We start from the raw sequence: 144,179 nt of genomic DNA, 5'->3' as shown, positions 1-144,179 counted from the left end.
TGAACGCCTCCGCTTGATTAGCATCCCTGTCTCGCATTCTGTAACAATCGTAGCAGTCGAGACAAAAATGAAATTCATATTTGAATTATTATTTTTCAAAGATGATCTACATCAAGACATTTTCATGACTTATCTAGGGGTTAATTTTATCCGGCAGTAACCGTTATCTTGATTTAGGTAAACTTTCTACCGGTTACTGTATTCCATTAATTGATTTATTCGTATGTTTGTTTGAATGTTTAGTCAGTTGTGTTGTATGGCAGAGGTTTACCCAGTCTTTGCTGTTGGGTCCCAATTATTGTCACATTAACCTATTATGTCGGTGTCGGTTGCTCACCAAATGTAGTCATTATAACGAAACTATAAACAACTGTCATACAGTTGGGAGGTTTAGCTAGCTTTAAATCTTGTCTTTATCATTGTTTTTATCTATCTATTATGGTTTTTAAGATACAAGACAAAAATGCAAAAAAATGCCTCTGTCAGATTTTCCCTCTGTTTTTTAAGATGAGATAAAACCTTCAATGTAACCCTATGTTCTATTTTTAGCCGTGGCAGCCATTTCGGTTGGCAGGCAGCGTCTTCGGACACATTTTGTAAACTAGATATCCTTAAATATGATTGTGGACAAGTGGTTAAATTTGGCCTAGTAGTTTTCAGTGTAAATGTTCACGGACGATGACGGACGCCAAATGATGAGAAAAGCTTACATGGCCCGTTAGTCCACGTGAGCTAAACATATCTTGTAACACCTGCATCGTGTAAATTAATTTTGATGTATTTAACTTTAAGCCATCAAATGTTTCACCTGAAATTAGACATTTCAATTTTCTGTTATTGAACGTCCAGAAAAGAATTGATCCATAAACAGTGTATGTAATGTGCGAATCCTGGAATGTCATTTTAACTGTATCCGTGATGAATTTCTGATGTAGAATGATAAATAAACAGACGACAAATTCGTGATTTTTAAAAAAAATAAGGTATAATATATATTGTGTACTGTTTTTATAAATTCATGATATAGTTATGAGGTGCGGACGGGTTTTCATCGCGCCTACAGCCATCCAAGTGCAAAATTTATACACAAATAGATAAATATTAAGAATAGTTCACGAATAGAGCGTGCAAGAGATTTAAAAGTAGCAGTTAAGTTTCATTTGCAGAAAAATGTACCTTTTAACATAATTATTAAATATATGTTGTTTAACTTAAAACAGGTTTTGTTATTCAGCTTGTTGATATTGAATCAAATTCCACTATGCTGTTTTAATTATGCGATTCGTGTTTACTGTCGAATAATGATACTAGACTTTCATTTTCACTGTAGTGCGATTCATTTCTATTGTACATGCGATGCATTTTCATAGAAGGAAATCAATTAATTTTCGTTATATAAAGTCTTGATTCAGCCGACTCTCTAACAAAATTTATGAAGTCAGAAGGATTGCTTATATATGGAAACTTAGTGAGTGAAAGTCTGAGGTAATATATCAATAAATTCCTTAAAAATGGTATTTATTGCTAATATAGTCAATTTTATTTTCTCTAATAATTTGTCCAGATCCAGATCTATATGTAGGATAAAATTTATCCTTTCCTATGACACGCCATCATTAAATACATATATCTTGGACAGTTAAGCCAATCCACGTCACCGAAAAAGCAAAGTTTCTGTTTCGGTCTAAATATACATCGCATACTAATAAATTAAAACGTCATAATAGCTATTTTCCTAATGCTTGTAGTTTAAAGGTGTGGTTGGCTTGCTTGCTTTGATTGTGTATATGTTGCCCTTAGCATTGTAATTAAGATTGACCAAACACAAAACAATCTTCATTTCACGATTGAATGCGTGGAAACGTTTTCATTTTTCACAAACAGTTGACGCTTGGATGACGTTAATTGACGTTAATCGCTACATCGCGAAGTGATGTTGGTAGATAGACCGTTCTTATATTTTCACCAAAGACTAATTAATGTACTGTTCAGTTAAGTATTCAATGTTTATGAAATCAGCAGCATTGTATATCATTTATATTACATGAACACCATGTGACTATTTTAAATAGACAGGTCTGTGAATTACTTGTAAATATAACGAAACAAACACTATGTGTAACTCAAACTTGATTAAACTACAAATAGAGCATAGTTGGTTGGCTCTTACGCTGAATGCGACCGTGTATTTTGTACTTTGTTGTTGTTAAAAAGACATAATACGAATGAAAAACCCATTGTTTTAATTTTATTTGAAGACATTTACTTGAAAAACTGACCTCAGAATTTTGGCACTGTACGATTCATTCTCTTTGTATTTTGTTTACTTTCTTTAGTACCGTTCGTTGTAGATATCAATATGGTAGAAATATGTATGACACGGCGTGACAAATTTTCAAAGCTTTTTTTAAGCGAGATCTTAAACTTTTCATCGTAGAAATACGTTATATACGTGGATGTTCTGCTCCAGTAAATTTTCGGATCCATGACAAGCTAATAACAAACACACCAACAATTTTTGAATATGCATGATATGAACGTGGTTATACCCGTGTATATTCAAGTAAGCATCTACGACTAGCTTGCATTTTAAATTGTAAATATCACCAATATCAAAGTCATTTAAAAACTATTTTCAGTTGTTGCATGTCGAATTATCATATAAAACGACAATGAAAATTCATCGCACCTCCAAAAATTCCACATCAGAAATGATTGCACTTACAGTGATAATTCATCGCATCTATAGTTAAAATGAATCGCATTCAGAATTTAATATTATGGATTCTGCTGCTTAAACTACACTTTTTTGGACTTTAATCCTGTTATTATAAATTAAAAATTTATATTCTATTGAAATTCTGTTAAAACATATATTCAAATCAATTATTATGTATTTTCAAAAAGTAAACAAAGTTAACGCAGTTTTTCCCCCATCATCCATTATTCTACAATAGACATACTCGCATACAACAGTGAAAATGAACGAACTGGATTCGCACTTTATATACACTGCATAAAAGTGATTTCCTGAAGGAGGAAGCTCATCCATAAAAGTGATTTCCTGAAGGGGGAAGCTCATCCATAAAAGTGATCTTCTGAAGGAGTAAGGTACTATTTGAAGTGACATGATTTTTTTTGTAGGTTATATTGCATGACCTTGCAGTGAGATATGAAGCTGTAGGGGATTCTTGAGAGCAAGGACTTTTATATCTTTTTCATTTAAGTCTTCACAATCTACGAATACACATCTATCAAATAGTTAAGTTTTTTTTAGCCCTCCTGATGATAAGACTATCGCCGGTATTTTTTATGCCCCACCTAGGGGCATTATTTTTTTTTGGTCTGTGCGTCCGTTTGTCCGTCTGTCCCGCTTCAGGTTAAAGTTTTTGGTCAAGGTAGTTTTTGATTAAGTTGAAGTCCAATCAACTTGAAACTTAGTACACATGTTCCCTATGATATGATCTTTCTAATTTTAATGCCAAATTAAGTGTTTTGATCCCAGATTCACGGTCCACTGAACATAGAAAATGATTGTGCGAGTGGGGCATCCGTGTACTATGGACACATTCTTGTTATAAATTGTAAACCCTTTGGTTAATAGGGTGGAAACAGCATCACTTTAAAATGTTTTGTCTTTCACAGTGGGGTTCAAAGATAATGAGTTAGTTTGAAGGTTTATCAATTTAAATAGCGAATTTGTTTAAGTAAAGTCTATCACGTCTTTCTTCACCAAAATGAATGTCTAATTGACGGATGGTCAGAACACAACGCTCTTCCGCTCTCCAGATATATATGATGTTCACAATTAATGATCAGGAATGGGAGTTCTTGTCATTAAAATCATTTACATTTTGTAAAAGAGAGGCGAAAGATACCAAAGGACCATTCTAACTCATACGTCGAAAATAAACTGGCAACGCCATGGCCAAAAAAAGAAAAAGACCAAAAGACAAACAACAGTACACAAAACACAACACAGAAAACTAAAGACTGAGCAACGCGAACTTGTAATATGAGACAAAAACATATTTAAAGAAATAAAGTCTAAACTTTCCTTGAGGATTTTATTTGACAACTTTATAACCTAAGTTCTCAATTTCAAAAACATATCACTTTAGAAGATATATAAACTAAAGTTAAAAATTGAATTAAAATAACATGTATAGGGAATAGCCATAAGCTAAAAATATAATTAAATTAATTTCAAATATATGATGCAATGTTTAACAACAAAAAGTTAGTTCATTTTTACAGTTCAATGAGCATTCACATCAAATTATGGTGGCATTTCATTACGAATGGTTATGAATGACATTTGCTGGTCATCAATGTTTATGTCAAGGCGCTTTCAATTACAAGTTGGACTTTGATTGAGGTTTCTACAGAACGATCTACGACGCCTGAGTACAAATGAGTATGTCAATTCTGGGTATGTTCCGTCTCTGCAAGGGTATGTCATTTCACGTCGAACGGCACATCTACTAACGATCTCATAATCATCATGTTCATAGTAGATGGACATATCAATAGAAGGTCTGGAGGCGAATCCTGGGAAATACTTGTCTAACATGACCTTGTCGTATGACCATGATAAAAACTTAAAGGTGCACTCGTATACTTCTCCAGACTTTTCTTGACAGTCAGTTGAAATGAGTGGTCCCTGGGGGCAATATGTGACATCACCATTTTTCATTACAATTACTTTGGTATGGAAGTCGGGTTCATATTTGCTGCAAACAAAAAAAAGTGCAAAAATTAATGCCTTGTATTGCTACAAAGATGTGTAAAATAATATTTTATATTTTCCCTTTCCTCAAAAATTGGAAGGGAGTGGTCAACTAAAGGAAGCTATAAGCTGAACTAAATAGCTACATTATTATTCTTCAAATAAATGATACTGTGGTGTTTATTGTACAATACTCAGAAAAAGGTATCCATTCTTAATTTAAACATAAGAATGATAACTTATATACAGTGAACAGTAAAATACTAGTATGCAATGACCATATTCTGAAGAAAGTCATAAATTTATACATACTGTAGATTTAGAAATCATTGTGTGCATTTATTATTGAGATGTTTGAAGAATGGACAAAAATGCGAGATTGATTATTACGATTGCAGGAAAATTTATATTGTAAATATTACCAAACATTACTTGAATAACAAATCTGAGTGTGTGTCCAATACCTCGAACTACTTAGTGATTATCAATAAAAGAATATTTTGAAATATGCAAATGTGACTGCAACTCATATATGGCATCATAAAGTCTTTTTTTCTGTTTACTATCTCTCTCACATCTACCCAAAATCTACTTTTATTTATGAAACTTACTGTCCAAGAAGAACAATGTCTGGTATCCAGATTTCAGATGATGGAAGACTAATTCTGGGTTGTCCCTTTGGCCAGGTCAGTCTGGGGTCATTCCAATTCATACACTGCTGAGACTGAAGTACAAGTTTCTTACCATCCTACAGAAGAATGAAAAATATTTTCAACGAATCCAATGCAGAAAGAGAATGGTCCATAATGATTTGTTTTTCTTTTCTTAGAATCATGATTTGTTTTTCTTTTCTTAGAATCATGATTTGTTTTTCTTTTCTTAGAATCATGATTTGTTTTTCTTTTCTTAGAATTATGATTTGTTTTTCTTTTCTTAGAATCATGATTTGGTTTTCTTTTCTTAGAATCATGATTTGGTTTTCTTTTCTTAAAGTAATTACACTGACATGTACCATGTGATTTCAAACAAGGTAAAGGACGACTAACTTATAAAATTTAGTTTGTTTTATTTCTTGGAAAAGGGAATATCTTGATATATACATAAGTTACCAAATTAAGTACACACACCACGTCTCTGAAATAAATCATCTGTTATGTTCGTTAAAAGGATTGGTTGACTTGTTTGTTAAACGTCAAGTTCGGAAAGATAAAAAATAAGAAATTTTTAACATAAAGCAGACTTAATCTTTATATCAGTTCTTAGATACTTTATATAAAAAAGGTATGTGTATATGCTTGTGTACATGTCTACTTAAGTACTGTGATAGGACAATTGAAAAAAGTGTCCCTATTGTCTCATCTTAATCATATAATATACTGTTCGGCAAAGAGACAGACTTGCCCTTTTGTCATGATATATTTGGTTTTGAAATGACAGAAGGAATCGACTTTTCCGATTTCAATTGCCAATAATTACTCTTATAGTAAATCCTCCAGGGCTTAGGCATCGACCATTAATCTTTTGCGGGGCATGGTTTTTTCAATTCCCTACCCCCGATTTTATCAAAAACAATTATCTTATACAGAAGTATTTTATTTCGAAAACATACAACAACAAACTCAATTGTTTTTTTGTATTCATTTTCTTATTTCCTGATTGAAATATAATATAACTTTTTTTCACTTCCCTTCTGGAACATTTTTTAGTTTATTTTGAATCGAACAATAAAAAAAAACATGGCGCTCTCCCCTAACCCGAATAATTCAGTCCATCCCCGTGATCGACTCTCCCACTCGCGAGCCATCGTAGAGCAGTGGAATATAACGACTGAATTATTCGGGTTACTCTCCCCCTGGAAAACAACCTTAAACAATGCTAAATTTTGGACCATCCCTTATATTCAGTTAATGCGACAAAGTTCATAATAAATATAAAAGTATAATTAGGGTTAACTTACAAATTCAAAGATCTGCTGTGGGATTAGAGAGTGTGTGAGGTTGTTGACTGGATCTACTGGACGGACAAGTTTGTTGTAGCCATCAAGGACATATGTAATGATATCGTATTCCAACCAAGGTTTTTCTGTAATAATATGAGCAATCATTTCATTATTATATTTCAAACATGTTTACTTTTATTTGATAGCTTAAAATGTTTCGACCGTATGAAAAAGAATCATCATACGTTAAGGTAAGATACGATAAAAAAAATATTTTGATTCAGCATTTATAAAACTATACAACACAAGCTCGATAGAGCTTTTGACCGAATATAAAACATACATACTAGTAACATTAAAATAATAATAAGAACATGCATAACATACACAAAGTTAACATACTTTATGGTAATATGTTAATAAAATGATATGTTGGGTATACATTAATGCCATAGCAATCAAATGATACAAATAATGCAACATGTCTAGCTCTGAATCATACACCAGTCTAAAATTACATGCAACATTACAAAGAGTAAGGGAAAATTTTACTGTTACAACCAACTGAAATTTGAATATTAAAAGAGTATAAATAATCTTCAAAGATGTTATGTAGCACTCTAGTTAATTGTTGAAGACAGTTTTGGGTTCAATATCGATAATTTGACATGATTTTGGTCAAGTTTTGCATCCTTCACCAACATGCATTCAAAGTCATGATACTTAAAATAAAAAAAAAAGTTGAATATGTTTTATATATTTGAATGGCTAAGTTTTACTAAAAAAAAGTGTACATGGACTTTCTTGTAAAAGAAAATCCTTTATCAAAATTTTCAAAAATGTACTGCTATTGAATTATTGTCTTCCCGTACACTAGTTCGCCGATATTTTTCCGTATGCAGTTACCTTAACTACGAGACCTCTCGTTAGAAATTCGGCTACCACATAGCGTAAGTGCGAGGGAAACCCCATGATGGAAAAATGTAAACAAACGTGTACTGGATGGTAAATAGTAATAATTGATTCTTAAAGAACAAATAAGATACACAAAACCATTTAACGTCTGTTATGGGAAAGTTAAATTAACAAATGGGAACCCATGGAAGATATAAACAAAAAATTAACATCGCTCTTTCTATTCATTTCTTTTTCACATGCTCCATGATTCTGAGTTGATTGTTTATCAATGTCACGATCCGGTAAATACGAAATAAAAGTTATATTTATTCTGTTCATATATAACAGTACAAACACAAGCTCTTGAGACCTTTTAACCGAATATAAATAACATTTACATAACATTCAAACAGAGAGCATGCAGATAATATATATAAGTAGCATATATTACAATGCATGCAAGGAACTACTACCTACACTTCTAAACATGCTAAAACTGAATCATAATTAAAAAAATTAAAGCACAGATAAAATTTAATCACAACTAAAAAAAATTAAGCAAAACTAATTTAAAGCACATGTAATAAATGTAAAAGACGTTTATGGGGGACATGAGTTTAGTATAGATGCATTGGCTCAATAATTTCACAACATTATAATTACAAAAAAAATCGTTTCATATAACTAAGATAAATCAAGGCTGTACTTCAAATAGAATTTTAATTTCAGAGAATACAGAAATACAGAATTGTGTGTCTATGGCCTCAAAGTACACACATCAAACTGAATTTTAAGAATGGAACTATTTGAAATGGACCAGGCATGAAATAAATGCATAGGAAATTCGCCCTGCTTTTTTTAATTAAACATAACTTCATCAACACCATATTCTCCAAAAAAAACCATCAAGACATAAACATGTTTGTATTTTAACCAGTTTAAAATGTTTAATGTTGAACAAAGAGTGAGTAATCATACGATATAAGAAAATATAAAATAATCTTACCTCTGACAGTTACAGTAATTGTATTTGTGCTGACTGTAGCAAACCCATCTGTGGCCTCACATACATAACTACCACCATCGGCAAGTACTATATCAGTGATTGTAATGGAAGGAGAGTTGGCCATAGAACCAGAAATTCTAGGATTAGCAGCAATATTAATCTGGGCTGTATTTTTGTACCATTTAATTCCTGTAGCAGTTCCAGAAGTGACGATACAAGTTAAAGTTACAGATTCATCCTCCATTGGATTATAGAATGTTGTAGGTGCATTTACCGCCAATGGAGCTACAAAAGGAAAACATTTACCGCCAATGGAGCTACAAAAGGAAAACATTTACCGCCAATGGAGCTACAAAAGGAAAACATTTACCGCCAATGGAGCTACAAAAGGAAAACATTTATAATTTGATCTCAATGCTTTGTCCTGAAATTCCAAATATTTCTAATGCAAAAACATGCTTTACTTTAAAGTGTTGCTCTGTCAACGAAGAAAAGTGCTTGACGCATAGTAGTATGAAATTTACAGAAGAAAATGAATGAGTGAATGGCAATTTTGAATTTAACGGTGTGTGTTTTGGTGTTTTAAACATTTGTTGTGTGCATGTTTTTAAAAAAAAAAACACGATTTGAGCATGTGTTTTTAAAATGACCTGGTTTGACTATGTATTTTTAAAACACTTGTTTTATGTATTCTTTTAAACATTCATACTTACATCTAACGGTCAATGGTAGGCTGACTGTCTGTGGACCATTTAGTGTGTCCGGGTGAGTAACATCACAGAAGATAGTTTGTCCATTATTTATCATAGTTGGTGACCAGTTAAGTGTACCCACTGCTGTATATGACCTCGCGTTGGAATCAAATTGAGTATTAACCGAAAGTTCGGCACTGAAAACCTGGTTACCAATTCTCATAGACATAGATTGTGCAGGAAAGGCACCAATAGAAGTACATGTCCAGGTACCAGGTGTTCCGGATGTCAGTGCTGTTGGGCCGGTCAATGTTGGTTGTGATGGAGTTGCTGTAAAATATGCCGTAGTCATTAAAGTATAAGTTACTTTCAATATATCAATATCTTATGTTATACCAGACGTTAAGTATTTGTGAGAATAAAATAAATTAAACTTTATACAGGTAACAGGGGTTCATGAAAGCATAAGCAATCCATATTTTAAGACGATAGCCGCTAAAAAATAAGAATAAGATGTGTTGAGGAACCCCAATGAGACGACCTAGCAAACAGCAAAAAAAAAAACAATTAAAAGTCTTCTATTATATTTATAGAAAATTAAATATTATTTCCTCTTTTATACTTAATGTTGTTGATGCAGTGTCAATAGAAACTAACAGAGTGCATATACATAATTTTGTTTTAAAGTTTTTCTTTATTGTTCTCTCTCTCTCTCTCTCTCTCTCTCGAGATTTTCGAACAAGAATCTATATTTATAAACACACCTTTGGCAGTAACAGTGATGGTGCTGGTGTTTCTAGTAACGCTACCGTCTGTTGCTGAACAGATATAATTGCCAGTGTCAGATAAGCGTACGTTACTGATGGTTAATGAAGGAGAACTAGGAACGGCACCAGATAACCGGAAGTCGGAAGCCTTAATAACCATCTGGCCGTTTTTGTACCATGTGATTCCTGTAGCTGTTCCGGCTGTTACACGACATTGCAGTATGACGGTTTGTCCAGTTGTTGGCTCATACAGATTCTGTGGTGCATTTACTGCCAGTGGAGCTGGGAATTATAAAAATTGATATAACAAAACATTGAAAAACATCCAGAAATTAGATAGGTAAAACTAGCTGAAAAATTAGATGAATTGTTGACTCAATTCTTTTTTTAAGCTGAAAATATTTGATTCAAGGAATTATATGCAATAAACAGGAGGAAGAATATGCTTCATTATTTGCAAAAATATAGATAGAACATGATATTTTATTTTATTTTGTCATATTTGATTTAGTTTGTTCTCATCTTCTAAAATTACAAGAGATTTCCTAAATGATTGCATTGCATATACAGTGCAATACGACAGAAATGTTCAACATTAACAAATTGACAATGTAGGCCATCTATGTACAACATATATATTGTATACCCAGCACCAAAACAAACTGCAACTAAAAGTATAATATGCTAACTAAATACTATTACTATTAATCAATGTAAATGCAACTAGATAAAATAATCATACACTTTAATTTTGTTCCAAACCACCTATACCTCCAACCAGGCTACACTTACATCTAAGCTAACGATCGGAGGACTGCTTAGTGCTTTGTCTTATGGTCGTTTTTGCCATGACATTGCCATTTTTAGTTCTTTTTCGACAGAAGTGGGATAACGACTTGAAGAGTTTTGTTTCCCCTGTTTGTATCTTTCGCCTCTTCTAAGTTATATGAGTAAGACACAGTAAATCATCTTGTTCCATTATTAACCATGATTGGGGACCACTTTTGTGTTCCTATAACCCTGTAGGACCTGGTGAGATAATCATACTGGGTGTTTACGGACAGTTGGTTTATACTGAAATACTGAACCAACTCTAAAGGACATTTTTTATGCAGTGTAACCACCAGTAGAGATACATGTCCAGCTACAAGTTGTTTCTGATAAACAAGTGTACAAATAGGAATTTACATAAACATTTCCTAAATAACATGTCTTGTTATAACATTGTAGGATTCAAATCTATAAAGGGTAATAAGTAATGACAAAGTTCGCCCTTTGACCCACTAGGCCTCTATAAAGCCAATAGTCACTATTTTTGCCAAATAGGTAAAACTTATTCAATGTAAAAGGACACAAGAACTTGTGTTTGGGTAACTGACAATTCTTTCGAATTTGTATGTCATACTTGGGAAAACTACATCTACGAATTACATATTAGCACAAAAGATATTCTAACATTAATAAACAGTTGAAAATAAGTCACTAGTCTGTAATTGCTGTACCTATTTAAGCTAACATTGACTAGTCGCTACGTCCGCTGCATATAGGAATAACAACTAAAACAAAACTAACAGTATACACGTAGTACTAGCAGATTCTAAACAAACACAAAACCAACTAAAAAGTATTATTAATAGATTTTATTGAAATAAAAAAGGTAGCTGTAAAGCAACATTATACGGCTTAAAATAAATATGTATATCTTATTAGTATTTTTTTACTTTTAAATTTTACACTTCGTCATGGAAAACCATTATTAATCAACTAATTGAATAGGATTTACCTTTGCTGTGCTCCTGGCTGGGTCAATGTCAGCTTAACTTAAACCCTTTTAAGTGATTGGATTCATTTTTGTATCACAGGCATAGAGCTTGAGTTTCGAATATTTTTTTCATACAGGACTATCCAGTTTTAGGACCGTATCACTACTCTGTTGTTTATTTACAGCAAATTGATACGCGGAGTCGTTTTTGAACGTGCTAGCATACAAGCAAATACTTCATTTAATACTTAACAAAATACAGCAAATGCAAGTTGTAACAAGGTCTACATTCAAAACAGGCAAGTGATAGGTAGATTGCTTGTTGAAACTTTATATCCTTACAACTTCAGTTGGAAAGACAGACGTATACCAAAGATACAGCAAGATAATAATAAATAATTAATTTGATTGATTGATTGATTTTTTTATTTACACCAATTGACAAACGGTTCATGCATAGTCAGGTACATACAAACCAGAACATCCCCTAGTATATAAAACATATAACATACAGACAGACAGATAGACAGGAAAAACCCCATAGCGTAAGCACAGGTATAACCTTTATAAAAGCTAGTTAGAAAAGGCATGCATATATATTGACAAACAATATTCAAAACAGGTTTTCGTCCCTGCACCAAGGTTGTTTTCAAGCTGAGGTGACGTCATACTTACATCGAACTGTCAATGGTAAACTGACAGTCTGGGGACTATTAAGAGTTTGTGGATGGGAGACATCGCAGTATATCGTCTGCCCATTATGTCCCATGTTAAGTGCCTTGTTCAGTGTCCCTACTACCGTGTAGGATCTTGTATTGGAATTATATTGGGAGTTTATTGAGAGCTCGTTACTGCCGACATTCACGTTATTTATTCTCATAGACATGGTTTGGAGAGGAAATCCTCCGATAGAAGTACATGTCCAGGTACCAGTTGTTCCTGATATCAGTGATGTTGACCCAGTCAGTGTTGGCTGTGTTGGGGTTGCTGTAAAAGTGGAATCCTTTGTGATATTCAAAACTACATGTAATGCTTTTTACGCAAAACTTAATAAATTATGACGACAGTGATATGAAAAGAGCTAGAATTCAATGATGAAATGATCCAACTTCGTGCGAAATGTGCAAGATGTAGAATGTCGTATTTTTTTCCTATTGGTTATGATGTTTTGAAAGTGGCAAACAGGCTCGTACAGATAAATAGAAAACAGAAAAAAACATGATATCTATAGAAAGGTTTGTATATTATCAAAACAGCTGTGTTTCTCTTTCGGAAAGAATAAAATTTACATAATGTAAAATAGTGACGTTGTATGCTCTAATGGTTATGGATACTTGGTGTTTTGAAAGATTGCAGATAGAAGCCACATTAGCATCGTGTGTTTGTGGTCATTTAGATATCTATAGAAAACAGATCAAACGTTGACAGTGAAATAAGCTGCTTGTCTACTGGGATGGACTTTTGGTTAGACAGTTCAGGATGAGAAAGGACAAATAGAATACAACAAACCTTTAGGCGATACAGTAATGGTACTTGCATTTCTAGTAACACTACCGTCTGTTGCTGAACATATGTAATTGCCGGCATCACTTAGTTGTACGTTGCTGATGGTCAAGGAAGGAGTCTGAACACTTCCACCAGAATATTGATTATTAAACGATATTACAACAGGCTGATTGTTCTTGTACCAACTAATCCCAGTAGCAGTACCGGAAGTGACCTCACATGTTAGTTCGGCTGTCTGTCCAGTTGAAGGATCGTATAAGGTCTTTGGTGCGTTTACAGCCAGTGGAGCTGATAACAAACGTAAAGCCTTAATGAATGTATCTCTTCAACAAATGTTCACCACTATTTGTCGATTGGTTAAACACATAGAAGTTTGAAACGCGATATGTTGTATTAATGTGATAAATTCACAAGTTATGAAAGGAATGTTATACAAATAGAATACAAAATACGCCAAAAAGTAAATGGCAATTTAAAATAGAATGTTTTGTCTGAAAGGTGGTTCTTGACGCCACTTTTTTAAACATTATGTATTAATGACTTCGCTTACAAAAAGATATTGTAATTCAGATAAACATTTAAAATCGACAGTAACCTTTATGGAACTTTTAGCTATACAGTTCAAGAGTAGATACAAAAAACGTATATACACAAGTACATTTTTTTATAATGCAGCAAGAGTAAGCTAGCTTGAAAACATCATTATCTAATACTAATAGCTTATATTTGAAGCGAAAAATAGTGTCATGCAGAACAAGATAAGACAAAAAAGGCATGCCTTTCAAATTTATGTTATACTTCAAGAGTGCATTAAGTTAACACTCGTTTCCTTATTATCATGGAAAAGGTTTGGACTAGAGGTGCTAATACAATAACAACAAAAGTCAAATGTCGTCCGTGCAAGCATATATGCCGACAGAGAAGATCCCATACTTATTTTAATTTCTTAAATGAGGTATTCACTATTCAAGAAATGTCTACACTTAATCAACAATAACAGCTAGGTTATTTTTTTTTTATCTCGACTCCGTAATAAAATAAGGCAACGGTGAACTGTATAAAGTAGCTGTTTAAATGGACCATGACAAGATACGCACACATATACTTGAAGCTAGGTAAAAATAAAGTTAATTGCATGCAGCAGATAACTGGAGAAAACCGAATAAGAAAACATAGCATGCAACTTCACAACAACAGACACAAAAATCACAATAAAAACAGAAGTACAACTAAGAGCAGGAGTCAACATGCACATTCATTATCAGAAATGCTACCTCTCAATGACATGCAACAGTTATTTGATATGTCATGCGCTATTATCATATTTTACCAAACACCAACGTTATATGTTCCAAGCTGAAGTCACATACTTACATCGAACTGTCAATGGTAAGCTGACAGTCTGGGGACTATTAAGAGTTTGTGGATGGGTGACATCACAATACATCGTCTGCCCATTATGTCCCATGTTTGGTGCCCAATTTAGTGTCCCTACAACTCTGTATGACCTTGCGTTAGTATCATACTGGGAGGTAACAGAAAGATAGTTACTGGTGAAAACTTGGTTATTTATTCTCATAGACATGGTTTGGAGAGGAAACCCTCCAATAGATGTACATGTCCAAGTACCAGTTGTTCCTGATAGCAATGATGTTGACCCGGTCAGTGTTGGCTGTGTTGGGGTTGCTGTAAAAGTTGGAATCCTTTATGTCAGAGCTTATGATTTTCATGCGAAAAAAGATGTATGAGATTGAAGATTTCGCGTCATTAAAAGTCTTACTAAGTTAGAAATATAGTTTAAACCACTGATTATTCTATTGACAGAATTTAAATAAAATTACCTATAAACTTCGAACGAAATGTGTAAGATTGAGAATGTTGAGGTTATTGTTTTATTGGGTGCATGTTGTATTTTTGAAAAAAAACAATGCAGGATGAAAGAACAAGTTAAAAGAAATGAATGCGACATACTCTGCTTTATCGTGGGCGTGTTATTTTCAAAAGAGTGCAAGTTCACATACTGCATATGAAATAAGGGTTGAACTTTGAGGTGGTTTAAAGTTAGCATAGTACAGACTAAAGGTGAAGGTCATGTCAGCGATCTACTTGAAAGTCTGCAGATTGCGAATCAAACATTGACATTGAAATAAGCCGTTCCTTTACAGGTGGGGCTCTCTTTGGTTAGCAAGAGCTATACAAAACAGAATACAACAAACCTTTGGGCGATACAGTGATAGTGTTTGTGTTGACAGTTACACTGCCATCTGTTGCTGAACATACGTAATTGCCGGCATCACTAAGTTGTACGTTGCTGATGGTCAAAGAAGGCGTCTGGACACTTCCAGCAGAATATCGATTATTAAAAGATATTATAACAGGTTGATTGTTCTTGTACCAAGTAATCCCAGTAGCAGAACCGGAAGTGACCACACATGTAAGTTCAATGGTCTGTCCAGTGGAAGGATCGTATAAGGTCTTGGGTGCGTTTACTGCCAATGGAGCTGACAACAAATGTTAAACCTTAATGAAAGCATCTATTGTAAACAAGATTTTTTTTTCACTTTCACTTGCCAACATGTTTGATCTTTCACATGTCCTTTTAATGGGACAAATTCACAAATAAGGAATGAAATGGGTCATACGCCAAAACGACGGCAATTAAAATAGTATTTAACGTCTGAAAGACGGTGATTGTCGACCACATGTGTCTTCTACAGTTTAAAATTAATTACTTCGTATACAAATTATTTTGCTCTACACAATTCAAAACACGTTTGAAATCGACTTTTATCTTTATGCACCTAGTAGCTAACAAAATCAAGTAAATGCATTTTTTTTAAAGACAACTTAAAATTCTATAACGCTGAATTAGCATATTTATAGCATTGAAAACTAATATGAAGAGTAAATATTTCTGTCTAACTAAGATTAATTGTTTATATTTTAATTAAAAAATTGGCATGCAGGAAAAGATATGAAACATGCATGCCTTTCACTTCTTTTCTTTTCTATCCAGAGTGCCTGAGGTTAAATATAGTTTTCTACATTAGAAAATGCCTGTACCAAGTCAGGAATATGACAGTTGTTTTCCATTCGTTTGATGTGTTTGAGTTTTTGATATTGCCATTTGATAAGAGACTTTCTGTTTTGAATTTTCCTTTCGAGTTCGGTACTTTTATTTTATTTTTTGTTTACTTATTATATAAAGGGCGAGTTTTTGACGGCAGAGTGCGGGATGGGTCTATACTTCTGAAATTTATATACAAAAACAATTAAAAGGAAAGGATTTTCAGTTGAAAATTTAGCCTAATTTAGCCTATCATAAATTGATTTCACCTCACTATATAATAAAATAATTTGGCGATATGTTCACGTCTGGTCACTTTAACTCCCACCTAGCTGAAAGTGAATTTATGTCACAGTGACGGACTGTCCAGTTTTAATGTCGTGTATCAATAGTTAAACTCATAAAGCAGCAGATCATCTTATTCCATTGACTTTTAATGTTATACATTTAGACATTATGCATTATTAGATTTGAAAAGACGTAAATGTTAGCGCCAGCGAGACAGAAACGCGATAACATTCTGTATCGGTGTTCTCACCGTCTGTGTCACTCTGCCCAACCCTTCATAAAATTGCATATCACGGCTTCATGACGTCAAATACGTCAACCCGGCCTCAATATATTTGACCCGGACATATCACCGACGTCATAATGAATGAACCGATATTGAAAACTTTGACCCGAACTCAAGTCATCTTTCGGTTTGCTGGTGAAACACAGAAAAACACATGTTTCTATTATGCAAAATACACAAATACAATCCGATTATCAGATTTTCATTATATTTATATTGTAAATTATCAATATGCAGACAACCTGATAATCGGTACTTAGTCCAATGCTCGTCACATTAGTATGCATGACGAGACATGATACATTTCTCGCACTATTCTTTCAGATATACTTTATTGAAGAAGTGTGTTCATTTATGAATCCTCATAAACAAAAAAAAAATATTTTATATTGATCCCACAAGATAAAGCAACTTTCAATTAGCTGTTGAAATGGACCACGACGATAAAACGCATACTTTAAACTAGGTTAATATAAAGCTAGTAGCAAGCAGCGAAAAAACAGAAGCAGAAAAACCAGTAAATACAATACATGACTAACATATGAAACAAAGCAGAACACACAATAGAAGCAGAGGCACAACTAATTCAATGAGACTAAGAGTTAACATGCAAAAACTCATGCAAAAGAAGTTTTATTTGTCATGCACTGAATTATATTTTAATGCAAACGATGGTTATGTGTAGGCTTTCCCCATGCAACACCAACTTTTTGTTTGCTCTATCTAAAGTGACGTCATACTTACATCTTACTGTCAACGGTAAGCTGACAGTCTGGGGACTAGTAAGAGTTTGAGGATGGGTAACATCACAATACATCGTCTGCCCATTATGTCCCATATTTGGTGCCCAATTTAGTGTCCCTACAACTCTGTAGGATCTCGAGTTGGTATCATACTGGGAGTTTATCGAAAGAAAGTTACTGGCGAAAACCTGGTTATTTATTCTCATAGACATGGTTTGGAGAGGAAACCCTCCGATAGAAGTACATGTCCAGGTACCAGTTGATCCTGATAGCAGAGATGATGGACCATTCAGTGTTGGCTGTGTTGGGGTTGCTGTAAAAGTTGGAATCCTTTATGACTGTCAGAGCATAAGATTTTCATGAGGAAAAAAAGCATTTAAAGAGTTACTATTAAGAAATATCTACTTGCAGCTACTACATAATTCTACAATCAACTATATTTCAATAAGCAACAGAATTTAAGCCAAACGTTATGAACTTCGTATCCAATTAATGTGAAAAGTTGGTAGGAATATTGCTCTATCGGGTGCATGTTGTATTTTGAAATGAAACCAAGCAGGATGTTAGAAAACTTTTACAATGACAGACAAACATTTATAGAATGCATCTAAATGTGAAATTAGCTGCTTTTCTTGTAATCGTATCAATGTATGAGTACAAGTTCACAGATTGCAGATAAATATTTGGGAGAAGCGTTTAATGATTTTTTACAGGATATACAAAAGGTGAAGATTATTTCAGCATCTCTTGTTTGTGGTCTTTTGAAAGTCTACAGATTGCAAATCAAACATTGACAGTGAAAAGCTGGTCTTCTACAAGTCGTGACCTCTTTGGTAAGCAAGGACAAATAGAATACAACAAACCTTTGGGCGATACAGTGATGGTACTTGTATTTCTAGTAACACTACCGTCTGTTGCTGAACATATGTAATTGCCGGCATCACTTAGTTGTACGTTACTGATGGTCAGGGAAGGAGACTGGGCACTTCCACCAGAATAGCGATTATTAAAAGCTAGTACAACTAGCTGATTGTTCTTGTACCAACTAATTCCAGTAGCAGTACCGGAAGTGACTCTACATGTTAGTTCAATGGTCTGTCCAGTTGTAGGATCATATAAAGTCCTTGGTGCATTTACCGCCAATGGAGCTGAGAATAAATTAGCAGACATAGTAATTGAATGGGCAAGAACTCTTTTCCGTAGAGTTACCTTGTTGTGGTCACTTTAAAAACAAGGAACTCTGCATTTGTTATTTCAGTCACTTACTTGCGACAAATGCAATGCCTTAAGATATGTGCATGTAAATGGACTTTGCTTAAAAGTAGGAAATCTTTAAATAGGATAACATCTGTATTAAAGAAATGTCAATTATTCAAACGGCGTTGTTAACACCCGAGAGTACGGTAATAAAAATAAAGTTAACGTTGAATTTCTAGAGACCAATTATTTAAATCTAAAATGGTCAAATGATTTTTAAAAGTCATAATGATATAGGTTAATATGATATGTAAATGTTGTTTTTAGATCAAACTGAAGATAAGTTTTGACAAGTACGTGAATTGGAGAACAAACATTATATAACATCGTACAAGTTATTGTAAGTGTGAACGTTAACCAAATAACGATAAATGATAATGATTATGTGAATAACCAGAAAAAAAGAACGATAATTTTAGGACGAATTCTTTCATTACATGAAGTGTATGTGTGGGAAAGATCACTATTCAAGTGTGCAATTATTAATCTTTGAGATACATGTTTAATGTTAATTTGAATTAACCGAATCAGCTATTCTTTTGTAATAAGTCAAGTCAAGTGGCATTCTCCAGCTAAAGGTGCAAGTTGACATGGTTCAAAAGATAACATTCAAAATCAAATGTGTAACTCTATGTCAGCCTTCTCATTTTTGCCGTAACCTTTATTGACCTTTGAAATATTGATTTCATTATGATAGTAGCAATTTTAGTCTATATTATCGTATGAAAGCATTCTTATGAATGTGCATAATGCCAATTAATACTGCATATCCTGCACATGCTGTCACTCAGTTAGGCTACCTCACATGGTCCGAGGGCCAATGTGAACTTTTCTCATCACTTTGCGAGCATTCATCGATGTATTTCTACAAATTAACCAAGTTTCTATACATATAACTCCCTGTACAAACCATCCCGATCGAACTCTGTATATTCAATATAATGGACATAATTGACCAGTTATTCATTAGCATTTCATGTAAATTAAGTCACTAAAAAAATGAAATAGTACATGTATATATTCAATCAATCCTACAACCCGATGTTGACATGCGTATTTTTAGGATTTTAAATTAATATATTCAAATATTTGGATTTCTACAGGCAATTTAACATCCAAATAGTTATTAAGCTTTATGGATTTTTTCTAGCACTTATAGTAACTTGAATACGAGTGTTTGTTGGTAAATATTCCATGTTTAATCAGAATAAGAACGAATTGACAACAAAGTCTGTTATGTCGGTCAACAGAGAATTTTGGAAGTTTCATTAACAAATTCTTTCGCTTTACGACAATAGATTATTTTTATATTGACCTAATGAAATGACACTAATATAATCATTTTGGTATCCGCCATTTTATAAAAAGATAGAATTTACAACTAGTTCGTTCATGGCAGCGGCTATAAATGAACGGTTTTGTATATTATAGTCCCTCTCAGTTATAATACGTTTAAACTATACAGAGTACAGCGGGAACCCCAGCGGGAACCCCTTTCACGTGTTTCTGAATGTGTTTTGAAAGGTTCTATCTTCATTTTCTGAGCTCAAATGGTTGCAACTGACATATTGGTGATATAATAATAGTTGCTGAACTATATTATGACAATGCCCAAATATCAAGAAAAAGTAAAGCTTGGAGATCGATGGCGTGCGCTACTTTCTATTGGGTCTTTAAAATCTAACTGAGGTTTAGGGGCTTTGTAATGTCATTCACAATTACAGTGCAAGCTTTAAATACCTTCCTACAAAACCAGACTACCGATTCATTCAGATTGGTCTTTTTATAGGACACTTCTGTGAAGCGGCAGTGTGTTATAATTCAACAAGAAAATTTGTAAGTAGAAAAATGACGTTTGAGCAGCGATGATAACATCTAGATGCTGGTAAAGGTTTAAATGCTAGTAAAGGTAAACACTATCTACTTGTATTCACCACAAATACGTTCAACGGAAAATATGGAAGGTACGAACCTCATCGGATCATATTTAAACCATGAAAATTAATGCTAGTATATTTTAACATATGTGCATTAAATCGGTATTTTCCATATTGTAAAATTCTGCAGTGAATTATCACGATGTCTAACACTGTATGGCAAATTTGATTTAAAAGATTAAATAGTTGTACCTTATTAACTACAACTATTTCTTTATTAAATCACAGATGAACAATTTTGACGCCTTTGATAAAATTTAATCAACCAAACTGATGGATGGCGTGATTATATTGTCATGCAATAGCCTTGGTTAAATAGTTATACTATGTGTATTAAATCTATCTCAATAAAGGGTCAGATCTGGAAAGTCGCTATTTCGGGACCAGCGTTCAACGGATCATATTTTCATTTCGGATCGTATTTTTTTAAAGCCCTCTTCTCTCTCCTATTGACATAGATCTTTTTGTGACCTCTAATGTCCATTTAGGATAACAACTTGTTTCATTGTAATCTCGCTGACGTTTCTTTTTTTTTACTGAGTTTTAATTTATTGGTTTAAAGGAAATAATGACGAAATACTGAGGGATAAGAAACCTGGTATAACCTGTGTTGTAAGGTTGCTGTCTTATTGACGTTTTTCGTTTTTCCCCATTTTTCTATTTTTAATCAAAAACGGGCGGAAAACACAAAAAGTGTCGAAACAATTTTGAACTTTTCCTTTTATATTGATTAAAATCAGATGTTTCTTAATTTGCCAACCTTCAAAAATGCCAAAAAATGAAAAGAAGCGAGAAAAAATAATTTGAAATAAGAATGTCAGTTTAGTTTAACTATAACCTCTTTTGGAATGACAACAACTTAAGTCTCAATTTAAGCGTTTTAACAGCTAGTTATTTAACAAAAACTTTTTGGTTTTAAACTCATATCACCAATTACATTATTTGGTCTATTGTTAAAAAACGAATCATTTACATCAGAAAAGTGTAATTGCACGATTTGGATTAGTTTTGTCGAACGTACATGTAGAGAAAACATCAGATGCGTTCAAATATCCATAAATTACGAAGTTCACGGAAATTTAAAACCTGCCTAAAACTTTGGAATTTACTTAGAAAATAACTAATCGACGATTTTCTAAATATCCAAATAAAGATGAAGCATATAAATTAAAAGGTCATTATTCTGAAATCCCTTAATATCTGATCATACTGACTTTCAATACTATACTAGTATGCTAATTATATGGAACGGTTATAGATCTTGAAAAAATACCACGGGACGTAGTATTCACATTATGTATGGTTTTATATTTGCAAAATTGTTGCAAAATACTAATATTCAAATAACCAAACGAATATATCATATGTTAGAAGTGATAAGATTTCATTAACGAGATATAAATGAAATTCATTAAATATTGATATTCATACTCGTATACTGAATATGTGAATGAGCTGTTAATTAAACTTTCTACAAACGGAATAGAAATGAATAGAAACAAAATTATCCTGAGTATTTATTAGCAGAATAATATATTTCAACAAGTTAAACAATAAATTAATTTCAAAACAAAATATATAATCAAAAAGTAAGTTACCAAATATAGAAATATATATTCCTGATAAACATAACAAAACATATAAATATAGTATGAATAAATGTAACCTTTGAATAATTTGCTCCTTAATGCTGAAGATCTCCATTTTGATTTTGTTGATAAATTCGAAATACTAAATAATTATCAACCTTTGATAAATATAAATTATATTGTTACCAATATAAAAACATTAAGGCATTATCATTTTTTCTCTTGTAAACGTTTTTTCTCTCCAATATAAAGTAAAGAATTGCTTGTGATTATTCATTGACATGAACTGGAGATCAAGCTTAACAGTGTTTCATTGAATGTATAATTTAAACACAAGTTGGACTTTGATTGAGATTTCTACAAAATGACCTTCGTCGTCGCAGTACAAATGTATATTTAAGTTCCGGGTAGGTTCCATCTCGGCAAGGATAGGTCATTTCACGTCTTACGGCACATCTACTGACGATTTCGTAATGATCGTGCTCAAGGTATATAGACATGTCAATAGATGGATCCGATATTAAGCCAGGAAAATGCTTATCTAGCATGACTTTGTCATAAGACCAAGACAGGAAGCGGAAGTCACATTCATACACTTCTCCTGATTTCTCCTCGCAATTTGTTGCTGTGATGGGTCCTTGAGGGCAGTATACAACGGTCCCGTCTTTAGTTACGATAACCTTGGCTTCGAAATCCGGTACGTATTTCCTGAAATGAAAAGAGTGTTTGTAGATAAACTGTTGACAGAGATATGTCTCGCCTATCGGCATAAAATTCAGAAAAAGACAATATGATAGACTGCGACATTGCTTATTAATTCAGTCATTGGACCATGATCTAGTTGGCCGCAGGGCCTGAAAATGGTCGACTGACTGAGACGTACATACAGTAATGCAACTTTATAGAAAATATCGTTGTTTATTGCAAGTAGTTCCTATCAATATAACTTATTCATAAAAACTTAACATTGAAAATTGCTAATTAATTCAAAGTCTCTGGACCATGTCCTAGGGGGCAGGGCCTCAAACTAGTCAAACTGACATGAACTGATAGTAATGCAACTTCATACAAAATATCATCGATCTAACACAAGTATATCCATTCAAACTAACTTGAGCAGAAAACTTAACAATTGTTGATGCCATCGTTTACTTTCGGCTCAAATGCCCATCACAGATTTGTTATTTTCAATCTTAAAATATCCTACAATTCAAATACTTCTGATCTCTAAAATATCTAAATACACTTACTGTCCAAACAGTACAACATCCGGTAACCAGATGACAGATGAAGGGAGACTGATTCGGGGTTGTCCCTTAGGCCAGGTCAATCGTGGGTCATTCCAGCTCATACACTGCATTGCTTGAAGAACGAACTTCTTGCCACCATCCTGAAAATATTTAAAACAAAATCTTACAATATTTACCAATACACAGTTTAATATTCATCATCAAAACATCCCATGATCGCCGATTGGTTTGGGATTGAAAGTTTATAACGGTAATAATAGAGTTTTACAATTTACGTATTAACAAGTTTACTTGGTCGTTAACATAAATGTGAACATCTTAAAAGATTTGGTTGTCATATGAGCTAAAATACCCTCCGGAAAATAGAAAATGGGACATAACTGTCGACAGAAATGTATCTTACATCAACAAGGTTAACGATACTGTGGTTTACTAAAACCCTTCTACCAAATTCGTCAAAAGTTTTTTCTTCTTTTTTATGGTTCTTAATAATGTGTTGAGACCCAAAAGATTTTATTTTAACAGAATTATTTAAAACCCAGAATGATGAACATAATGGAGAAATAATGGATAGAACTATGACCGACACGAGAATCGATCATTTGCTAATTTGGAGCTAACCACACGGCATAAAATAACGGTATAGTTCGTGTAAAAAATCACGAATCGTTCTGATCGTAGAAACATACCACAAAAACATAATAGACAATCCATGATCAAAGCATTGCAGTTTTGTTAGGTCGTGGTCTCATTGGTTTAAGAATACAATTTCATTCGTTTTCAAGTTAAATGATCACTACCTGGCTTGAATAGAACTTATCGATATTTATTCCAATTTAGAAAAGTTCAGAAAATACACTTTTTCGTGACGTCACAAACCAGCTGAAGCTAACTAGAAACATGTTTAAACAATGCATTGTGCATAAAACTGTTCAAGAAACATGTTTAAACCATAGTTAACATTTTAAAAACAAAGCATTATGATGTATTTGCCTATAAAAAATGGGTTCACAATTAATCGTAATTTCAATTTTTTCCCTTCAACTTTTTTTCTTTTTCAGCTCAATACTAATGACATTTGTTTCTATTGACAACACCTTATCCCAACAGGAAGTAGCCTTTTCTCGGTTTGGACTAAATATCAATAAGGTCATGGAGATATGTATCAGAAGATGTACTTGTGCAAAAGCCTTTGAATTTCAAATCTTATTAAAGTTTGCAGTGGCAATTAAGAACCAATTTATATGGTTTATATTTATCATCCGATGATCGCCCAAAAATGTTGCATAAGAAAATTTACAAAGCTTTAATACATTTGAATTTAGCTTTTTACATAACAGGAAGTCATTAAATAGTCGTAAAAGTCTAAACCAAATTGAATCACCGACAAAGTATCAAAAATAAATTTAAACTCATATTTGAATGATGTAAAAAAATAGAAAGTAAATATTAAATATGCATGTTTTTTTCTTTCTGTAAATTTGCAGTGAAAACTAAATACAACTTTTATAATTTAAATATTTAATAAAGAGTGCGGCTGATTACAGAATAAAATAATTAGCAATGAACGTAATTATTTAAACAATTTCATCAACAAGCAAAAACAAGAAAAAAAAATGTTTGTTCAATTTTAGTGGGAAAATAGTTTTGTATGTACACTTCAGGTGCAGATTACGAATTTTTTGTAAAAGTAGTCTAAGCGGTAGGCGTTGGTAAAGGCTTAATACGGTCAGTGACTATATCGCATACATTTATACAGTCGACACATTTTGTAAGCGCAAACAGAACTTTCCCAGTGAAAATGTCGGTAGACGTACAGGTAGGTGGTACAAATGTACCCTTTTTAAATGTTTTATAAACTTGCATCGGAGTAAAACGAACTTGGTGTACAAAGATATATAAATAAAATTGAACTGATTGGCATCATAAAATGCACGAGGCCGTGACACATAATAAATGGAGTTTGTGTCCCGATCAACCATTAAATTACTTGTAAATGGTCTTGTTCGAAATTTTATTACTAATATAACATTTGCCCCAATCGGTCTCAAAAACATTCAAAATTCTCATTTTGTACAAAAAGTACATTTCCCCCTATACACATTTAATATCAAATGAAACAGAAAAAAAAGCCAAACATTTGTTTTTAATTCTATGTAAGGCGATTTGATATAACTGACCATGAAACAACTATCAAACAGGCACCGAATGACAAAAAGTAAATACACAGCGACCATCCTCCAAATTGCATCTAAAGAGCATTTTCTTATACATCGACAATCCATCGACAAGCCTCAAAACAAAACACTGCTACAACCCTACAAAGACCTTTAGCAATACACATTTACAACCACGGCCTTTCACAATGAATAAAAACCACCATCTGGGCTTCACATTATACATATACAGGCCATCGTAGAGCTTTCCAAATAATACAACTACAGACCATCGTAGAGCTTTGCAAATTCTACAACTACAGGCCATCGTAGAGCTTTCCAAATAATACAATTACAGGCCATCGTAGAGCTTTCCAAATTCTACAACTACAGGTCATCGTAGAGCTTTTCAAATTATACAAATACAGGCCATCCTAGAGCTTAGTATACATTATAAAACTATCAACCATCGTCGAGTTTTCCACATTACACACCTACAGGACACCGTGTTGGCTTCACATTATACAACAGTCAAACCATTGTAGAGCTTTCCACATTACAAGACACCATACAGCCTTCGACTATGAGCAAACCAATACTATAAAAGTATTCAACTTTCAAAAGACTTCGAAAATTTTGAGATTTCAAAAGGAACAAGACGCTGCAAAATGTAAATAACAAAGAGACTAAGAAACAATTATAAAAAAATATAAAAATGACGAAAACTAGTTAACTCATAGTTAAGGCACAGTTCAGTGCAAGATGTTAACATGTTTTTGGCAGAAAAGTGAAACTTTAGAATTCATCTTTAAAGAATTTTTATAATTTGCTGCTATCTAAACATAATTACTTACGAATTCAAATATCTCTCTTGGTATAAGAGAATGTGTGACGTTGACGACTGGATCTCTTGGGCGAACAAGTTTGTTGTAGCCATCAAGGACATACGTAATGATGTCGTATTCTAACCATGGTCTTTCTGTAAGGGGTAAACATCAAATACAATATTCGAAATAAATTGTTAATAAAGACTAATTTGTGTATGCGTATTTATCAAAATAATCAAAATAATTTTAATACTGAAATTACAGATACTGAACTTGATAAAACAAAATAAGCTACAAAATTACAGAAATGATTAATTTGAAAGATTTAAAATAATGGTACAAGAAAACTTTTTTTTTTAATTTGATAGTTTTAAAATGACAAACATTGATGGATTAACTTACCTCTGACAGATACAAGTATTGAATTTGTTCTGACTGTAGCAGATCCATCCGTGGCTTCACATATATAATTACCACCATCTGCAAGTTCTACGTCAGTCATTGTCAATGATGGAGAGTTAGGTAAACCTCCAGAAAATCTTTGATTGGCGCCCACAGTAATGCGATTATTGTTTTTGTACCAGTTGATTCCTGTCGCTGTTCCGGTAGTGACAATACAGTTTAATGTAACATCTTCCTCCTCTTCAGGATTGTAGAATGTTGTAGGTGCGGTTACTGCCAAGGGAGCTGTAAATAAGCGCGTCGAACATCAAAATGAATATTCTGACAATTGGTCTTCGATTTAAATCTGTTGTGCAGTTTAATCCAAAATTATCTTTAGGTAAACGAAAAAGTTCCCATAGAATATTTATTTCCGTTTTGTACACAGGACGGGAAAACTGACTTGATTGTTAAATAAGTCGCGTAATTAACGCGTCTTGACATAGAATGGTTCTGCGGACTTTTAATTTGTTTTGGTTTTGCAAATATCACCGGTAGCGTAGTGACCCGGATGACGAGATAAACCCAGACTGGAATAAACGCACCAATTAGCCAAATATATTTATTGAAATAAACAAGTGTATTGCCTATATTGGTGTTATACTAATTTGAACACTACGCTACATCTGGTAAATAGTGCATATTGTATGTAACAATCAATTTATTTATAACTAGTGGCTGAAATTATATTTATCTATTGTAACTACCGCTGGGGTTATGACAAGACGGGGAAAGAGGGTTATTGTATTGTTGTTAATATTATTGGGAGAAAAAACATTCTTTCTGTAATGTCCCAGTTCCTCTTTTGAAAATCCAAAACATCACTTTGTATAAAATATCGATGTTAAATCAAGAGACATGTATTAAACAAGTTCCAGTCAGTTATGAACGAAAATTAAAATCAATCTGTTCATCATTTCTGTTTATCAAAAAAAGAAGCCATGTCGAATGTTTGGATTATCCACAGCTCTCATGGATTGAGTTTGGATTATCCACAGCTCTCATGGATTGATATATGGAAAAACACTTAAGTTCAAATGTAAAAGACCTTATGAAGGTAAAAATCTTATTTTAGTTGAAAGGGATTATCGAGCACAGCAAATCGGCACCCACTGTGTGGTGCCTTGTCAGTTTTATGTAGTGAGAAGTACGTGGAGATTTTGATATTTAAAAGCCATTTCTATCTTTTTTTATGTAAACGTTGCATTCCTTTAATATTAATTTGGTCGTAAAATGATTTATTACAAAGTTCGTAAAAAAACAAAATTAATGAAGACTTCCATTCATAAATTGAAAAAAAAATTAAATAGTGCCTTTATAAATATTAGTTTTAGGGTTACAACAATAGAGAAATGAAGAATTTCATAATATATAGAGTAAATGGTGATAGGATATATTTTTCCCAATGAAATAAATAAAAAAAAATAGTACAATAGTGCATCAAGTGCTAGGTACTTACATCTAACTGTTAATGGTAAGCTGACTGTCTGTGGAGATTGCAGTGTTTGTGGGTGTGTTACGTCACAGAAGAGCGTCTGTCCATTGTTTCCCATATTAAGTGCCTTGTTCAGTGTTCCCACTACTGTGTAGGTCCTCAAGTTTGAATTATATTGGGAGTTTATGGAAAGTTCATTACTGTTGACAACCACATTGTTAATTCTCATAGACATGGTTTGGAGAGGAAAGCCTCCGATAGAAGTACACGTCCAGGTACCAGTAGAGCCGGCTGTCATTGACGTTGGACCAACCAGGGTTGGCTGTGTTGGAGTTGCTATTTAAAAAAAAAATATGCACTGGTAACAAATTATGCAATAAATTATGTTATAACTTGTAATATCTACTTTGAACTTTTGATTTTTTCCACGGACACGCTTAAACAAAATGCAGTTAAAAAAGTAAAAAATAATAATAAAAAAAAAAAAATCATGTGTATCAGAAGATGTACTGCGAGCTTTTCTCACTAATGTCACCACCGCTACAGGTATTCAGTAAACAGGAAGTTGATGGGAGATGAATTTGAAAACGCATCACACTTTAATGCAGGATCAACATGAAACTCTATACCAAATTTGAGTAAGATCCAATTCGAAGTTCCTGAGAAAAAAATGCAAGAAAAATTATCATGGTCATTATGTGTAAGAATAAATAAGAGTTCGGTAAAACAGGAAGTTGATGACCGATGGATATGAAAACTTAGTTAAGCATGCTCTCATGTAATTGATACTAAATATCAGGAAGCTCCCGAGTTGTAGCTTCTGTGAACAATGCGTCGAAAATATCAGGGGCGGACGATAAGAGGTAAACCGGTATATCTCCTCCTGTGAACGGATGTACACCAGCAATAATGAATGAAGGAATGAGCATCAGAGGTAAACCGGAATATCTACTCCTGTGAACGGGTATAAACCAGTAATAATGAATGAAGGATTGAGCAAGGCATTTTTAAAGATTATCTTGTGTAATTAAAAAGATGGTATCGAATTTTAGAACAACTCTTTTAAAGAAAATACCTAGCTTTCTAGCTTTGAGGAATGTTTGACTTCCCTGCAAAAACAGCCATATGATGTTGGACAAGTATTAAAAAGTTAATAAATGGCCACTAGATTTTTTATCTTGCCTAAAATAGGACCATTGATTTAATATTCAAATACTTTCAATTTACGACGAAAATGTACATTAAAATAAATCACTGAGTACAAACCTCTTGGTGATACAGTAATGGTACTTGTGTTTCTCGTTGCAGATCCATCGGTTGCTGAACATATGTAATTGCCAGTATCACTTGTTTGTACGTTGCTGATTGTCATTGAAGGTGCTCCAGGACTGGCGCCAGATAATCTTGAATTAGCAGCAAGGTTTAATAGTTGGTTGTCTTTGTACCATGTGATTGATGTGGCCGTTCCAGATGTCACCTGACATGTCAAGGTAATAGTCTGACCGGTTGTAGGTTCGTACAGAGTTCTTGGTGCATTGACTGCCAATGGAGCTGAAAAAGAAAACAATAAACATAAAACGAGGTTCAATCTGCACACACAGGTAAAATGAAAAGGTAGTCAACATTGGTAACTTAGACATATTTTATTGTCAAACAAGAAAATAAAAATGGATAGGATAAGTTTTAAGCTTACAAGGTATTTCCCAATACAATATAATCGATGCATAAGGCTGTATAGGAGACAGAATATATGAAGGTTAAAAGAAAATGAAAAACACATCACACATCGCGCTTGAGATATGAAGCAGTTTGCTGTTGTTTGAGGAAAAGTAATAGTGAGAGAAGATTTAGCCAAATATCTTTATCTGAAAGTATACAAATGTGTACTGATCTAAATAATACACAATTGACGTCAAATACCACATCAGTACCACAAAAAAGAATATTGTTAAAAGTTTAATTCGACAATAATATCGTTTATAGTTTGGAAAAGTTGAGTAATCTGTAAACATGAGAAAGAAAAAGGATATAACAAATCACTGGATCCCATAAAATAAGGCAAGTCACTCACTGACTGAGCCCATAAAATACAGCAATTCACTCACTGGCCGAATCCCATAAAATAGAGCAAGTCACTCACTGACTGAGCCCCATAAAATAAAGCAGTCACTCACTGACTGAATCCCATAAAAAAAAGCAGTCACTCACTGACTGAATCCCATAAAATAAAGCAAATCACTCACTGACTGAACCCTATAGAATAAAGTAAGTCACTCACTGACTGAATTCCATAAAAAAAAAGCAAGTTACATTTTTGTACTCACTGACTGAATCCCATAAAATAAAGCAAGTCACTCACTGACTGAACCCCATACAATAAAGCAAATCACTCAATGACGGAATCCCATAAAATAAAGCAAGTCACATACTGACTGAATCCCAAAAAAAAAACAGTCACTCACTGACTGAATCCCATAATAAAGCAAGTCACTCACTGACTGAACCCCATAAAATAAAGCAAGTCACTCCCTGACTGATCCCCATAAAATTAAGCAAGTCACTCACTGACTGAAGTGAGTGACTGAACCCCATAAAATAAAATTATCATTGATTTTCGCAACAGCTGATGTTATATGTTCGTACTACTCATTTTGCAGTGTTATATTTGATTTGTATTTCACATTTCAGCTCATTTGTATATTTAAAAGAGAAAAGAAATCTAAGAGTTTGTATTGTCGAAAACGGAGAACAAATACAAAATTCATTAAACCTTGCAAAACTTCTCTAAACATGTTTTGTTGTCATATTAAATAAATGACAAATGATAAAACGCAAGTTGTTAACTTACGATGCCTTCAACAACATGGTCCTCCTACTCCCCCCTCCGGTGCATCAATTTTGTTTTTGTATTTCATGTTTCTTCAGTATATGAATTATAATAACCAGTTGGTACTTACATTTTACGGTAAGTAGCTTGCTAACTGTCTGTGGGTTGTTTTGTCCTAATGTTTCTGGGTGGTACACATCACAAAACAATGTCTGCCCATTATTCGCGGTTGTTGGGGCCCATGAAAGGGTTCCAGTTACGGTATAGGACTCGCTAACTAATGCCGAGTTTGTGGTAAGTTCGGTACTAAATACAGAATTTCCAATCCTCATTGCCATTGTCTGCAAAGGGTAGCCTCCCTCTGAAGTACAAGTCCATGTTGTCAATGTTCCTGGTTGTATATCGGTTGGACCTACTAAAACTGGCGTGATCGGTGGTCCTGTAAAAGACAATATTTACCACATGTCAAATGAACTCGAGTCATATTAATTGGCATAGCAACCGTTCAAACAAAACCCCACAAATACATTAACTGAAGCAAATACGAATAAAAAATGTATACTTACTAATTAGTCGTATTTGTATTACTTTTAGTTATTTTTAAATTCATAGCCACACCATGGTATATGGTTGATATTATTTCAACAAAGTAGTTAGCTAAATTATGATTTCTTGTCGCATAAATTCCTACAATTTCACTTTTGCAACTTGCAACAAATGTGTCAATGAAAGTCTAACATTTCTTAATTAATATAAATAAATTGTTGAGTAATCAAATGGTTTATCACATGACTTTAGTTGTCCTCAGACTGTTTTGACATCTGTTTAAAATAGTGTTCAAAATCCTTGTTTAAATATGATGGTAGGTCTAATTGAAATCTATTTCGTCAAAACAACGGTCTTTGGGGAAATGAAATTTTGAACAGATATATCATGTTATGGAGGGGTATTTGCGAAAAATACCAGTCAAGGGACTGTAAAATTTCCCGAGCCGCTAGGCGTCCCAAGACTGGTATTTTTCGCAAATACCCCTCCATAACATGGTATATCTGTTTAATTACACCGAATAGATTTGGATTGAAACTAATTGTTTATGCATAATTTTAAGGATAAGAGGATATTATCATAGAACCGCGGGAATTATACATGTACTAATGCTCGCTTTTTTTATGTAACGTCATATTCGAAAAATTTTGGCGGGAAAATGCTCGAGAGGGTAAAAAAGGAATATCCAAAATGGCAAATACCATGGTATTTGAGGCAAATTCACCGGCAGTGGTGAAAAACAGGCAAATTCGTTTGAAATAGGAAAATATATTAGAATATGCGAAAAATACACTAGATATCAACCAATCAAAATCTGGCTTTCTTATATAAGGTGTAATTAACAGTAAAATGCCTCGGACCCATTGTACAGATCAGAACCTCTGCCTCAGGCCTACAGTAAAATACCTTGGACCAATGATACCGATCAGATTTTGAACAGATATATCATGTTAAGGAGGGGTATTTGCGAAAAATACCAGTCGAGAGAATGTTAAATTTGCGAGCCGTAAGGCGAGGGAAATTCTTCTCAAGACTGGTATTTTTCGCAAATTACAAAATACCTCAGACCCATAATACAGATCAGAATCTTAGGTCTTAAAACCTCATGATAGGAAAAATTTCTGAGGATGCACAATTTTTTTAAATTACACCTATGATAAACAAGTGTTTTACTGCATACTTACTGTACACCTCGACGAATTTAGTTCTGGATAGAGGATTCTGTAAAACACCATTTTCAGACTGACATTCGAACACTTCCAAATGTTCCCGACTAGAAGCTGTAAACGAATACGTGTTAACTACTTGATTTCCGGAAGTGGTTGACGAATCATCGATCACTGTGTCGTCTCTTAACCATTTAACCGTTGGTGTAGGGGAACCACCAATTACTGTACAGGTCAGAGTAACCTGATCATCTTTTATAATAACTTGTGGACCGGTAATCGATGGTGCACCTGGTGGAACTGAAATAAAAAGAAATTATTTATAATACTTCAAGCAATCGTATCTTGTGTTTTGTAATATGTAATAAACACGGTGTGTAAGGCCTGGACAAATTTTGTGTTTCCTACCTTATTTACTCTGTAAAAAAAATTTCCATCATGTTCTAGACGTTCTTGGTTAAACATCATTAAATAACGGAAAATTTAAAAGTGACGTCATCTGAATACTATGGACTTTAATGTGATACAAGATTTCAATGAACTTAAAGTCTGAACAACCAATGTGCCAAATTTCAGTGTAATGTGATGATTATTTGTGTTTAAAATCATGTTGATTATTTGAAGTAAACTATATTTTTTCAGATGTTGCGTTTCTTTTTGGGAGAGTACATAATTAAGCCTTATACTTAAATAAGAGGTGAGCGATATACGCACCTTGATGGCTATAATATTTTTCTATTCTTTTTTTATTTATATTACTGAAAGTTAGTTTGATAATTTTGACCTTGTCCCAGCATACATCAGGTTAAAATTCATTTCTATAGTTAAGTACAAATGTTGGGTAACAATATAGCCTTGACCTAAAACCAATTCATACCCATTCATAACGATTTTATCGTCTTTTTAAATAAAAATATAATAGGGTCATTTAAATACTCAATTGGACAGGTACATGTCAAATACTTACTTTGAGCTGCTGCTTGTATTATGAACATTGAAATTATGATGAAATAGCGGCTAGCCCGAGGGGCAAATCCGGATACTGTGGAATCCATCTTTGACTAGTCAGTGACCCTGAAAAATAATAAAAAAATATAAAAAAATTGGAAAAAGTATATATTCAAAGCCTTTTTGACCATGTATAAATGACAAGAAAGCACTCAATGTATGATTAAACAAACTCGTTATTATGTCAATGAATTTAAAAATAGGAAGATGTGGTATCATTGCCAATGAGACCAAACGACATAGAAATTAACAACTATAAGTCACCATACGGCCTTCAATAATGAACAAAACCCATACCGAAGGATATATTTCAATTACGAGTCCCCTAACCTTAGTACTAACGACTGATCCATCTTTCTACCGGTTTAGTGTTGATGGACCGAGAAAATATTTATTATTTTGCAATAAGTCTCCAAATCATCAACATTAGCTTTACAATCTCCTGGGTTGTTTCAACAATAAAAGTAAGTTTAATGGTTGTTTTTTTTCCTGCAATACTAAAGGACGACATCAAAAGTTCAATGTAGGATAAAAAACTTAATTTAATCACATAGTTTTTTCACTGACCCCCCCCCCCCCCCCCCTCTTAACTTAATTTGGGAAAAATTGATTCACCAATATGGATATATGTAAAATCGATTTTGGATAAACAAAACATGCAGCAGTTTTAACCCCCCCACCCCCAAACTATTTGATTTCAGTTTTTTATCCTAAATTGATCTTTTGATGTAGTCCCTTAAGAAAATTCTTCTTATTTCCTCAAAACAGGACCAACACAACCGGTTACAAAAAACATAATGTGCTAGTAATATATGTTGGTAAGATATAACTTAATAAATCTCATATTGCTTTCAAACTGGATGAAAGTAAATATGTACAGTGTATAAGTGTTTTGTCAATTGCAAGTTATGATAACAGACCGGACCGAATAAAACCGATAAATATTTCACAATTCAGTAAAATAACTATCAAAATCGGTATTAATTTAAAATTTATTTTTAAGTTGACTGCAATGTTTGCCCGTATATCTAGGTAATTCGAATAAAAGAATAATTTAAAAAGATTAACTATTTGCAGAATATTATTCGAACTTGTTGTTTTTTTAATTATCTATTACACTGCCTGTAACCGAGTACGGCAGAAAGTGATTTTCCCCCGATTACAGTACTGATTTTCCCCGATTGATTACTGATTTTTCCCGATTTTTCTATGTAGAGAACATCAAAAGGGTAATTATATATGAATTAAAGAAAATCTGTGTCAATAATTATGCAACCTTCCTTTTCATTCATACATTTTTATCATTGACCTCCCATGGGCAATATGGATTTTGATGACCAATCCTAAAAATAGAAACTTTTCCGGAGCAAGGAAGTCATGGGAAGTGATTTTCTTATATTATTCAAATATCTAAATATTATTTCTCTAATTATAGAATACTTATTCAAATGTGCAAATTAAGTAAACTTAGAGCTGGAAGTACTTTTGAAAGGAGATTAGGAAAATACTAAAAAAAATATGATTTCAATTTCTGATGCAGTGTACTGATTGTCCATTATCAGTGTACAGATTGTCCCAGAGAAGATGAAGTTAATTACAGATTTTCCCCGATTTTCTCTTATAGTATCATAAAGAAAAAGGTTCATTCTAAGTTTTATTTTTAACTGTTACTTGCAAGAAAATATCAACATAGCTTTAATAGCTTTCTAAAAATGTCATCTTTGAAGAAATAGTACCTCACCATCAGAAGACACATCCATCTGAAAAACTGGTCATTTGGAGAAGACTTGAAGAGGGTGGTGAAAGATAACATACCATGCATTCATTCCAGAACTTCTTGACAGAGAAGGAAAAACTTTTATTAAAATACAAGATGAAAAAAATTATAATTTGTAACTTATCAACAAATACACCACAAAAGATTATCAAAAAAGGCATATCATCACAATCTCCAACCATTTCAGACAATTTATCAAATTCACCAAACTATGAATCCAGAAATATACAAACAGTAAGTTATCAACCCCAAGCAAGAAGAAACCTGATTAAAGTTTCTGAACCAACCAATGAAATATCAATGAACAAAAAAATCTCTAATTCAATTTTATATATAAAATTGTAGAATTACAGGTTTGCAGGAAAATTTTTCATATACTCCACTATTTTTATTAGCACATGTCTAAGTGTAATGAAGATCCACATATTAGCTTTATTTTTGAAGGATTAGCTTTTTCAAAATCGGGGACAATCTGTATAGGTATCAGGGAAAATCTGTAATCAACACAAGCTGATCGGGGACAATCTGTACACCAAAGCTCAAGTTTAATTGCTAGTTTTTTTCCCATTTAAATGCATATTTTGTCCAAATTTCTACTTGCATTTTTCAGATTATTATATTTGAAAAAAATTTCATGAAAAAAAATCTAATTTATGCTCCCAGTTTTCTAAAAGCAGACTAAAACAGATTTTGTTCGACTCAAATCAGCTGCAACAGCATCAAAACAAAGAACAAGGAAGGTCATGATGTAACTTCAAAGCAATCCCACCTCAGGATATCACTTACTAATGACTGCTGACCAGACAGAATAAATGATCTTTAACCAATTGATTAGATCAAGCTACTTAAATTAAATAACAGAACTATAGTGTAAAATTTATCATGAAAAATCAGTACAAAATCGAGGAAAATCAGTACTATAATCGGGGGAAAATCACTTTCTGCCGTACTCGGTTATAGGTAGTGTATTAGCTTCGTAAATATACCACATACTAGTATGTGCATGTCCCTGTAAATGCATACCGACATTACAAACTTATTTACACAAAACTCCAATAACCTGGTGTTCTCTTTTGTAGTTTTCAGGGGGTATGGTGACATTCACTGGTAAAGGTTTGTTTGTTATTTGTATAAGTCTTCATCAGTGCCATTTACCAGAAGGTGCAAACATATAATCAATACCGTCCTGGTGGATAACATACAAACAGTTATATTAGGAAGGGTGATAATTTTTTGTCGCCTGTTTTCTCTAGTTAAAAAACAATAACATCGAGTGACGTTATGCTTGCTCTTTGCACTAAACAAAAACATTTCATTTTATCTGATTTCAGTATCTATATTTAATGAATATCTTGTGAAAAATCAAATCAATTATGTGTATCTCATGTGTCTTGTGTGTGTGATTCAGGTGTTGTCTCATCTGGGCATAGTATACTAACATATTAGTATAATAGTCCCAGGTCTCATGCATTTACTTTATTCATGAAGATTTTCATCGCTACAGGGTGATTGAAAATTTAAAGAGAAAAAAACGCCCCGGGTATTTAATGGGTAACTTAAAATAAATATGTAGAACTGATTGGGTATTTAAATGTTTTAAATGTGTTTTGTAAATATAGAAAATCACGTACTGTAACTCGTTTAAAATACTGTAAATACACTCCTTGCTGCTAAAAAGAAGTAGACCGATTTAACAAATCTAAAAATGCATTCAACTTTAGTTATAGATCTACATGTACTAGACATTAAAATTGTTCCATTTGCACAGGTTTGACTGTGTTAAAAAAATGTGGATGATGGCAACACAGCGTGGATACAGCATCTGTATTCAAATCAAATTGTACTTTTTGTAAATTGTTGAGTATTAAAACAATAGTTTTTTTCCAATTGTTTTGATGTAAACCAGTAAAGCGTCGACACAGGATCTGTATTCAAATAATATATGTGTAGATGTAAAGATATGAAACCCTCTTCAAGTCAACCAGATATGTGTAGATGTAAAGATCTGAAACCGTCTTCAAGTCAACCAGATATGTGTAGATGTAAAGGTCTGAAACCCTCTTCAAGTCAACCAGATATGTGTAGATGTAAAGATCTGAAACCCTCTTCAAGTCAACCAGATATGTGTAAATGTAAAGGTCTGAAACCCTCTTCAAGTCAACCAGATATGTGTAGATGTAAAGATCCGAAACCCTCTTCAAGTCAACCAGATACATGTATGAGGGGCCTGATGGGGGGGTCTCATCCCGATTCACGAGTTGATTTTTTTGTCAATCACGATTCACAGAAAATAAATTTCCATGATCACGGTCACGAAAATATAAAAAAAAATCTGTAGAAAAACGGATCACGATAGCGAAAATGCGCCGATCACGAAGAACGAAAATAACCCATCAGGCCCCTCATGTATGTGTAGATGTAAAGGTCTGCGAACCTTTTCAAGTAAACCAGATATGTGTAGATGTAAAGATCTGAAACCCTCTTCAAGTCAACCAGATATGTGTAGATGTAAAGGTCTGAAACCCTCTTCAAGTCAAACAGATATTTGTAGATGTAAAGGTCTGAGAACCTTTTCAAGTCAACCAGATATGTGTAGATGTAAAGATCTGAAACCCTCTTCAAGTCAACCAGATATGTGTAGATGTAAAGATCTGAAACCGTCTTCAAGTCAACCAGATATGTGTAGATGTAAAGATCTGAAACCCTCTTCAAGTCAACCAGATATGTGTAGATGTAAAGATCTGAAACCCTCTTCAAGTCAACCAGATATGTGTAGATGTAAAGATCTGAAACCCTCTTCAAGTCAACCAGATACGTGTAGATGTAAAGATCTGAGACCCTTTTTAAGTCAGCTAGGTATGTGTAGATGTAAAGGTCTGAGACCCTTTTTAATTCAGCTAGATATGTGTAGATGTAAAGGTCTGAGACCCTTTTTAATTCAGCTAGATATGTGTAGATGTAAAGGTTCATCAAGTGTAATGAATTGCATTTTTTGATGATGAAATCTCCCTCATTGTTCAAGATGGAACCAGTCACCCAAAATTGGTTATTAATTTACTGTGCATAAAGATTATTTAGGATTTAAGGGGAATATTAGAAGTGCAAATGATTACATAAAATTCAAACAATAAAAAATAAGGAGATTACCAATAAGACAACTCTCAACCAGTGCAGATACCAAATAACGTAGAAGTTAATAGGTCACCGTACGGCCTTCAACAATGTGTAAAATCCATACAGCATAACATGCTATAAAAGACCCGACATGGCAAATATAAAACAATTCAAACGAGAAAACTAACGACCGGAATTATCTACAAAACAAACGAAAAACAAATATGATTTTCAGCAAAACACGACAACCACTGAATAACAGGCTCCTGACTTGGGATAGACACATGCAGAATGTAGCGGGGTTAAACATGTTTGCGGGCGCCCAACCTTCAACAACAAGTTTTCGTTGCCAACATTTCTGAATACCCGATTGTTTATGAGATTGATCCCCCATAAGATGTTGGTTTGAGGGGAATCAATTTAGCAACTTATTCAGTCTCTTAAAATGTCGCTATAAACCAAAAGTGTAGTTTTTAATAATTTTGCTAAAATTAAAAAATATAGAATTATAAATATATATCCCATTTGGGCCATTCTATCCAACACGGGAGTATTCTAACCCATGCCCGACTGGTTCCAACCTGTTAATTTGGTCTAGGTAGGTGTTTATAGATTTTAAAAACTTGTTTTACAATAATTACATAACGAGATGTTTCATCGGATTCCGTTAATTTGATTGGCAGACAATAATCACGAGGTATTCCAAAATCATGTTCATTAAATTAAACATCTTTGACTGCACGTGCTCTCCGTGACAACGTTAAAAAAGAAAAACTTACGAGAGGCTTGATTTAACTCTCAATTTCATTGTTATAGCAAAAAACTTAATTAGATGAATAGAATGTTTCTTTTTTTGTTATTTTATAGGGTTGCAAAAGTGAAAACTTTTTTTAAGAAGGAAGCGCTTCATACAAAATGTAATTTGGTCAATGTTTTTTTTAAAACCCAAATAAATAACAAATGTCAAACTTATATTAGATTTGCAAAGATAAAAAAAATACATTATGTTTGAATTACCGCAATTCTTTCTCTTCGAATGTATATACCGGCATTTAAATTTTAATTTCATAACATTTGACTATCCATTACATTAGAACGGAACAGTTAATAAAAAAAATATTAAGAAATACAAATGTTGTCCTACCTTTGAGCAGAGAACCTTCCAGTTGACGAGATTGTGTAAAAGTGAGGAGCTTTGAAGTGGAACACCCGAGTTTGTACTGACATGTAAGTGACTTCCCACTCACTATAAAAACAGGTTCTGCTTCTTTTGTGATGTCACACACTAACGAGTGTTAATTGATCCCCCTTTGGCTATTTTCAAACAACTTAGTCTTGGTCACTTTGTCCCTTTTTATGTAAAAATAAAAAGCAAGGGTGACAAATTTTTATAATGTTAAATGTAATATTAATTTTAATCAGATTTTCATTGGGATAAATATTTTTAATGAGATTATCTTTATTTGTTAAGCTATTTAAATTTGCAAAAAAAAATCCACTTGTTTAATTGCTTCAATGTTTGATTCTTAAGAAGATAATTTTATATTTTTTTATTAATTGAAACGGGTGTCTACATTAACTTAGAAAAAGCCAACAAGGTAGTTTATCCTTTTATGAATTGATTTTTAAAAGGGTTTGGTTAGAATTACTAGGACAACAATTGGAACTAGAATGTAGATATTACAACCGGTTTTACACATATTGGTTTTGAGTAAACGTGGTATTATGTATTTAAAAATGATTAAATATTTGCTCAAAACAAACAATATAAGTGTATATGAACTTATTTTACACAAACTGTAGTGAAAGGTGAGGACGGGTGATTTTGAATACATGTGTAACAAATTAACACCCACAATTAGAAATTAACAAAGATCTAATGTTTGTTTATCCATGCAAGACAGGGGCGGATTCAGTAATTTTTGAATGGATATTCTTCATCGTGTGGTTTACTGACGAATCTTAAAATTTAACTTATTAGGAAAATAAAAATAAGTTATGAATTGATTCTAACCCTCCCTTTTAAAAATGGCTGGGTCCGCCCGTCTCTTAATCATATATCATAATAACTGCACTAGGTAAAATTAAAAGGGTCCGTTCATCTTTCCAAAGAAGTAAGATCGTTTAAACAATCTTTGTAAATGTCTCGGCCATTTTCAGTAATATGCCAGTGGGTCCTTGGTTGTTATGGAAATCTGTGTCATCATATTTTCTTGTTTTTGCTTTAAAAACACTCGACATTTCCAGAACTATTTACACAATCTTCGTGTGTGATTTTCTTGCCAACCTATATTTAAAATTGTCAATCAGCTGATGTATTTACTGGCATTCAGATTGGTTGCTAAGTGACAGGTGGTCGATGTATATTTTATGAGTTTCCTCTAGAAAATGAACAACTGTGGATATTGAAATTTACTTTAGAAAAAGACATTTCTTGTTTATACAGGATTTTTGGAAAAAATTTTAGTTTCATGGAAACTATGTAATTTTCTGAAATTGACCATAACGAATTTTCAGAAGCGAGAAAGAAGTCAAGCTATGCACTTTATGTATGTACATCGATTTGAGTTCCTCTCTCTTTATAAGCCTTTTTATCCAATAAACTATACCAGTAGATGGGGAATTTGCAGTCATTCATTAATTGGTGAAAACCTAGCTAAAAATGAGCTAAATTGTCATAAGAGCCTATCTTTTAAGGGCACACAAAGTATTTATATTTAATCTTATCAAAGGATGTTTGAGGTAGCATGGTTATATAGTAAATCTTTGTGCTGTACTTTATCCACATATTCATACTGTTGAAAGATATTTTGTAAAGGATAACAGGAATCAGCAGAAATACTGACCAGTACAACAGTATACAAACGAGGATATTTTGTATGAGTAACAAATGATACAACTGTTCATAGACCAAAGAACACAGATGTGAACAATTACAGGTTGTCGCATGGCCTTGAACAATGAGCAAAGTCCTATTGAATAAGCTATTAAAGGCCCTGTTATGACAAAATCTAAAACAATTTAAAAAAAAAATCAACGGACTGAACAATTCTTCAAATGTAAACGAAAACTAAATATGATAGAAACACAATTAGAATGTATGATAGACTGTCCACATCCACTACCAAAAGGTTTGAACCAACCCCCTAAATGAGGAATATCCTTTATATGAGGGACTGTCCCTTTGACAAGGGTTTTTTTTTTGCTGTTGTAGAGAGGAAAAAAGAAAAACTTAAGTCTTTTTAACTTGAAAAGGGGAAAATTCATTATATTTGGAACAATTTTTCTAAAAGAGGGGTCCATATTTCAATAACGAAGAAGAATGAAGTCCATGAATATTCCAAAATTCATGGACATGTTTTGTCAATATAATACCAGATAGACATATTGTTTTTGGAGAAAAGTTTCAGCAAATAATATAAATATGTGCCCTTTTGTACTTAGAAGTGGTTTTTAAAACAAAATATTTTTTATCACTTGTAATTTTCCCCTCATAAAAGAGATAGTCATTACCCTGAGGGGTTATCCCTTATTTGAGGGGTTGTTCCAAACCTAACCAACACCCGATTCCTCCGAGGTAAAAACAAACACATAATCAAAAGCAAATAACAACAAACAACACATGGTTTAGGCAGCATTAGTTGGTACAGGCACACACGTTTGATTTCAAGTCAGTTATAATGGACCAGTACATGTACATGTGGGCATTAAGCAAGCAGCAATTAATCAATCTTGTCGAGTGGACCGCACAGATTATGTGTAATAGAAGAGCTGACCTAAATTTAACAAACAATGTGAATCGGTAAAAGTTCGAATCGATAATTATCATGGAAAGATTTTTTTGTTAAACCAAAAACAGACAAAACATTATATGTTATACTTACACAGAGACAACGTAGTCTTATGAAAAGTTCAAGGACAGCTAAATTTTCCAGTGTACTTGTTATGAAAAACATCCGAATTGTTTGCCTGGCATATCTTTCATAAATTATTTCCTGTCAAGTTATTCTAAAATGTATATTATGTATGATATGCCCAATAATTGTCTATACCACATAGTATTGTCCCTTTAATTTACAGTCAATAAAATTAAAATATAGATCTCTGATAAAGTTATCCTCATAGGAGCGTCGACGAGTATAAAGCGAGTTAGGATAGGACGAATTTTAATCAGATTGTTTTACAATAAGATTGTCGGACAAATTATGACAGAATTTTATTAGAATTGTACTTCCGTCATCGTCTGTAATTTACATCTATATCTTCAATGCAGTGTTATCGATATCTAACAAAGAATTTCTCTCAGTCCAGTTTAGGACCGTCTTTAACTTGCAGTTAAGTATAATCTTTTGCTTTTGGTTTGCTCACTTTGACTTTGAAACGAAGACCAGTAATAAATGTGGTGTTTGTTCGCTCTGGGTTCAGTCATGTGCATGTATGTGTACGGGTATTATGCCATGATATTAAAGTCACATGAAACTAGTTTCTTGTAAATATGAATATAATGATGTTAAGTAAATTATTGAACCAATGCATGCATATATACTAAACTAAGTCTTGTATGCACTTTTTTGTAACATTTATTACGAACCTTTAAAGTTCAATCGAAAAACAGTATTTCATTTTTTTTTTATATTTTCCATGCGTTCTCATTTGTTAATTAAACTTTACCATAACAGTTGTTCAATGGTTTGGCGTATTAAATTGTTCTTTCTGGGTCCTGAGTCAATTACATTAACACATTTTACCTTCCAGTGCACGTTTGTTTACATTCGTTAAATCACGGGTTTTCCATCGCACTTCCGCCGTGCGGTTGCGAAAGTTCTAACGAGAGGTCTATTGGTTAAGCTTACTGCATACGGAAAAGCTATCGGCGAATTAGAGTATGGGAAGCCAATTATTCAATGGCAGTACATTTCTGAAGATTTTGATATCTTTTACAAGAAAGTTCACTGTACACTCGTTCTATAGTAAAACTTAGCCATTCAAGTACAAAAAAACATATTCATCTTTTTTTTTTAATTTGAAGTTTCATATGACTTTAAAAACCATATTCCTTCTTTCGATTTCCACAACTTTAATATTTGTGAATATAGTGTTTAATTGCGTAAACATATATATCTGATTTGCACCCTTGGTCAATAGACTGATCGTCATCTCTGACAGAAACACTGTACAGTGATAAGTAATTTGTACTTATATAAAGACGAAGTGATGTTATCTTAAAGAATGTCGTATCCACTAAATATTTACATAATTTCTAATTTAAACAGAACTATTTTAAATTTGTTTAAGATTTGTCATTATAAGTTAAACTTTAGAAAACTATTTAATTTTAACCGCCTCCTCCATAACTATGTACGTACTGGAGGGTAGAAAATGACTTGTTAGTCGTTACACGTCGTTTGATGTATTTTAAAGATCTAAAAAGCATGTTATGTTCTTGAATTATTGATGTATTATAATATTTGTGTTGCATTTTTTCATGCATGAAATGAAATTAACACAGCGTCAAACGTTTGAAGAAATATTTATCACCCAAAGATCATTTACGTTGAAATCACTTCATATTCAATTCATCCTTGCGTGGAGGTTAACAAATACAGATATGCAGGTTGGCTCCACAATGACCAGAAAAAGAGGGGATTTCAAACGAAACTAATACACGGAAGGAAAGTGTGTCAAATGATACTTTTAAAAAAACGAAAGTATTGCCATTGAATTAAGATTTCACTTTCAATGTTGGTGTACATGATAATTCTCAATCTCTTTTAAAAATATACCAAGGGGGAACAGTACGTGTTACTTTTTGTGTTTTCTTCAGTGATACCGAATATTAATATACTTTAAGCCCAAATCATGTTCTAATTGTACACCTTTTGCCCAAGTGGATTTATAACACTTTTTGTGATAGCCAGTAGAAATAGTTCATTCTCAGCGATGGGATTACTGAACGGAAAAAAGAGGAGATCATGTCTATCTTAGTTGTTTGTTCAGGTCTCTAAAGAATTTCCATCTGACAGTAAGTGATATGTTTAATGAATAGTCCGTTAGAATGTAATATGCAGTAGGAAATTAGATATGAACCTTGTTTTGTACAAGACCGACACACTAAGACAGTGCTAGTTCACAAAGTAACAAACAGTATGCAGGAAGACATATCACCCTACCCGGACACATTATTGTGATTCCGGGCCGACAAGCTGCAGGAAGACATCACCATACACGGACACATTATTGTGACTTCGGGCCGACAGGAAGACATATCACCATACCCGGACACATTATTGTGACTCCGGGCCGACAGTCTGTAGGAAGACATAGCACCCTACCCAGACACATTATTGTGTCTCCGGTCCGACAGGAAGACATATCACCCTACCCGGACACATTATTGAGACTCCGGGCCGACGGAAAGACATATCACCCTACCCGGACACATTATTGTGACTCCGGTCCGACAGGACGACATATTACCCTACACAGACACGTTATTGTGACTCCGGGCCGACAGGAAGACATATTACCCTACCCAGACACATCATTGTGACTCCGGGCCGACAGGAAAACATATCACCCTACCCGGACACATTATTGAGACTCCGGGCCGACAGTCTGCAGGAAGACATATCAACCTACCCGGACACATTATTGTGACTCCGGGCTGATAGGAAGACATATCACCCTACACAGACACATTATTGTGACTCCGGGCCGACATGAAGACATATCACCCTACCCGGACACATTGTTGTGACTCCGGGCCGACAGTCTGCAGGAAGACATATCACCCTAGCCGGATACATTATTGTGACTCCGGTCCGACAGGAAGACATATCACCCTACACGGACACATTATTGTGATTCTGGGCCTTTGGTCATACTCGTAAATGAAGCGTGCTTATCGGAGAAGAAGCAAATAGCAATTTTTCAAGTCCTTGGTTTGACCCGGACTGGAATGTAACCACGCCCTCTCACACTCGCGTCGAGTTCGCTACCACGATTCACCAACAGATATATAGCATACGACAGAAAGCTCCAAATTGTAGTTTACTTACCGATATGTATGTATGTGTTTTTCAGACTTTAGACAGAAATTACATGCATATGATTAATAGTAACAATATTGTTTATATCTAATAAAAACGTGGAAGAACACTTTATCAAATACAAAACGTCAAATTTCAGACGCATTCATGTGTAATGCTCGAGAACATAAACACTGCACGCGACGTCATATGACTCGACAATGTTAGCGCAACAACAAAGACAACTACAAACGGAAAAGAAATCAATGTTAACATATTTAAACTTGGAGAAAAAACAATACTGAAATGTAACTAAAGATAAACACCAACGTCTAGAATTGAACAGACACATACATGTGTAAACAACACTTTTGTTTGATTCTACCCATATACCTTCAAATGTTTGTTCAAAAGAATAACAAACTGCAAATAAAAGAACCCACAATGATAATCAGCTCAGAAAAAACCACAAACTTTACTGTAAAATGTCGGTACTACAGACGACAGAAAACGCACCAAAGAATGTTTAGATTTATTTGGAACAACTTCAAAATACTTAGATAGCATCTTTGTTTTTCATAAGCCGACCGTGCGAGACCCTCATGGGTATTCGAGGTCGTTAAACACCCCCTAGTAGTAGTTTTTCAGAAAAGTTGAATACTTTCCCTGAAACATTTGCCAATGACCGTTAAGCTCAATATCAATCGACACGAGCATCAATGCTAAATAATTTTAATTTTAGGGGATGACAACTCCAACAGCTGAAGATTGTGTTCACGCGGGTTCTATGATAAAGTACGTACTGAAATGAATGCTTATATTGAAATGCTTGCTTACTTCGTGCGTGCTAGTTTTTTGTTTAATTTTACAAATGTTCACATCAATCGGTAAACTAAAAATATTTCATATTTTTGTTTATTATTATTTTCGGTCCTGGGATCTTATAATTAGACCTTTATGTATAGAGAGCTTAAAAATAATCTGCTTATAGTTTTATAACTGATCGGCTTGAACAAGACTCAAAGAGAAGTAAATTAAATTTTGACTTTAACTAGTTCATTTGAGGTAAGAAGTGCTTGATGTGGCAATCTATTGTATTAAATTAATACAGTTTAGTATGAGATTACAACACGTCTTATATAATTGAATGCTTTCAGTTATATAATTATAATGAATCGTAACCCTATCTGCTTTATTTTTAATCGGCAGAAAAAAATTATAGATATATCTTATTTTGATACCGTTTTATTGGGTCAGTTTTTATGGACTTCCCCTTTTTGAATTTTCCTTGGAGTTCAGTATTTTTGTTGTACTTTTATAATACATTAAATCCTGTTATATTGTTGGTTTACGCCATAAAACATGTGTCACTGAACTTCGAGAAAGCAAGAGCCGTTCATATCATAAGAGTGGTTGTTTTGCTCTCAGATGGTTTGGTCATTGACGATAATGAATATATCCCTTATAAATTCAGGAAATAGAAAAAAAATAAAGAGGAAAGTACACTTTTCTTCAAATCAAATATTTATGACCAGTCTATATATTTAGAGATGATATCCTTAAAGCATATAAAAATAATAGTCACTATAAAGTCTACCAATTAGGAAGACAGCATCCGGAAGTTGATTTCACAACTATGCTTCTGATAGTTTCCAAAGTCATAAGAGACCAACACTTAGGTTAGAAAATCACATCTGTTTCAGCTTATGTCTAACGCTACTGATGAAAACACGCAAAATGTGTTCTTTTAAAACATGTTTAACCCCGCCGCATTTTTGCGCCTGTCCCAAGTCAGGAACCTCTGGCATTAGTTAGTCATGTATGTTTTTTTTTCATTTTGGTTCAATTATATGTTTCGGAGTTTAGTGTGACGTCCATTTTCACTAAACTTGTATACATTATTGTTTAAGGGCCAGCTGAAGCCCGCCTCCGGGTGTTGGAATTTCTCGCTTTGTTGAAGACCCATTCGTGGCAATGGGCTGTTTTCTGCTCTTTGGTCGGGTTGTTGTCTCGTTGACGCATTCCCCGTTTCCATTCTCAATTTATCATAAATTTCCGCTGTTGCCTTTGTCCTTGAAAAAGATTGAATATGTGGTTGGTTTTAATGGGACATCATGTCATCGCCCATTGTGTGGTCCTCAACAATAATAAGCGGCATAAAATACTTGTCTTTCTATTTCACAATTCAATAATAAAGTATCAGGCGTTTCTGGTAGCCGTCACCTATAGCCACATTCACCACTTGACGGACATTTTACCATTATTCTGGAAATTTCTCTGAACAAGCATTTTCATGTATTTGGAGTTATTTTGATCTTAAATTTGAAAAAGGAGGTTTTTCAAAGCACAAAATTATTATCTAAAATATCCATATATATATATATAACCTTTCAAGTAAAAATTTACCAAATGTTTGGTTACGAGTGTCCATCAATACAAAGTTTTAATTTACAGTAGCGTGTAAAATTTTAAATGTTCTGTCAAAAATTGCCTTCAACAATAATGATTAAGGCCGAGTTACACGTTGATTTAATGGACAATGATTGAAAACCTTTGAAGTACATTATTTTGGTTCTTTAATATTGAATATCACTGGGTGTCATAAACTTACTAAAATTGACTGTTAGTAGATAAACACAGTGTAAATTTTTCCTATCTCATTATTATGAAATAAAGATCTTTTATCCTGATCAAGGTCACACAAGGGGAAAGTCATTACACTAATAATTTGAAAAATAACAGGCATATAAATAAAATATAATAGTAGATGGTGTTTAACTCACTGACAGGTTGATTTTTACTAAATTTGAGTGTAGCTAATAAGAAAAACACTTTTTTCAATTCTAAATTCTAAATGGTGTACATTTCCGTCTAGACGATATTTTCTTTCTGGAATGAGTCAACGAAAATATATACTTGTTTCTTGTCTCCTGGTAGAAAAAATGCGGGAATGTAAGTAAATGTAATGGTTTTTTTTATAACTTCACAGACTATTAGACTTACTATATAAGTAAATGTATAGACTTTAATGGTGATAAAACAAAAATACCCGGACTTCAATGATGCTTAACCACAAATGTGCATAAAATGTGTGAGAGTAGGCATGAACATAAATAGTACTAGGTAGCGAGACAGGAAACAGAATACTATTTTTGGAGGCTGACCATCATTAAAGTACGCTCGACACAAAAAGTTAATTAAATAAAAATCATTGAAGATATAAATGAATAGATGAAAATATAAAAATAAATCAAAACAAAACATTTGAAAAAATGAAAACCAAAAGGCAAAAAAAACAGACCATTAAAAGTTCCTCTAATTTCAAAAATCGGGAAATGTAGTCTCATGGAGTTCAAAACAAATGGAAACCGACTGTCCTTTCCCTGGCTTGCTGTAACGGTTTTGATTTGATCGCCACTTACAAGTCTTATGTAGACGAAACGTATAGAATTTACGTGGTAGGTCGTGCTAAACGCCAAACATCTTTCATATATATATAGATTCTACCACTGCATCGAGTGTAATACGATATTTATCCGCTCGAGACAGTTAAATTTTCAAATTTAAAACGCGAGGCTCGCCGAGCGTTTTAAATATTTAAAATTTAACTGTCGAGAGTGGATAAATATCGTATTACACGAGATTTGGTGGTGGAATCTGTTTCTCTAATGATTTTCAAACAATATGCAGGCAAACTTATTCCGTCTTTTCGAATGATCTGTAAAAAGATGTGTTCTTTCTATGTGACGTCATCAGGCATGGTCGCCTTTTTTCATGCCGTCACAATAGGAAATTCAGAGGAAAGCAAGTAAATTCGACGTCATAGTCGGATTTTAACCAATGAAGAACTGAGATCAAACGGACCACACGTTGATTAAATTTTTTTTATACAATGGGTGCAGAAAGGGATAAATTGACGAAGAATTAGAGAAAGTTTTTTATAATGTAGTTTGAGTATTTTTTGAACATGATTGGTATCACGTGATTGGCTTAGTATAATGTGGTTTCTTTTGTCTGATTTGTAAAACAATATAATTTTTACCATAATATACCTGGACTCACAAAGAGTTTATACATGGTCCACTTTTATCAAAGATTCTATACACAAGAAATTTGATATACAAACACATTGTCCTGTCAAAATATGAAAGACGTAAATAAACTAAAGATTTGGATTAAGAATATTTCAAGCAATTTTTATTCAGAATTACTTGAAAATAAAATAAACAGTTTAAATGAAAATAACAAAACATTTTCTTTATAAAAGTATTAAAGTCAAACAAGACAAAGAATTTTATCTTAGATATCCAAATTTTAAAACTAAACGTTTGTTTACAAAAAATAGAATCATTGACCATAATTTACTTAAAGAAAAGGGCAGATATATCTGAATATACCTCGAAACCAAAGAACATGTCTAACTTGTAAAACCATAAAAGATGAAAACCACTTTCTCCTCCACTGTCAAAATATAAAAATATTACGTATGAAACTTTTGAATGAAATCGCAATAGATAATCCTATATTTGAAAATCTTTCTGATACTGAAAAACTAATAGTCCTGCTAAATCCGTCAAATATAAACCAAGTGAGAGTAAAAAACAGATTCCTTTATAAAACAGTCTTTGGAGCTGAGGACAGGGGACTCTTAATTATTTTTGCTTGAACATATATAATTATGTTTTCAAATCAGTTTATTTTTTGTTGTTGTTATCATTTGTATTTGTCACAAGTATCTTGTTTACTTATATGACAATAAAGAATGACATAATATATATTTAAAACCCTTGCTGTGTTAAGGCCTTTTGCGCTGATGCAGCCAAACACCAAGCAACGAAGCCGCCTCGTATTATATGAAAGGAAAGGAAACTCATACATTACCACTAGCAATCGACCACAAGCTATATGCACCAACCGGTGAAAATCTCAAATTAAGTCAAGTATTAGGACGTAGGCCTAGGCACTTGTCTCTGTAAAAAAACACTTAGTAGAAGTAGAAGAACAACCCATAATTTAAAAATTAAATTTACAATGGCTGAAATATCTAGACACTGCAGTCCTCGTGACTAAAGTTGATGTCACCAAGGGCATTTACATAACATTATTGTTATTATGTGTTTATTAAAAAACTGCCCACGTGACAAAATCAATAAGTAAATAAAACATGATTACATGATTGATATGTTATGTGACTATCCCAAGACAGAAATTAAGGTTTTTTTACTTTTCAAAATTTGGTTTGTTTGTGTCATACATTTGGTAGTTTTGTAAGACTACATGATTTATAAAGCAAAACACAAATTGGATGATAAATGTAAATATGATATTAAATGAACAGTTTCTCAAATATGTCCCTGCTGCAAAATGGTAATTAAGCTAAATTGGTTAGTTGCAGCGATAAAACTTCGATTCGCATAAGAAAGATTCCACATTTGTTTGAAGATTATTTGAAATTCTTACATAACGTTTTGTATTTAGGACTCTAAATCACGATTTGCCAATCGAAAGCGGTCGATGGGCAAATGTACAAAGATCAGAGAAAAAAAAGCACACTTTGCGTCAGGTTAAAGACCAAGGACGAATGCGGTTATATTTTGGAATGTACCGTGAATCGAAAATCGCACAACGCACGTGCAAATGGGAAACCGGTGAAGGAAGAAACAGTAAACACATGTTAAAGTTAGATAGTATTAACCGATTCTTAAAAAAAACAAATTTTATACACCAGATAATTTAAAAACTATTAAGACAAAGTTTAAGCAAACAAATGGGTACGCGTGAAATTCATGGAAATTTTTCTTAATGAAAAAATAAATATCGCTCTATCATCTTACTTATTGTATTACATGCTTCATGCTTCTGTGTTGTTTACCATGGACACGATCGATAAACGTCGCAAAGAAAACCCAATAGTTAATTAGCAGCTAAAGTTTTCGATCAACAACCACAGAAAGAATGTGTGTTTGTCGATTATAAGTTATAAATTCGTCATAAATGTAAAAAGACGTGCACCTAGGAAATTTTCCAAATTAAGCACAAAGTTTAGAATATGTGATAATTTTCATAATCTTAAATTTGAGTTCGGTACACATAAAATAATTTACCTTGTAATCTTGGAATGTGTTATTTTTGCTCTAGTAATTATATAGATTTTGAAAGTTATACAATTTTATAAACCGCCAGTCATTGCCATAATTATTGCAGTAATTTTCCCTCAAAATTAGGAATTACTGTTTAAATATATTTTATTACCAAACAAAACTAAAATTTGAGTGACGATTGCATAAAAATAGTTATGAATTAAAAAGCACACAACTAATAAACGCGTGATACATTTATGCAATGTAAAATGGTAGTTTTTTTTTTTATTTAATCGCTTTACTATTCCCTTTGAATGGTATCAATTTATCGTTCTCACTGTTATGCACTTTTGTAATTTTACACAATAATCTTATTAATTGAAATCGTATTACATTATGTCTACTGATTTAAACATTTAAAAAATCACCGTATTGACCCGTTGTGTTTTCAAAGGTAGTATAGAAATTTATGAAAAACGATGTATACCCATTCTGATGTTTGCAATCATACTAATCTGATAGTAAGAAGGTAGTACAAAGATGTATTATTCAACTTATATGTTAAATACACCTGCATTCAGAAGGTAATCTGGCGGGAAAAAAATAATCACCCTTTCAAACACAAATACAGCAGATTTTTTTTTTTAAATAATTGAAATTACAGGTGTTTTTTTTTTTTTTGGTTTATTTTTTGTTCCGATGGTATTTTCAAATTGGCCTAAACGTTAAAAAACGGGCAATTCGGTTTGGATGAAACTTTAAGGGTTTTCATAGAATTTAACACATTTACAAATGTAATGATACACATGTGACAACTTTTCTTTTTTTCTGTTTTATCGACCTTGATCAACTACTGGTACTGAAGAAGGCTATATTTTAAATAAGAACATTTGACAATAAACATACTTAACTCTGCTTGAACGTACCTGCTGATTTTTATTCCAGAAACAAATTCGTATAGTTACTACTCCTGGTTCGGTACAATTGCTAAACTGAAAAGGAACAATCCACGCAGTGATAAGTGTTTCAGTTACGCGCAAGATTGAATATTTATTGTCTATACATTTCCAGTTTTAAAAGTATGCAGTTATACTGAAACTCGCAAAACGACTCGACTGTATTCATAAATATATAAGGTATCTTTCTACTCCAGGAATACACAGTAATCTTAACTGTATTAGATTTGGCAAAACCTTTCGGATTTTGGTTCGTCAATTCTTTCAACTTCGTACTTTATTAGGACTTTTAACTTTTTCATTCGAGCTTCACTTATAAGTGTTTTGCATTGAAATTTAAAACTTCACTACAGACAAGGGCATAGCGACGAGTTGGGATATATTTACACCGTTAGACGGTGCCAAAGGAACATCACCGTCCAAAAAGGGAAAATTTACAATAGTTAATCATCTGACTGTTTCGTGACGACGTCCCAAAGAATAGCCTCAATATGTCAGTAGGATAGATATTCCATGATTATTTTTTTTATTACTTGAATGTGATTAATTTTCAGAAAAGTATTTCTTTTGTACTTTTACAGAACATTGCATGTGTGTAGTGCCATTCAAACAATATCGATAACTACAATTCTGTACTGCTAAACGTTATTTTCAAAAGCTCAATGCAGATACGTCACAATAGTGGCTGCCGCTTTTATATTATTGCCAAAAAAAAAAAACATGATCAGAATCGGTGTTTAATAAACCCTGGCCTCAAACGTATTATTTTTGATTGATTGATCGATTGTGTGTTGCTGAACGTCCAATGGCATATTATTTTTGAAAGTACATGGCTAAATGGGCGAAGGGTTGGTAGATGTATTTGAAATTGTTTCGTCACAAATCAAAGGAATTGACATTGTATATGAATAAAAACAGGAAGCAATGTTAAATGTTAAATTGATAAAAAATATAACAAAGTTTGTGATTTTACTCATATTGCGTTGAAATTAATGTTGTCACCTTTTTCGCTTGAATAGTTAAATTCATTTTGATGATTATTTTTCACATGAAAAGTAAATACTATATATGGTTCTGGATGGTTTCACATGAAAAATAAATACTATGCATGGTATTGGTTCTGGAATGCTCGACATGATCTTTAATTGTTTAACGACATGCGGAGGAATCCAGAAATGAAATCTTCTATCAATTGTTTCCTACTTCGCTAGTAGTTTTTTTTCACACGAGTATTCATTCCCTTTATGAAATTATGAAGTTACACTATATCATATCCATTTAGACTGATTTAGTAAAGTAAGAGTGTATTTAGTAAATATTTCAATTATGTCTTGAATTCTCACGAACGTTCTATGAAGACATGTAAACGTGATGTGTGGTATTGTAATATGATTTTTTTTGTCCCTTCTTTCTTGCATGAAAGGTCAAAGTTAGTTTATCTTTACACTTTATTAAAGTTTGTTACATTTTAATTGCGTGTTTGTCACAGGTTAAGAGGAGATTCAGCACTAACGACATATTTAAAGCATCCGACATTGTGTTTGGGTAAGTAATTCTTTTCACTATACTTAAAAAATTATACCCCTCAGGATTCTAAAAAATAAAAACAATTCACCCGAGTAATGGTATTGTTTATTTTTTACACATTGTGACTTGGATGGAGAGTTGTCTCATTAGCACTCATACAACATCTTCTTATTTCTACGTATAAAATTCATTGATGTAGTTTGAAAAAATAAGTACATCGGAAACTGAATCAACATTGACATCAGGACAATCGAATAAATAGTGTCTACATTCAATACTTAAATAAGACCGTCGATCGTAACAAAATCGTATTTTATTTTGTTTTATTGTATTTAATTTATTTATTTTTATATATATTTTTTTTTTTTTTTTGGGGGGGGGTGTCCTGTTTGACCTATCACACGCTACAGTCTTGTGTCTCGTCAAATAGTGTCTATGTAAGCTCACATTATTGTTATTTTTGATTGATGTCACGGTAGTTAGTTGTCTACTTATGAATATCATTTTATTTTTACATATCTGATCAATGTCAATGTTTTCATCCATTTAATGTATTTTAAAAAAGATACTTTAATTAAGTAAACATAGTTCTTGTTTTAAGAGGAAAAGAAATGTAAGTCTTTAAGGTCTTATTGATTTCTCAAGCCGAAGCGAAGGTGTGAAAACGCGTAGGAACTGATACTAAAATATTTGGGCATATAGAAATATGACATTTTTAAAATTGGCAATCTTGATATTTCCTTTGTTCTGCCAAATTCAAGTATTGATTCATCCGCATTTCATTAGTAACACAACATGTCTATGTGAATATTGCGAAATATATATTTATGAGCGACTGGCCAACTCATCCATTTCCTAATATTTATTTATTGACAGCTTTAAGTCCAGCGGCTAATATTACTTGCAAATCATGAACGTATAACATATTGGTGAGATTTGCACTAATATACCTGCTTTATAATAGGCCGACAATCTGAGCTAGCTTACAAGGTAACAGTACTGATGAGATACTAATACACATTATCTCACTATGAGATGACTAATACTATTTATCTTCCACTTTTCGGCAATAAAGTTAATCGATAGGTTGTTATCATTCCTATGGGCATCAATTGCGCCCCTTTAATAGCACGTTTATTTCTGTATTGTTATGAATAATATTTTATGGTCAAAGTCATCCATTATAATAATAACTTTTTTACAACTATACAAATCCTATATATACCACTTGTATCATGCAATAAAAAACATGTGATGAACGATCTTGTATCATTTTTTTAATAAAAGATTTCTAACATTCTACACATTTCATAGTTCTTATTATTACACAGAAAAATAATATGAAATCGATGACTTCAAAGTGAGGATGTAGCACCCACAACATGACAGTTCCTGTCGGTGTTTATGTTGTTTTAGCTAAGGGAACACAGTAGTTATTGAGGAAAAAGGGAAGGAAGTTGCAAAGAATTGAGAACAAAGAAGAACTGAAAAAATTGGGAAAAGTATGAACAATTGAAGGAGGAAGAAAAATAATTTTCTGTTCAACCCCCTGTTATATAGACGAAGGATGTACAGTGGATTATGAGGAGACTGAAAAGTGGGAGTTGGGGACAAAGTGACAAGCAAAAAATCAATCTAATAATCTAGTAGTTAGTAATCGTCCTCTGTCATTTTCATTTTTTTTTGTCGAGCCTGCGACTTCTGTCGCAGAAAGCTCGACATAGGGATAGTGATCGGACAGTTGCGGCGTTAACAAACTTCTTAAAAGCTTAATATTTCAGAAGGTAGAAGACCAGGATCCTTCATACTTTGTATACAGATGCCTTATGTTATGGGGTTTCCGTCTATTATATGTCCATTGTCCTTGGCCTCATTTTCATGGTTCAGCGACTACTTGAAAAAAAAAGTTTAGATTTTTAGTATTCTTAATTTATCTCTTATTATTAGTAATTGGATAACTATGTTTGGTATGTGCGTACCTTGCAAGGTCCTCATGCCTGTCAGATAGTTTTCACTTGACCTTGACCTCATTTCATGGATCAGTGAACAAGGTTAAGTTTTCGTGGTCAAGTCCATACCTCAGATACTATAAGCAATAGGTCTACTATATTTGGTGTATGGAATGATTGTAAGGTATACATGTCGAACTTGCAGGTGTCATCTGACCTTGACCTCATTTTCATGGTTCAGTAGTTAAAGTTTTTGTGTGTTGGTGTGTTTTTTTAATACTGTATGCAATAGGTCAACTATATTTGGTGCATGAAAATATTTTACGATGTACATGTTAGTCTGGCAGGTTTTATTTGACCTTGATCTCGTTTTTACGGTGCGTTGCTCAATGTTTTTTTTTTGTGTTTTGGTCTATTTTTCTTAAACTATGAGCAATAGGTCAACTATATTTGGTGTATGAAATGATTGTAAGGTGTATATGTCTGTCTGTCCGTTATTAACTGACCTTGACCTCATTTTCATGGTTCATTGGTCAATGGTAAGTTTTCCTGGTTAAGTTTGTTTCTTAGATACTATATCTAAAGCATGTAATGATTGTAAGTTGTACATGTTTGTCTGGCAGGTTTCATCTGACCTTGACCTCATTTTCATGGTTCATTGATCAAAGTTTCCAAAAAAGTGTGGGGATGTAATTTTGTCCCTTGATCACCCCGGCTCATATGCCTCAATTTTTGGTGGGGTTCGTGTTGCTCAGTCTTTAGTTTTCTAGGTTGTGTTTTGTGTACTATTGTTTGTCTGTTGGTCTTTTTCTTTTTTAGCCATGGCGTTGTCAGTTTATTTTCGACTTCTGAGTTTGAATGTCCCTTTGTTATCTTTCGCATCTCTATTAAACCAGTCGATAAGAATATACTAAATGAAATATTAATAATTCAATTCCATCAAAATCTTCCAATCTTTTGTTTCTTTTACTAAAATATTCTTATGATTTTCATGAAACCTTCAAAAAATGATAGTAAAGATGTATTTTTATTTCATTTCATGCTATTTCTATAGTAGAAATAAATTGCTTTTTGTTGCATGTGAATACTAGCATTTTTCTTCTTAAGTGACACTAAAAATGCAAAACGTAGAAAACAACAACAGATGGCAAATTAGTGGGTTGGCAAAGATGACAATCCTGGAACCTTATTCATATAGCTATATATGCAATATACACATGTTATAAATGTTTAATAATAAATAGCAAGGGTGATCAATATCAAAGCATTATAATAGAATGAAAAACAAATCATGGTACATGTATACTATTTATGAAACATTATATGAAGTAAATAATAAGATAGATTATGAAAAACATATATGCTTTGTTTTTTAATACATGTGTAACAAGTTACGTACATAAATCTGTCCATACAGCTCGAGAAGGGAGAATATGGTTCACATACATCATAAGAACCCGTAAGAAGGTTTGTTGAGGGATAAAATTTTAAAGAATATATACCAAAAATTAGAGAAATAAGTTAAGCACTGAAACAATATAATACTAAAATACGCTTTCTGATAAAGATTTTAAAATTTGTAATTTATCGAAGTTCAATATGAAAGTATGGTGTTCAATCTTAGTGACTGAAACGCTTTATACAAACGTGATCTAAATAAGAACAAAATTATTATTTTCCATGAAACTACGTGTTTCTGAGTCTAAAATCACGAATTTAAACTCTATTAATTGTAGACAGTTAATATATAAATAAAAGTACATTCACATAGTTGACGCTACCAAATCCAAGTTAGTATCCATAAAGTAAATATCTCTGACTTGGCACCATTTAACATAGATATTTCTATACGCTTTCTCGTTGGCTCGTGTCAACTATAATAGCTGAAAAGTATGTCTTTTTTGTATTAAAGTTCGGTTCTTAATTACAAGTAGGACTTTGATTATAGTCTCTGCAAAATGTTCTTCGACGACTCAACACAAAGCTATATTTAAGTTCTGGGTAAGTTCCTTCTCGGCAAGGATATGTCATTTCCTCTCTTGTTGCACATCTGCTAACAACTTCATATGTTTCATGTTCTATAAAGACCGACATGTCAATGTGTGAATCAACAGATTTTGATGCTGGTAACCTTATGTCTAACATCACTTTATCGTATGACCACGACAGGAACCGGAAGTCACATTCATAAACCTCTCCTGATTTTTCTTGACAGGTCGTAGATGTGATCTGTCCCTGGGGACAATATACAACGTTACCGCTGAGTGTTACAATGACTTTTGTCTCAAAATCAGGTTCATATTTTCTGCAATGAAAAACATAGATACATATACTTAAAAAGCTAAGAGTCAATTTCCCTGTATTTGTTTTCGTAGCAGGGTGATTATCGGACAACTTTTTTTAAACCCATTGCAATTTGAATATAACAGAGAGTAAAAGTAATACATTTTTATAAAAAAAATTATCAGTCTTACATATTTCCTATTATCAAAATGTTATTTCATCGCTACAAATTGCTATACAGAGCTTTCATGTTTTTTTTCTTCAAAATACAGATTTAAGAACTTTTAGAAATTGGCCCTAATATTAAATAAATTCTGGGGAAATTGGCTCATCCTCTTTCACCACTTTAAACGAAGATTACATCATTTGAAAAAGGTATATCCTGTTATGCATCGAAAAATTTCAATATTAAGTAATATTAAGTAAGTAATTATGGAAATGAATTATAGATATGTGAAGGCCTGCGCATGATTGTAATTTATTCCATTAAATGAATCATCACTTCTCAATTTTCTTACATGTTAATAGTACGAAATATTTCATAACTTCAAAAATAATACACTTTTTCTGCAGATCTGATCATGTCCGAACCACTTTTTATCCGTTTTACCTTCCAGGCATCACTTCCGGTTTTAATTACCTTTCTTATTGTTTAAATTGCAGTGTTTTCTATTTGTTGTTTTTTGTGGCCTCGTTTTCGTTTAGTGTATTGCTCTATGGACTTCGAATTTTTGTTTCAACTTAAAAATGCCTTACTTGCAGTCCTTTTCTGGCTTTTTACTAAGATAAACATGAACTTGTATAGAAGATAGACGATGAGCAAAACAGATTAATTTTAACTCGTTCTTTGTAGTTGTAATGCTTTAAGTGATCTACTAGTATGTTTTGTTAATACATCGACGAGTATCTTGAATATATACATATTGTACTTACTGTCCTAACAATACAACGTCAGGGATCCAGATTTCTGATGATGGAAGGCTAACTCTGTTCTGACCTCTATTCCAGGACAGTCTAGGGTCATTCCAACTCATACACTGCATTGACTCAAGTACGAGCTTTCTATTTTCCTGAGAGAAAAAAATGATTTGATAAAGCGTTCTTTCAAATGTATCATTTATGGCATGTTATCATGTATATAGGAATACTCTAAACCGAGTGTTTCAGCTTCTCTGATTTTAATTGCGAGATTAATATTCACAGGTTCACGTTCATTATTTGGGGTTACATTCAATATCTGTATTCTTATTTGAAACCATAACTTTTTACAGCTTGCACATGATATGTGTTTTGCTCCATTGTCGAAGGTCGTACAATGCCCTATTATAGTATTTATTAACATCATCTTCCATTGGTTTCTGATGGATAGTTATGTTGTCTCATTGGCAATCATACCACATCTCCTTATTTTTATATGGATGTTTCTTGTACATAATGTGTGAACAAAGTGATGGACTTTTTTAATTTGAAATTAGTAATTTCAAAAAATAATACTGGTCAAAGTCGTAAAAGTTTTACCACGGTCACATGGTTTTAGCAATTGTTTTCACCGACTATGTCATTGTACGCTGCAACAATAGAGGGAAGGAAAAGACATGTTAAGTAAGTGTTACAGATTTCAGGGTGCCTCTAGTTTATTAAATACTGTGAATCCGCTCAAAATTAGGATCCATGTCTCGTTACATGCTAGACTGTGTCATTTTTATACAATATTATTTCCGATGAATGAATGCCATGCCTCATTTAATAAGTATTAAATCATCTTTACGAGACGGATCTTCCTATTAAATGCATATTTCATTCAAAACCTTTACACAAACACAACGCCACCAAGTGGTATGTTAAAGGGTCACACCTAAATTTTCTATATTAATCATACATGTATAAAATCAATGTTTAATCTACTACGTGGGTATTTAATCATTTAAAAAATGTCAAAGTTTGTTTGAAGTTTTAAAAAGATTGATCGAAATCTTCTCAACAAAATACTATTAGTACCTGTATATATAACGATTTAGATGGTGCCAAAACTAAAAAAAAAATAAAAGAAGAATGTGTCCAAGGACACGAATGTCCCCGCTCAAGCTTGCTTTTCAAACGAAAATGGGACGGACGGAAAGACGGAAGAACGGTCAAGGGTAACACTTAATAAAGGCGACGGGGGCATAAAAATATGTGTTAAGGGTTTCTCAAAAATCCCTTTTTCAGGCGAGGATCCAGGATTTGATGCTAGGGTGTGTGCTCCTGAAAATTAGAAATTACAGGACTTTATTTTGTCCTAAAATTGGCTGTAAATTTACCATTATCGCATTTTTTAGGGGTGCTGTGGGTGTCGGAGTCTGCACCTGGTTTTATTATGCTTCAAATTACCTACTCTTAAGTTGTTATTGCCACTTTGGTAGAGTATCATTTCAATATTTCAGGTTTTCCCCATATGTTCATGGTAAAAAAATTGAGCAAAATGAAAAAATTCCGACCTACCTATAATACCTTCCTTATGTTTCAAAAGGAGCAAAACCTAAACCTACATATTTTTAGTTTGGCCTTATTGTGAAATGGTTGATTGTGGGGTTTTTTTTCTCCCTTGACACAGTTACATGCACTAGTATAATTAGCAGGCCCTCGTTTCACAAAAACAAATTCATGACTTAAATTGATCGCAAGTCATGAACAATTCAGTATACTTACGAGTAGTTTTAGTCGTAAGATTATTGTGTAAAACGCAGGCCAGGTTACTAAACTAATAAAATGCTCAGCAGGGCGCAGCTTGATACGACCGCAGAGGTCGAACCCTGAACAGTTGGGGCAAGTATGGACACAACATTCAAGCTTGATACAGCTTTGCATTTGGATTGTGATTAAATATTTGACACAGCATAGGTTTCTGACACAGAATGAATGTGGTCTAAGAACTTAAAAATTTTAAATTGGACATTCACCTATTATGGTCCAATATCCAAAATCTAAATACATGGTTAGATTCAGCATATCAAAGAACCCCAAGAATTCAATTTTTGATGAAATCAAACAAAGTTTAATTTTGGACCCTTTCGACCTCAATGTGGACAAAGTTGATAACAGGGCCCAAAAATCAAAAATCTAAATACATGGTTAGATTCAGCATATCAAAGAACCCCATATATTCAATTTTTGTTGAAATCAAACAAAGTTTAATTTTGGACCCCGATTTGGACCAACTTGAAAACTGGGCCCATAATCAAAAATCTAAATACATGTATAGATTCAGCATATCAAAGAACCCTAAGAATTCAATTTTTGTTAAAATCAAACTAAGTTTAATTTTGGACCCTTTGGACCTTAATGTAGACCAATTTGAAAACGGAACCAAAAAATAAGAATCTAAATACACGGTTAGATTCGGCATATCAAAGAACCCCAATAATTCAATTTTTGATGAAATCAAACAAAGTTTAATTTTGGACCCTTTGGACCTCAATGTGGACCAATTTAAAAACGGGGCCCAAAATCCAAAAACTAAATACACGGTTAGATTCAGCATATTAAAGAACCCCAAGAATTCAAGAATAAAACCCCATTGAAATTGGTCAAGAAATAAGCAATTTATACGAAGTATCTTCTTTTGCACAATACTGTGCAATTAAATATTTCTTGCTATTGTGCAATACTGTACAATTGACAATTTCTTGCTATTGCGCAATATTGTGCTATTGGATATTTCTTGCTATTGCGCAATACTGTGCAATTGAAGATTTCTTGCTATTGCGCAATACTGTGCAATTGAAGATTTCTTGCTATTGTGCAATACTGTGCAATTGAAAATTTCTTGCTATTGCACAATACTTATAATATAATAATTTACACATCCTGTTTGGTGTGTATCTCCTACCATATCATTATTATTTGCTTTTAAATATAAATCAAGAAATAACCAACTTAAAATGGAAAATTTTAAAAGAAAAAAAAAGGAAAAAAAAAGAAAAAAAAAAAATCCTGCCCCCAAATTTTTTGAACCCCCTTATGATTCATCACACCCAAACTCAATCCCAGCCTTCCCTTTGTAGTATGGTACCTTGCAGTACAATTTCAGAGAGATCCATACACTTGAACACAAGTTATTGTCTGGAAACTAGAAAAATGTGTTTTTTGGCCCCTTTTTGGCCCCAAATTCCTAAATGTTTAGGGCTATTACCCCCAAACTCAAACCCAGCTTTCCCTTTGTGATATGGAACCTTGTAGTACAATTTCAGAAAGATCCATACACTTACACAAGTTATTGTCCTGAAACTAGAAAAATGCTTGTTTTTTGTCCCTTTTTGGCCCCTAATTCCTAAAATATTGAGGCAATTACCCCCATCATAAATCCCAGCCTTCCCATTGTGGTATGGTACCTTGCAGTACAATTTCAGGGAGATCCATACACTTGAACACAAGTTATTGTCTGGAAACTAGAAAAATGTTTATTTTTGGCCCCTTTTTGGCCCCCAATTCCTAAACGTTTCGGCAAGTACCCCCAAACTTAATTCCAGCTTTCCCTTTGTGATATGGAACCTTGTAGTACAATTTCAGAAAGATCCATACACTTACACACAAGTTATTGTCATGAAACTAGAAAAATCCTTGTTTTTTGCCCCATTTTTGGCCCCTAATTCCTAAAATTTTGAGGCAATTACCCCCAAAATCAATCTCAGCATTCCTTTTGTGATATGGAACCTTGTGGTACAATGTCAGAGAGATCCATACACTAACACACAAGTTATGTCTGGAAGTTACGAAAATGCTTATTTTTGGCCCCTTTTTGGCCCCTAATTCCTTAACTGTTAGTACCATAACCCCCAAAATCAATCCCAACCTTCCTTTTGTGGTATTGAACCTTGTGGTAAAATTTAATAGAGATCCATTCACTTAAACTAAAGTTAGAGTGCGAAAACCAATGTGTCTTCGGACGACGCCGGACGACGCCGGACGACGACGACAACGACGACGACGACGACGACGACGACTACGACGACGCCAACGTCATACCAATATACGACCACAAAAATATTTTTGCGGTCGTATAAAAAGGACAACATTACTGTATCTATTATATTTACTGGCGGTAAAGTAAGAATGAGAAACCAATCAAACTTTTTTCTTTCTTAAGGCTGTGTAAATGTTGTCTTCACTTTTATTATTGGTTTTAATACTATGTGACATTCACCTGTTTGATTATTAACTATTTTTTAGGGTGTGTGCTTGTATTTCTTATTTTTCCTATGTATTGAGTACCTGCCTAAAGCCTTTTAAGGGGATGTGAATTAAACTTTTTTTGCGGAGAGATGTTTTTTTACCTACATGGCAAAGATATTAAGGGATATGAGGATTTATAATATGATATGAAAATTTAGTCATGTTAGATATTTTTTAATATTCCATTTTGACTATTCAGTAGAGCCTGTTGTTTCTGTAACCATTCTAAACCACTCTCTATACTATTTCAAGTTTTATTTGAAACGTACACCCATGAGTAAGTATATATATATGAAGAAGTAGCTATATCATTGGCGATCTAAAGTTGCTAACATCTAAGTCATTTGGTCTCTGGTGGATATTTTCATTGGCAATCATACCACAGCTCCTTATTTTCATATAAGATATACATTTTGATCAATTCTAAGTCTCTTTTAGTCGCGTTTCCACAAAAAAAACCAAAGGTTACAAATTTCTCATGCAGGGCTGATCTCATACGGTTTAAGTTCCTCTTAAACTTGACTTTTCAACAAAAAGACCAGGCATAAAAATAAACACTTTAATTACCCATACAATGAGGTAAACTTTCATACACCAAGCTCAAGGATTTGTATAGTGAGATGCATCACGGTAAATCTCGCAAAATCTCATCATACGCAGCTTATTTCAATACAGGCAATGCAAATAGTCCACGAGATTCCAATCCTTCTCACTATACAAATCCTTGCCAAGCTAAATAAATTGTAAAATACTCATCTGAATACATCATATAAAAGTGATAAATCAGTTTATGAGTGAGTAACTGTTTTTTGTTTTCGTGCATTCAGAGAGGAATTATCTTTTATTTCACGATGTGGTATTTCAATAATTTGATAGGATTTTTTATTATGTAATGCAAATAAACTCGAATGTGGTTCGTTTTAAGTGTTTTTCTGAATTGACCTTCACCAGGATCGTTCAAACCCCAAATATTGAAAGCCAATAATGTTTAAATAATATGTTGTTTAAATTTTTCAGAGGAAGAATTCTATTCATTCATTACAATTGCTTTTAAAATCTTAAAGATCTATCTAATAGTTAAATATTTTTGGAATGAAAATAACAAATCCCGACAAGGACTGACAAAGGATAAAAAATCGCCTACAGTAATAGATTTGTCAAGGTGGTTAAATACACAAGAGAATGTCCCAGTTCACAAAGTTCGAGTAAGATAATGTAGACTAGATTTTCGTTTTAGAATGGGAATTCTTTTCCAAAGACGTTTTAATTATTAAATAAAATAGATATACCGCCGCCTACACATTCAAGTGTAATTAACTGGGTAGATATGTAATGGTAATACTCAGATCTGTTAACTACGTAGTACACACTATCAAGTATAACTATAATGAAGGATTACAACTAGGGTCAAGTTAACCGTTAATTATTTCGCGCATCTAGTGTGATTTCAAGTCTCTGATGTTTGATATTTGAGTTTGACATGTTTTTCATCACAAATAACGGTAAAACAAAATAGATTTTGAACTGGGCTTCCTCATTCACTGAAATAAACATTGTGTCACATATATATAACACAAATATCAAATTCTTCTCGACAAAACAAGAGAAGATAGTCACGTCAAGAAAATATTTAATAAGCAAACAAACCTCATTGATAGAGAAGGGACTTTTGACCTATTCTCATGTTAATGATAGCTTTTAAAAGAGGTCACATCCTATGAAAGGAGGTAGATCGAATCCAAGTACAATGTAAGAGAATGAACAATCTAGGAACAATTAAAGAACTGTAAAAGTACGAGATCCTAAAAAAAGAGCATTATTAAAAGGATGTGCTTGCTTCTTCTTTAAAATCCCCATTAAGAGTCGGGTGTTTCTGTAACCATCTTGATTGTATGAGTATTTACAACTATGTTGACTTAAAATGTGGCTTGGTCCATGTGGTATTTTTCATTCTGGTCTTTGATTTACTGATATCTGGAGTTACAGCTAATACCTGTAGTTTACCGCGGGCAACATTTTTTTATTACAAAAAAAACAGTTTTATCTGGATACCATGTTATAACTACAAAAAATATTCTGATTGGCTGCAAATACTTCCGTGTTAGACTGAAGCTGATGAATACAAACTGCCGTAGAGCATATACAAATGGTATGTTTGTAATTATCATGATAAATTCTTCAAATATATTTATGGCAAAACTTATATATTTTACGAAAAGTATGAACTGTTGTGAATGTTAAAAAAAGTTTTTAGAAAGGCTGTCATCTGACAGTAGCTATGTCAACTATACTGAAGAAATAAAAGACGACACTAATCACAAGACTGAATGTACAGAATATAAGATATCATCGCTGTCATATGCAAATTTCGACAATTCGTGTCTCGTCACTTTTGTAATGCTTGATATCAGATCAGTGGCGGATTTAAGATGGTAGAGGGAGTATCCTCTATTTGATCGAGAAAAAAAAACTTTCTTCGCAAAAAAATATTTTTAAGAAGAGCGACAATTGCATCCCCTTTTCCTCGAACCCTCAATTGAGCCACCACTGTAAATGGTTGGAAATTCAATGAGTTAAACGTTTTAGAGCAGATTGCAAACCAATATCAGAAACAACAGTCTAAGGCAGCAACCATTTGAATCGGATTGGGGACAGGAAGTTTTTTTTAAGTTTTGCTTTCGAAAAATGAAAAAAAGAATTGTTTGCACCAAGATTTTAAAAAAGAATGTGCTTGTTAAAAACAAATTTACTTGGAGGACAGTACAAATATCGGACACCCCCCTTCCCGAAAATCAAATGATTGCTCCTTTATACATAAATGCAAGGGAAGCAACAAAGCCTTAAGTTTCTAATGTTAGCTTTGTTTTCTGGTATGATGCTAGTATACTCTTTTGAGTTTTTTGTTGATTAACTATGCTTGGATTGTCTATAACCCGTCACATTAATAAAAAAATATTTGCGACATCGAACTATTTGTGAAATGCTTTCTTTATTTTGTGTCAACATAGTAAGATTATTACACAATTCAATATTTTATAATAAACAGGCCTTTCACAATTTAATCACAGCAATCTATTTGTAGTAATAAAAATAAACTTAAAAATGTATTCCTCAATACTTTTACTTATATATTGACATTAAAATCATACGGGTCAGTCCGACTTATAGAGCATTACGCTAATTGCTGAATAGGACGTTAAAACCCCCTATATGGATCCATACTGGGTCATAGTACATAGTTGGAATGGAAAGTGTAGGCGAGGTTGCCTAACGAGGTTATTGTTTTTTTTTAATGAAAACATAAAAGAATATAGCAGGGTCTGGATGGGGGGTCCTACATTTCTGTATTCTTTAATTTTTAGACCATTTTTCTCTATTCTTTGTATTTTTTGACCATTATTTTCTATTCTTTATATTTTAGCACCTCATTATTCTCTATTCTTTATTTTTTGGTTCATTTTTCTATATTCTTTATATATTTTTGCCCATTATTCTCTTTTCTGTAAACCCCATCCACACCCTCATGTACTGTTCAATATAATACTTCCATGATCCAATTGACTGTATATACATTTATATATCCCAACAACGTTAGATCCTCAAAAACTGCGCTAGCATTAGCAAATTTTGTTATCCCCTCAGCGGGATTCGAACCCCTGATTTTGTGACATCGTGACAACACCGCTTGTGTCCAGCGCCTATAGACCACTCGACCAACTAGGCTATATAAAATACAGCTTTCGTTAGTCGAGTAACGGCTTTATCTAGAGCTGTAACACAGTAAATGATGTATAGTGGTAAGTAGACGGTGTACCTTTCAGATCAGCTATGTATATATATGTTCTGTCTGTCGTTAAGAATGATATCCCGATACTACAAAATAATTACTATATCCGTTTTAAACAATAATTCTGCTTTCTTTTCAAAATTATAAATGACTTAAATTCAATTAAATAAAGACTTCTGATTTGTGAGTTTCTATACTTTTATGATACATGTATCATTTATATGTATTTAAATGTCAAAATATAAACACAATAAACCCCTAAATATCGACGTCAATGATTATAAGAATAAGAAGATGTGGTATAATTGCAAACGAGACACCTCTCCACCAGAGATCAAATAACATAGAAGTTAACAACTATAGATCACCGTTCGGACTAAAAAATGAGCAAAACCAAAACCGCATAGAAGATATAAATCGCCCCGAAATGACAAATGTAAAAAATAATTTAAAAGCTAATAATATCCATATTGTGACATTGTAGGTGTTGTCTCGATATCCCGGCGAGGGAGGAACAAAAATTTGCTTCCGCAAATTTGCAGATTTTACATTGTTGTGCTGATATTTAGAGTAATTATAGATATTTATATATATATGTCTGCCTATGTGTAGTGACAACTGTAAATTATACCTTGTCCATCGGATTTCTTATGATTAAGAAATACCAGGCGTTAGAATATTTATAAAGTGCCTAGAAAATCAACCTAACAATGTTATGCGCAATGCTAGGCGGTGTTGTCGTAGAAGTATGAAGTGAAAAGTACAGGTTCCAGCCCCGGTCAGGGAGGAAGTAAAGAATCAGATCTACTCTAACATTGTTAGGTTGATTTTCCAGGCACTTTATATTTAAATATATATATATATATATATAGTTAATATTTATACTTATACTTTATAGTTAATATGTTCAACAAGCTATGTATATCATGAACAGTTGACATTAGATGAAGCAAAGTTGACCTTGGATGAAGCAAAGATGTCCTTAGATGAAGCAAAGATGTCCTTAGATGAAGCAAAGTTGACCGTAGATAAATTTGGCTATTCCTTTTAGGTCTCTTTTTGTCATTTAGCTTCTCGCGCATTTAGATATTGACACATCCTTTGATTTAACATTTTGGGGTCTGGGCGTTTCTGAGAAAGCTATTTACAGAAAAGCACGTCGGACGCCCCAAAGAGGTAGGGCCATTGTCCCCATAATTTATTTCACACTACGCAGTCTAACCCAAGGAGATGTGGTTTGATTGCCAATGATACAGCTATCTAACAGAGTCCAAATGACGTAGATTAAAGCAGTTATAGTTCACCCTACGGCCTTCAGCAATGAGCAAAACCCATACCGTTTAGTCAGCTATATAAAACTCCGATGAGACTAAATGTGAAGCAATTCAAATAAAAAAACCGACGGCCTGATTTATGACAAAACTTAAAAACGATTACAGATATAACAGACAGCAACCTATGCCCAACAGTCACTGAATCATAGGTTCCTAAATTAGGACAGCCACATACAGAACGTTGACGGGTTATACATGTTAGTGAGCGATTAATCCTCCATCTTACCTTGGAGAATGGTGTAACAGCACAACATAAGAGTAAGGGCATTTTCAAAATTTCTTTTTTCAATCTTTACTTAAGTTTATAGTATCACAGCCCAATGTGTGAACATTACTTAGGGTTCCAACAATATTATGACTTATTTATAAATAAATCACCAAATAAGTAATTGAACGTTTGAAGATAGTCCAAAACCGCAATTTTGACAGATTTTGGCAAATTTTGAGAATTTATCCCAAAAATTTAAAAGAAGAACATAGTTATTCAGTTGAAAGCTATGCATAGTCTTTTTAGTACAAACTTGTTTAGCGACGTCTTTAGATGCAAAATTTGACAAAAACATATAAAATTTTGAATTTTGTACCATTATGCCTTCAAGAGCAACAAGTACCGCTGAATATAGCATTTTGATTTTATGTGAATTTAAAAAAAAAAAATCTGTAAATTATATACATTTTACTATTCTTTTCCAGAAGGATTTGACAGCTTTAAGATGTTGACCCTGTCAGTGAAATAAATGATGGGGAAATTTGCCATATACCTCTTTATAAAGAGTTATTTCTGATAGTGTTTTATTATTTGTTTTCATTATCTTTATTTAATTAGTCTCTTAGCACAAATCTAACTGAAAAGTTAAATGTTAATAAATATCGAAATGAATTTAATATGAACTTGTTTTGCGAAATAGAAAATAAGTTGAAAATATTCTCTTGTCCAGTCCAGTACGTGGACAAATGTCACGTTGAAACTAAATAAGTATTACTCAATACTGTTACTTCAGAAATGTACTGGCCTGAATACACAATCATTTCAGTCAAGTCATTTAATCAATGTAACCAAGGTAATATTTCCATTTTAATTAAGTTTTATTGTCCTTACTCATTTTAAAGATACTTGTTTACTTATGAAAGAAAACCGGCAGATAAATATTTTCTTTCCGATGATATCAAAACAATGTTTACGTTAAGACAGATAACTACCCTTCCAAGATTAACCCTGTACCAGCTGGGTCGTTTAAGCGCCAAATAAAACAGTTTTGGAATCTTTAAACAGTGGCAGCCGTTGAAGAACCTAAAACGCCCGCTAATTAAATTATTCTTAAATACACTGGATAATCTGTGGGTATATGTGTTAAAATGAATATCCTTCCAAAATTACCACTGGGTCAGCCAGGCTTCGCACCTGGAAACCTGATAAAGTATTCACCGCTCTACCAACTAAGCTAAAGGAGTATTCAATAGCGCTGTTAATGAATGGAGATTATATATTTACTACATTTCCAATGTCAAGCGCCGTAAGCAAATTCTAGTACACGTAATACGGATGAAGCACCTTTTACTATTCATTAAACGTTCCATTCAATCCGTAAATAATTATTTTTAAAAACCGTTTATTCTGGTTAAGTGGACTTTCCACAAATTTACCCCGACCTTATGTCACTTTCAATGAAAACAATTATCACCATGACTGAATGTAACAGTTTTATTAACTATTTATAGTCACAATAAGATCCAACTATTTCACCCATTCTTGACCTATAGAATAATACAGAGTAGTTATTAGCCCTGCGTCGTGCCTAGGGCCAATTACTAGCTAGTGCATAAGGGTAAGTCCGTATAAAAATAAGAAAATGTGGTATGATTGCCAATGAGACAACTCGCCTCCAGAAACCAAATGACATAGAAGTTAACAACTATAGGTCACCGTACGGCCTTCAACAATGAGCAAAACCCATACCGCTTATGCATAGTAAGCTATAATAGGCTCCAAAAGTCTATAAATAAACAAGCTAGGTAGGAACAAAGAGATGTTTTTTTTCCTAAAGCAGTTTACATTAACATACTGTACGTGCTTTTCGTGTGTTTTAGTGATCATGCAAATACCTTTTACGGAATCGGATACTGTGTTAAGCAGACAAGCGATTCATACAAACTGGTTATACAAGTTGTGGTAATGGTTCATTTACAGAAGGGTAAATTGTGCTCATTACCAAATGAATACTAACAAACTGTACGATTTCTATCAGAATCTCACAATGTTGATGTATCTATAGAAAATCTTCACAATAACGTAATACTTTTGCGCCATTTTGTATGTAACACACACACACACATACACACAAAGTCGTATTAAAGACTAATACTTACAAAATGTATAACTTCTCTCGGAATAAGGAAATGCGTAACATTAACAGCTGGATCTGTCGGACGTACAAGTTTGTTGTACCCATCGAGAATCTTTGTTATGATGTAATGTTCTGTAGCAGGTTTTTCTGAGAAGAAAAGATCATTTGATAATCAGTTTCATTTACACTAGACATCATATAGTTTTTCGAGGTTTTTAATATATATCCAGTGGTGTAATTTTACGTTGTTTGTTGCTCTAACGCATGAGGGGTGACACGCATTTGTAATATGGTAGATAGGGGTAAAAAGTGGGATGTTGTATATTGGAGGTAAAAAGTCGGGATGTGGTATATAGGGGGTAAACAAGTGGGTGCTGGGTGTAAAGAAAGGAAAAAAGTGGGAAGTGGGAACAAAAACGACAAAATTGCTGGATTTAGGAATTGAACACTCCCGTGTCAACCCCTCACGCCTGGAACTGTATTATTCATACCAATTTGAACATCATTTACTTATATGAATTTTAGATTTTGCGCCTTATTAAACCCCTGATATACAGTGATCTAATATCTTATTTAAAAAGAGTATATTTTCAACATATCATTTCACACTGAAGTGTAAACAATCACTTTGTCGTAATTTCCACACCCCTGAAGTTAAGATATTTGCGTGAGATATTATTCATTAAATGATATAATCTCCATCAAAAGAGTTGTGTTTCAGTTAAGGCCAAAGTTGAAGTTTGTGTTGTTTTGACGATAGGTTTTTGATGGTTTGGAGATAATAAAAAAAAACGAACAAAAAAATATTTAAAAAATCTTTTGAAAATCAAGAAATTAAGATTTTTAAATAAGCAATTGAATTTCAGTAATTTTAGTATACACTATTTTGTTCCAAAGAAAAACATTCTTTACTGATGTCAGATACTTTTTTGGGCAAACTGATTTTGGTGTTTAAAATGACATTAAACTGTATGTCACTTTTAGACTATAGGTTTGTTTTTTGTTGTTGTGTTTTCTTCTTCGTTGAGTGGTAAGTTTTGAGACTTTGATTTGACGTTAAACAAATAAAATAAAATAGAGTGCCCTGGCCCAAACTGAAGTCTAACTTACAAACTGGGGATAGTGATATAGTATTGGTGTCAACTGTAGAGAATTCATTGGTTGCTGTAACTTACCAACTGGGGACAGTGATATAGTATTGGTGTCAACTGTAGAGAATTCATTGGTTGCTGTAAATTACCAACTGGGGACAGTGATATAGTATTGTTGTCAACTGTAGAGAATTCATTGGTTGCTGTAACTTATCAACTGGGGATAGTGATATAGTATTGGTGTCAACTGTAGAGAATTCATTGGTTGCTGTAACTTACCAAATGGGACAGTGATATAGTATTGGTGTCAAATGTAGAGAAGTCGTTGGTTGTTGTAACTTACCAACTGGGGACAGTGATATAGTATTGGTGTCCACTGTAGAGAATTCATTGGTTGCTTCACAGACATAACTTCCTCCGTCCTCCATCTCGATCTCAGATATCGTTAAAGCTGGATTATCTGTATTACCACCCGATAATCTAGGATCAACAGACAAAAAAATCCGCTCACTGTTTCTGTACCATTTTATTTCTGTTGGAACTCCGGACGTTATTACACAATCTAAAATTATTGCGTCTTCAGTGAAAGGGTCGTAAAATGTTTTAGGTGCTATAATCGCCAGCGGATCTGTCAAAAGAAAAGGAAAGTAAAATATCCATTGGTAAGATAATAACAACACATTTATGTAGCTTGAAATGAAATTTTTCGGTCAAGCAATTCACAGTTTTAAGGCAAATCTGTATCATGTCATGTTTTCAACTTTTTTATTGATACTTTCATCTATTTTCGCTGTGGTGAGGTATCATTTTAAGTAAAAAAAAAAAATAATGTCAGTTGTATCAAACTCTTTCCATTTTGCACCATTTTCGATTGCATGCTATAAGTGACACCACAGGCGGCACTTGTTTCTATCAATGGGTCGACTATCCATTATGGATAGTCGAAGTTCCCATGGATAGAAACAAGTGCCTGTGAATGACACCTTTGATTGTCATAGATAAAGAAGCCATTTGTTGATTGGGGAAGTCCAATAAGAGCTGGTGATATCCTTACATTTGATAGTGAGTGATAAGCTATATATGTTTGTGGGTGAGCGATGTCTAATTTAACTGGCGGTTAGTTGTAGACTTAACTTAAATAGTGAGTTATAACTATCTGTTTGTGGGTTAGAGATATCTAATTTAACTGGCAGTTAATTGTAGACTTAACTTAAATAGTGAGTTATAACTATCTGTTTGTGGGTTAGAGATATCTAATTTAACTGGCAGTTAATTGTAGACTTAACTTAAATAGTGAGTTATAACTATCTGTTTGTGGGTTAGAGATATCTAATTTAACTGGCAGTTAATTGTAGACTTAACTTAAATAGTGAGTTATAACTATCTGTTTGTGGGTGAGAGATATCTAATTTAACTGGCAGTTAATTGTAGACTTAACTTAAATAGTGAGTTATAACTATCTGTTTGTGGGTTAGAGATATCTAATTTAGCTGGCAGTTAATTGTAGACTTAACTTAAATTGTGAGTTATAACTATCTGTTTGTGGGTTTTCGTCGCTTAATGTTTCTGTCTGTTTGTCTTACCTATGATACTCACAGACAAACTAGCTATTTGTGATTTCGCCATGCTTACTATCCTTACCTTTAATAATGAGTGATAAACTAGCTATTTGTGATTTCGCCATGCTTACTATCCTTACCTTTAATAGTGAGTGATAAACTAGCTATGTGTGATTTCGCCATGCTTACCTTTAATAGTGAGTGATAAACTAGCTATGTGTGATTTCGCCATGCTTACTATCATTACCTTTAATAGTGAGTGATAAACTAACTATGTGTGATTTCGCCATGCTTATTATCATTACCTTTAATAGTGAGTGATAAACTAGCTATGTGTGATTTCGCCATGCTTATTATCATTACCTTTAATAGTGAGTGATAAACTAGCTATGTGTGATTTCGCCATGCTTATTATCATTACCTTTAATAGTGAGTGATAAACTAGCTATGTGTGATTTCGCCATGCTTATTGTCATTACCTTTAATAGTGAGTGATAAACTAACTATGTGTGATTTCGCCATGCTTACTATCATTACCTTTAATAGTGAGTGATAAACTAGCTATGTGTGATTTCGCCATGCTTACCTTTAATAGTGAGTGATAAACTAGCTGTTTGTGGGTTGTTGCTGCCCAATGTTTCTGGATGGAATACATCACAATAAAGCACTTCCCCGTTACTACTGGTAGTAGGAGTCCACAACAGGGTACCAGTCAATGCATATGTCTTACTGTTATCATCATAAACTGAGTTAACTGTAACTTCATTACTGAACACAGAATTACCGATCCTGATATTCATTGATTGCTCTGGAAAAGCGCCATGTGACGTACAAGTCCATGATCTTGGTACTCCCGACGTTATTTTAGTTGGACCTGTGAGAGTTGGCTTCGTGGGTGTCGCTAAAAGTACAAATTGGCATGGTCTAAGAATGAAAATTTTCAAAGACATTTGTTCTGTATAAACTTCTGCAGTTAACTTCTGCAGTTATATTTATAATTATCATAAGTTTATACATTCAACGGTAAATATTATTACTTATAAGTTTCGCTTTCCAAACTTTTGGTCAGGTTATTCCTGATGCATGTCCCGGTCGATGGCTATCTCGAGATGGCTATAATATAGTTTAATATTTTGTTAACATTTTCTAATAAAGAGTTACAAAGAGATAGTCTCGTTCTGTGTAACCTATTCACCAACGTTAACAATTGCTGACACCACCGACGCAATAAACAACACTCACAATTCTTACTTGCAGGCGAGTCAACCTTTCTTGATTTAGACATTAAAAGATACGTTGATATAAGGAGATACTTACCATGTTGACCCACCCGTCTCGCTCCTTTTGGCTTTTATGCGATTCCCTAAGTTTTGGCTTGTTATCTTGATATGTCTCTACTTAAATCAATTTACGAGATTTGAACATCGTAAACTACTGTCGCCGTTAATTTACCTCCAAATGAGATTATTTGAAAAGATGGCCAGCGCATACAAACATTTATTTGCTAATGTGCCTTCAAGCTAAATACGTTTGTAATTTGCTATTCTTCCTTTAAATGCCGGTACACAAGCTATGGTATCGACTAAACGTTTGCAACTTGTGGCATCGACTACATGTTCACAAGCTGTGGCATCGATTTAAAGTTTAGAAGCTGTGGTATTGATTTAAAGCTTAGAAGCTGTGGCATCGACACAGCTGAAATCTATAGATTTGAAAAATTGCTTTAGAACGTTATATAATTTGTTATAAATGAAAATATGTATATCTTACACTTTACTGTTAATGTTAAGCTGACTGTCTGTGGACTTTGACCTAATGTGTCAGGATGGAAAACATCACATGACAGGGTTTCTCCGTTATGTTTAGATTCTGGACTCCATACAAGTGTACCAGTGACTCTGTTTAGTTTGGAATTTTCATTATATTCGGAGCTGACCGTAACTTGGCTATTCAGAATTGTTGTGCCAATCCTCATACTCATGGTTTGTTTAGGATTTCCACCTAGGGACAGACATGTCCAGGTATTTGAAGTACCAGAAAGCATCGTCGTAGGACCAGTCAATATAGGTGTCTCTGGTGTCGCTGTAATAATAACAAGAATTATCCATTACTTTTCCATAACACCGACTCAGCAGTAAAGTCGAAATATATAGTAAGTATAAGATGTACTCCCATTTTAAACATGAAATTCAAAATATATAGCAAGTAGAAGATGTATTCCCATTTAAACATGAAAGTCAAAATATATAGCAAGTAGAAGATGTATTTCAATATCAAACATGAAATAAATAGCAAGTAGAAGATGTATTCCAATATCAAACATGAAAGTCAAAATATATAGCAAGTAGAAGATGTATTTCAATATCAAACATGAAAGTCAAAATAAATAGCAAGTAGAAGATGTATTCCCATATCAAACATGAAAGTCAAAATATATAGCAAGTAGAAGATGTATTTCAATATCAAACATGAAAGTCAAAATAAATAGCAAGTAGAAGATGTATTCCCATATCAAACATGAAAGTTAAAATCATGAGAATCGGACAACCAAAGAAATAAATATTCGATCAAAGACCTTCTCATGGATGTAGATTCAAAGCGTTTTGTTAGACAAATCTGGTAATTTCTTCGAATTCTTTGAATAAAAAACTATTTCTACACGACGGAATTTTAGGGAATGAAAAATATAACTGCCAGTTATTATTAAAGGTAAAACTTTCTTGAAAATTAAAAAAGAGCCTGATTAAATGAACACTCTATTATTGTTTATAACAGATGTTTTTATACGTCAATGAGACAACTACCCAACTACACAAAAAAGGCAACATTTAAAGTTCAATCTAGAGCCTTCATCAATAGTCATGTGTCTATACATTATGTCAAGAGACTGGAAATTTAACCAAAATTACCCAATTAATACAAATTTACTAAATGACAAAACAAAACATTAAATGCTTACTTTTAACTGTTAAAGGTAAGCTGGCGGTTTGCGGGTTGTTCCCTAATGTTTCATGCGTCACATCACAGTAAACTATCTGTCCGTTATTGCTGGTTATTGGACTCCATACAAGAGTACCTGTGACTTTATATGTCTTTGAATTTTCATCATACTCCGAGCTGGTTGTCAACTCGTTAGGCAATATAGTGTTTCCTATTCTCATAGACATCTTTTGTTCTGGGTTGCCTCCCATGGATATACATATCCACGTTTCTTGGATACCAGATGTTACCGTTGTTGGTCCTGTTAATATTGGTGGCTGTGGAATTGCTGTAAATTCAGAATATTATACAATAATGTGATTGTGTAACGGTGTATTTGTTATCATGGTAAGTGTACAAAATCATTGTCACGTCAGTCATGTTTTAAAAAAAATGGGAAATTGAAAAAGGCCTAGAGCGTTAATGATTCAGCGATACACGTTTTTTTTTTCAAAGCACAATTATAAAAATCACAAATATAGTTTAAAATTGGTCGTATTTAAAAGTACGGCCATATTTCGATATTTAATTCTAACAAATACGTAAGACGTTCTATTAATTAAAGTGCACAATTTCACAGACTGTAAAGTACGTATGCACTATTTGAGCACACGTTTAATGAAGATCCGCCTTCAACTGACAGAATTGTATCTAACGTTGAATCTTTAGAAAGGACTAGTCTAACGCCTATTTTTCAGACCTATTAAAACCAAAATGCATGATTAAATACGCAATTATATAATTTGAAAGAAGTTTTATGTTTGATAATGCCCGGAGTTAAATGGATTTAAATCATATAAATGACTATTTTGACAGGTGTTCATTGGTATAAATTCATATGCATTCTTTTTCATTTTTTGTGGGACACATGTGAAAGTAAATTCTATATGTCTTACAATTGTTCCTAAAAAAAATTCCTTTTTGTGACAAAAGTTTTGCTGCATGTAAAAATGATAATTATACTTGTAAAAAAAACTTATTATACTGTTAAATACTTGACAAAACTTTTCTATAACCAAAACCAACATCTGATAGCATTAACGGGAAATCATCCATACAAAACTTTCAGTTGAAATGATGGTCAACTTTACAAAATTTTCAATAAGTTGGCCTCTGGTCGATAGTGAGATTTCTCATTGACAATCATACAAAATCTCCTTATTTTCATACTGATCGTAGAGTTGGGAATATATGAACTGAAATGCTTTGTTTATTAGAAAAGAGCCAATGAAAGTCAAGGGTGTCGAGATGCTTTCTAGCATGGCGACATTCATTCAATATTTGTTGTAATTATCGTTTACAAGTAAGGTTATTGCCTCATAAAATGAAATTCATCCCATTATTTGCAGTAAAATGTCTCTGCTCCGCAGCCATTTCCCAATTATTCTATCGTGTATTTCCTGTTATATCGATGATGTAGGACTCACGATAATTGATACTTTTTTGGCGTTTTGTTTATTTGTTATTTTGCTACAAGATAGAACGAAGTAGCTTTAAAGGTTTATAAGATGCTTAGAGGATTGTCTTACCCTGAACAAGAAGTGACAAGCTGACTGTCTGTGGAATATTTCCTAATGTGTCCGGGTGTAAAACATCACAGTAAAGTGTTTCTCCATTATAAGTGGTTGTAGGACTCCATACAAGTGTTCCTGTTACTCTGTAGGTCTTAGAACTTTCATCGTATACCGTATTCAACGTCACCTCATTACGAAACACAGAGTTACCGACCCTGATGGACATGGTTTGTTCTGGATAACCACCGGATGAAACACAGGTCCATGTGTTAGAAGTACCAGAAATAACTGAAACCGGACCAGTCAGTACTGGGGTTTGTGGTGTGGCTGTAAAATAGAGAAAGATTAATGACTGAACAGAGATAAACAAGTTCAGGTGTTAAATGCACAGAAGAGAATTGAGGCTGGACTAGTTAGTAATAGTGTTTGTGGTGTGGCTGCAATATACAGAAAAGACTATGGACTAAACATAAGATTTTATATCATATGATTTAATATGTTTATCGCTCAATGACATTCTTCCTTTTTATCTACTGTTTTACTAAAAGAGAGAACTTGTTTATAGTTCTTTATTTCTTACCTTGCACTGTCAGTTGAAGACTAACTGTCTGTGGGTTGTTTGGTCCTAACGTTTCTGGATGAGTAACATCGCAATATAAAGTTTGACCATTATTACTGGTGTCTGGACTCCAAACAAGTGTACCGGTAACTTTATACGTCTTTGAAATTTCATCATATTCTGATTTGGTTGTGATTTCATTCGTGAACACAGAGTTTTCTAATCTGATGGACATCGTCTGTTCTGGGAAACCACCCAAAGATATACATGTCCACGTTTCTGGTGTTATGTATGCCACTTGTGTTCTTGGTGACACAGTTGTCGGACCGGTCAATGTTGGTGGCTGCGGGGTTGCTGTGAATGGGACAATAGAACATTATTGTTGGTATAATTTGCATTTTAACACTTAATTTGTGTTTGTAATAATGCAATCACTTATATAAGCTTCAAAATATGCTGATCTCGGAGTTTCAAATGTAAGGAGGGCTATTTAGAATAGTAACAATGAAAACACTTTATGTTTAACAGTGACATCTTCTTGAATGGTGTGGAATTATCTAGTAGATAAATAAAGGCAACAGTAGTATACCGGTGTTCAAAAGTCATAAATCGATTGAGAAAATACAAACTAAAACCGATGGAAACACATCAACTATAAGATGAAAACAAATGAACAACAGGAACACTGAAGTGCAACTACGATTTGAAGATATTTCACACCCCACCCCCTTTGATTGGAAAATATATATTTTTTAAGCATAAAATCGTCCTAAATTTTTTTGTGGTATATATTCTATTTTATACAATTACGCTCCCATTTCAAAAATTCTGGATCCGCCCTATAGAAGTGTGTGCATTATGAATAGTATTCATTGACATATCCAAAGAGGAGTTTAAAGACGTTGAAACACGTACTTTCTTTGGATTTATTTTAATTTACGTAAACATCGACGAAAATATTTAGCTTAGACTCCTACTTTTCAACCACGTAGACCTTTTTCATAAAAAACGTTTCTTAGCGTACGCCTACTTTTTGCATTTCTTTTTTGAAAACTACTCTATTTAAATTCCAAGCAATAGCTCAAATTTCATTGACAGTCAAAGGGAGAGAAATGTTGAATAATTGTAAACCTTGAAATAATTCAATTTCAATTGTTGTGCTGCATACGACATATATGATTGATTGGCTATTCTTAAATATTCTTAGTATTCATGTATATTATTCTGAATGAATGTATGAACCTCGCAGTTTTCTTTATATAATTTAAATTACCAAACGGGTAACAGAGAAATGAAGGATATCAGCGATCAATATTCAATGCCGACTATTCATTTTCTGATTGTTGTTTTACAAATACAATTATCAGCACGTATCAACGCGTCACAAAATTTTAATATGTTCCTGTCATTTATTTCTCGAACGGTATTTTTTATACTTTACGTTCTCCTACAAACTGATAAACTAATTGTCTTACTATTTACAGTTAACGGTAAAGTAACTGTTTGTGGAGCTTGTCCTAATGTGTCCGGGTGTAAAACATCACAGTAAAGTGTTTCTCCATTATAATTGGTTGTAGGACTCCATACAAGTGTTCCTGTTACTCTGTAGGTCTTAGAACTTTCATCGTATACCGTATTCAACGTCACCTCATTACGAAACACAGAGTTACCGACCCTGATGGACATAGTTTGTTCGGGATAACCACCGGAGGATACACAGGTCCATGTGGTAGATGTACCGGAAAGAACTGAGGCCGGGCCAGTCAGTACTGGTGTTTGTGGTGTGGCTGTAATATAGAAAAAAGAATAATGTTTTAACACAGATACACAGGTCCAGGAGTTAGATACCATTTACTTTACATTTTTATTAAAAGATAAAATAAAATTGGTTTCAAAAGTGAAGTGAAATATAGCAAAGTGATAATCAAACCAGTAAGTCGAAGACAAACTGACAATGTTATGACAAAAAACGAAAAAACGACGAAAAGACAAACAACTGAACACAAAACACAACATTGAAAACAAAAGACTGAGCAACACGAACCCCAACTAAACCCGGGTGATATCATGTGCTCCGGAAGGGTAAGCAGATATGCTCCATATGTGGCATTTGTCGTGTATTTTAAGGTTTTTAAAATGCGTAGAAGATTGTCTTACCCTGTACAGTAAGTGACAAGCTAACTGTCTGTGGACTATTTCCTAAGGTGTCGGGGTGTAAAACATCACAGTAAAGTGTTTCTCCATTATAAGTGGTTGTAGGACTCCATACAAGTGTTCCTGTTACTCTGTATGTCTTAGAACTTTCATCGTATACCGTATTAAACGTCACATCATTACGAAACACAGAGTTATCGACCCTGATGGACATAGTTTGTTCTGGATAACCACCGGTGGATACACAGGTCCATGTGTTAGATGTACCGGAGAGAACTGAGGCTGGACCAGTCAGTACTGGGGTTTGTGGTGTGGCTAAAGAAAAAATAATTTTTCAATCAAATTTAGTTTAATTGTACTAAGATGACCCTGAACGAAGGTCAATATTTCCTTAAAAGTAATATAGCTTTTATACATGTAGTGCTTCGACAGTAATGAACTTTTTAGTTTGACAGGTCATGAAAGTGCTCAATGGTTTTGCCCTACTTCACAGGAAAAATTATGTAGTCACACAAGAAGGTTATATGGATGCATTACTTTTTCAAAGATTAAGTAGAGTTCATTAAACATATTTTCCATATTTCTTTTATTCTTACATTGTACAGTCAGTGATAGACTAGCAGTCTGTGGGTTGTTAGGCCCTAACGTTTCAGGGTGCGTCACATCGCAGTATAAAGTTTGTCCATTATAACTGGTGCCTGGGCTCCAAACAAGTGTTCCGGTTACTCTAAAAGCTTTTGAACTATCATCATACTCAGACTTAAATGTGGCTTCATTAGTAAACACAGAGTTCTCTACCCTGATTGACATAGTCTGTTCTGGGTAACCACCCAACGATACACACGTCCACGTATAGAGTGTTCCTGGTGTTAATGTTGATGGACCGGTCAATGTTGGCGGTTGTGGTGTTGCTGTAAATGAAGAGGAAACTTATTTCTCTTAGTTTGTATAATGCATTTACTCTGTTTTTGTGTTAATTTTGCCTTCAACCTTTCGGGCTATACAGCTGAGTATAATTGAATTAACAATCAAACATTGGGGCTTGACGTATTGTGTGGTTGTCTGTTGGTGGTAACTGTTTGATGCCCTCAGGGTTGGCTATTGTATCGTTATGTTGCTGTCCCATTGACGTATACCCAATGTCACTTTTTATTTATATTCAACACTACTAGAGAAGATACGAGATAGACATCGATTTTGTCAAATTCATGTTGCATTTTGAAGCTAATCAAATATTTCAAACCATTTAGTAGGCAACGGACCAAGTTCTTATAGTCAGACGACATTTTCCGTTATTTTCAAACGGACACTGTAGTGGAAAAGGCAATCCAACGAAAGTCATGTGAAATAATGTCTCAACAGTCAATGCTTTTATAATGGTTCATAATCTATTCCTTGAAAGAGATACCAACAACAAAAGTAGTAAAGACATCCAAACATCAACAAAAAAACTAAAACTGATGTACAAACAAAATATAAAACAAAACAAAACAAAAAATTCAAACACCGTAAATTACGACAGGTATTCGAACAACAGAATACAGAAACAAGAAAGGTGTACAAAGAAAAACAAAAACAACAAGAAAAATGTATAAAGAACATCAAAAACAACAAAAATGGGATAGAAAGAAAAAAAAAGAAAGGTGTGCAAAGGACAACAAAAACAAGTAAGGTGAACAAGAACTACAAAAACAACAGGAAGGATGTACAAAGAACAACAAAAACAACAGGAAGGTACAAAGAACAACAAAAACAACAGGAAGTTGCAAAGAACGACAAAAACAACAAGAAAGATGTACAAAGAACTACAAAAACAACAAGAAGGTGTAAAAACAAAAATAAACTTGACAATTTTATATACTAGTAAACATAAATAAACAACTTAAATACATTTAATTTGCTTTTTGGTTATAGTAATTATACCAAGACTCTGAATCATACAGCAGCATTGATTTTCCAAAATCAAAAACCAGGAAATATTTTATTTTCTTTTCCATTTTTGTCGAGCCTGCGACCTTTGTCTCAAAAGCGAGACATAGCGATCCTACATTCCGTCGTCGTCGTCGTTGTCGGCGGCGGCGTCCACAAATATTCACTCTGTGGTTAAAAGTTTTTGAAATTTTAATAACTTTCTTAAAGTATCCTGGATTTCTACCAAGCTTGGACAGAAGCTTGTTTACGATCATAAGATAGTATCCCAAAGTAAATTTTGTAAAACAAAATCCTGTTTATCCGTATTTTACTTATAAATGGACTTAGTTTTTCTGCCAGTTAACATTACATTCACTCTGTGGTTAAAGCTTTAAAAATTTTAACAACTTTCTTAAAATATCCTGGATTTCTACCAATCTTGGACAGAAGCTTGTTTATGATCAAAAGCTAGTATCTAGAAGGAAATTGTGTGAAAATTTATCTCCTGTTTTTCCGTATATTACTTATACTAGTAAATGGACTTGGTTTTTCTTCCAGTTAACACTACATACAGTCTGCAGTTAAAGTTTTTAAAACATTTATTAGATCCATAAATCATCCTGGATTTTTACCAAACTTGGACAGAAGCTTCTTACAATCAAAAGATAGTATCTAGAGGAAATTTTTTAATAATAATAATAAGTATAACTTTTTTCATACATTTCAAACGTTTTATTTCATTAACTGTATTATCTATTATGTGCATTCCCCTATCACACTGAAAACATAGACAACAGCAAAAGAAGGCGAGACACTGGGTTCCGCGGAACCCGGCCTTACGAATTTTTAAAAGATTAAACTTGTTTTCATTATGAAGTAGGTCTTCTAAAACGGCAATACATGGGTTAATGTGTCTTGATTTGGAATGAGTAATCTCTCTCTCTCTCTCTCTCTCTCTCTCTCTCTCTCTCTCTCTCTCTCTCTTTCTTTCTCTCTCTCTCTCTCTTTCTTACTAATCCAACAATAGGGATGAAAGAGAGCTATGAGTGAGTAGCTGAACTGGACGTGATTGTGTATTTATACATCCTTTGCAGCCAAACGGGTGCTCCTTGAGCCGGAATCGTATCCTCTGACAAAGAAACTCAGACCCGGGGGTGCCAACGGGAAACTTTAAAAAAAATAACAACTGAGAATTTTTTTCAATAAATTTGGGTAATTTTGTGCTTTTTCTTATTTATGAAAGGTTTTTGGATTCTGTCTATAACGGTACCCTAGTTAAACCATGTCGTGTACAGAATATAAGATTGAATTTATCCTACCTTTTGGAGATACTGTTATGGTAGTCGTATTCCTCGTGGCACTGCCATCAGTAGCCCCACATATGTAGCTACCTGCATCAGTGAGTTGGACCTGAGTTATTGTAAGGGACGGCGTGTTTGCGTTACCACCAGAAAATCTCAGATTTGCCGCCATAATAACAAGCTTATTGTTTTTGTACCATCTGACTTGAGTTGCTGTTCCAGAAGTAATTATACACGTTAATGAGATTGTCTCCCCTGTCGTTGGGTTAAACTGTGTTTGTGGCGCATCTACATCCAACGGGGCTGTAATGGTCGAATATAATAATCACTTATTTGACAAAGCACCAAAAAAAAATTAAAAAGAACTTTAAAATCGTGTTATTTCATATGTTTATTAAAATATACAGAAAAACATCACAAAAACTATTAAATATCTGTAATATGCATGTATACTAACCTGCATGGGTCATCGGATTCAACGTAACCATACCGACCAGAAGTAGGTTCGTATTTATACATCCCACACAACCAAGCGACGCTGCCGGATGGGAGAAATCCATGGATGACCCTATTTCTATACCTCTTTCAACCCTTGGTATGAAACAAAAACCTTTGACAAATAGTAGAAAGCTTTGAAAGATTTAAGTGTTTTCTGAACAAATTACCGTTTGATTACACTTTGTGTCTTATCTGAGTAATACTTACATTTAACAGTCAATGGTAGGCTGACTGTCTGTGGATTGTTAGGTCCTATAGTTTCCGGATGAGTTACATCACAGTAGAGTGTCTGTCCGTCATTAGCTGTTGTTGGGGCCCAAGAAAGGGTTCCAGTTACGGTGTATGTTTGTGTATTGCTATCAAACGCCGTCTTTGTATCAAGTTCTGTGGAAAATTTTGAATTTCCCACCCTCATAGACAATTTTTGTACTGGATAGCCACCATCAGATGTACAGGTCCACGATGTCGGTGTCCCTGATATTATTTCTGTAGGACCTGTTAGGACTGGTGTCCGTGGAGTTTCTGTGAAGCATAAGATTAAAGATATCAAATGAACACAAGTCTTTGAAATTACTCGAGAATTCATTTCAATTGGTGATATAGTATACATGTATACTTTATACATTGGATGAGATTTTGACTGCATGACATGCCGTTATTTTTAAATGAGACTACTTTTGAAAAGTCAACGAAAATTCCAGTAGTTTTAAATATATCTTACTCGATGAATTGATGATGGAATGCAACATATGTGATAATTTTCCAATTTTTAATCGGAACTTTCAATTTCTATTTTCCATGTTAACGAAGAATGCAAATTTCTTGTGCGGTTAAGTGAAAATATTAAGTAACGTTTAGATGGTTAACTGAATTTCTGATAAATTTTTAAATGTACGAATACACCCAATGATCATCAAATCACATGACATTCAGATTCATGTATATATATAAAATCACCATTATATATATGCTCCGGACCATATGAGTATTTGGACCATACGCGTAGCGTGACCATATGCGTATACTCATGGCCCGACCATACGCGTATGATTGGACCATATGAGTACAATTTACTTTTACCACAGCAAAGTTAGCTATTCACATAACTGTAGATTTTCAAATCATTTTCTTGATTAGTTTCGATTCTCTTTCATGATTTTGTGTCATTTGTTACTGTTTAATTACATAGTATATATTTCCTTTCTATATATGTAATAGAATATTTATTTTACCAAATTACAGGGCCCATAAAAGGCATATAAATGAGATACAATGATTGAAATAATCGAGTCAACAATAGGACTTTACGATATAATATAAATATTATCATACGCCTCAGTCAGAATCAGAGCCAAAATAAGATAAAAACAAAGAAACAAAAACACATTGATATTAAATACAAGTTTCAATTCTTGTTCTTCTTAAGTCAAAAGAACAATCAATAAAATTACCATTTTTTTTCCATAATAATAAAGTTTTCTTGTGTTAACAACCAAACAAATTTTGAAGATTTATCTAAACTATCAAAGTTCTGACAAGTGTTAGAAATATACTTAAAGAGTTTACTCTCAAATTATTATTTATTATGTAATGAACATTCGATTAAGAAGTGACGCTCATCCTCTCATTCTCTATACAAAAGCCAAAAAAATTTAAAAAAAATAAATCATTTTTTATCGATATCTATAAATTTACCCGTATATGAAATAGTAATTTGCTTATTTCTGTAATTAAAAGTGTCAAGAGACAGTTTACTTACTATACACTTCTACAAATATGGTTCTTGACAGTGGGTTCTGGAGTAGTCCGTTCTCTGATTGGCATTCAAACACAGCGAACTGTTCATTAGCGGAAGCAGTAAACGTATAGTTGTTTGTAGTGATACCACCGACAATGCTATATGTCTCATCTATAACGGTGTTATCTCTTAACCATCTGACTGATGGGTCAGGCTTACCACTATTCACCGAACAGGTTAAAGTCACTTTGTCACCCATTATAATGACCTGTGGCCCACTGATCATTGGTACCCCTGGAGGAACTATAAAAGAAGACTTTTTCATGAGTAATTCATTTTGTAAAAGCTATATAGTAAGCATTTGTAATCGATAAAACATTCATTTTTATAGAAATTTTAATATAGAAATTCAGTTTATACAACTAAGTTGATTGATTGATTAGTGTTTAACGCCATTTTCAGAACTGTTGGCTATTTTGTCGCCGTCATTTTTTATTGGTGGAGGAATCTGGAGTGCCCGGAGAGAACCACCGACCTTCGATAGGAAAACTAACAATCCTAGCCAATTAAAATTAGAGTCGAGTGCACCTGCCACGTGCGGGGTTCGAACTCACAAACTCAGTGTTGACGGGCTAGTGATACAGTATTAGAACTGCTTAGACCACTCGACCACCGGGGCCCCTATACAACCAAGACAATATTAACTGAGTACATGTACCTACATATCTGTAAGTGAATTATTTTATTGAACTTGATATTGATGAATGTTCTTCTATGCCACATGCTTTTATAAATTTTTTTCATTTCTAAGAATCTTTAATCTTCTAATCTATCGATTAGTTCGTACAGATTATCTGGTTTTCTACACATTGATATCGTAAAATATATCAACCGCGAGCCACAATGCAAATCTTTTTGGCGGGTGGGTGCAGCAAACGCGCTAGAAGGTTTCACAAAGTGTCGAGAGCTGTAGCTTATTGTTTAAATAACTTAAGAAAAGAACTTATTTTTTATTGTTCGTATGAGTTATAGATGAAATTCGTGTACTCTGATTCTATAAGCAGAAATTGAGATTTTCAAACATTGGTTAGATGAAATGGAAAAAATTGATACGTTAAATTGGGAAGTCCGTAAGGTTCTATAAATCCTCAAAAATAAATCGTTAGAAATGATCCTTTTTTTTAATTACGTTATTTATACTGCAGTATATCATTGTCTGTGTATTATACGAACGCTGACAATACATTTCAGAATATTCGCAAAAGTATGTTGACTCGAACAGGCTTATAGATGGCAGTGCAAAAAAAAAAATCAAACAAAGTACTACACAGATCTTTTTTTTTTTTAAGTAGCGCAAAAATATTACGAACACGATAGACGTTATGTCAGTCACTCTGCCAGCTTTTCGCGCGATGATTTTATTTTATAAATTGTGTGTGTTCATTGAATTACTAAATATTGAAACTTTTCAATTATTTTTCTTGTGAAAAATTCCGAATCAATAACAGAAACGCACATGGTATTTATTTACTGTTCTTAAAGTGATTGAGAGTACTGATTTAACCGATAAGCATTTTTAAATATTTAAATATCATAACATAATTCTCGGTGACACATGCAGTGCTATTTGTCATAAAACTTATTGTAATAGCTAACCAATTAAAGCAAGTTACTCATAATATACAATAAGTTATTATAACCAAATACATTACAGCCATTTGTGATAATATGTAACAAAGGTACTATATAATCTACTTACCCTGAGTCAGAGTTGGGATTATCAGTACAAACAAAGGTACTATACAAAAATTAAAAACCCTCTTCATCCTAAAAATACAAAATATAATTTCACAGTTTGTTCAATTTTTCGTGTAAAAGAACCGAAACAAGTTGCACATTCATTTTTTTCTTCTCTTTTAACGCAGGTTTTTAGGGGATCCTTAGTAGACTGTTGAAAGACATATTTGTCGAACATACCCTCAAAGTTTCCCCTCTTCTTCTCGGTCTCCCAAATTTTCAAAACCTACTGTTTAAATATATCGTTTAATTTGGTTTTATCCTGAATCATTATAAAATATTTGCCACTGGATGTAAAGCAAACAAAAATCAACCAATCTCAAAGTTGAGGCGTCGGGTTTATTATGTGTAACTGTTTATAGTTCATCAGTTTCTTTCACGCTGTTTACTTCTAAAACTTTGTTCACCCAGAATCTCGAGCAAATGAACAAAAAAATGTACCGATTGTTTTAACACTTAACTGAATTTGGAGAGTTAAGTTTCAGTCTGGAGAACAAATTTATCGGTTAAGAATGTTTATATAGGGACGTGAAATTTGAATGTTTCAGCAAGTTAACTAGCGTGTATGGGTTTGATGAATGTATTCAACCCATGATGAAAACATTAGACGTATCAGAACATGATCAGTTGCAGAAAACAATCCAAAGTACGGTCCTTTTGAGATTGCATGAAGAGCGTAAAAAGAAACAGGAATGTTTGTTGTAAAATGGAACTGAATCACTCATGAAACAGTTTAATTTTTGTTTCAGTCAGACTGAAAAGTCCGTGATGTTGTTTACAAGATCCTTAAATTTACAAATAATTTCTCGAAAAAATACATACTTGTTCTTGATTTCTTAATCCAGACCTCTTAAGACTGGTGTAACAGGTGCTCTTCCAAGACTGGACTGGTCAATGTAATAATGCGTCTGTACTATATAACAGGTCATGTGTAAAACTAGGGACAATGGGATTAAATATTAATTATGGTATTTATTATAAAAAAAAATATACTGAAATGAAATCTAATTAGTCGTTTATTGTTGTTTACGAAAAGTTAATATCTTGTTAATACTGTATTAATATTTAATTTGAATAAAAAAATATTACATGTAGTGATTCCATTTTACTACACTACATGTAGTATCTATGTAATAAGCAGATACCTGTATATATTTTCATATTCATATTATCCTTCATTAATCTTTTAAGATAACAATATATCTGATTCAGTGCAGTTTATGTCAATCGGATTGAGCAGGGTTATAAAAACAACTATGTTTGTACAGAGACCTACAATTGTATCATATGTCTCTGGTTTGATCAATTCACATTTTTATGTCACAACTGACTAAATTATTCTATTTGAAGATATAAAATGTCAGATGCTTCAAATACACTCATTATAAATATGGGTGAAAGGAGATGCGTGGTTTACGTCAATTGTGATGCGTGTTTTACGTCAATGAGATAGCAACCGAAAGACAAAAAAAAATATGGTAAAAGTAATGTTAAATAATTAGGAGTTGTTATCATGATGTACCTCCTTTTAACCTTATTCATGCCTACGATGGCTCAAAACTGCAATTTTGATTGAAATTTTTACAAACTTTGAGTAATTATCCATAAACGTTTAAGAAAGATATAACGTATTAACGGTACCAATTTTATTGCACCAGATGCGCATTTCGACAATACATGTCTTTTCAGTGATCCCGAGGCCTACTTTTTTGAATATATAAAAATCCAAAGCCTAATATGATCTAATATGAACGTTAAAAAAATGATCAACCTAAAAGGTAAAACCAAACCCGGACAAGAGATCAACCAAAACCAGAATTATGTTGGAAGTAATACTGTATATTATCATTCAGATACAAAGTCATTCATTTTTGAAAACAAAAATGTCTTTCGATGCAAAATTAACATAAACGTACGATCGAAGCGCCGAATATAGCATTTTGATACTATATGGAAATATGTAAAATTGTTGGAATTTTTTTAAATGGTCTTGTTCATACTCGTTCTTTTTCAATATCTGAGTTTGACCATGTGGTTGAAACAAATACTTGGTACATGGTTTGTCATACGTCTTTTCAAATTTCATCGGCCAATGATTTCTCGTAATAAAGTTCACTTTCTTGTATGTTCATCCATTAATTGTGGAGCACTACCCATAGGGTATAATTGTAGCAACTATATACACCTTAAAACATAAGGGAATATATAAACCTATGTACAGATAAATGAATAAGGGCAATATTATTATTATATCATAGGATAGTCATAACAGTTATAAAACATGAAATTAATTAATTAATCATAATAGTTATATTATAAAAAAACATGTGCTGAGGTGTAAGAAAAAGTTAAGTAGGAACTGGATATATTTACAAATAAAATTTGAAAATTTAAAACGCTCAAATTAGTTTCAAATTTTAATTCTATTGGTTAGTTAAAGGTGCTATTCTTACATCAGAATTTAAAATAAAAAGATAATCTTAAAAGAGTGTTACGTAAAAAGGAAATTGGTTAGGATTTTGAACAATTCCAACGTATATACATAAGTTTTCCATCACAATTTAAAATTTCCTATTTCATAGACATCGTCATTATTCTTTAAAGGTACTTAATATATCTTAAAAACTTTAATCAAGCAATATTTAAGTCTTAAAATTATCATAAAATAGTAATATGGTAAAAATAAGAAACTATCTTATTTTAAATTATCACTTATACTGTGCTTGTAATAAAACATTACCAATGACGAAACATAAGGTACTGAGTGAATCCGAATTATAAAAAAGAGGCGGTCTGAGATACCAAGAGGACATTCAGAACTGATAAGTCGGAGGGAAACTGACAACACCATGGGGGAAAAACACAATTAAAAAGATAAAACACTGCAGAGGAAACATAAACTTGACTGAGCAACACAAACCCAACAAAAAACTGGGGTTATATCAGGTGCTCCGGAATAGTAAGCAGATTGTGCTTTACTAGTGGCTTCATCCTAAAAATATCAGTTAGTTTTAGATTCTGATTACTTTATTGTTTCGCGCATTTTATATTTCAAGAAAACTTTTGATACCGATTCCGGTGCTCACGACATCGTTATGTGTTTCCTTTGGGAAATACGCCATCAGGTATACGTAAGCTCGATATAAAAAATTGTCGAATCCGATACAAACTTCATCAACGAGCACTTAAACCCCTAAAAGTGCCCAAACAGAACAGCCAAATCTTCTAGTCAACAGGTTTTCAAACCTTACAGTTTGATCATATGTTAAGAATACAAATGGAAACTATACGGCTTTGGTTTGGTACAAATCTATATATATGCAATCTCAGAAGTCCATTACTAGTCTGGCAACATATAAAACGCAAAACACCGCATGAACTAATTGCCAAAAAAACACAATCCGAATTTTCAGGCTACTTATTTTTTTAATAAACTGTACATGCAATAAATTACTTAGAAGTATATACATATTATTTACAAGGATTTATTACCTTTATAAGTCTATTTGAATTTTAAATATAAACAAAGAAACATACTTATATTAGTTTACCTTATGGAATCTGGGATTGATACAGTACTATCTATTGGTCCCAGTTTTATTATTGATTGTAGAGTTTCATAATTTACGATTTTTAAAGTAATTATATGAAATTGTGATAATTTTGGACATGTCTGATCTCAGGTGTGATTTGATAAAACTGGTCTTTTACGGTTATGTAATTTTCAGTATAATTTGACAATTAAGGGATAATCTGCCAATTAAGACAAGATTTGACATGCGGTAAATAATTTTAGGTTTCGCCTCTTTTTCGAGTAATACTTACAGTTATATACAATTATTTGTACCCATTTATACCCGAGAAAAAATAGATATGTTAATATATAAATAAATATAAACCAGCCTCAATATTCTTAGTATATATTGCTCGAATTGGAAACTACATGTTAATGTACAAAAATCAAAGGTATTAGTATTTAATTCTAATGGTAAAACATATCGAAATGAGTTTACCTATAATAATAATGCCATACAAACCGTCTCCAAATATTGTTACTTGGGAATAATGTTAAAGTGTAATGGCAACTTTAATTTAGCTGTATCCTTACTAATGGAAAACGCTAGGAAAGCATGTTTTAAGATTAAGAAAACAATTGGATTGGATAATCCTTGTAAACTTTTAGAAAAATTATTTGAGTCACTAGTAAGTCCGATCTTGCTGTATTGTAGTGAGATTTGGGGTGTTTTTGATAATTCCGGAGACGGTTCCATTTTGGAAAAATTCCATATGAAGTTCATAAAAGAAATTCTTGGTGTTCATTGCAAAGCAATTAATGCTGCTTGTAGAGCTGAACTTGGCAGGCTACCATTGTGGTCAAAAATCTCATTTTCTTGTATTAAATTTTTTGAACATATTTTAAGGTCTGAAAACACACTTGTATCCAAAATTTTTTTGGCAACTGAAAAAATAACCCCTGGACAAAGAAACTTTATTCTATTTTAAATAATCTAGGATTTTCAAACCTAGCTGGGGGAAACTTTTCTATGAAACAATATCTACCAGGTATCAAATATCGAGTGATTGATCAGTGCACGCAGGATCAATCATCAAAATTTCACAATTCATCCAAACTAAAATTTTATCAACAATTTCATAATTCAAATCAGCGTAGTTTTTATGTTGATGTTCTAAGTAATAAATTAGAAAGGTCATTTCTGTGTAAAATAAGATTGAGTGCACACAATCTTGCTATAGAAAAAGGGCGACATTTAGGTTTACCCACCAATGAACGAGTTTGTAATGTATGTAAATCGGGTGAGACAGAAGATGAAAATCACTTTTTACTGAATTGTGAAAAACTTTCTAACTATATTCACAACCCCCCTCCCCCGCCGCTTGGAAATCTTAAAATAATTTTTGTATTAATCATTTCTTGCTTTAATGTTATCTTTACTATAAATTGAATATCCAGCACTGAATAGGGTGACACGTTGTCGCTACACTCCTTTAAATATACACATGTCATAATTAAATTGGCCTAAGGGAAACTTGATAATTAGAGGATCAAAGGATTTGATTAAGACAATCCAATTAAGGCTGCTATCCCTATATTTTATTTCTTTGTTGGTTTTATGATTAAAACGACGTTTTCTGTTAGCTTGATTTGAAGAAAATTACTTTTTCACCCTATCATATCCATAAGATTGGTTTTTTAAATGACACCTGCAGAATCTAAGGATATTGCAAACTTTTATTCCACATCCGTACCTAGTGCACAAATGTGTAGCATTCTAAATTAAAACTGGAATCCACCTAGTTCTTTTTCTTTTCATAAACGAGAAATGTACGGGTTAAAAAGATGCTTCAAATATGCTTGGCTGCACTTTTCCCCATGCATTGTCTATTCAACTTCACAGGACGGAATTTACCGCAAATTTTGCGTTTTGTTCGCTACTGACGACAACCCCGGAAAGTTTGTTAAAAAAACCTGTTCAGAATTGGGTAAAGGCAAATGGTGAATGTTAATCTCGCGAAAAAAAACCACCACCAAACAGCCTTATTTAGATCACAAGACTTTACCAACACACATAATAATTCAGCTAGTGGAATAGATGCAAGGGCTGATACGATCTGTAATTAAATAATTGAACTAATCTAAAAAGTTTATTTTGAGTAATCATATGCCGGGTAAACAAAAAGTGTGCCAATTATTGAAAAACATGAGGTTTGGTATAACAAGAAAACTTCTCTAATATATATTAATGTTCAAAAACGTTTCTCACCCCCCCCCCCCCCCCCCCCCCCCCACGCTTTTAGCTCTGGATCCGCGCCTGAAGTTGTAGTGAAAATCAGCTAAATATGAAACGTTGCATTAATAGCAATTCTTTAAAAGTCCTGAAAGTGACAAGTTCTTATATACATAAATGTATGGTATATAGAAATGAGATTTTGAATTCTTAATTATAACATATTCCATTATGCAGTGTATTCATTGTTATCATGTACTGATATATGGGCCTTTGCCAATTATTGTAATTGTGTTTGTGCCAATAAAATATTTTTGTATTTGTATTTATTTGTATAAACTTTAAGAACATAATTCTAAAAGATGCAACTCCAGTTCGTGTTTAAATTCTGCTGGTAAAATAATTTTAAAGCGGTATTACTTAGTACTATATATATGCTAAGCTTGATGCCATCAGAGACATATAATACAATTATATGTCTCTGATGCCATACACGTCGACGACAACTTATTATACTGTTTGCCTTTGAGGATGACGATATGCTTTATAAAACTGAAATGATAATGCAAAGTTCACTGAAGAATATCCACCCCGATTTCAGTCACATTAATTCTATTCATTCATTTATATTTTTCACTCGTGCTGACGAATCATTATTATGGTGCTCCTTTTTATAGGAGACAAATATCAATCACGATAAAAGATCTTTACTTATTATAATGGTGTTTATTTCCCCGGTACATAGGGATTCCTGAAGCTAAAAAATCAAAGGTCTTTTTCTCTTCATTACAGTTTTACTTTAAAATGCTTTTGATACTTTAAATAATCGAAGCAACGACCCTAAAATAAGGACGAGAAATCACATCAGTTTTCAATTTCACTGCAGTGTGCTAAATTTGTGTACCGCATAATTCTCACTTTTGAAAAGATTGATGGACAGTAATCCCTTTTTCATGTTGTTTTTTAGTCCGTTTACTGAGAGACACGTCTCTGATTAACTTTAAACGGCCAAATCAGAAAGTCGCTCCAGACTCAGAATCTCAAAAGGGATACGATGTTTGGATGGTAAATACTCTGGTGGTTAATCCTCAATCCTAACACTCCATTGCATGGAGAGCTTAAACTTTGAAAAATCAGTTTGAGGGATTCTTCTCTGTGGGATGAAAGGCCCCTCTGACAATATGACGTTTGGGTTGGGCCCTTATTTTTGTGGAAATTTAGGATTACACTTATTATGACTCGCTGATTAATGATTAGTTTTCAGGAATTGGGGAAAGATTGCTTTATTTTTTCGTGAATTCAGGATTCGTTGTTTATATTTCTGGGAATTTGGGATTACACATCCTCATACCCCAGGCAGACTTGACTTTGAATAGGTGTCAATTAAACGTGTACCCCTCTAATGGGGGCTGTTATTTGTTCAGTGCACAGCAAAATGTGTGGCCCCATCCAAGGTGTCCTTGTTTTCCAGTACCAGTCCAAATTTTCCGCCCTTTGCCCTTCGTCCTTGTCCACCCACTATGCATAGGGCTTCTTTCTTTTACATTTTTTTTATATATTAACTGAATATTATGAAATATTTGCTCCTTTTCGATATAAAGAAAATAGCAATGTTCCTAAAAGAGAAAAATTCAAACAAACATTTGGTCATATATTATATCATATAACAAAAGGACACTACTTAGTATTATTAATATGGATGGATGTGTTGATTCTTCCATTTGAGAATTGTAACATTAACTTTTTGTTTGCATCATCCAGAGACATATAATAATAAATAATTGTATTATATGTCTCTGCATGATCCTTCTTTTTTAGATTTAAAATTTGAATTATTTTTTCTTTCAGAAATATTGACTATAATTCTATACAGATGGATACTTTAATAGGTAACTTATATATAATTATATATATATCGAATTGTTAAAAGTCTTAAGTATAGACAAATATATTTAAATAAAAAAGTCCAATATTGACGGATAATGCATATATTATTTAATAATTGCATTATCCGGCAATATTGGACTTTTTTATTTAAATATATATGTATATATATATATATACATGTCATGCATGTACAAAATGTATAGAAGTTTTAACATGTTTAAGAACAACTAAAAAAGTTGACTTGTTTATACTTGGATTAAGTTGGATATACATGTATGTGTGAAGTTTGAATAATTGAAAAAACAGATGATTATATTTTAACAATTAAAATTGAGAATGGAAATGGGGAATGTGTCAAAGAGACAACTACCCGACCATAGAGCAGACAACAATTAGCATGCTTAGACAATTTGTAATGTGTTTACTGTGTAGCCCTCCCCCAAAATGTGTTTTTATTTCATAACAAATTTTTAAATGACTTTCACAGTTTATGTCTTTGATTATTCTTCATCAAACTTGGAACATAAACTAATACAGTGGTGGCCAATATCTAAGAGACAAAGTACATTAACTAATACAGTGGTGGCCAATATCTAAGAGACACAGTACATAAACTAATACAGTGGTGGCCAATATCTAAGAGACACAGTACATAAACTAATACAGTGGTGGCCAATATCTAAGAGACACAGTACATAAACTAATACAGTGGTGGCCAATATCTAAGAGACACAGAACATAAACTAATACAGTGGTGGCCAATATTTAAGAGACACAGTATATAAACTAATACAGTGGTGGCCAATATCTAAGAGACACAGTACATAAACTAATACAGTGGTGTCCAATATCTTAGAGACACAGTACATAAACTAATACAGTGGTGTCCAATATCTTAGAGACACAGTACATAAACTAATACAGTGGTGGCCAATATCTAACAGACACAGTATTAATCTGCTTTAATTTAAAAAGAAAAAAACATAATGTTAGAAGGTGAATATATATCATTGAAAAATCCTTACTAGGGTACTGAATTCCTATCATATTGTATACTTAAATTTTTTCGCTGTTCAAAATATGCTAGGTTGTTCTACTGGTATTTGATAATGACATAATCCCCAAACTGCAATAGAATGATTGGTAGGTTGGTAGATATGAAATAAACCTCAATTCATGCTTGCCCTGATTGTGGCAGGTAGTGGATTTTATCCCTGGCCATATCAAACTAATATGTCTGGGTAGGGTGACATGTCTTCCTGTGGACTGTTACCATGTAAACTAGCATATTAAATAATGGCTCATTGTATAAGTAATTAAGTTAAGTACAAAGCTCGGCAAATTCTATATAAATAACACATAGCTGAGAGGGTAATAGAGCAGATTGTTACCCCGAGAAAACATTGTCAACTGAGGCGAAGCCAAGGTTGACAATGTCTATTCGAGGAGTAACAATCTGCTCTATCACCCTCTCAGATATGTGTTATTTAATTTATTATACTGAATGTTCTGTTATTACTGTCAATAAAATTTCAAATTCAAAGTAATAAACTATGTCGTCTTGTACATAACAATCATCCATATTTATTAAAGCGCACAGTTGAGCAAGCGTCTCCGTGAAGGGTAATAGAGTATTTGCCATGGGATAGAGTAAATTGTCTCCCTTGTATTAACCAATAAAAATCTGGCATTTTGACATGAAGTATAATAATATATAATATTAACCTGAATTTTGCTGAATATACATGCAATAGTTACTGTTGGACATTAAACAGCCATCCATCAACATAGTGCAATGGAAAAGGTGTGAAGGAAGCATTAATGAGACAAAAACCCAACCAAAAAAGTCTGTTAAAATAGAGAAATCAAATATTTGTGATGTACTCAGTTTCAGTCAAGATCACTCTTGATGTTGACTAAGAGTTGCAACACTCAGATTTATGATCCTGTCAGGCAATAACTATGGAAAACATAAAGAATTATTTCCGAGTGAATTAATCACCCACAATCACCTATATATATTCACCATGCAAAATAACACACCTTGTGTGAACAAGTAATGAACATTTTAAATGCTGAAATATTTGTATATTTTGGCAGACTTTGCATATGATGATAAAAATTTTGAAGTGACAGATGAGATGAAGAAATGTTTTGATGAACAAGGATATTTATTATTGAGGTAAGTATATTGATGTAATAAAACTCTGTACAATGTCTTGTGTGAAATAAGAAATAATGGTTATGATTCCTGTAGATGGAAGAGAATATTACATTCCTGTTGTTTTCAGCTCCCATTTGCTCTGGGCATTAATTTTATGTATAGCTTAATGTGAATTATTGTCACTTTGTCTGCTTACCCTTCAGTCTACTGCTTTTAATGCAATGTCCTTTTTTACCCTTTTGAAAATCCTTGGAAAAATTCAATTGCTATGTATGAAACTTAGATGTCAATGAACATTTACAAATTATGGCTTTAGTTACATAATTAGAAATGTTATTTGTTAGTTAAGTATGACAAGTAATCTTAATTAGCAGCCTTGTCCTTGAAAAATTACTGTAAATTCAGAAATTATTGCGTGCATTTATTATTGCGATTTTGTCATTTTAGACTAAAACGCGATTTAAATTTTTGTGATATTAAGAAAAATCCTGTTTAATTCATATAAAAAATTTCAAAATGCGAGTTTAAATTATTGCGATTATAACCCTGTCACATTTTTCACAATAATAAAAACATCGCAATAATTTCTGAATTTACAGTACAAGGTTATGGAAAGGGAAATAACTCACTGTATTTCTAGTCATTTGTTGTTGAATTATATTTCATGAATGACCCTATATATATAAATAAATGTAATTTTTGTCGTTTTCATATGACAGCTGTTGTACAAATTCATTTAATCTGAAAAGAAAATAAGTTTTGTATGATTCTAATTTCTCAACAGATCTGATTTTTTTTTAAAACAATGGAACAATATCTGTTTTCAAGGATATTTTAACTTAAAACATCTTTGTTCTAGACTGTTAATTGACTTTGAACTTACCTCACATTTTATGCATTTGTCTATATAAAATTATTTTTTAGATTATGATTCATCCTTTCTATGAAGAGGGAGATACATAATTTTTTTGTGTTGATTTTCACAAAAATTGCTAGGTATTTTCATGAAATTAAAAAACCAAACTTAATAATGATATAGAGAAAAATGTATTGATGAAGATCAGAATTCAGAAATTGATGAATGTTGCATTATTCTGTACTTATAGAGGTTTGCTAAGTCCTGAAGAACTTAAAAAAGTGAGAAATGTACTTGAGAATACAGACATGATAAAAAAGCATGGATATGGAGTAAGTTTTTTAATTGATACAAAAACTGTATTTTGTCAAAACAATTTACATATAAAATCTTATATTCACTCACCTGCTACGCTTGTTGATTGTAAGTTTTTTCAAAAGTAAATAACACCACATATTTGACCCATCAAAAGAAACGAATTGTACATAATGGAATCCTCACAATTATTTGGAGTTATCTCCCCTAAATCAGGATTTTTAACAATTTTTACCTTTTATCTTCAAAACAATAATAGATAAATATACTCTGTAAATGCAAAAAATAATAAGCAAATGAAAGATCTACGAAAAAACAAAAGAATGAAATCGTCAGCCCCCTCCTTATAAGACTAATTGAACTAAAATGACAATTTTTTAACAAATTTTAATGAGTTTATATATCATTTTGAAATAATATAAATGATACATAGAAACTTTAACTAGCAAAAGAGATGAGTGTTGTAAGATCTACCATTACTTAAATATAATTCGGATGGTCATTCAACTCTTTACAGGATTTTTGCCCTGAGATAAATCAATCTGGAGCCACAAATCATTTAACTGATGGGAATCATCAAATGACTCCTTTTATGAGTTATTACCCTTAAATGATGATTACTCCTTTTATGAGTTATTACCCTTAAAGGATGATTTTTTTTTTACATATTATTTTATTTTGGCTATTATTCCAAATGGAGTGATACTGGCTCCTTTGAGCCTGTTATTCCAAATATATACTAGGGGTATACAAATAGTTCACTATTACAGAAATGTCAGTTGACTCCTTAGTCCTTATAAAAGTTATTGCCCTTAAATGACTATTTTAGCTGATATCTTGAAAAGCAAGAAAAGATCTACAAACATGTTCAAACATTTACATGAACAAAATCATAAATTGACTCATAGGAGTTATTAGCCATTTTTGCATTGTTGGATATTATCATAGAAACTAAAATATATATGTGTAGGACTCGGAGGTGCGATGGGGATGCTGAAGTGTGATGGTCACGCTGAAGCGGCTTGTCTACGCCGAAGTTAGATGGTCCTTTCGCTGAAGTGCAATGGTTTTGCATGACGTTAGGATATTGTGACGTTTTAAAATGCAACGTTATTAAATTGAATGGATTTACAGGCAGGAGAATAAGATTTGTAGATGAAGGTTTCATGTGTACAATAGAAAGGAAACAGAATAAAACAAACGATTCAAGTCCCAAACAGTTTTGAGCATTAGAGGTGGAGGTTACAAAAATATGTAAAACTAAGTCTAAGTGGGACAGCAAACCATGGGGAACAAGACGGCTAAAAGATGATCTTGGTCTGCAGATGGGCTAACCCGTGTTCGGAAGCATGTATAATGTATGCCGCAAACGTTTTGTACGACAAATAAAATGTCTTGATCTTAATATTAATTTTGACTTCTCTTCAAGTATACATCTTATAAGTGTGTGCGGACAACTTAACAATAAAATAAAATTAATTATTAGCAATGTTTACGTTATATATCCGAATGGTCCCACTTTGGTGTACTTCTCAATATGAGTCAAGCATAAATGTACTTGGTAGTTTTTATTTCTAAAAAACTGTTATGATATGAGATAAATAGATGAGATGACTGAGTGTTGTGAGCAATTTCTTTGCTATTACATGACAAGAACAAGTTACTAGACTGAGTATATTTGATAAAATTATATGTATCCCACTTAGTTAGTACTATAGACCGCTGCGCTGAACCCATTTTTTTTATCACACTTGAACACTCAATATAAAGACATGTCCTCCAACTAGAATCCATTATACTTAATCTGAGCCATCCAGTCTATTTTATGACTCCATACTGGTGTGTGCTAAGCGAATAGTTAGCAAATTAAAAATTAAAGTCTTTGGGTTGACCTGACTAGAAATAAAACCCGATCTTCCAAATGCAAGGCTAGCACGCTAACCACTACACCGCCACATTAAATGGGGTTTTAACTTCAGACCATCGCATTTAGCTAGTAAACACGTCACAGTTAGACCATCGCATTTCAGAGTACCCACCAAACGGGCTTCAGCATATCTAACAACAAGTTAGCGTCACAATGACACCATCGCGGTTCAGAGTTTTACATATGTAAGACTCACATTCATGGCCGGTTTCAAATAAATGGCATATTCCAAATCTATGGTGAATATGACATCATATCATGCCTTCCCAAATCTATGGCAGATTTTTAAGAATCCCAATCTAGGGCAATTTTTCTTGTTTCCTAATCCATGGCAGATTTTATTGTTTCCTAAAAAATGGCAAATTTTCTGCAAATGGAGGACCAGTCAGAACATATCTGGCATTGACTTGCCTTAAACAAGTGTCTTTCTCAAGAAATCTCATTTATTCAACAGTATTATTATGTGTTTGACATAAACATAGCTGAACATGATGTATATAGTATAATCTATGACAGTTTCCAAATCTCAAGACAGATTATTTGGTACAATAGTACAGGTATAGTCGCTGTAATATAGCTGAAAATGCAGTAGATTTTGTTAAAAAATTTAAGAGTACAATAGGTAAAAATTATAAAAAAAAAAAACCAACATAGCATAACAAAAAATTATGAAAGAAAAGCAAAACAAATACCAAAGTCACAGTAAAAACTTGTTCAATCAAGGGACAAGGCACCACCAAGAACACAGACAAGGACAAGAAAAGACGGAGCAGAAACAAACACAAAACACAAACATCAAAAACACTGAAAACAAAAGGATAAACAATGCGAATTATCATAAAAACGGAGAGTGAATTCAGGTGCTCCAGAAGAGTAAGCACGTCCTGTTCCACATACGGCATCCGTCGCAATGTCCAAAGCTAACGAAAAAGCCTGTAGTAAGTAAAAAGTCAGCATAAGAAAAATGGATAAGGAGTGCAGCAACGGAAACATATCAATAACCATTTGCGAAACTATAAGGGTCCTTGGAAACTGGCCTTTTCTTTTCATTCTGGATATAACAAAAATGTCATCTGGAACGGTATTTGAATATATGTGTTCTGTCATCTTTAGCGGCGGCAACGACATAATTTGATGTTAGTTATTTGTGACGTTATAGTTTACTATTTTCCCTGGAAAATTACGCAATAATCAAAACCTGCCATAGATTTGGAGAAAACAAAAAATTGCCATAGATTTATGATTTGTATGGCATTTGTGATGTCATATTTGCCATAGATTTGAAATCTGCCATAGATCTGGAACCCACCATAGATTTGAGTCTTACATATATATAAAACATGTAAACAGAAAAATGAAACTTTGTATTATATATCCAGGTGAGTGATTCAGGCGACTTGAAGACTCTTTTTAGAAATATATATTCATTAGGAGACAATTCAAACTCAACTAATGACATTTACAAGTCTCTGTTTCATTTGAATAACCAAAGTCTTAAGAACAAGTTCTACAACAGTCATGACAGTAAGAGACCTTTTAACCAAGTTACATGTATATCCCTTTGAATACTTGAAAAAGAGAGCTTCCAACAAAGATTTTGAATAAAAGGCTAATAAAGAAATTTAATGTTATAATGTCCATGTATGTGCTGTGATTAAGTAGGATTAACTGTCTCCCATTATCAATGATGCTTTGATTATACATTTAAAAAAGTCAATCTTAGACAGGATGTATTATGGTTTACTATTGGCTGTTTGTCCACAATTTGAACTATTCAATTATTTTTTGCAACAATTCCAGTATTTGCAAGACAGGTGTATCAGGCGCTCCTGGTGCAGCTATTTATTTTGTTTCAGATAAGAATGGTTTTGTTATATGGTTTATCGATTGTCTCTACTTTATATTTCAGATACCAGATGCTTCAGGTAGAATGCCCAGAATGGTGTTATGGCGAGCCCCGGGGAGTGATGTTACAGGAATGATCTGTCGATGTGAAAAGGTTGTTACTACTTCAGAAAAAGTAAGAACTCAGTCTTGTATGAAATCAAGTGTGTGATTATTTAAGTAATGAGTGGAAAAAGACATAACACATGTGTGGTACAAACTTGTCCAATAAAGCTTCCTTTCTTTCAAAGGAACCTTTCCTGTAAGTGCTTTGTTGGTCACCTGCAGTTCTTAATCTTATTCCGAATGTCTTAGAATTCAATCTGATATTTTAATTTTAGTATGTGCTGAAAGAAACATCTGAATTGAAACTACAAATTTTATGATACAATGTTTTAGTGAAAAATAAATGTCACATGTGAATTTAAATTATGCTTTTGGAATCTGTAAATTTATACACGAGTATTATAAACGTATTTATATTAGCTTTTAGGAGGTGAGGTTTACCACTATAGTTCTAAAGTAATGATGAAAGATCCAATGGTTGGAGGCAGACAAGAGTGGCATCAAGATTATGGGTGAATATATATGATAGATAGTTGTACAAATGTCCAATAGGAGTATTTGTGGTATGGTAACTGCAGCATATTTCCCTGATTAATGGAACAGGGAAAAAATCAAACAGTAAAACCTGTATAAACTGGGTGGTTCTGTATATTTAGGTTTCTAGATTAACAGCAAGTTATTGACTTGTGACATAAGATATTTTGTATACAACAGGTCTGTCACATTTAAACTATAAGCTAATAAAAACATGCTTAAATATGTCTTAATGAAAGGTTATGTCATGATTAACGTAAAACTATTTTTACATGAACATGTGTTCCCTGTTTTTTTGTTATTTGGTTTCACAGGATAGTGACTTCATTAATAGTTTTTATATGACCGCAAAAAATTTTTTGCTTCGTATAATGCTATGGTGTCGTCGTCTGTGTTGGCGTCATCCGAAGACACATTTGGTTTCCGGACAATAACTTTAGTTTAAGTGAATGGATCTGTAAGAAATTTTACCAGAAGGTTTAATACCACAAAAGGAAGGTTGGGATTGATTTTGGGGGTTATGGTACCAACATTTTAGGAATTAGGGGCCAAAAACAAGCATTTTTGTAGTTTCCGGACAATAACTTGTGTGTTAGTGTATAGATCTCTCAGAAATTGTACCACAAGGTTCCATATCCCAAAAGGGAAGGCTGGGATTGAGTTTGGGGGTAATTGCCCCAATGATTCAGGGAATTAGGGCCAAAAAAGGGGCCAAAAACAAGCATTTTTCTAGTTTCCAGACAGTAACTTGTGTTTGAGTGTATGGATTTTTTTTTCCAATTTTTTTGGGGGGTTCATATTTTTTTTCTTCAAAATTTTTGAAATTTCAAATGATTGCACAGTATTGCGCAATAGCAAGAAATCTTCAATTGCACAGAATTGCGCAATAGCACAGTATTGTTCAATACCACAGTATTGGGCAATAGCAAGAAATCTTCAATCCCCTCATTCAGCTTCTCTTCCACTTTGAATTTCGTGTCCAAATCCTTGCATTGTTGAAATTGTTCAACTAGAGTTTCCTTTTCCACTCTCCATCTTATGTTTCCATCATTGGTATAGCCAATTCAATAGCAAACATTTCATCGAACAAAATTCCATTATGGTGGAAACATTATTGTACCATATTTATCACAGACAGTGAAATGTCACCATCTTGGTCATCATATTATCAAGGTAATGGGTAAGGAGGTTCGCAATGGAGAACCCAGCATTTCATAAACACGATGTAATTGTCTCACTCCACGATTTAAATGTATTTTTTTCTTTCTGATACATTTTTGGCAACGGTTTGTTCAAATAATTTGGTGTACATTAAGATTCCATATTGTTAGTTTGAGTTTACGTATCATAATGACAACTTAATTGTGTTTGCAAATGAATTCACAACTTTAAGTTCAGGGTTAAACACATGGTTGATAAACCATCAAATTCTGGATCTGCACCTAGCATTTATAGTGTAACTACTGGTACAAGAATGGACAACTGTTCCGTAATTTTCTTTATCTATTTATTTTGTAATTACTAGTAGACTACTGTTCCCTGATGCTCTCAGTGTATTTACTCTATACATATTTATTTTGTAGATACTGGTACAAGAATGGACTTCTGTATCCTGATGCTCTCAGTGTATTTATTCCAGTTGACAGATGTAATAAAGCAAATGGTTGTCTTCAGGTACCCATTGATTTTCCAAATCTAGTAGATATTTTTCTGTATGTTATGATTATATACATGTTTGCATGAACTCATTGGGACCAGCGTTAGTAAAGTAGAATGTACTCTATAGGATAATAGGTGACTCAAGTACCGGCATGATGTAAAAACAATGAATCAAAGAATTCAACTTTATATATCACTAATATAGGGCAATGGTGTTGTTCAACAAAATTAATATTTCCAATGATTAACAAGTTCTGGGTCGAATCCAATACTGAAACCAATAGTATATGTCACATTTAGTTTCCAGTTGTAGTTAGTTACCTATTACCTTCTGTAAATCCCTCCTCTATCAGGAGAACCTAGAATTCTTCCAGTAGTTGATTTATATCTATGTTACACTATAGTACACTATTTAACAAGTCTGTTTTCTTCCACCTCCATACCACTATAAATTTTGGTTAATTAGTTAAATAATTAAATTCAGTTTAAAGTAAGTTTATTGTAGTAAGAAAACCAGGATGGGTTCAAACAGAAAGATTTTGAAAGCATGAGAAAACTGTGCTACTTATAATCAGCCTGACTTTATAAGATGAAAATACGAATATTAAAAATCCAGGCTAAAAATAAGGCATAAGTACTTTAATTCAGTCACAGACCAGTGATGTCGCATATGTTTTCTAGTATCTCTTTATAAGGTAAAAATTGTATTTCTTTAAAAGTTAACACCTTTAAAACCATATTTTTTAAAATATATTTTGATGACAAAAGTTATGTAGTTTTAATTGGAGTAAAGATTGCATGAAATTCAATCAAAACCTGATAGTCACTGGCAATTTTGCTGCAATTTTTATTCACGATTTTCCTCCACATATAGGAGAATATCTAAATTTATTAAAATGGTGACTATTTATATTTTTATACGACCGCAAAAAAAAATTGCGATCGTATATTGGTATGACTTTGGCTTCGTCGTCGTTGTCATCGTCTGAAGACACATTGGTTTTCGCACTCTAACTTTAGTTTAAGTGAATGGATCTCTATGAAATTTTACCATTAGGTTCAATACCACAAAAGGAAGGTTGGGATTGATTTTGGGGGTTATGGTACCAACAGTTAAGGAATTAGGGGCCAAAAAGGGGCCAAAAATAAGCATTTTTGTAACTTCCAGACATAACTTGTGTGTTAGTGTATGGATCTCTCTGACATTGTACCACAAGGTTCCATATCACAAAGGGAATGCTGGGATTGATTTTGGGGGTAATTGCCTCAAAATTTTAGGAATTAGGGGCAAAAAAAGGGGCAAAAAACAAGCATTTTTATATGGACAAATACTTTAGTACAAAACATAATTGAAAGCAGTGTAAGGGAGATAAATCAAATACATCATTTGAATTACCTCCCTCACACTGCTTTTAAATTATGTATAAAGTAATGGTTAATGAACAATTAAGACAATTTAAAACAGTGTAAGGGAGGTAATCCACATACAACTTTTTGAATACTTCCCTTACACTGCTTTTAAATTATGTTTAAAGAAATGCATATTTATAAAGGAAGACCAGTAATAATATCTGCAAATGTTGCATCTTTTTTTTTTTACAAAAAAATCCATATGAAAGATTTGACACCATATTTTAAATTCTATTATAAAATAGATTAAGTTAGCACTATGGTAAATTTAAATGGGTAATTATGGTTGCAAATTCCATTGGAAATTTGAATTGAGATTATGACCATATCTTGAGGGAAAGAATTTTTTGGGGGATAAAAAGAAATTGTGGGGGGTCAATTTTTTCTCATTTCAGATTTCAGAAATTAAAAAGATTTATTCTTCAAATATTATTTTTTTTTCAAATTTCAAATATTGAAAAATTTCAAGAAGTAATCTTTAATTGCACAGTTTGGCGCATTAGATTTGTAGAATCTTTGACCACATTTATTTATTTGTTATGCCAAATCTGACCGTGTATTTAGATTTTTAATTTTGGGTTCAGTTTTCAAATTGGTCTACATTAAGGTCCAAAGGGTTCAAAATTAAACTTATTTTGATTTTAACAAAAATTGAATATATGGGGTTCTTTGATATGCTGAATCTTAACATGTATTTAAATTTTTGATTTCGGGCCCAGTTTTCAAATTGGTCCAAATTGGGGTCCAAAATTAAACTTTGTTTGATTTCAACAAAAATTGAATATATGGGGTTCTTTGATATGCTGAATCTAAACATGTATTTAGAGTTTTGATTTTGGGCCCAGTTTTCAAGTTGGTCCAAATTGGGGTCCAAAATTAAACTTTGTTTGATTTCAACAAAAATTGAATATATGGGGTTCTTTGATATGCTGAATCTAAACATGTATTTAGATTTTTATTTGGGGGCCCCGCTATCAAATTGGTTCATATTGAGGTCAAAAGGGTCCAAAATTAGACTTTGTTTTATTTCATCAAAAATTGAATTATTGGGGCTCTTTGATATGCCAAAACTAACCGTGTATTTAGATTTTTAATTTTTGGTCCCGTTTTTTAAATTGGTCTACATTAAGGTCCAAAGGGTCCAAAATTAAACTTAGTTTGATTTTAACAAAAATTGAATTCTTGGGGTTCTTTGATATGCTGAATCTAAACATGTGTTTAGATTTTTTATTATGGGCCCAGTTTTCAAGTTGGTCCAAGTTGGGGTCCAAAATTAAACTTTGTTTGATTTCAACAAAAATTGAATATATGGGGTTCTTTGATATGCTGAATCTAACCATATATTTTGATTTTTGGGCCCCGTTATCAAATTGGTCCACATTGAGGTCAAAAGGGTCCAAAATTAAACTTTGTTTGATTTCATCAAAAATTGAATTCTTTGGATTCTTTGATATGCTGAATCTAACCATGTATCTAGATTTTGGATATTGGACCATAATAGGTAAATTAAAAAATTTTAAGCTCTTAGACCACATTCATTCTGTGTCAGAAACCTATGCTGTGTCAAATATTTAATCACAATCCAAATTCAGAGCTGTATCAAACTTGAATGTTGTGTCCATACTTGCCCCAACTGTTCAGGGTTCAACCTCTGCGGTCGTATCAAGCTGCGCCCAGCGGAGCATTTTATTCTACTTGTCAAAGTCGCTAGAATAAATTGTTCACAAATATTAGTTGGTTTACAGTATCTGTTCTAAAAACAGGTTGAACTGCAATTTTGGACAAAGGAAGATAACTCAAATTCAAAATATTACCTAAATGTGATCCATCGTTTAATACAATTCAATGTCATAATTTTAAGTTCACATTTCAAAATCAAAGCAATCTTTACCCTTCAGTGCTTGCATTCACTTTGTTAAAAGTATCCAAAGTCTCCCTGTCCTCTTTACATCAATGAATTGATGTCAGCTATACTTAAATTATTTCTTCATTATGTTGAATTAAGTTTTTTTAGCTGACTTCCATTCAATGGTTAAAACAGGCAATGTTTATATGTTGGTTTACAGTATGGTCTTTGTATTAGGTTTAACCATGATTTCATATCCCTGGTTATACATGTATATGGTATATTACATAGTATTGTCTTTGATTTAGATTTTACCGGGATCTCATGTCTGTGGTCGTATAGAACATGGTATGGTCGCTGGGCAAACTGGGGCTGATTTAGAACGTGTCAAAGAACTGGAACAAAAACTTCCAAAACATTATGTGGAAATGGAAGCAGGTTTGACCTTTTCATAAATCATTTTGAATGAATCCTACATTAATGATATCAGCATTACAAATTAAACTCATACAAAAGCATGGACCCAGTTTCATTCTGAATTTTCTTCATATGTTTTAAAGAATTCCCTTCAGTTGAATTGAGAGGAGACATCCATATAAAGCATGTGTGTGCACACAGTATTTTGTATTGTCTTGTAACTTACAAGTATGATTTTATTACAAACAGTAAGCAGTGCAATATATAATGTTTACTTTTGTAGATATCATCTTGTCTTATATTGAAACATGTGTTATTAATAATTTTTGTGGACTGTATATGTTATGAAGACACACATATTACCACAGGCTGCTGGCAATCATCTTTATAACAATAAATAAAAATTTAACCCTAATTTAAAAAAAAATATGGGATAAATGTCAGTTTCAAAAATTTAATGTTGCATCGCATATTTAAATTACCAAGATCAATTCTTATGGCTCTTTTTGTTTGTAGGTGATGCTCTATTTTTCCATTCCAATGTCCTTCACTGCAGTGATCCGAATGATAGTCAAAACAGACGTTGGGCCTTCATAATGGCCTATAATATGGCCAGCAATGATCCTGTAGAAAGTTTAGCAGCTCCATTCCCAAGATACACAAAACTGGAAAAAGTAAGTAAAAATACAATCTGAAACTTTGTGGGGGTGGTTTCTAATACAGATTGGGGAATTGAAAACCTAGATACGTAATTATTATAAACAGAATTTATCATGTTATATTGATCATTTTAAACATGCATGAAATATTTTCCACTGGACTTTAAGCATCCAACAATTAATCAACCAATCATGTTATATTGATATTTAGCATTTAGGATACCCTCAGTAATGATTATTATAAATATTACACTTAGTAAACATCAAAGAAAAATAAACTTATTGATTTTATTTTTTGTTTTTTTTAGGTACCTAACTCAGCTATCTTGGAATGTACAAATGAAACAGACTTTAGTGGGAAAAATTTCTTAGATCCAACAGAAGATAAAACTGTGAAAGCTGACTTGTCTAGACCCACCAATGCTACCAAGGCATATTGATGTGCTGATTGTTAAATTATCTAGGCAAACAAGTGGGACATAGCAATAAAGGTTGTAAAATAGGATTTCTTAAATTTAATTTGACAAAAGAGGGAATAAATCTATAATGTAGAGGTTTATGTTTCTATACATTTATATTCATTTTACACCGTGGATTCATTTTTTTCGTGGATATTTGATTTTGTGGTTTTGCAAAAGTTTGTATACAAGCCTATAGAAAATATATACTTTGTTGAACTTTTAAAGTCGTTGTTTCCCTATACCCACGAAATCAAGGAAAATTTGTACCCCACGAATAATTATGAATCACCCCACGAATAATTATGAATCACCCCACGAATAATTATGAATCACCCCACGAATAATTACGAATCCACAGTATACTGAAATTGTTACTTATTTTGTTCCCTTGAGAACAAAGTTTTTATAGAAGTACTGCATTCAAATAGGAGTTAGCTTATGTGTCTATCACTAATCCTGTACGGGTAATGACATTTCATGCTCATGATCATGATCTTACCTTCGATCCAAAATTGTGCATATTTAAGACCAAGACTGCACCTGATACATTTATTTAAACATTGTGTGGACCATATCCTTGTTTTGTTTGCTTAGATTCAAGAAATATGCACAAAATTGTTCATGGCTAGGAATATATAATGACCTTAACTGAAGACTACAGCTAATACATACATTAAATTGGTGTTCTAGTAATATCTTTACTATCTGAATGGTTCAAATTATACTGAGGACAATTTCTCCAAAGAACAAATGGAATGCTACTGAAACACTAGAAATCAGCTTTCATTGAATTTATTATTTATTACATAATTCTATTGTAAACATCTTATAACTATTGAACTTTTAAAAATATATTTTATAATAAAATGTTTTATAAATATAGTGCTATAATTCTTAGGGAAACAGTGCTATTTCAAATCCCAAGGTGCTATTTGAAAATGATAGGATGGAGACTATTAAAATTCTGAAAAAAACAGTAATCAGTAAGTTAATAAGGCCCTGTTTAGTGAAGTTGGAGTGTATAGTATTTGTTTTGTCTCTTTAATTGTATGTTTTTTTCATTCATATGTAGGCCATTTGTATCCACAATGTCCCCCTTTGTATCCACAATGTCTTCTTTTGTATCTACAATGTCTTCCTTTGTATCCACAATGTCCCCCTTTGTATCCACAATGTCCCCCTTTGTATCCACAATGTTCCCCTTTGTATCCACAATATCTCCTTAACAAAGGGTATGATTTTATAATAAAATGCTCAGTATCTGATGGCTTTGTGGTACTATTTTATTTTCATCCAAATGATTACTTGGGTTAACATTGCAAAACACAAGACTTAGTCATAAAGATAAAAGGAGAGAACTGGTTTTAAGCTCACCTGGCCCTAGCTTTTCTCATCACTTGGCGTCCGTCGTCATCGTCATTGTTAACTTTTTACATTTTGAACTTCTTCTAGAGAACCACTGAATGGAATGAAACCAAACATGGCATGAATGTTCCTTATGAAGTGCTGACCAAGTGTTGTTACTTTTTAGCCGATCCATCATCCAAGATGGCCGCCAGCAGGGGACTTCGTTTAACATAGGACCCTATGGACAATACATACAAATGTCTTCTTTTAGAGAACCACTGAATGGAATGAAACCAAACATGGCATGAATGTTTATTATGAGGTGCTGACTAAGTGTTGTTACTTTGAAGCCGATCCATCATCCAAGATGGCCGCCAGCGGGGGACTTCGTTTAACGTAGGACCCTTTGGAAAATACATACAAATGTCTTCTTTTAGAGAACAACTGAATGGAATGAATCCAAACATGGCATGAATGTTCATTATGAGGTGCTGACCAAGTGTTGTTACTTTGAAGCTGATCCATCATCCAAGATGGCCGCCAGCAGGGGACTTTGTTTAACAAAGGAGACTATGGGAAATATATACAATATCTTCTTTTGATGAACCACTGAATGTAATGAAACCAAACATGGCATGAATATTCCTTATGAGGTGCTGACCAAGTGTTGTTACTTTGTAGCAAATCCATCAACCAAGATGGCTGCCAATGGGGGACTTAGTTTAACAAAGGAGCTTATGGGAAATATATACAAATGTCTTCTTCTAGAAAACCGCTTAATGGATTGAAACCAAACATGGTATGAATGTTTCTTTTGAGGTGCTGACTAAGTGTTGTTACTTTGTAGCTGATTTGTCATCCAAGATGGCTGCCAGCAGGGGAGAGTAAGTTTAACATAGGACCCTATGGGAAATACATACAAATGTTTTCTTCTAGAGAACCAATGAATAGAATGAAACCAAACATGGCATGAATGTTCCTAATGAGGTGCTGACCAAGTGTTGTTACTTTGTAGCTGACCCATCATCCAAGATGGCTTCCAGCAGGGGATTTAGTTTAACATAAGACCCTATTGTAAATACATACAAATGCTTCTTCTAGAGGTGCACTGAATGGAATGAAACCAAACATGGCATAAATGTTCCTTATGAGGTGCTGATGAAGTGTTGCTACTTTGTTGCCGATTTACTGTTCAAGATGGCCACCAGGATTTTTTATTAAATTATGGGGCCAATATTAAACCAAGTTTGGCCTCAATCATTATTAGGGTATCTGTTATGATTTTAATCTATTTTTACATGATTTCCAAAACCAAAGTAGAATCAGGTGAGCGACACAGGCTCTTGAGAGCCTCTAGTTTATTTATATGATAAGTTTTTTAATTGAATGAGTATATTTGTCTCAATATTATAACAAATGGGGAATATTATGCCATTAAATGATTGTTATATTTTTATATATTGATAATTTCTGATTATTGTAATGTATTTGTTATCGTTAATGAATTTTATGTAAAACTACAAAAAAAAATGTATATCAAGATTATGTGCAATAAATATATAGTTATAATATTTATGACTAGTTTTTTTTAATTAAATTGTGTGATTCTATAAATTTTTCAAAAAATGAAAATAAATAAAACAAATTAAAACAGCAATGATTTAAAACAAATCTTGATCTTGTATGTTATTGTAAAAAATAGTTTGTTTTTGATAAAACTAGAAAAGTTTTTTTTCCCAAATGAAGAAAAATAACCCATCCCCTTAAAAAAAGATGAATGGTTGGTGCTTAACACAAGCTAGGTAACTGTCAACAAGAAGAAATGTTGCCCTACCTTAATACTTGATACTGGGTAGTCTTTTCACAAGCTAGGTTACTGTCAACAGGAAGAAATGTCGCCCTACCTGAATACTTGATACTGGGTAGTCTTTTCACAAGCTAGGTAACTGTCAACAGGAAGAAATGTCGCCCTACCTGAGTACTTGATACTGGGTAGTCTTTTCACAAGCTAGGTAACTGTCGCCCTACCTGAATACTTGATACTCGATAGTCATTTCACAAGCTAGGTAGGTAACTGTCAACAGGAAGAAATGTCGCCCTACCTGAATACTTGATACTGGGTAGTCTTTTCACTAACACTAATTTGGAGGTGCTTAGTGGAGATGTAGATATTACCAATTTTACAGTCTTCACATCAAAGACACAACTTTATGCATGTGAGTTAAGTACATTACCAAGGAACATACGAGGCAGTTGAACAAAGTACATTACCAAGGAACAAACGAGGCAGTTGAACAGAGTATATTACTAAGGAACAAACGAGGCAGTTGAACAGAGTATATTACCAAGGAACAAACGAGGCGGTTGAACAAAGTACATTACCAAGGAAAAAACAAGGCAGTTGAACGTAGTACATTACCAAGGAACAAACGAGGCAGTTGAACAAGGTACATTACCAAGGAACAAACGAGGCAGTTGAACATACTGGTGTGACACAGATATAATAGATAAAATGTAATTACCATAAACTTTCACAATGAAGAAGAGGCAAAAAAGTAACTTAAAACACATTACCACAAAGATATCTTGCACATATAGGAAACAGACGTAACAAAAAATGTGTCAAACATGTAATTGCAAATATGTTGTGCACATATAGACAACAGACATAACAAAAGATGTGTCAAATATGTAATTGCAAATATGTTGTGCACATATAGACAACAGACATAACAAAAGATGTGTCAAACATGTAATTGCAAATATGTTGTGCACATATAGACAACAGACATAACAAAAGATGTGTCGAAAACAAAATCGCAAATATGTTGTGCACGTATAGACATAAAATAAAAGATGAGTAAAACAACAAACAACTCAAAAAGAACACTTAATCACAGATATCATGCACAAATAGACAACAGACATGACAAAAGATGTTTCAAACATGTAATCCCAAATATGTTGTGCACACATAGACAACAGACAAAAAAAAGATGAGTAAAACAACAAACAATACAAAAGGTGTGCCAAACACACAATCACAGATATTGTGCACAAATACACAACATACATAACAAAAGATGTGTCAAAAACGAAATCGCAGATATGTTGTGCACATATAGACAACAGACAATAAAAGATGAGTAAAACAACAAACAATACAAAAAGAATACATAATCACAGATATCGTGCACAAATAGACAACAGACATTACAAAAGATGTGTCAAAAACGAAATCGCAGATATGTTGTGCACATATAGACAACAGACAATAAAAGATGAGTAAAACAACAAACAATACAAAGGATGTGCCAAACACATAATCACGATATCGTGCACAAATAGACAACAGTCATAACGATAGATGTGTCAATCACTAAATAAAAAAGATATCACGCACATAAAGACAACAGACACATGATCACAAAGATATCGTTGACATATAAACAACAGATATTACAAAAGATGTGTCAAACACATAATCACAAAAATTATTTGGAAAAATATTTACAACATTATTATCAATATTGTATATGGTATCTTCGAAGAAGTATCTTATTAAGTGGTTTATTCCTTTTGTTATTTATTTGTGTACTGCAGCTTAGTCATTTTGATAAGTGTCTTATTTGTGTGTGTTATTTTTCTTGATACAATGAACATTCGGATTTTTTAGATTTCACCATTCATGTACTAGTTTTAATGTTCATGTACATGTTTTAATGTATTACCATAGTATACCAAAACAACAAAACACATCTAGAATATTAATAATATTTATTTATTATATTTATTATAATTATATTCAACAGTTTATGCATACATGTAATAAATATAATGAATAATAAATAATAATAAATAAGCTTTATTTAGAGTCGGCAAAGTATACTTTTAACCGACATACAAGACATTTATAACAATAAAACACATAATACACATGCAATAAATTACACAGCACAAAATGAAGCACTAGAAGCATGGTTGTAATAAGCATGATGAGCTAGGTATTAAAGCTAAAAGCATATAAATATGAACACAAAGTTTAAATACTGTAATTATAACATAACATATAACATATATACAGACAGCAAGCACTATAAGTTCTAACAAATTAATGTCACTTAGGTGGTGGTCCGTATACACTTGCACATTCCTTAAGTACAATGTAGTCTGGACGCGGAGATGCTGTTGTTACAGTACTCGTCCCACAAAGCAAAAAGACGGCCCTGGGTCTGTCTACTCTGCTTACGCTGGTACCTTTGTAGCTTGCCTTCAGACACTAACTTTAGCTGCAGAGGAATATCGTTACAATAGGTATAATGGGTTTTAATTGCATTTATAAGTGGATTTCTTATATTACTATTTATTTGGCAATAATGAAAAGTTTCCCTTTACTCCTTTATGTACAAATGCTATTAGCTCTATCTGAGATTGGCTCCAGTATGGAAATGAAAAGTATGCAAGGAGAATTTGGGTTATAATAATTTATAATAATTAAAAATATAAAAAAAGCCACTTACCACTGTTGCATGTTCTATGTTGCCACTTTTGACAGCCATCACATTGTAAAGCTTCTTGTCTAGGGCGCAAAACATTGTGGCACTGTATACAACTGTCGTCTGACATTGTGTTACAAAAAACAAAAAGTGTTTACCTTTATATATGTTTATGGGTATTTACTCATTATGGCTTGCACACGCTGTTATGTTTATGGCTTTAAATATTAAAACAATAAAATATAGTTTTCAGGTATTGTGTTGTCTTAACAGATGTAAAGATCAAACGAGAACACAAGCTGCATGCAAACACAAGCTATACACTTTTGATCTCTGTTGAGGAATTATCAGATTTATACATAAAATACTGATTAATGCATAACTACAATTAATTATGATTTAATTAAATAATGTTTATTCAAACAACAACATATCTAACAATCAATTATGATTTAATTAAATGATGTTTATTCATACATACATACATAATCATTTAGGGTTTAATTAAATGATGATTATTTTTTTTGTAATGCAAATTTTACCTACGAATTTACTGCAACAATTCTTTAAATTTTCCTAATATATATTTTTAAAAACGAGGTGCCGAATTGTCTTGGTCCCGAAATGTCCAAAATGGATGCCGAAATGTCTTCGGACTTGGGTGCCGAAATGTCTTGTTACCGGGCAAGCAGATCCTGCTGCACATGTGGCACCCGTCGTGTTGCTCATGTTAGTACAAACCCGGTGATGAGTCTAATTCGGTAGGTCACATTCGGGGAAAAGGGGATGGGATTTTAATTACGGCAATTGGAACATATCCGTTGTCATTTGTGAAACGGATATTCCATAACGGTCAACCAACTCGTGATGGCCTCTGTAACATTAACGAAGGGACGATTTCAACTTCACCACTTGGAAATCTTGGTTTAATAGCTTCCTTGTGAGCAGCAACGCTCTATCAAGGAAATCATGATAGGACATACAAGCCTTCGAATATTGTATCATCTTGGAGATATATACTCCGTATGCAGGCGCTGCTGAAATGTTGCTACATAGAAATGGAAAGTTCACAATTAGGAAGCTGAAATCATCTCTGTTGTCGTAAAGTTTTGTTTTCAAGCGACCATTATTGTCAATTTTCAGATGTAAGTCAAGATATGAGGCAGACTTAACTGTCTCTGTTATTTCTGGAACATGTAAACAACAGACAATACAAAATATGTGTCAAAAACATAATCACGAGGATACAATGTAAAGATTGTGTCAAAATATATACACAAACTAGAACGCATACTAATCGACTGGCATCGTTTTGCGACCTAAAATAACTTTGATACAAGCCCCTGTGACCCAGTGGCTATCGTTGGTTTTGGTGTATGTCATATTTGATTTTCGTTCATTGTTGATGTATAACGTCGAATTCAGTAAAAGTAATTTCCGATGGATAAATTTCATTTGAATTTTAGGATAAGTTTACATTGTATACACATATATAAATAAACGGAATAATTGACTCTTACTCAAGGCCATATGTTGAAGTATTGAATCTCTGTCAATTGTGGAAATTATGTCAGCACATCGTGTAATTATCTATGAGTTATATAAGGCTGTATGGTGTATTAGTCCAACTTATTTGATATTTATAATTTAAAACCTTTGACATGATGCTTTTTTTATGGTACACATTCCCTCATTGAAAGATTTATAGACTGATAATGTGTAATGTCGTAATAATATTTTTTGTGTGATTTTGTTGTTGTTGAAAGAAAGGAGCCAGTAGTTCAGTGGTTGTCGTTGGTTCATGTCTGTCATGTTTGTTTTTCTCAATTGAATTGTTTCATATTTTTCATGCCGGGGCCTTTTATAGCCGCCTGTACAGTATGGGTTTTTCTCATTGTTGAAGGTCGTACGGTTGCCTATAATTGCTTACATCCACTTTATTTGAACTTTTGTGGATAGTTGTCTCATTGGCAATCATACCTCATCTCCTTTTTATATTGTGTTTTTTTTTTACGTTATCGGTTTTAAACCAGAAATGACCAGTGGCCGTCTTCTCTAATACGTTCAAATTCAAATTATATATCTTTCATAAAGCTACATGTGAGCTGTTCCTTTGCTTTTTGTGTTTTTTGCTATGCATATACTGATTTTGTGTCCTGGATGGATACCCCATATCCTTTCTTTTCTATTGTATGAAGTGATTGCTATCTATTGGACGTTATAGTTTACCCCCAATATCACTTCTGTTGACTTGTTAGCCTCTAGTTTTGGTTCTGTCGATTACATGCATGTTTAGTGTACAGTTATACGATTATATAAAAGAACAATAAATCTTGAATTCCCTTTCGTTGGTAGGTAAGCTCTTTCCTTCACCCCTTTATTGTCTTGTTTTGCTCTTTCTAGTTAATTTATTGCAGTGTGATTATCTTTGTATTACAACATTCTCACGGCTGTCATTCGGTATATCGAGAAATATGATCGTGAAAGAATAAGTAACGGTGGTCAAGTATTGCGATTGGATCGTGAAAGATCTGGTAAAGGATCGTGAAGGAAATCTTATCGAGAAGACACATGCAACGTCAGTAAATAATCTAATTTGATCAATTATAATGACAAATATTGGAAAAATAAAACTGTCTGTCAAAATGGTTCAACAGTGTGATCAGTGTCCGAGAAAATCAAGGTTTAAAAGTACACAGTTTTTACAAAGCTACAACAGGTAGATTGCTCATCGAAACAAAGAAATAAAATGTAAACTAAAATGATTTTTTTTCAAAATTTTAATGCATAAACTACTTTTCTCTTTAAAATATCGTTCAATATTACTGTTTAAAATAGTTTTTAAAGTTTGTTTTTTTAGTTTAATCAGAAACTTTGCAAAACATGGTAATATTTGTAAAAAAATGATATTTCGGATAGTGAAAGATCTGGTACCATATTTTGATGATCGTGAAAAGGATCGTGAAAGATCTATTGCCTTTTATTCGTTATTGCAAACATCCAAGGAAACGATCAAATCTTTCTTTAAACACATGATACTTTATATTTGTGATTGATATAAAAAAGATATTTGCATGACTTATTCCGCTTCACTTTTGTTTGTGAATAGGGCTATAATGGTTTAATGCCATTGGATCCGATTAATTTTTGGCTAAAAATAGAACATAGGGGTAAAATGCAAGTTTTGTCTATTATTTTGAAAACGTTATAAATAGAGAAAATCTGACATGAGCAAATATTTTCAGAATGTTGAGCTCTACCAATTGTACATATACGTAAAAACTGTCAAACAACTTCTTATAGGAGTTATTGATCTTAAATGACAAATTTTACAATTTGTTTTACATTTTTGCCTATTGTCTTGAAAACTATAATAGAGAGAAACTTTAAATTGCAAAAATGATCAGCAAGACAAGTTCTACCAATTGCAATAAGTGTAAACATGGTCGAAATCGTCAGTCGACTCCATATTAGAGTTATTGCCCTTACATGACGATTTTAACATATTTTTTTTGCGTTTTGCCTTATATGATAACAATTATAATAGATAAATAGAAACTTTAAATCAAGGCAAGATCTACTTACAAGTCAAATTTTTACTGATATTGTTAGTAGACTGTCACTTTTCATAGGAGTGATTGCCCTTAAAAGAGGCTTTTTTTACCCTCTTTTGTGTTTTGAGCAAAAATTAAAGAAGATAGAGAGAAACTAAACAGACTAAATGATCAGCAATACAAGATTAACAAAACAGAGATTTTTGTCATGAATTCTATTCTCGTCTACAATGTTGGAGAGTGTACTTTGTTGAATATGCACATAGACGCCCCTCAGATATGAAAAGCTTACATCTAATACACAAAATAAACTATAAATGATGTTCTTTTGAATGTAGGAATATATAAATTTTCCGTTTGAGACAGAACATTTTTTGTGAATTCCTTTTTCAATGTTTTTACATATTTTCTTTTTCAACATACAGATATACGTATGTTTTTACATATTTTCTTTTTCAACATACAGATATACGTATGTTTTTACATATTTTCTTTTTCAACATACAGATATACGTATGTTTTTACATATACCTCATATCTTTTCATTCTTGTGAAATTTCAATGTTATGTAACAAATTGGTATAACTTTATTGTTTTGAATCAATTCCAGACAAACAATTGTGTGTTGGTCTTCTTTCTCATCTCATTTTTCGAATCGGTCAATACAATGTTTTACTGCTAACTAGTTAATGCTTGTTTTGAGCCATATAACTTACTACTCAAAGAGTGTTTTGGTCCTTATTTGTTACTAGTCAATGATGTTTTGACCCATATTTGTAACTAGTAAATGCACGGTTTTGACCCATTTAACTAACTACTAAATGCCTGTTTTTAAAAATATTTACTAACGAATCAATGTTTGTTTTTGTCCATATTTGTAACTTTTCAATGCTTGTTTTAACCTATATCTGTAACTTGTCAATGCTTGTTTTAACCTATATTTGTAATTTGTAAATGCTTGTTTTACCAATATATGTAAACATTCAGTGCTTGGTTTAACCCATATTACGAACTAAGCAATGCTTGTATTGCTTCATTGTACTAACTAGTTAATGCTTGCTTTGACTTTGATCTAAATACTGCATAATCAATGCTTGTTTTGACCCATACGACTAACTAATCAATTCTTGTTTTGAACCATACGACTAACTAATCAATTCTTGTTTTGACCCATACGACTAACTAATCAATGCTTGTGTTGACCCATACGACTAACTAATCAATTCTTGTTTTGACCCATACGACTAACTAACCAATTCTTGTTTTGACTTTTATTATTTAATTGTCAATGCTTGCTTTGACCCATATTACTATCTTGTCATGCTTGTTTTGACTCATATTACTAACTAGATAATTTTTGTGTTGACCAATATTAAATAATCCATGCTTGCGTTAAGACCAATTTTGCCAATTATTCGGTGTAAGTCTTGACTCATACTCCTTTGATATCATTGCTTTTTATGTTAAAAAGAGAGTGACTAACTTCAACCAACTTGTACAAATCACACAATATTTGTTTGTTGTAGGTCCTGTCGTAAATGTTATGTGTCATAGATTTTCATTCCGATCCGTGATAATTTGGAGTGGATTTATTCGGGTTTTTGCCTTAATAATTTCCGGATTTGCACCAAATATATACTTTCTATTTGTGAGTTATGGAGTTATTGGAGGTAACATTTAAAATTTATAAAAATGGACATGATTGATGACCAAATAGAATTAGTGTGACCCTACTTCATTATGATTGCATTTTACTCGGCATCCAGCCCAATTTACCTATTTCTTTTTAAAGTTTCAATTCATTTTAGACTTTCTCTGTATCGTGACAAATCTTTATCATAATTAATCATAACTTACATGTTAAGTAAAGCTCTTACTTTTAGTCGAAGTGAAGCTAAATACCAATACAAATTAATTGTGATATAAAATGACATAAAATTTCGAATTGTTTTCTTTGAGCCGTATACAGTAGTAAAAACTCTCAAAGATACAAGGCGTATAAATTGGTACGCCAGACACGCATTTCGTCTACATAAGACTCATCAGTGGCGCTCGATTCAAAACAGTTGGAAGACCAAATCAAATACGCAGTTGGTGAGCATTAAAAACCGAATATTCCGAAAAGCTGTGCCAAGTACGGGTAGACAATCTATGTCTGGGGTAGAAAACCTTAGATGTTTTTAATACATGTCAATATCTATACATACATGTAGACAAGTAATAAATGGCTTATTGTTACTATAGGATAAGGACAGGCAATGGCATATTCTCCCGCTGTTGTTATTACGGGACGCCAAACGGGACTCTTGTGGTTTTGTACTCGAAATTCAATTTTGTACGGACAAAAGTGAGTTTTGTTCAACAAAAATAAGTTCAGTTTAACAAAATTTGTAGCATACTACAAATTTACATTTTGTCATACAAAATTATCTTTCAGTGGACAAAAGTTACTTTTGTCATGACAAAATTTATTTTTGTATCACAGTCTTTACTTTTGTTTCTTAATTTGAAAATTGGGCGACAAAAGTCAATTTTGTATGCAAATTAGTTTAATTTGGATTCTGTGAACTAATTTGCATACAAAACTGAGCTTTTGTCACAAAATTCAATTTTGTGTTTATTTTTGTGTAGACAAAATTGAGTTTTGTTAAACAGAAGTGAAAATTTAACAAAAGTCAATTTTGTGTCACAAAAGTCATTTTTGTCACAAAAGTCAATTTTATGTTAAATTTTCACTTCTATCTAACAAAACTCAATTTTGTCTACACAAAAAATAATTTTTAATTACAAAATCACAGGATGCTAATTTAATCAACATGTTAATTGCGTACAAATTCAATTTTGTCTCACAAAATTGACTTTTGTGTTTTAATTTCCATATCAGGTAACAAAAGTCAATTTTGTATGCAAATAAGTTTATATTTGCATACCAAAAATGAATTTTGTCTACAAAAATGAATTTTGTCTACAAAATGTCATTACAAAATTGAAGTTCTCATAAAAAAAGTCTGTATCACATAGTTTTGTAAGACAAAAATGATTTTGTTATGACAGAATTGAATTTTGTGCACACAAAATTGATTTTGATTACAAAAAGTTCAAATCCCATTCGGCGCTCCGTAGTTATTGTAAGCGCACATTTTCACAAAAAGCTAGGTACCGCTATTGGACTAGCTACATCAGGTGTTGGTCTTTGAACTTTTGCCATACCACTCTTACTAGAGGCATCATTTACATACTACGGATAATTTACGTTCCTAGTAAGTAATTACAAGCTTCAATCAATTACAAGTATATCAATTGGTAAAAAAAAATGTTTTCTGAACATTAATATAAAAATAAGGAGATGTAGTATGATTGGCAATGAGACAGCTATCCACCAAAGTTCAAATAAAGTGGATGTAAGCAATTATAGGCAACCGTACGGCCTTCAACAATGAGAAAACCCATACCGTATAGTCGGCTATAAAAGGCCCGACATGAAAATTATGAAACAATTCAACTGAGAAAACTAATGGTCTAATTTATAACAAAAATATTTACGAAAAAATATATATGACAGACATGAACCAACGAAAACCACTGACCTACAAGTCTGGTCACGCCTTGTCTTTCACGATAAAAATAATGCGTTGGATGATCTTTCACGATCAGTTTTGATAAAAAATCAACAAAATTTTACTTTTTAAAAAATTAAAATAAGCTTTTTCAAGAGGTAACATGCTTTTTTCAATGAACTATCTGACACACGAAAGATTAAGTTTCAAATATCATGATATATTGGAATGTGACCATTATAGATACAAAACGTGATTTTTTTCTTAATGATTCTCATAGGATTGTGTGTCGCCTTTTGTGTTTTCCTAAAAAGTACGGCATTTTCCTTGAACTTAGTGCACAGTATTATTGAAGAAATTGAATCATTTTGATAGACATATTTCTTTTTGATTTGTTCCACCTTTTGAAAATACAGCAGATTTTTCACATATTTTGAAGTACAATTACACTTAATTGCATTCACGATCCGATACCAGATCTTTCACGATCCGATCGCAATGCTTGACCACCGTTAGTTATTCTTTCACGATCATTTTTCTCGATATACCGAATGACACCCGTGATTCTTGACTAACAATTTTTATTTCGTAAGACTGTTTAATGCAGCACCACGGCATGACTAGATAATTTGCATATAACGCAGTTTTAAGGTGAACTGATATGAACAGGTACGATTTTTCCGACATTATATTTATTACTCATATATTTAGAACTAATTTTATGTTAGTTGGTAAAATTTAACAATCGTTCGATTTCTTAAATAGATATAAGAAGATGTGGTATGAGTGCCAAGTATACTTTTGAAAAGTAAACCTATGCATAGAATTATGTTGAAATCTTTCTTCGACTTTCGGTTTTTGATTTGATTGTCCCTCCACCTCCCCCAACAATCCAATCCAACATCCCTCATAAGTGTTTTGACTAAAAATTATTGCAGTATATTTTTCCACCGCTTTATTTCACTAACCTTTTAACCTCTTTCATCTCAGGTACAGTACAACAACTTAAATTAAAATGAGTAATAAGTGCTTGAAAGGTTGTGCGAATAAAGCCTTTACAGACAACGAAACCGCAGTTATCTCTGTAGACTCAGATGGACACACACACCCGATCACTTCTAGGACGGAAATATATGTAAACTGTTCGGTAATCCCCGTGATTCCTTCTGTAACAGAAAGTGTCGACTTGTCACAGGGAATACATGGAATGAAAACTACATCTTACACCAGAGAGGGCGACAACATAGTTAGCGATGAACAACCAGAAGTAGATATCGGAGAAAGACAGATTTCACTGGAAAGAGAAACACTAAATACAGAATTACAGATAACCGAATCTGTTCTAACGGCATTACCAGAAAAGGAAGAAAAAGACACCGAATCTGTTCTACATTCTGTACCCGAAAGGAAGGAAGAAGACATCTATTCTGTAATACAGACTGTACCCGAAAGGAAAGAAGAAGACACTTGTTCTGTTCTACATTCTGTACCCGAAAGGAAGGAAGAAGACACTTGTTCTGTTCTACATTCTGTACCCGAAAGGAAAGAAGAAGACACCTATTCTGTTCTACAGGCTGTACCCGAAAGGAAGGAAGAAGACACATACTCTGTTCTACAGACTGTACCCGAAAGGAAAGAAGAAAACACCTATTCTGTTCTACAGACTGTACCCGAAAGGAAAGAAGAAGACACTTGTTCTGTTATACAGGTTGTACCCGAAAGGAAGGAAGAAGACACTTGTTCTGTTATACAGGTTGTACCCGAAAGGAAGGAAGAAGACACTTGTTCTGTTCTACATTCTGTACCCGAAAGGAAGGAAGAAGACACTTGTTCTGTTCTACATTCTGTACCCGAAAGGAAGGAAGAAGACACTTGTTCTGTTCTACAGACTGTACCCGAAAGGAAGGAAGAAGACACTTGTTCTGTTCTACATTCTGTACCCGAAAGGAAGGAAGAAGACACTTGTTTTGTTCTACATTCTGTACCCGAAAGGAAGGAAGAAGACACCTATTCTGTTCTACAGACTGTACCCGAAAGGAAAGAAGAAGACAAGGTTATTCAAATTCCAGCAGATGAATGCAACTTGTACTTCAGTACAGGAATGAAAAGAGAACGAGAATTAAAGGAAAAGACAGATAAATTTGCAGATGATGGTCTTGAAGAGACTATCAAAAATGTAGATGGTGCTCAGGATGGGGGTTGGGGCTGGCTCATTGTCTTGAGCAGTATGTTAATCCATTTTATTATTGGTAAGTATTTTTCAATAATTGCAGTAGATTGCTTCTCCTTTTTGAAAAGGGGATACCAAGAGTGTACATTGGACAACCATCTAATGAAAAATATTAAACTGTGTATGATTAATGAGGCCTTTATAGCACATCGACACTGCTACTTAAAAACGGAAAATAGATGGTACAGTCTGTATAATACACGTTATTAGATATACAAATATCTACATAAATACAGAGCGCTATGATAATACGTGTAACTTAAAATTAAACGAAATAGAAAGCAAATGGAATGCAGATATTCCAAGGAGTCAGAATAAATCTACCATAATGATGTATGAGGATGGGATTGCAGAAAAACATCTTTACGAGGTGCAATTTCATTGTTTGACATAAGGAATCAAACCACTTATTCGTAACCCCATTGTTTTCTATGGGGAAATACTGCAATTTCAAGCATTCATAGCTATTTTGTCTTCAGTTCAAATAAAGTGATTGTAATTTCTTTATATCAAACCTATATTTCATCCTGACTTTTGTGCTAAAAAATTAAACATACCTTTAATGGCATATAATAGCGCACTGTTTCCCGGAAGTTTGGTAGTACAAAAACATCTCATTTGATACATATTTTTATCATTCAGAAGAAACTTTCAACAAGGATTCTACAGTGGTCTCAAATCCTTAAGCTTTCATTTGATAAAAAATTACCCACATATTTTACTTATTGACAAAGTGATGGATATGCTTAGGAACTATTTTGTTAAACTATGTACTACTTATTTTCTGACCGAACCCGACTTAGTGGTTCTATACCATATCTGTTTTGGCAGGAGGTTTTGATAGATCGGGAGGTATACTGTATCTGAAATTTGAGGAGAAGTTCAAGACACCAGCTGCAGTTACAGCCTGGGTACCATCCATATCTAGTGGATTAAGACTTACTCTAGGTTGGTATACTCGTCCAATATTATCGTATAAACATATGATCACAATAAAAACGTGCTTGATCTCTGGAGAGTTATCTGTGACGTATGTGCCCATTCTATTTCTTTTAAGATTTAATGATTATTTTCCATTTTATTGTCATATCAATACCGTAAAATATTCACTATATATGGTATAACAGTTTTATTCCAACTAAATATACACATGCAATTTAGAAGGATATAAAATAAACTGCAAATGATGTTCTTTTGATTGCAGAAATATATAAGTTTTCCGTTTGAGACAGATTCTCCATTTAATAGATATAAGAAGATGTGGTATGAGTGCCAATGAGACAACTCTCCATCCAAGTCAAAATTTATAAAAGTAAACCATTATAGGTCACAGTACGGTCTTCAATACGGAGCCTTGGCTCACACCGAACAGTAAGCTATTAAGGGCCCCAAAAATTACTAGTGTAAAACCATTCAAACGGGAAAACCAACGGTCTAATCTATATAAAAAACGAGATGTCTACTATAAAAGTACACATGATACAATAACATTTTGTATGAATTTCTCTTTCACATATTTTCACTTCCAACAGAAGATGTGTGTATGTTTTGCATATACCTCATATCCTTTCATTCTTGTGAAATGTCAATCCTTATGTATCAAATTGGTATGGTCCTATCGTTTTGAATCAAATTCAAGCAAAAAAACATTGCTTCTTTCTCACCTCATTTTTTTAATCGGTCAATACAATGTTTTTACTGCTAACCAGATAATGCTTGTTTTGATCCATATTGCCAAATAATAAATGCCTGTGTTACCTTAACTGGTTACTAGCAATGCTTGTTTTGCCTAATATTTCTTACTAGTCAATGCTTGTTTTTACTTTGACCAATAAAAAAACACACATATTACTAGCTAGTTAATGCGTGTTTTGACCCTTATTTCTTACCAGTCCATACTTGTTTTTATCCATATTACTAACTAGTATATGCACGGTTTTGACCCATATCACTAACTAGTAAATGCTTTTTTTGAAAAATATTACTAACAAATCAATTCTTTTTTGGCCCATATTTGTAACTTGTCAATGCTTAATTTGGCCCATATTTGTAACTTGTCAATGCTTGTTTCTACCTATATTTGTAAGTATTCAATGCTTAGTTTAACCCGTTTTACTAACTAGTCAAGGCTTAAATTGCTTCATTGCACCAACTAGTCAATGCTTGCTTTGAATTTGATCTTAAATACTACATAATCATTGCTTGTTTTGACCAATATTTCTAACTATTTATATTGATTGTTTTGAACCATACAACGAACTATAGGCAATGCTTGTTTTAACCCATATGACTAACTAATCAATGCTTGTTTTTATCAATATAACTAATTTGTCAATGCTTGTTTGACCCATATAAATAACTTGTCAATGCTTGTTAGACTCTTATAACTAACTTGTCAATGCATGTTTTGACTCATATTACCAACTTGTCAATGCTTGGTTTGACTCATATTACTTACTTGTCAGTGCTTGTTTTGATCCATCTAAATAACTTGCCAAAGCTTGCTTTGACTTATATACCTAACTTGTCAATGCTTGCTTTGACTTATATTACTAACTGGTCAATGCTTGTTTTGGTCCATATAACTAACTTGTCAATACTTGCTTTGACCCATAAAATTAACTTTTCAATGCTTGTTTTGACTCTTAAAACTAACTTGTCAATGCTTGCTTGGACTCATATTACTAATTACAATCAAGCTTTAATAATCACACAATATTTGTTTGTTGTAGGTCCTGTCGTAGGTGTTATGTGTCATCGGTTTTCATTCCGATCCGTGGTTATTTGGGGTGGATTTATTCTGGTTTTTGCCTTAATAATTTCTGGATTTGCACCAAATATATACTTTCTATTTGTGAGTTATGGAGTGATCGGAGGTAATCTTTACAATTAACAATAAAAGAACAGAGTTCCAATGTCCCCCGCGTTGCACATATTTTATATTTCCAAGGGGCATAACTCTTTTAAAAAAGTCGATCGTCCACCGTTATAGAACTTGTCCGAGATAAATTGCTGATATTAACCTATAGTAAAAGTTTTATAAAAATCTGGCAAGAATTGTACCCGTAAGAGCACTAACGAGGCCATTTTCCATAAATTTAATATTTCCAAGGGGCATAACTCTTTTTAAAAAAGTCGATCGGCCACCATTATAGAACTTGTCCGAGATATTGCTGATATTAACCTATAGTATAAGTTTTATAAAAATCTGGCAAGAATTGTACCCGAAAGAGCGCTTACGAGGCCATTTTCCATAAATTTGATATTTCCAAGGGGCATCGCTCTTTTAAAAGAAGTCGATCGGCCACCATTAAAGAACTTGTCCGAGATATTGCTGATATTAACCTATAGTATAAGTTTTATAAAAATCTGGCAAGAATTGTACCTGTGAGAGCGCTAACAAGACGGATGCCCGGTATTTCCATGTCCCCCGCAACGCGTTACGCGGGGGACAAAAATGAACCTGATTGGTGATAAAAACAAATATAAGTGTGAATCTTCTTCATAATGATTGAATTTTACTCGGCATCTAGCCCAATTTATCTTTTTATTTTTAAGAGTTTTCAATTCATATTAGACTTCCTCTGTAATCATAACTTACATGCTAAGTAATCTAAGTCAGCTCTTATTATGACAGTAAAAAAAACGAGCTTCAAAGGATAAACCAGACTGTTGATATAATTTTTTAAAATCTAATACAAATTACTTATCTACATTTTATCGAACTTTCAGGTTGATCAAGCTTTCACTTCAAGTCGTAGTAAAGCTAAATAACAATACAAATTAATTATGATATAAAAGAACTCCAATGCTTCAAATTGTTTCATTTGAGCCGGATACGGTTGTAGAAACTCGCCAAAGATACCATGCTTTAAATATGTTCGCCAGACGCGCGTTTCATCAACACAAGACTCATCAGTGGCGCTCGAATCAAAACAGATTGAAGGCCAAATCAAATACGAAGTTGAAGAGCAGCAAAAAACAGAAAATTCCGAAAAACTTTGTTAGGTGCGGCTAAGGCAATATATGCTTGAGATAGAAAAAAATAAGATTCTTTTTTTTTAACTAGTAATTCAAAATGTTATAAACAGTAAATTTATTGAAAATGAAAATGTAAATTTTATTGTTTTAACTACGTGTAGTAATAAATGGCTTATTGTTACTATAGGAATAGGACAGGCAATGGCATATTCTCCCGCTGTTGTTATTGTAAGCGCATATTTTCACAAAAAACTAGGCACAGCTATTGGACTAGGTACATCAGGTGTTGGTCTTGGAACTTTTGCTATACCACTCTTACTAGAGACATCATTTACATACTATGGATATTTAGGAGCTTTAATTATGGCAGCAGCAGCATCATTACAAATAATTGTTTGCGGAGCTCTGATGAGACCAGTATCTCTTCACCGACGCATTACAGAGTTTAACAACAGGTATTACATTTGTTACTGTATATATCTTGTTTTCTTCGAGAGACAGTAAATTTAAGGTGTGTTAGTGTTAAAATTGTAAAAGTCAAATTTTCTGTGTGCTAAATTTGCCCTGATTAATTATGAATTGAGGAGAAAGCATTCTTTATAAGTTTGTTTTAGTTTTGAATTTTGTAGTCGCTTAGCCCATATGACTTTACTTAATTATACTATCTACCAATATCTGCGTTTGCCCGTCTGTATATCAGAGACACCATGGAAGCGTAATATTATTAGTTACACAATGGGTTAGTGACCTTATACGATATATATGGGGTCAGTAAAATCCATATGGGGTGAGAGCGACTATCTTAACATGTGGTATTTATACTAATTGCCTATCAAAGTGATCAAGTCTTCAATATTAAGAACCTACATCCATAGGTCTATACAAAATCAAATGCCAACAATAACAACTTGTAAGCTTTTAATGTGTTTTATGAATTTATTTCAATCGTTCATCATCAATTTTTTCGTCTGTTGAAACTTTGCAGATTTTTGCTCAACACCATGTTTGTTTTTACAAAGGGACGTAACTCCACTACTAACCGTGTATTGAAATAAACCACGCCTACTAACCCCATATGAAATATACACGGTCTCCAAGCGGTTGCTTTTAACAATCATATTCCTAGAAATGTATAGGAGGTAAGATAAGGCTAATACATCTGGTTTCAACTTAAAACAGTGGTGTTCCTTGAGAAGATGAGCTTTTAACATTTATGTCATAGGTTTACATAATGGTCACTAGCGATATTAAGTTCCCTTGCTAATTGTCTACCATACTTTTTAACATTAACGTCATAGGTCTACATAATGGTTACATGCTGCAGCCCTATTCAGTTTCTTTGCTAATTGTCTATCATACTTTTTAGCATTGACGTCATAGGTCTACGTTATGGTCACATGCTATTTTGTATTCATGTACATTCCCCATTTCCATTCTCAATTTTATACAGTACAAAAACCTGATAATATTTGAAAAAAATATTTGACTGAAAAAGAAAATGCCGTTTCTACATTTGAAGTACTTATCAAAACGAAAACGCCTACATTTTACAAGGCCGTAATCGAACGAAACTGGACTCTGACATAGTTACCTCATACCACGAAGAGTTGTGCACCTCATATTCTATTTTATTGTTGTATTATATTCATCATTTTTTAGTTCCTTTAACAAACCATGACAATTTATGCACGTTGGGAAGTTTGTATATGAAAACGTTCCTGTTGTGTACACTTGTATAGCAAGAAACTAGAAAGTATAAATTTATAACTTGGATTGTTCTTCACTTTTTATCAGATTTATTTCCACGGTTACCCAAAGTAAGAAACATGAACATTTCCATTTAAGGGCATATATGATGAAGCTTTTGAATGCATATTCTTCTACAGCTTTAGTCGGTAACTCCCCCCCCCCCCCCCCACCCACCCACCCACCAGATTTAATGTTAAAGTTTCTACTAGCCTTGCATGGATTCTGTCATTTTTGCTTACTAATAAGTTGGCAAATGCATACTCTTATAGAGCATACTTTAATAGAATAGAACAGAGTTTCTTGTGATTTGTGTTGTGCATTCAAAGTCTTGTATGGATCTAATATTTTTTGTTTATTATTTTTATCCGTTATTTAGACTTGTATATGTGTTTTGTGACAAAACGAGCAGGTAGTGTTATTAGAATTTTTATTATTTCAGGAAAAGACATGATCGAAAATCCGTCAATAGTGTCTCTGACAATCAAAATAGAATCATGTCGGTCACAGAGCCGTCAACCAAGGCCGAGCTTACTACAGATTCTAGCCGACAACATGCTTCAGATTCTAGCCGACAACATGCTACAGATTCTAGCCGACAACATGCTACAGATTCTAGCCGACAACATGCTACAGATTCTAGCCGACAACATGCTACAGATTCTAGCCGACAACATGCTACAAATTCTAGCCGACAACATGCATATGCAAGAAAACCCCAGCTTCCTAATGACGTCGATATTGTTATTTCAGTTTCGAAAAACAAGCGTAAAATGACCAGCAGGAACTCTGTTGTTTCTCTTATTCGCCGCGCCTCATCTGTATTCCTTTTTCAGCATGATTCAAGTAAAACTAAGACCAAAACTAAACTATTTGACTTATCTCTTCTGAAAGATTTAAGATATTGTGCATTTTGTGTGGCAATTTTACTATTTACATTAGCATTTTCTTCTGGTATGGTTTTTCTACCTGCCTTTGCTCTACAGATAGGGACAAGTGAATTTGAAGCCGCGTACACAGTGGTTGTGACTGGTGTATCGGATGGAATTGGCAGACTCTTCGCAGGGTTCCTATTTGACCGGAAATTTATGAAGCCATATCGCATTTACATATACAATGTTCTAATCATCTTCATGGGTGTTGTATCATTGACTATTCCGTCACTTACAACTTTCTCACAGCTAGCCGTGGCTTGTGCTATATATGGATCTACCATAGGGATGTATGTGTCACAGAAGTCGGTGATCATCGTGGATCTTCTTGGTATTGAGAATTTGTCTAAATCGTTTGGAATAGTTTTGTTTTTTCAGGGCATTGGTGTTTTTATTGGTCCTCCTCTGTCAGGTATGTATGCAAACATTTCATGATTTATCTTTTCTTTAGCCATATAGACTTGTTTTTGTCGTCTGCTCGTTCATGAGAATAATCTGTCAGTCATACATAATAAATGTCCAATAAAAACATAAGGCTCATTTGCTGTAAATTAAGTAAAAAAAGACATTCTAGACCATATTTAGCTCACCTGGCCCAAAGGGCCAAGTGAGCTTTTCTCATCACTTGGCGTCCGTCGTCCGTCGTCCTGCGTCCTGCGTCCGTCGTCCGTAAACTTTTACAAAAATCTTCTTCTCTGAAACTACTGGGCCAAATTTGACCAAACTTAGCCACAATCATTATTAGGGTATCTAGTTTTAAAAAATGTGTCCGGTGACCCGGCCAACCAACCAAGATGGCCGCCATGGCTAAAAATAGAACATAGGGGTAAAATGTAGATTTTGGCTTATATCTCTGAAACCAAAGCATTTAGAGCAAATCTGACATGGGTTAAAATTGTTTATCAGGTCAAGATCTATCTGCCCTGAAATTTTCAGATGAATCGGACAACCCGTTGTTGGGTTGCTGCCCCTGAATTGGTAATGTTAAGGAAATTTTTTGGTTATTGTCTTGAATATTATTATAGATAGAGATAAACTGTAAACAGCAATAATGTTCAGCAAAGTAAGATCTACAAATAAGTCAACTTGACCAAAATGGTCAATTGACTCCTCAAGGAGTTATTGCCCTTTATAGTCAATTTTTAACCATTTTTCGTAAATTTTTGTAATCTTTTACAAAAATCTTCTCCTCTGAAACTACGAAGACAAATTTAACCAAACTTGTCCACAATTATCATTAGGGTATCTAGTTTAAAAAATGTGTCCGATGACCCCGCCCGCGAACCAAGATGGCCGACACGGCTAAAAAATAGTACATATCTCTGAAACCAAAGCATTTAGAGCAAATCTGACGAGGATAAAATTGTTCATTAGGTCAATATCTATCTGCCCTGAAATTTTTAGACAAATAAGGCAACACGTTGTTGGGTTGCTGCCCCTGAATTGGTAATTTTAAGAAAATTTTGCAGCTTTTGGTTATTATCTTGAATATTATTATAGATAGAGATAAACTGTAAACAGCAATAATGTACAGCAAAGTAAGATCTACAAATAAGTCAGCATGACAAAAATTGTCAATTGACCCCTTAAGGAGTTATTGCCCTTTATAGTCTATTTTTTACAATTTTCATAAATTTTGTAAATTTTTGTAGATTTTTACAAAATATTTTCCACTGAAACTTCATTATAGATAGAGATAATTGTAAGCAGCAAGAATGTTCAGTAAAGTAAGATCTACAAACACATCGCCATCACCAAAACACGATTTTGTCATGAATCCATCTGTGTCCTTTGTTTAATATGCACATACACCAAGGTGAGCGACACAGGCTCTAAAGAGCCTCTAGTTGAAATAGTGAAACAGATTTGATTTAGATCATTTTTACCAACATTACCTTTCGTGAACATTTAGACTTGTCACGTAATGACAAACACAATACTGCAAGGACTGGTAATCGAGCAATATATATACACACAGTAAACGCTCTATATATTTTTTTTTATTTTAAAATATTTTGTTTTTCAGGGCTCCTAAAAGATTTGAATGGCAAGTACGACTATGCATTTTATTTTGGTGGAAGTGCTGTTTTACTTGGATCGTGTATTCTTCTTGTGTCAAATATTATACATTTCTTAAAGTCAAGACGGGTATACCAGATGTAATGCTAACTATGGCTACGAACCTCTTCGACAATATACTACTAAATACTATCATGACTATAAAATTGTAAGAGCTATTGTTTCAAAAAATGTTTAAATCCCTTGTTTCTGTATTTTTGAGAAATAGAAGAATAAAATTCATACTTAAGATGGTTCAGTTTCTGTTTATGCTTTTTAGTGGTGTTTTTTTTTAATCACGGGAATAAACGAACTTATGGATCCGATCCATACAACTGTCACATGCGTCACACAATAAAATTTCAAATAAGATAATAACTGAATGCGAGAAGACTTGAGTAAAAGGTAAAGAAATTGGAGAATACCTAAATTGGACAGCAAATAAAAACAAAACAAATAACAGCAGTTAAACTCAGCAAACAGTCTTAAAAAATGCCAAGTGTCTATGCAATATGAGACTTTCTAATTTGTTCCTATATAGTATAAATTCGCTGTTGATAAATTAAACGGAAATGACAGTCTTCATGCACGATATACTTTATGAATCTACAGGCCAAAAACTGATTTTTCGAATAATTTTGTTAAGATTCTTTTGGCTGGTAGAGATGATTTTTACAGGCCCGATATCATTATTACAAGCCTGGTCAGGTGGGCCTGGTAGTGAGCGCGAAGACTGTAATGATAAAAGCAAAATAAATAAGGTTATATATCTTTACATAGCAGTAGTACAACTGTCATACTTCCATGGTATTATTCTATCTATAATATCACCTTGTTACTTGACTAGCTGTAATATCACCTTGTTACTTGACTAGCTGTAATATCACCTTGTTACTTGACTAGCTGTAATATCCCCGTGTTTATTGACAAGCTGTAATATCCCCTTGTTACTTGACTAGCTTTAATATCACCTTGTTACTTGACTAGCTGTAATATCCCCTTGTTACTTGACTTGCTGTAATATCAACTGGTTACTTGACTAGCTGTAACATCCCTTTGGTATTCGTCTAGCTTTAAAACCACCTTAGTACTTTTCAAGCTTTAATACCGTCTTGGTACTTGTCTAGCTATAGTATCACTTGTGGGTCCGATCCTTTGTAACGCAACAAAATTACAAATAAGATAAAAAGTGAATCCGTTTAGACTAAAACAAAAAACAAAACATGAGTCATTTAATATGCTCAGTTGGGTTAGGTTGCAGGAACAATAACATTATAATAAAAAAAATCACTTTTGACTGAGAAGATGTGTGTGTAAATAAATTAAGAAAGTAGGGAATACCTAAATTGGACAGCAATCCAACAAAACTCATAGCCACAATTAAAGGTCAGCATAGTTACTGTCTTTACAAAACCTCCTTGGTGTTAGTCTATCTAAAATATTCCCTTGTTACTAGTCTAGCTGTAATATCCCCATGGTATTCGTCTAGCTTTAATACCCCCTTGGTACTTTTCAAGCTTGAATACCGCCTTGGCACTCGTCTAGCTATATCACCACATTGGTACTCGTCTAGCTATAGTATCACCTTGGTTTTCGTCTAGCTTTATCATTAACTTGGTACTCGTCTAGCTATAGTATCACCTTGGTATTCGTCTAGCTATATCAACGCTTTGGTATTCGTCTAGTTAAATGATCACCTTGGTATTCGTCTAGCTAAATGACCACCTTCGTATTTGTCTAGCTATGTTATTACCTTGTTATTTATCTAGCTATAGTATTACCTTGTTTTTCGTCTAGCTATTGTATTACCTTGTTATTTGTCTAGCTATAATAATACCTTGCTATTTGTCTAGCTGTATAAATACCTTGGTATTCGTCTAGCCATATTATTACCTTGTTATTTGTCTAGCTATATTATTACCACCTTGGTATTTGTCTAGCTATGTTATTACCACCTTGGTATTTGTCTAGCTATATTATTACCTTGTTATTTGTCTAGCTAAATGACCACCTTGGTATTTGTCTAGCTATGTTATTACCTTGTTATTTATCTAGCTATATTATTACCTTGTTTTTCGTCTAGCTATTGTATTACCTTGTTATTTGTCTAGCTATAATAATACCTTGCTATTTGTCTAGCTGTATAAATACCTTGGTATTCGTCTAGCCATATAATTACCTTGTTATTTGTCTAGCTATATTATTACCACCTTGGTATTTGTCTAGCTATGTTATTACCACCTTGGTATTTGTCTAGCTATATTATTACCTTGTTATTTGTCTAGCTATATCATTACCTTGGTATTCGTCCAGCTATATTATTACCTTGGTATTCGTCTAGCTATATATTAACCTTGGTATTCCTCTAGTTACCTTGGGTAAAACTAACTGTTATTTTACACTTTTGCTATTCACCTTATCCCTCCTATATATATATAGACTCTTGAATTTTAAAGAGTCGAAATAGGATGAACGGATCATATAAACCCGAAGGAAAATATAATACAAGCCCAAACGAAAAAATATAAACAAGTCTAAATTGAAAACAACGTTCAAACCTATGATTGCGTTGGATAAAGATATATGTATATATATATACAACATATGTACATCGTCGGAAAATATCAAATTTATTCGTATGAGCTTTAGAAACAGGACGACAAGCAAGGCTCGCCGAGCTCTTCTACGGTTTCATAGCGAGTACAAATAAATTTTATATTTCCGACAATGTACATATATTGTTTTTATTCTGTAATTTACAACCGACACTTTGAGGTTAAGTTGTTTAACCAAATATGTCTCTGATTTTTCAAAGGAATCGACATAGTTTAAACGCGGACCGCGAAGAGAACCCCAAAATGACACGGGTAGTAACCTCGTCATATCGAGAAGCGTTTAGTACAGTGATTTTGTCATAGTTTGGTTAAGATGAACATGGTTGTGTTAAGTGTTTTTGATGACAAACAGTGTCAAAATATAAACATTCGAATAGTTTGTTAAAGGAACTAATGACAACAAATTCAAGCTGATAAGTATCTTTGTTTATAGCTAATATGTTAGTACATCAAAATTTGTATCATATAGTTATTAATTTGACACAGAATAATGCTTGCGTATGTCAAAATTTAAAAGTTGTGATTCGTTTCTAATGCATAAAGAAAAGTGGTTTGCTTACTGTCTGCTACATCACATATTTTGTTATGATATAAAACTGCCGTCAATTTTCCCGAAAAACAGCCCCTAGTGCACACAATTTGAGATTACAGAATATTCGGTGTCATGGTTTGGTTAATTCGTGTCATGGTTTATTTCATGTTGAACATGGTTCAGTTATGTGATTCTATTCGTGAATGAAGAGTAACGATCAAAATAAACAGACATTATATATATTGAAATACTCTTTTTTAAATCGTTTTATTTGGAATACAAAAATACATATATACGCACATTCAATGTAGTATTATATATATTAAGTACATGCGGTCTGATTGCCAATGAGATAACTATCCACCCGAGACCAAAATGACGTAGATGTAAGCAACTATATGTCGTCGTACGGCCTTCAACAATGAACAAAATCCATACCTTTTAGCAAGCTATAAAAGGCTCCGACAAAATTATAAAAAAAAAAATAATTTAGAAAACCAATGTATTATACAATATTACAAAAACATAATCATTTTTATTCGTTCTTATAATAATTGATAAAAGTGGACATTAAATCGGCTTCATTCTAATTCGGAATTGTGATTTTTCATATATTTAAATTCTGAACTTGTGTGTATTTTTATTTTTTTATTTTAATTTTACTAATAGTTTATAAAACAAATAAGTTTTAACTGTTGTCCATGTCACGCGTTAACTATTTGTTTCGTGGATGGTTGAGTCTTGATATCGTTTGGTTAGTTTTGTAGTTGGGATACTATAGCATGAGCGTATAACCTCACATCTCCTTTTATTCATCATAGACTGGATCAAAATAAAACAACAGATATATAGTTTATTAGAAAAAAAGTAGAACAAGAATTACTTTTTGACTAGCTGATACGTTTTGCAACTTTAAGTAGACGTTTTTACACATTTTACAAGTGATGCCGCTCACGATATCATCGACAGAGTCAATCATGGACATACGGAGAAAATAATCTATGTGAAACAGAAACAGCATTTTCTGTTTTTGTTATTATTATCTCAAAAGATAGTTTAAAAGAGCAGTGAGTATTTAAATTATAAAAGCAAAATAACAAAAATACGGCCGGGACTTCGAAGAAAATTCTAAACGGAAAGTCACTACTCAAATGACAAAATCAAAAACTGAAACACATCAAACGAATGGATATCAACCGTCATATTCCTGACTTGGTACAGACATTTTTTTCTGTAGAAAATTGTGGATTGTACCTGGTTTTATAGCCAGCTTAACCTCTCACATGTATAACAGTCGCATAAAATTCCATTATATTGACGACGATGTGTGAACAAAACAAATAGACATAATAGGTAAAAATGTCAAAAAATAAGGGTACAGCAGGCAACATTGTGTTATAATCTTAGTCACTATAAAAACAAAACAAATATTTCAACAAAGAAAAACAAAAAGGCATAGAGACAAAGCACATAAATGTAAGCAAAAACGAAAGACAAGAATACAAAACTTTACCATAGCACAATAACACAATGACGGGATCTATAAGTAACGAGCCACGTCAAATGGATTGGGCCAAAAATAGACTAAACAGTTAAAGTAATAATTTACAAATACAAATAAAAGAGTACCATAACACGTCATTAAGGTGACAAACAACGTCAGTACTTAGAATCTATACTTAAAGACCATCGTTTATTATTTGTGAAGTTGAAAAGGAATATTTACCCACAAGGTCTTCCGATGAACTTTTTGGGAAAAAGGACGAGACGTTCTTTGACATACCACTGGTTCATCAACTTTCTGCTCAGACACTGGTGACGGTTTACAAAGTCTGAGTAGCATCTGCAAGCTCTTGAATATCGAATGAGTTGGGAAATGTATATCCTATATGCAGGAGAAGTTGGTATATTGCTACTAAGGTTGGAGAAACTAATAGTTTTAAAATTAAAATCGTCTCGTTTGTCATAGATTCTGGTACTAAGATGACCGCTCATGTCAAATTCGAGATATAAGTCTAAAAATGAGGCAGAGGAAGCCGTGTCTGTTGTTCCTTTAATTTCTAGTTCTGGGGGATATATTAATGGAATTCAATCAGAAATGTCTGGATTGTTAATGGAAATTGAACAATATATATGAATGTGAAATTAAATGATCTGGCTTCTTTGATCTTCTTGTTTTTTACAAATGTCTGAAGGAACTCCGACTAATATGAAGATAAGAAAAGGTCGATTCCGCACAATTCGCTCCCATAGAAATACCGACAGTTTGGTGACAAAACCTACCTCCAAATTCAACAAATATTTTGTCAATAAGAAACTCCAGCACACTGGTCACTTGTTCCTCTGTGTAGCATGTTTTATTTTTTTGTTCACTATATTAACAAAGTATGCCGTATGGTATCCAAAAGTAATAAACGTATAGCGTGCGCTACCATTTTTATGTTGAAAAGCATTGTAGATTTGAATTATTTCTTTTAGACGATTTTTTAATTACACATAGGGAATGGTGGTACACAGGGTTGAAAAATTAAACGTTTTGATAGAACTAATTTCAGAGAAAGATCGAGATTTACATTTATTCAGAAGTTCTTTCAGAGTTTTAAAATCCATATATGGTTAATACCACTACCCGAGTAAACAGTTTAACGGTATGTCTGAAAACCCTCTTTCATTGCGGAAAGAATCTTTGTCAATCTAATGGACAATTCTTTCGTCGAACATGCAGATGAGCTGGCAATGTACGGCTGTTTGTATGGAATTTTGTGAAGCTTAGGTATCCAATACAAACAAGGTAAGTCCTCCGATTTGCTGCTCAAAGTAATGTTCATTGAAGCTATTAAAGACTTATGAATCATCAAAATCCCTTTCTTGTCAAGTGATGTTTTTGTATGTGGGATTACATGAGTGCTCATTTATTCCTAATTCTTTTACAAGACACTCGTAGGAGTACGATTTGCCTACAAAGACAAGTCACGAACAGTTAAATTGTTTAATGTACGCTTTGCCAATTACAGCATCTAATTTTGGTTTAAAAGGCTTTTTTTCTTCTTAGTCAGTTGGTAAATTGTGTAACTTCGTTTAATTACAAGCGTTTTTAAACAAACTATCAATATTGAGCTGAAACACATATATATTAATTTGGATCTAAACCATGACAAACTTGATCAAAACCATGACGAATTTCTAGACACTTAACCGAACCATGTCATAATTTAACCAAACCATAGCAATTTCGATAGTTTGCTTATTCTGCGTTAGTTTCTTGAAAACAACAATTCCAATGTAGATCGTTTGACTAACAATGCAAATTAAAACATCTTATTTGCTTTTTATTTGCTCGTTTGAATAGAACTGAGGCAATCATTCGGGGAAGTAACTTAACACAACCATGTTCATCTTAACCAAACTATGACAAAATCACTGTACTAAACGCTTCTCGATATGACGAGGTTACTACCCGTGAATGAACTGTTATCCAAAAAGAAATATTCATATTACCGTTTCCTCAACATGGAAACGGAGTAACAGGAGACTTTATTTGTACAAGTGCAAATAAAGCAAAAATGTATATGTGTACATATCATTTGTACAATAGTTGGCTGATAGCAGGATAAAAGTAATTACTAACTTTACCAGTTTACAGTGAGAATAAGGTGGGAAGACGTAATAGATCAATATAAAATAACCTTGTTTCTGGTGATATGTTTTCGACAATTACTTACCATTTAGACAGACTATATGCAATATATATACTAACTGTTATCAAAGTATGAAAATAAGCGCTTAAGTATGATTTCAAAAGAAACAGTTATCTAAAAATCAAACTTGAAGGACGAACAGATTGCTAGTTACAAAAGTGATGATTGTAGCTTTATGATTGTGAACTTTCCATTTATATGTAGAAACAGTCCAGCAGTGTCTCTATATAGAATACTAGTATTTATCTCCCAGTTGATACGATATTCCTAATTTGTGCTTCCTACAATGAAAAACATGGCAGAGTATTGCTGCTTACAATGAAGCTATTGAACCAATGGTTGCAGGTGGTAAAGTTCAAGTCATCCCTTCAAAAGTTTTATGAACGCCATTGCGAGTTGGTGAACCGTTTTGGAATATCTGTGTCCCGGATGACCACAAATATGTTTTCATTGCCGTAACCACATTTCCGTCCTCTTTTGCTCGATTGTGACACTACAGAATGAGACTCATCACCGAATTTGTACTTAGCACGAATAAGACGACCAATGCCACTTGGAAAGCAGGAGTACCTTCCTTAACGGAGCACATGAGAACAGTCCCAGTTTTTGGTAATGTTCGTGTCGTCAGTGTTCTTTGTTGCGTTTTCGTATGTCTTTCGTTTTTGTCATGGCTTTGTCAGATTCTTTCGACTTATGAATTTTTAATGCCCCTTAGGATATTTCTAATTACAAGAAATTACTAGAAGAAAGACGTACTACACATTTGCATTGGGTTATTCCCGTATACGAGGAAAGAAAGACTTTAATATAACCATTGGAGAACCTATTCGTCGTCAGCAATTTTGTTCTGGGTGTTAAGATTTAAGACTAGTAAAAACTAATTAATGATTTCTGAATATCGGACGATTGATGATAATCCCATTGACTTGAGTTGACTTCAGGAACGGATATCCTATACACATATCATACCTAAATAATTACAAAGATTTTGATAACAAGGACAAATGGTCAGAATGAAACAAATAATTTATAGGACTGGCTTTATTATCAAAGAAAAGGGAAATAGGATTGTACGATTGAATTATCCAGAAATATTGTTTTAATTATAATGTATATTGAATTTATAATGTACATGTATACGTGCATATGCATAATGTCGATTTTTATCCGACGCAGCTCATTTCTTAATTGATTTCAACGATCACACTTAATAAGTATTTACATTATATATACTAGTATATATGAGAGATAGAGTGTGTTTCCTCCAGAGAAACCGAGAAATAATTTACTTAATTCCACGAGAATACCATGTAGAAAAAACATTGCGTCTTGGTTGTTGTCAATGTACAAGGTCGTGCATTTCTGAGTTTTTCATGGCGTTGTTAGTAAAATCTGCTAGGATCTGTCAGGAGCCTGTAATTCAGTGGTTGTTGTTTGTTGCTGTGTAACCTATTAGTTTTTCGTTCATTATTTTGTACATAAATTATGCCGTTAGTTTTCTCGTTTGAATTGTTTTGCATTTGTCATTTCGGGGCCTTTTATAGCTGACTATGCGGTATGGGCTTTGCTTATTGTTGAAGGCCGTACGGTGACCTATAGTTGTTAATTTCTGTGTCATTTGGTGGCAATAGTCTTTTTTAGATTTATTTACAACATGGCTGGTGATTTGATACAGAATGCTCCTTTTGCTGAAGTCTGTATATGAAATTTTTTTTTCTTTGCGTGGATTTCTGATTCAATAACGTAATACTATTCCTTACCTTTAATGATAATATTTGGGTCTTACCATTCTGTAATCGTAAATTCTCTTAAATATTACTTACCGAATTCCTTGAAATGAAAGACCTAATTCTGAAGTCATCTAAAAGTCCTTTCGGTCCACCATATTATCTAACTGTAGTAATTTTATACTTATGATATAGTATCAAATGTTTCAGGTAGATTTCTTTGTAAAATAAAAATGCAATGTTTCCCGTTATTAACACTCGTCTTCCTTTATAAACATACCTTAAAAGAACAGCATTTCCCACGAGTTAAAAAAATATTTTATGTTGACCAATATTGCATTCCATATTTTCTCCTCGGCTACAGATTTGGCCTTCCAATCGTGTTTTGATTTGAGCGCCACGGATGAGTGTTATATAGACGAAGTGCGCGTTTGGCGTACCAAATTGTATTTGTATTTTTTATGAGTTTTTTTTCTCCTTAAAGTTTGATACGCACTAGAAAAATCTCATCAAAGTTACCAGGCCTATAAATTCGGTTTCGAGGTTCCGGGTAAAACAATATTTACACGCAAGATAAACAAGATGGTGGAAATGAACATTGCGTCTTTATTGGACCAGAGCTGCAATTGGACGAAATATAATCAATGTGACTGAAATATGTTGTGTACTAAAGTTAAAAGAGTTATTACACTAATATTGAAGAACATTGTCCCTAGCAGTATGTCATATGATGTACTAATGGGGACAACAATATAGTATACCAGAGATATGTATACAATATATGCATTGTATATATGTTTCTGAGTATACATAGAATAATATGAAATAATACAGTCTAATTAAAATACAGAACTCTGATTTCGTGACACTCCATATGGAGTAATATTTTAATTAGACTGGAAATAATAATGACAATTAATGCTTACTGAAAATTTCACAATACTTGATAGTCCTATACAGGTTTTTATATTTTTTTCTGCTTTTAAAATCTGTTCAAATTTATTCTAGGAATTGCACAATATTATTGGTATTATCAAATAGTATCTGGGTGGGGGTTTCTTCATTGCTTTATTCTTTTATTTTTTTTCGTCAATTTTCCTCTATTCTTTTTAAATTTTTATCATTAATCTCTATTCTTTAATTGTTGCCCTATTTCTCTATTCTTTGTCTTATTGGACCATTTTTTCTGTAGTATTGACCCTTTATTCTCTATTATGTTATCCCAATCCAGCTGGTTCCACCACTGACGAAAGGACGAGGA

At 33.1% G+C, this 144,179-nt stretch overlaps 6 protein-coding genes and 1 pseudogene across 24 annotated transcripts; 4 read left to right on the top strand and 3 right to left on the bottom strand.

Moving 5' to 3' along the window:
* Positions 1-4,053: 4,053 nt before the first annotated feature.
* On the bottom strand, positions 4,054-43,012 carry LOC127729315 (basement membrane-specific heparan sulfate proteoglycan core protein-like). Of its 17 annotated transcripts, none has more exons than XM_052237054.1 (18): positions 42,897-43,012; positions 34,081-34,187; positions 33,132-33,413; positions 31,532-31,840; positions 29,841-30,125; positions 28,599-28,910; positions 18,546-18,830; positions 17,684-17,995; positions 15,515-15,799; positions 14,673-14,984; positions 13,302-13,586; positions 12,468-12,779; positions 10,028-10,312; positions 9,285-9,593; positions 8,572-8,856; positions 6,687-6,811; positions 5,341-5,477; positions 4,054-4,733 (listed from the first exon to the last, which is right to left on the bottom strand). In XM_052237054.1, the coding sequence occupies exons 2-18, from the start codon at positions 34,166-34,168 to the stop codon at positions 4,352-4,354; spliced, it is 4,590 nt and encodes a 1,529-aa protein (XP_052093014.1). In that variant the 5' UTR covers positions 34,169-34,187; positions 42,897-43,012; the 3' UTR covers positions 4,054-4,351. The 17 variants fall into 17 exon arrangements, with proteins under 17 accessions (XP_052093014.1, XP_052093013.1, XP_052093015.1 ...); XM_052237053.1 differs by lacking the exon at positions 42,897-43,012 and adding an exon at positions 40,157-40,313; XM_052237055.1 differs by lacking the exons at positions 14,673-14,984; positions 42,897-43,012 and adding an exon at positions 40,157-40,313.
* LOC127728899 (salivary glue protein Sgs-3-like) lies at positions 38,307-39,893 on the top strand. The gene is made up of 2 exons (XM_052236481.1): positions 38,307-38,754; positions 39,880-39,893. The coding sequence occupies exons 1-2, from the start codon at positions 38,307-38,309 to the stop codon at positions 39,891-39,893; spliced, it is 462 nt and encodes a 153-aa protein (XP_052092441.1).
* A 14,755-nt stretch (positions 43,013-57,767) lies between the features above and the next one.
* LOC127729314 (uncharacterized) lies at positions 57,768-77,508 on the bottom strand. Its single transcript, XM_052237052.1, has 7 exons — positions 77,122-77,508; positions 75,933-76,244; positions 74,749-75,063; positions 72,947-73,231; positions 71,535-71,659; positions 59,769-59,905; positions 57,768-58,857 (listed from the first exon to the last, which is right to left on the bottom strand). The coding sequence occupies exons 1-7, from the start codon at positions 77,351-77,353 to the stop codon at positions 58,473-58,475; spliced, it is 1,791 nt and encodes a 596-aa protein (XP_052093012.1). The 5' UTR covers positions 77,354-77,508; the 3' UTR covers positions 57,768-58,472.
* A 3,469-nt stretch (positions 77,509-80,977) lies between these two features.
* LOC127728897 (cell adhesion molecule DSCAML1-like) lies at positions 80,978-86,902 on the bottom strand. The gene is made up of 6 exons (XM_052236480.1): positions 86,845-86,902; positions 85,286-85,600; positions 84,599-84,883; positions 82,061-82,279; positions 81,397-81,683; positions 80,978-81,001 (listed from the first exon to the last, which is right to left on the bottom strand). Exons 1-6 carry the CDS (start codon positions 86,900-86,902, stop codon positions 80,978-80,980), a joined length of 1,188 nt encoding a protein of 395 aa, XP_052092440.1.
* A 177-nt stretch (positions 86,903-87,079) lies between these two features.
* LOC127728896 (uncharacterized) lies at positions 87,080-95,163 on the top strand (annotated as a pseudogene).
* On the top strand, positions 95,084-113,367 carry LOC127729313 (L-proline trans-4-hydroxylase-like). 3 transcript variants are annotated; one of them, XR_007994586.1, is made up of 11 exons: positions 95,091-95,131; positions 96,209-96,249; positions 98,348-98,429; positions 99,518-99,599; positions 103,419-103,529; positions 103,880-103,971; positions 105,577-105,667; positions 109,217-109,346; positions 109,842-109,999; positions 110,293-112,114; positions 112,281-113,367. XR_007994586.1 is itself a non-coding variant. In XM_052237050.1 (10 exons), exons 2-10 carry the CDS (start codon positions 96,234-96,236, stop codon positions 110,422-110,424), a joined length of 894 nt encoding a protein of 297 aa, XP_052093010.1. In that variant the 5' UTR covers positions 95,084-95,131; positions 96,209-96,233; the 3' UTR covers positions 110,425-113,367. The 3 variants fall into 3 exon arrangements, 1 of the variants encoding a protein (XP_052093010.1); XR_007994585.1 differs by having other exon boundaries at positions 110,293-112,779; positions 112,945-113,367; XM_052237050.1 differs by having other exon boundaries at positions 95,084-95,131; positions 110,293-113,367.
* Positions 113,368-124,606: 11,239 nt separating this feature from the next.
* Positions 124,607-134,489, top strand: LOC127728895 (monocarboxylate transporter 9-like). The gene is made up of 6 exons (XM_052236479.1): positions 124,607-125,648; positions 126,461-126,577; positions 128,362-128,505; positions 129,798-130,027; positions 132,193-132,700; positions 134,315-134,489. Exons 1-6 carry the CDS (start codon positions 124,607-124,609, stop codon positions 134,449-134,451), a joined length of 2,178 nt encoding a protein of 725 aa, XP_052092439.1. The 3' UTR covers positions 134,452-134,489.
* The last annotated feature ends 9,690 nt before the right edge of the window (positions 134,490-144,179 follow it).

The sequence above is a fragment of the Mytilus californianus genome, unplaced genomic scaffold (genome assembly GCF_021869535.1).
Source record: "Mytilus californianus isolate M0D057914Y unplaced genomic scaffold, xbMytCali1.0.p SCAF_2, whole genome shotgun sequence".
Classification (NCBI taxonomy): domain Eukaryota; kingdom Metazoa; phylum Mollusca; class Bivalvia; order Mytilida; family Mytilidae; genus Mytilus; species Mytilus californianus.
This window is presented reverse-complemented; position numbering and strand designations above follow the sequence as displayed.

What these genes read in the sequence shown, in the direction of transcription:
- LOC127729315 (XM_052237054.1), bottom strand. Translation starts at nt 34,168, where the DNA reads ATGGATTCCACAGTATCCGGATTTGCCCCTCGGGCTAGCCGCTATTTC. An exon ending in CTTACCATTGACAGTTCGAT is followed by an intron (nt 13,587 to 14,672) that starts GTAAGTATGTGA and finishes GTTTGTTATCAG; the next exon opens with CTCCACTGGCTGTAAACGCA. An exon ending in GACATTGTTCTTCTTGGACA is followed by an intron (nt 4,734 to 5,340) that starts GTAAGTTTCATA and finishes TTTTGTTTGCAG; the next exon opens with CAAATATGAACCCGACTTCC.
- LOC127728899 (XM_052236481.1), top strand. Translation starts at nt 38,307, where the DNA reads ATGTGTAGATGTAAAGGTCTGCGAACCTTTTCAAGTAAACCAGATATG.
- LOC127729314 (XM_052237052.1), bottom strand. Translation starts at nt 77,353, where the DNA reads ATGGGAGGCAACCCAGAACAAAAGATGTCTATGAGAATAGGAAACACT. An exon ending in CTTACCTTTAACAGTTAAAA is followed by an intron (nt 76,245 to 77,121) that starts GTAAGCATTTAA and finishes TTATTATTACAG; the next exon opens with CGACACCAGAGACACCTATA. An exon ending in TTTATCACTCACTATTAAAG is followed by an intron (nt 73,232 to 74,748) that starts GTAAGCATGGCG and finishes TTCTTTTGACAG; the next exon opens with ATCCGCTGGCGATTATAGCA.
- LOC127728897 (XM_052236480.1), bottom strand. Translation starts at nt 86,902, where the DNA reads ATGCCAATCAGAGAACGGACTACTCCAGAACCCACTGTCAAGAACCAT. An exon ending in CATAACAGTATCTCCAAAAG is followed by an intron (nt 82,280 to 84,598) that starts GTAGGATAAATT and finishes CTTCATTTACAG; the next exon opens with CAACACCACAACCGCCAACA. An exon ending in TGTTTGGAGCCCAGGCACCA is followed by an intron (nt 81,684 to 82,060) that starts GTTATAATGGAC and finishes TTTTTTCTTTAG; the next exon opens with CCACACCACAAACCCCAGTA.
- LOC127729313 (XM_052237050.1), top strand. An exon ending in CAAGGATATTTATTATTGAG is followed by an intron (nt 98,430 to 99,517) that starts GTAAGTATATTG and finishes CTGTACTTATAG; the next exon opens with AGGTTTGCTAAGTCCTGAAG. An exon ending in TTGTTACTACTTCAGAAAAA is followed by an intron (nt 103,530 to 103,879) that starts GTAAGAACTCAG and finishes TATTTATATTAG; the next exon opens with CTTTTAGGAGGTGAGGTTTA.
- LOC127728895 (XM_052236479.1), top strand. Translation starts at nt 124,607, where the DNA reads ATGAAAACTACATCTTACACCAGAGAGGGCGACAACATAGTTAGCGAT. An exon ending in GTTAATCCATTTTATTATTG is followed by an intron (nt 125,649 to 126,460) that starts GTAAGTATTTTT and finishes CTGTTTTGGCAG; the next exon opens with GAGGTTTTGATAGATCGGGA. An exon ending in TGGATTAAGACTTACTCTAG is followed by an intron (nt 126,578 to 128,361) that starts GTTGGTATACTC and finishes TGTTTGTTGTAG; the next exon opens with GTCCTGTCGTAGGTGTTATG.